Genomic DNA, 132,012 nt, shown 5'->3' on the forward strand with positions numbered 1-132,012 from the left:
ATTATATTTTAGAATACTTCTTCTTTACAGATGTTTTTGCTACCTTTTGATCAGCCTGCTGTTACCCAATGGTATGCTTTTATTTTGAACATCAGCTTCAGAGGGTTTGAGTAAATTACTTCATTGTTTAATTATTAAGTTAAAGGTGGCATGCCTCAGATTTCCTCTTGTACTGCAGACCAGGCTTTTTTTACTGTGTAAAGCTTCAAATGATTTACTGCCACAGAAACTTTTTCTTAGAGCAAGGTGCTTGCTAGTTACTATTTCAGCAAACAAAAAAAGTTTTCTTTTCCTGAACAGAATCACATGCAATGTTACAGGCTTACTTATGGGGGACAGTGCCCCCCCCCTTCCAGAACAGACAGGCAGTTTGCAGACCCACACAACCTTGGATCTGAAAGCAAGCCAAAAGTGCTATCAACTCAGCCTTGAACAGAAACACCATGAAGATTCTGGGCTTGGATTTTTAAAACAATAATTAGTTTCCTTGGAAGACACATTTAACCCTTAGGGTGTAGGTTTTACGAATTTACAATGTATAGATTCTGTTCTTTTATGCAGTGTCAGCCAGTGGTCAGGGCAGTGAGTGGTGTGTGTGTGTGTGTGTGTGTGTGTGTGTGTGTGTGTGTGTGTGTGTGTGTGTGATACACCCGAGACTTCAACTGCTGGGACCGGGATCCCTTTGCAGCGGGCAACCTGGAGAAGGATGATGAGCGCCCCAAGAAGTTTACAGATAGATACAAAGACTCCCTGCGGTTTGATTGACAAGTTAATTGGATTCCGCCGTTTATAGCTAAATCACCTTGCCGAAGGCGGTTTTACAATAGAAATGAAGCAGTTTGACTTAAGAAACTATAATAGATTAACTAAACTTATAACATAGTAACAATTAAAGTGTACACAAACACATTGCAGGTATAATTCTCACCCCCTGCGTTCCAGACTTGGCGTGGCCAGTGTCTTTCTCTCAATCCCTCGGGAAGAAGTAGGGCGAGGTTGGGCGTCCCACAGACCTCGGGAGACAATCAATACCTGCCAGCAGGTGTAGGTGATTGGAGCTCAAATGGGGTGGGCTACTAAACCCCTCTTTATACTCCTTGGGTTACGTAGGCTTCTTCCTGGTCTCAAGTGGCCAATTAGGAAAAATGGCTTTGAACACCAAGTTTCCCACGAAGGGTGCAAAGCATAATTCACACCTGGGACAATGCAGACAATGGGCACTTCTAGTATGTGATGGGCGAAGATTCCTCTCCTGGGACAGTGCGGACGTGTTGTCAGCTAGCCCATTTACTGTCTAGTTTCTGTTTATGGTAGAGTCAGGGACAGGCAGCACACCTGTGTTCCCAGGGCATCAAAGGCTGACTGCCTTTCTCTTGCTCCCTGGGGGGATGGGGGGGAAACAAGATGGGGTTCATGTCTGGCTACATGCAGTTAACCAATTAAGTTTCAGTAGAATTCCTTATTTTCCCTTTAATAGATTTAACAAAGCGTCTGTAGCCAAATGTTTAACTTGATTGTTTCTTTGCTTAGATGATTAGAAGAGGCTGCAAGAAACAAGGAGTCATTTTTAAAGCAGTTTTTTTTCCCCCTTAGGATTTGGAAGAACACTTTCCTCACACTGTTAAACTTATTTTAAACTTGGCGTTTTGCTTTGGATCAGGCAAGTTTGTTACAGGAGCCCGTGTTTTCAAAGGGAAGAGCGAATTCCTTTCAGTTATTTTTCATGTTTTCTTTCTACCTGTGTATGTGTTATAAAGAGGGGTAGAGGGGCGATGTTGTGCCAAATGAGAAATCTCTTTTTCCTCCTCCCCCCACTTCTTGTGCATTATTTTGGCACAGAGGCGCTGCAGCAACTTTTAAGTTACATATCTTACTACAGGGAAGATTTTTGCTTTTCTGAGCTTTACTTTTATCCCTCAGGGCTTTAATTTTTCCTCTTTTCCAATTTGTTAAATGCTTACAGGTCCTTGTACCATTATGCACATACATGTAGTACACAGGGGTGCCTTTTGGCAGAGTGGGGGAGTTTAGACTAACCCCCACCTAAACTAACTTTACACACACCAAAGAAGGAGTCTGCCGGGTCTAGAGTGTCAGACCTTAGCAGCTCATGAAATAAGGGGAGTTGTCATTCCCTCACATATCCACTGAGTCTCGAGGTTCAGCTGACCCCCCCCCCCCTTTGCATTCAGAGCTCCCTCATGGAAAAGCCCTGGTGCAGCTGGGATCAGCTCAAGTCTCAGACCTATGCAGCGGCATTCATTCTTCACTCATTACATTCATACTCATTTTCCACGCACATTTTTTTTCTCTACAGTTTTCACACTTAGATGCATCTTTCTTTCTGTCCAATTCCCATGGGTTTCTATTAAGTGGCGCTGCCCTAAGACACCCAGCACTGAATATCAGACTTAGACTTTAGACTTTAAGGTCAGAAGGGACCATTATGATCATCTAGTCTGACCCCCTGCACAGATTTCCTTAGGATCCTATACCAGAAGGCCCTTATCATAAAGGCACTGGAATTCCTGTAGACTGACCTACCCCCATTTTCTGCGGGTGCTTAAAAACAGATTCTGTAAGGCACCGAACCAAAAGTCCACCTGCTTACACTATTCTCTTCTGCAAGTCACCGAATTAAGAAGAATTTGCCTGCTCACACTGATCCCCCCCCCTTTGGTTGCGAGGCACTGGATTCAAAGTCCACCTGGCTCGCAGGGGTTTCCGGCACCTGCCCCTGCCCCAGCCCAGCAGAACACCACGTCCTGGCGCCTGGAGACAGCCTGGCAGAATGGGGAAATACTATGGCCTGGGGTTAGCCTCAGAGGTCAGTACTACGTCCACAAGTGACAGAAAGAGACGACAAAGCTTTCCCACAGTTCCGTGCGCTAAGAGAGAGTAATGGCACCACACCAGTTTTTAGCATCCGAACACAGAGGGTCCAGCTCATGGCTGCCTCACTAGAGACACCAGTGTGTCCTTTTGGAACTGTGACACATAAGACATGCCTAATAGACAAAGAGACACAGACAGACAAAATGTTAGCCACTCCACAAAATTGAATTCCGTAGCTCCCCTTACCCAATGGCCGGCCATCACTCCAAATCCCAAGCCCTCAACCAGGAGATTTCGTAACAGGTATCCCCTTACCTTCTATTGAGCGCTCTGAGAGGTTTGGAAGTGGAGTGCCGGTCCATCCATATGGGCAAGTGGCGCGTTAGGAATCTCGCTGGAACCTCCAAATCATCGAAGCAAAAAACGCTCCTCTCTGTTTAGGCAGCTAACAAACAGCTTTATTAATTAATAAAGCACAGCATGAGCCAAACGTGGTCCCAGCAAAGCGAGGCCCAGTAAGGCTGGCTAATACAATCAATCCTAGTATCTTTATACCCTTAGCCAAACAGTCTGATGTCAGGGCATCCAAGTATAGAAATCCTCAATTAAACTTGGAAAAACAAAGCTTTATCAACAAGATGGCGGCCAAGTACGAGGGAGTGCATCTCCTGTCCCAACCAACCCAATTAACACATACCAATAGCCCATCCTGTAGGCCTCTTCTCACGGGGTGACAGAAAGTTCACTCTGGTCTATGTGCTTGAGAAAAAAGCTGAAATAGTTTCTGTTATACAAGATTTAGCTTCTAGCTAAATATGAAATGGTTTCTACAGTTTCTACAGCAAGGAGAGAAAAGCTGCAGAGATGGGGCATGAGAAAGTGTGCCAAAAAGTGAGAAGTACCAGAGGGGTAGCTGTGTTAGTCTGAATCTGCATAAACAATAAAAAGTCCTGTGGCACTGTATAGACTAACAGATTTATTGGATCATAAGCTTTCGTGGGCAAAGACCCACTTTTTGTTAGATGCATGTAATGGAGATTCCAGAGGCAGGTATAAATACACAGACAAATGAAAAGAGTACCAATCAAGAGTAAGGCTAGATATAACGAGGTCAGCTCAGTCATCTGACAACTTCTTGTTGTTTATTCAGATTCAGACTAACATGGCTACCCCTCTGATACTTGTCACCATGCAAGGCACTGTATTTAGCCCTATGTAGTGGAAATCCATCTACCTCATGCACTTGCACAAGTACAGACAGATATCATCTTCCTCTCCAAATGCAAATGGATGGGCATCAAACTAAATGGACCGAAGCTAAAAAATCCACTGCAATTGACATACTGTACAGACTATGGTGAATAGTGATAGAAATGTAGCCGTGTTAGTCTGGGGTAGTTGAAGCAAAATGCAGGACAATGTAGCACTTTAAAGACTAACAAGATGGTTTATTAGATGATGAGCTTTCGTGGGCCAGACCCACTTCCTCAGATCAAATAGTGGAAGAAAGTAGTCACAACCATATATACCAAAGGATACAATTAAAAAAAATGAACAAATATGAAAAGGACAAATCACATTGCAGAACAGAAGGGGGATGCGGGGGGGTGGGAAGGGGGAGGAAGGAAGGTAAGTGTCTGTGAATTGCTGATATTAAAGGTAGGGAGAGTGGGATGTTTGTGAGTTAATGGTATTACAGGTGATAACTGGGGAAACTGTCTTGGTAATGGGTGAGAAAGTTCAAAGTCTTGTTAAGTCCTTGTTGACAAGTGTCGAATTTTAACATGAATGACAGTTCAGAGGATTCCCTTTCAAGTGCAGATGTAAAAGGTCTTTGTAGCAGAATGCAGGTGGCTAAGTCATTTAGAGAGTGTCCTTTCTGGTTAAAGTGGCAAGAAACTGTTTTCTCTTTGTGATCTTGTCTGATATCTGTTTTGTGATAACCTCCCCAATAATACCATCCTTGCCACCATGGATGTAGAAGCTCTATATACCAACATCCCACATGAAGACGGATTACAAGCAATTAGAAACACTATCCCAGAGGACACTACTGCCAACCTGATAGCAGACCTATGTAACTTTGTTCTCACCCACAATTATTTCCAGTTTGAGAACAACTTATACCTCCAGATCAGCGGCACAGCCATGGGTACACGCATGGCCCCACAGTATGCTAACATCTTTATGGCTGACCTAGAACAACGTTTCCTCAACTCCCGTCCCCTTTCACCCCTCCTCTACCTACGGTACATTGATGACATCTTTATGATCTGGACACATGGCCAAGAAACACTGGAGATATTCCACAGAGATTTCAACAACCTACACCCCACCATCAACCTCAGCCTGGACCATTCTACACGAGAGATCCACTTCCTGGACACCACCGTACAAATCAACAATGGAAAATTAGACACCACTCTCTACAGAAAACCCACCGACTCATACAGTTACCTACATGCATCCAGCTCCCATCCAGAACACACCACACGATCCATCGTCTATAGCCAAGCCCTTCGATACAACCGCATCTGCTCTAACCCCACTGACAGAGACCAGAAGCTTCAGGATCTCTACCAAGCATTTATAAATCTCAACTACCCACCCAGAGAAATAAAAAAGCAAATTGAAAGAGCCAGACGAATACCTAGAAACCATCTACTTCAAGACAGACCCAAGAAAACCAACAATAGAACACCACTTGTCATCACCTACAACCCCCAACTTAAACCTGTCCAACACATTATCAATAAACTACAGCCTATATTGGAACAGGATACCATACTCAAAGAGGCTCTGGGAGACAGACCCATAGTCTCCTATAGACAACCACCTAACCTCAAGATGATTCTTACCAACCACCACAGGACATACCACACTAATACCAACCCTGGTACCTTCCCTTGCAACAAACCCCGTTGCCAGCTTTGTCCACATATTCATTCTGCTGATTCCATTATTGGACCTAACCAAGTGAGTTATAAGATCAAGAACACATATTCCTGCGCATCCAGAAATATAATCTATGCTATCATGTGCCGAAAGTGTCCGTCTGCTGTGTACATTGGACAAACATCTCAGACACTTCGCCAAAGGATTAATGCCCACAAAACAGATATCAGACAAGATCACAAAGAGAAAACAGTTTCTTGCCACTTTAACCAGAAAGGACACTCTCTAAATGACTTAGCCACCTGCATTCTGCTACAAAGACCTTTTACATCTGCACTTGAAAGGGAATCCTCTGAACTGTCATTCATGTTAAAATTCGACACTTGTCAACAAGGACTTAACAAGACTTTGAACTTTCTCACCCATTACCAAGACAGTTTCCCCAATTATCACCTGTAATACCATTAACTCACAAACATCCCACTCTCCCTACCTTTAATATCAGCAATTCACAGACACTTACCTTCCTTCCTCCCCCTTCCCACCCCCCCCGCATCCCCCTTCTGTTCTGCAATGTGATTTGTCCTTTTCATATTTGTTCATTTTTTTTAATTGTATCCTTTGGTATATATGGTTGTGACTACTTTCTTCCACTATTTGATCTGAGGAAGTGGGTCTGGCCCACGAAAGCTCATCATCTAATAAACCATCTTGTTAGACTATGGTGAGAGATTGTGCCATACACTCTCAAAGAAACTGAGGAACCAACTGATTAGCATCATGTATAGCAAAAAAGAGCTCTCAAATCTGGAGAGTCTCATAAAAAACCAACCTTCCACACAAACTTCCACATGGCTGGACTTAATTAAAACAAGATGGAAGATTTACATTGCACACTTCACTTCTCTACAGAGGAAAAAGGACTGTAAGCTACTCCTACTTGCCACATGGGGCCACAATAGTGATACCCTTAACTCACCCAGAAATATTGTCAATCTATCCAACTACACACACAGTCCAGAAGAAGAGTCTGTTCTATCTCAGGGACTCTCCTTGTGCCCCACCCTTCCACAAACATGATACAGTTCTGCGTTGATCTGGAAGCCTACTTTCACCGTCTCTGACTCAAGGAATACTTTCAACGCAACACTGAACAGTGCACTGACACACAAATAACCTCCTACCAACAGTACAAGAAGAAGAATTCTGCATGGACTCCTCCTGATGGTTGAAATGACAGACTGGACCTATACATAGAATGCTTCCACTGATGTGTGCAGGCAGAAATTGTGGAAAAGCAGCATCACTTGGCTCCATAACCTCAGCTGTGTAGAACACAATGCCATCCACAGACTCAGAAACAACTCTGACATTATAATCAAAGAGGCTGATAAAGGAGGTGCTGTTGTCATCATAAATAGGTCAGACTACCAAAAGGAGGCTTCCAGACAACTCTCCAATACCACATTCTACAGGCTACTTTCCTCAGATCCCACTGAGGAGTACTCAAAGAAACTACATCATCTGCTCAAGACACTCCCTACACAAGCAGAGGGACAAATCTATACAGACACGTCCCTAAAGCCCCATCCAGGGTTATTCTATCTACTACCCAAGATCCATAAACCTGGAAATCCTGGACACCCCATCATCTCGGGCATTGGCACTCTCACTGCAGGACTCTCTGGATATGTGGACTCTCTGCTCAGACCCTACGCCACCAGCACTCCCGGCTATTTTGGAGACACCACTGACTTCTTGAGAAAACTACAATGCATTGGTGATCTTCCAGAAAACACCATGGATATAGAGGCTCTCTACACCAACATCCCACATGTAGATAGAATACAAGCTGTCAGGAACAGTATCCCTGATGATGCCACAGCACAACTGGTGGCTGAGCTCTGTGACTTTATCTTCACACACAACTATTTCAGATTTGGAGACAATTTATACCTTCAAACCAATGGCACCGCTATGGGCACCCGCATGGCCCCACAATATGCCAACACTTTTATGGCTGACCTGGAATAATGCTTCCTCAGCTCTCCTCCTCTACTTACGCTACAGTGATGACATCTTCATCATCTGGACCCATGGGAAGGAGGCTCTGGAAGAATTCAACCACGATTTCAACAGTTTTCACCCCACCATCAACCTCAGCCTGGACCAGTCGACACAAGAGATCCACTTCCTGGACACTACAGTGCGAATAAATGATGGTCACACAAACACCACCCTATACCAAAAACTTATTGACTGCTATGCTTACTGTGGAGGCAGGAAAAGGGAATAAGGGAATTTGTGTGCAGCCATCTTGGTCTTGTTAACAAGAGAGCAAGAGTCAGGCTAAGTCTGTGGCCTGACAACGCAAGATCTGTAATTAGATGCTGCCTTTGCCTCTCGCCTCCATACAGAGATAAGGATAGAATGCTGACTCTGGCAGGGACCTTGAGATAAGGAGCATCTGGGTGGAACTAAATAACTGTTAACCATTGGTGTTAGTAATGGGAAGGAGATTAACTTTTATTGTTATTATATCTAATAGACAGTATATAAACTGCTTCATAATTGCTTGTATTGGAAGATCTACCTCGGAAGGGGGGGGGCTCCCCCCCGTCTGAACCAGTTTTTCCCTTGCTGCAGCTCGTAATAAAACTGCCTCTGGCTACTTGTTGCTTAAACACAACACAGAGTGAAGGCTTGTTTTCTTCCACATTACTTACATACCTCCAGCTTCCATTCTGGATACACCACACGATCCATTGTCTACAGCCAAGCACTAAGGTACAACCGCATTTGCTCCAACCCCTTAGACAGAGACAAAAACCTACAAGATCTTCACCAAGCATTCTTAAAACTACAATACCTGCCTGAGGAATTGAGGAAACAAATTGACAGAGCCAGATGAGTACCCAGAAGCCTCCTGCTACAAGACAGGACCAAGAAAAAAAACAACAACAACAGAACACCACTACCTATCACCCACAGTTCCCAGATAAAACCTTTCCAATGCATCATCAGTGGTCTACAACCTATCCTGAACAATGTTCCCTCACTATCACAGACCTTGGGCCAGTCCTCGCCCACAGACAGCTCACCAACCTGAAGCAAACTCTCACCAGCAAATATACACCATACCACAGTAACTCTAACTCAGGAACCAATCCCTGCAACAAACCTTGGTGCCAACTCTGCCCACGTGTCTATACCAGCGACACCATCACAGGACCTAACCACATCAGCCACACCATTACAGGCTCATTCACCTGCACATCTACCCATATAATATATGCCATCATGTGCCAGCAATGCCCCTCTGCCATATACATCTGCCTACGTAAAAGAATAAAACGGACACAAATCAGATATCAGGTATGGTAACATACAAAAACCTGTAGGAGAACACTTCTATCTCCCTGGACACACATTAGCAGATTTAAAAGTAACCATCCTTCAACAAAAAAACTTCAGAAACAGACTTCAAAAAGAAACTGCAGAGCTACATATCATTTGCTAATTTGACACTATCAGTTAGGATTAAACAAAGACTATGAATGGCTAGCCAACTACAAAAGCAGTTTATCCTCTCTTGGGCTATGTCTACACTCGCGGCTTCTTGTGGGAGTAATATGCAAATGAGGCTAAGCATGGAATATCGCTGAGCCTCATTTGGATACCTAATGAGCCACCATTTTTTTCAGAAGAGGAGAGTCTACACTACCCCTTCTTGCACAAGAAAAACCCTCTTGTGCAATGCTGTTACACCTATTACTTTTCAGGAAGAATGGCATTGCGCAAGAGAGCTTTCTTGCACAAGAAGGGGCAGTGTAGACACTCCTTCTTGTGCAAGAGCCTCTTCTGAAAAAAACAGTGGCTCATTAGGTATGCAAATGAGGCTCAGTGATATTCCACGCGTAGCTTCATTTGCATATTACTCGTGCAAGAAGCCACGAGTGTAGACATAGTTTGGGTGTTCACACCTCCACATCAGGTGCTAGAAGTGGGCATCATCCTCTCTGACTGATTTGACCTTACTCTTGATGGGTACTCTTTTCATATGCCTGTATATTTGTACCTGCCTCTGGAATTTCCACTACATGCATCAGACAAAGTGGGTCTTTGCCCACGAAAGTTTGTGCTCCAATAAATCTGTTAGTCTGTAAGGGCCACGGGGCTTCTCGTTGTTTTACCAAGAAGTGAGGCAGCTAAAGGGAAGCAAGGTATGCAGGGTGTCAGCCTGCCAGCAGAGAGTCACAGAAGCCCAGAGAAAGAGAAGTCTGCAAGTCCCATGGTGTAATGGGCAGCGTTCAGGGCTTTGAATCCTGCAATCTGAGTTCAAATTTCAGGGTATGTCTACACTACAGAGTTTTGTAGAAAAACGACCATTTTTCCAAGAAAACTTGAGGAATGTCCATACTGAAATTGCATTCTTTCACAAGAAAATCAAAAGTACAGAGGGGTTTTTCTGGCATTGGTAATCGACATTCTATGAGGAAGAAGCCTTTTTGCAAAAGAGCTATTTCACAAAAAGGCATGTGGGGAAGAGAGAGTTCTTTTGGAAAAAGAGGAAAGATGAAAAAGCACAGGTAACCTGGTGGCTATTCTATCCATAGCAATTACAGCTTACATGTGAGAGAACATCCATTCAGTCTGGACGCTCTCTTTTGAAAAAGCAGATTACTTTTTTGATGCACTCTTGCAGTGTGGATGTAGCCTGAGTGAGACTTCCTGGTGAGATGTTGGTTTGCTCCAAAACCTTGGTGTCGAAGCAAAAGCTTCACTAAGTTTTAGGCGGCTAAACAAACAGCTTTATTGATCAGTAAAGCCAAGTGAGCCAAACGTGGTCCCAACAGAGCCGGGCCCAGTAAGGCTGGCTAATACAATCAATCCTAGTATTTTATACCCTTAACCGCAGTGTTTCCCAATTTTATTTGGCTGAGGAACCCTTTTCAGCTTTTCAAAATTTCAAGGAACCCCTAGGTTTGTCAAGCAAAAAAAGGGGGGGTGGGGGAAGAGAGAGGGACCCACCAATTCATGAAATTCACATTCCTTCCCCAAGACCCACCCCATCTCCTTTCTGTGAGGCCTCATCTGCTCTGTTCCCCTCCTCTCCATCACTTGCTATACCCAGCCCTTATACCTGTCTCAACCTAGTGAGAGTGAGGTGTGGGGTGGGAATGAGGGATTTGGGTGTGGGAAGGGGTGAGAAGTACAAGCTCTGGGAGGGAATTTGGATGCAGGAGAAGGGGCTGTTGACTCAGGGAGGGGGCTCTAGGCTGGGGAGTGTTGGATTCAGGTGTTGGAGTGCTGAGCAAGCCAGGGCTTGTGGATGTGAGGGTGCAGGAGTTTGGGCTGGATATGTGAGGGACTCAGGGCAAGAAGTTTGTGAGTATGATGGGCTCAGGACACAGATTTGTGATGTGTGGATGGTGGAGGAATGTTGTGGCAGAAGACTGAGGATATGGGGATGCAGGAGTGTGGGGATGTAAGAGGCTCAGGACAAAGGGTTCCAGTGTATGATAGGCTCAGATTTGGGGTCATGTGGTGCAGGAGTGTTATGATGCTGCAGTGAAATGGGGGTTTGGTCCCAATTGGGGGCTTGTTGGCCTGGCTTCATTTTTAAATAAAATATTATGTCAAACTCAAAAGGTTTTAGCATTGTCTTTATATGTGAGAGGGGTGAGGAACCTGTTTTGAGTCAAAGGTCACAGTAAAGTCAGTTGGGGCCACACAAGTGAGATGCAAAAAAACAAAAAAAAGCTCCTCCAAAACCCCCCAAGCCTCACTAATGTGGTCCCAAATGTGCTGGTGGGGGTAGGGGACAGAGTGCTAGTGGGTGCTGGGGAGAGGGTGCTGCTGGGTGGAAGGATGCTGGCTCAGGTGGCAGAGTGCTGGGGCAAGGTGCTGGGACAGGCAGGTGGCAGGGTGCTGGGGTCAGGGACATGGTCCTGCTGGGCACTAGGGTGACTGGCAGGGTGCTGGGACAAGGAACAGGGCGCTGCTGGGTGCTAGTGTGGATGGCAGGGGGCTGGGGCCAGGGCCAGGGCGGTGCTGAGTCCTGGGGTGTGAGGCAAGGTGCTGGGGCCAGGACGGTGCTAGGGTGGATGGCAGGGCTGCCAAGGAGTGGGATAGGGATGGGGTGCAGGATCTGGGAGGGATCTGGGGAGAGGAAGGGGACAAGGTCTGGGTAGGGTGCAGACCAGATAGGTCGGGTACAGAAGCAGGCTGGATGTAGGGTGTCTGACTACGAGGGAGGGGACTTGGATAGGAGTTGGACCTCCCTGATCTGGCACCCTCTAGATCTGACTGGTCCCAGATGAGGAATTTTTGGACCAGGGGAGGTCATTTCAGGGCTCCTGCCCCCCCCCCCTTCCCCACTAGGCATCTTTGCACCTCTATCCCCTGCAACCGAACTAAGCTACCCACCCCTGCTGGTTCCCTGCACTTCCCCCCAAACCATCCCTCACAATCCAAGGAAGTGCAGCACCAGTTCCCTGCAGCCCCTCACAGCCCAGCTGAGCTACTTGTCTGTTCTGTATGCCCTCCCCCATCCACCTCAGCCCAGCTGAGCCCTGCACTGGTTCCCTGCATGCCTCCCCCACAGCACAGCTGATCCCCATTTCCCTGCACCTCCTCTAAGCCCCACAAAACTGCTGAGCCAAGAGCCAATTCCCCGTCCCTTCCTCCCCTTGAGTCTAGCCCTGGTTTGCAGCACCTCCCTCCTCCTGCAGTCAAACTGAGCTCCACACACACACACCGCACCCCACAGCCCAGCCCAGCTCTCCAGACCTCCCCACTCTGCAACCCAGCTGAGCTCAATTTCCCTGCACCTTCCCCCAAACCATGTAGACATGCTGAGCCAGTGCTGATTCCCTGCCCCTGCCTTCCTCCCTCCCCTTGGCTGCATCTACACTGGCACGATCTTGCGCAAAAATTTGCTGCCTGTCTACACTGGCCGCGTGTTCTTGTGCAAGTACACTAACATTCTCATGTATGAAATCAGAGCTTCTTCCACAAGAACTACAATGCTCCCACTCAGGAATAAGCTCTTTTGAGCAACTATTCTTGCGCAAGAGGCCAGTGTAGATAGGCAACATGAATTTCTTGAGCAAGAAAGCCCTATGGCTAAAATGGCCATCGGCACTTTCTTGGGCAAGAGTGTCCACACTGCCATAGATGCTCTTGTGCAAAAGCACACCTTGCACATGGAAGAGTGGATGTGTTCTTGCACAAGAAACAACCAGTGTAGACATAGCCTAAGAGTTTCCTCACATGAGCAAAATGAATTTTGTGTTGTGCACCAGCACTGAGTTCATGTGGATTGTTTGGATGTGCCACCCAAGTTATTAATAAATATTTTTAAATCTCTACCTTTTCCCTCTGCTGCCATGTCAGCTCCCCTGGTGCCTGCTGCCCCCTGACTCCTCACCCTCCTCTGCTGTCCTGACTCCTGCTCTTCTCACTGTCCTCAGCCCTCCTGCAACCTGCCCCCCTCCACCAGCCCTTCTCTCCTCCTTGTGCCCACTTATCCAGTAGCCCCACTCTGATAATGTGAGCTACCTCTCCTCATCCCCTCTTCTAACACCTCCGTCTACAAACCTGCCCTGCATCTCTCCTCTGATGGTGGTCCCTCCACTGGGCAGGTGTCTGCCCAGAATCCCCTGGCACCTGCACCTTCTCTTATCCCTGCATCCTCCTGGTGCCTCCCCCTTCCCTCACTTCACCTGCCCCCTTTGCTCCATTTTTCCCTGATGCCCACCCCTCACCACCCTCTGTCCCCATTTCCCTCATGCCCCTGTGCCCTCTCACATGACTTGCTCCATCCCAGCCTTCCTCATGCCCACCCCTTCTTTCACGCCTTCTCCCAGCACCTCCCCTCATCCTTCTAGCCCCCAATACCCTTACCCTCTACTCTCCCAGCATCACCCTGTCCCCCTCCCACTAACACCTCTCCTCCTGCCCTTTTCCTCATTGTCTGCGCTTGGCCCCCTGCCATTTGTCTCTCCTCCACCCCTGTGCCTTTGGTGCCTTCCCCTCCCCCTCCACACAAGCACCTTCCTCTCCCAGCCCTTCCCCTTTCCCTCTGCACAAGCTCCTTCCCTTCCCTCCTCCTCCCCCTCCTTTTCCCTCTCCCTCTCCCGTACCTTCTGTGATGGCGCATTGGGGGTCCCCCGTCTCCTGCACCCCGAGATGGCACAAACAGACTGCACCAGCCGGTGGAATAGAGGAAGTTTATTGCCTTTCCAGGATACAGCACAGCACAGATGTAATCTGGTCACAGAGCTGGGCTAGGATGCCTCAGGCCCCCTTGAGATGGGGGAGACTGGGCCCCTAAACTCCAGCCCCTTTCCCTAGGCTGTCTCCTCCATGCTCCCAGACAGCAACTAACCAACACTCTTCCAGCCCTGCCTCCCCCAGCCAGGGCAGCATTCCACCTTCCTTTGTTCCTCTCCATGGGGGGGTGTCTGGCCATACTGGTTGAGAGATCCCTTTGCATAGTGACTCACCCTGTTTTGCTGGGTCGTGGTTACCCCAGAGCCAGCAGCATAGAAACCAGCCAGGTACCCCCACTACATCACAGTTCTCCCCCCTCCGAGAGAGAACTGAGCAGTGTCACTCTGCTCGTGACCGAGGGAAGTTCAGGTCCTCTGCGTGGGAACCCATCCTGGGGACATGGGTGCTCCCCTTGTCTCGGGCCGGCCGCGGCAAGGCCCCACATGAATTGGCTTCCCTCTGTCCACTCGCCGCCCCGCTCCAGGGCAACTGGCACAGGCCTGTCCTCGGGGGTCACACCCACCCTTCTGCTGGCCTTGATCTCTGGCCAGGGTCTCTCGGGAGGGGGCCATGAGCCCAGCGAGCCTTCTCTGGATAGCCAGGGCGGCTTCCACACCCGACGCTCCATTCAGGGGGGGTCTTCCCCTCCCATAACTCTTTCAGCGAGCCCAGGGGGTCCTCTATATGGGGTAGGAACCCCCAAGCTGCTTTCCTCCTGTCATGGGCCTTCCCGCCCCTCTGGCAGGAGTTGCAGGGCCGGCAGTACCGCTGCACCGCCGCAAACATCCCCGGCCAGTAGAAGTGTTGGAGCAGCCTCAGCCGGGTGCTCCGGATCCCCCGGTGGCCCGCAACGGGGATGTCGTGGGCCAAATACAGCAGCTTGAGGCGATGCTTTTGGGGGACCACCAGCTGCCACTGGACCCCTCATTCCCTCACCTTCCTGGGGGGAAGCCATTCCCGGAACAGGAATCCCCGCTCCCACAGGAATCTCTCCTGGCCACCTCTCCCCAGGGGCTGAGCTGCATGGAGGCCAGCCTGGTCCCTCAGCCTCTGCAAGGAGGGGTCTGCCTGCACCTCAGTCTGGAATTCAGCCGCTGAGGCAGGGATCGGGACCTGTTCCCCACCTTTGCCTAGGTCCGGAGTCCCAGCCTGGCTGGACCCCATGTCCGCTGGGATGTGACCCTGAGGACTCTGCCTGGAGTCCTTCCCTGGACCCAGGTTGTCAGCCCCCCACTGGCTCTGGCTCCGGGTAGTGACTAGAGCCTGCTGGGATTCATGGGGCCACTCCTCTAGGTCATTCCCCATCAGCACCTCGGTGTGCAAGTGCGGGTGCACCCCCACTTCCTTGAGGCCTTCCTTCGCCCCCCATTTCAGATGCACCCTGGCTACAGGCACCTTAAACGGGGACCCGTCTATGCCCTTCAGGGTCAGCTGCGTGTGGGGTATTATCCTGTCTGGGGCCACTATATCAGATCGGGCCAGAGTCACCTCCGCCCCCGTGTCCCAGAAGCCCATCACCTTCCTACCATCCACCTCCAGGGGTATGAGGCACTCGCTTCACAGGGGTCGTCCTGCCCTCACCCGGTACATGGAGAAATCCACCTCCCGAGGGTCAGACCTCCCAGGGGAGGTGCACTGAGCATCCTTCCCCCCACTCTGAGCTGAGGTTTGCCTGCCGGCCCCTGCCTCTGGGGCAGCCTGCCCTTCCTTCCGCCCCAGCGTTAACCCTGGAAAGTCCCCGATCCTGGGACCTGGTGCACTGAGCCCTCTTGTGGCCTTTTTGCCCACAGCGATGGCAAGTTAGGCTTTGGGCTGTCTCTGTCCAGGCCCTGGCTGGTTCTCAGGGGCACAGACGACATGTTCCTTGGGCTCGCCTCGTAGTTGACTCCCTCCGTCGCTCAGCTGAGATCCGGTCTCTGCGCGATTCCCTTTCTCTCCGGGACTCCCATTCACACCCGGACCGGCTCTCCGTGAACTCATCTGCCAGTCTCCCGGCCTCCTGGGGGTTCTCTGGTCTCCGGTCTTTGAGCCACAGCCTCAGTTTGGGTGGGCACGCTTCATAGAACTGCTCCATCAGGACCAGCTTGAGCAGCTCCTCTGCGGTCTGGGCTCCGACTCCAGACACCCACTTGCAGCCGTATTGCGACAGGCGGGGGGCCAGATCCACATAGGTTTCCCGTGGCCCTTTCTGTACCCCCCGGAACTTCTTCCTGTACATCTCGGGGGTCAGGGCTTCCTTGACTCGGTTGTAATCCCCTGGCTGTAGTCCTCCAGCTGACTGAGCACTCCAGCCGCTTCCTGGCTCAGTGCGGGGACGAGCTCCTGCAGCCAGTCAGCTGGGGGGACCCGTTGCAGTCCACAGGCCCTCTCAAAGGAGCTGAGGAACCCGTCTATGTCGCCCATGTCCTTCAATTGGGCCACCACGAGCCTCTCCAAGCGTCTGGCAGTCCCGGGACCCTGGGGCCCATCCGCACTTGGCGCAGCCGGTGCCCCGCTGGTTCTCTGCTCTGCCATGGCCAGCTTATGCTGTCGCTGCCTCTCTTGGTCCTGGCGGTCCCTTTCTCGATCTTGGCGCTCCTTCTCTCGGTCCTGGCAGTCCCTCTCTTGGTCCTCTACTTCCAATTCCTTTATCCGCAGCTGGATCTCCAGCCGCCGCAGCTCCGCTGGGCTGGCCCCTGCCCTAGATGGGCTACGGCTTGCAGGCCTCCCGGGAGACGCTGTCTCATCTCTCCGGTGGGTTCCAGCGCTACTCCCCCTCTCTGAGTCTGACACACTCTGAGGGGGGGTCTGGTTGCTTCCCCTGGGGACAAGATCCTGGCCCTGTGGCTGGTCATTCTCTTCCAGCTGGGCAATCAGCTGGGCCTTGGTTGCTTTCCGCACAGGCAAGCCCCACTGTGACGTAGTGGGGGTACTTGCTGGGCTGTGGTGACCCCTGCTGTCTGGAGCAAGACCCAGCAGGGAAAACCTCGCTAGGCAGAGGTAATGCCAAACTTGTTGAGCCAGGGGCCAGACACCCCCCACGGAGAGGAACAAAGGAAGGTGGAATGCTGCCCTGGCTGGGGGGCAGGGCTGGAAGTGGGTTAGTTGGTTGGTGGCTGTCTGTGAGGATGGATGAGACAGCCTAGGGAGAGGAGCTGGAGTTTAGGGGCCCAGTCTCCCCCCAACTCAAGGGGGCCTGAGGCATCCTAGCCCAGCTCTGTGACCAGACTACATCTGTGCTGTGCTGTATCCTGGAGAGGCAATAAACTTCCTCTATTCCACCGGCTGGTGCAGTCTGTTTGTGCCATTTCGGGGTGCAGGAGACGGGGGACCCCAACGCGCCGTCCCTGCCTCCCCCAGCCAGGGCAGCATTCCACCTTCCTTTGTTCCTCTCCATGGGGGGTGTCTGGCCATACTGGTTGAGAGATCCCTTTGCATAGTGACTCATCCTGTTTTGCTGGGTCGTGGTACCCACGGCAGCCAGTGGGGGTTACCCCAGAGCCAGCAGCATAGAAACCAGCCAGGTACCCCCACTACGTCACAGCTTCTGCCTTCCACTTTGCGGGGCTGGAGTCTGTGCTCTGTCCCCAGACTCTGAAGCCGCAACTCAGCCATGCAGTGCATCACAGCGCCCAGTAAGTTTAAAATCCCGGGCTGTGACTTTATGTCACGTCTGGGCATCTCTCCACCCGCTGGTTTGAGCGCGCTGCACAGGGCAGCATCAGCCAGCCAGGGGGAGCTCAGGGAAGGTCGTGCACAGCAGGGACGGGGGAAGAGATGCTCTGGGGCCAGGCTAGGAGGACTCTCGCACGCGGGATCGGGACCAGCTCCAGGTATTGTGGAAGCATGGGCACCACAAACCCACACAACTCGCCAACCATGCCTCTGCTGGCTAGCCGTCTCTCTCTCTCTCTCTTTCTCAGGGGGCCGGGAAGTGCCGGCTCCTTGCGGAACCCCTCGTTGTGGAAACCAATTGGGAAACACTGCCTTAACCAAACAAGTCTGATGCCAGGGCATTCCATCAAAACAAACTCCAAAGAGAAATTGTTATCAGCACAGAAAGAAACAGGTTTTTTTTTTTAGGGAGTTTGAGCTTCAGCTCAAAATGGTTCATTAACACATTCCAACAGCCCATCCTCCTGGCCTCTCTCACATTGGTGAAGATCAGTTAACTTTCTAGTGTACGTGCAGAAGCGAGAAACTTAAATGGCTTCTGTTACATGAAGTGGCTTCTAGTTAAATATGAAATGGTTTCTACAGTTTCTACACTGGGAATCCAAATGTTTGGCATCCTTGTCCTTAAATGCCCCAGAGTCTTTTCCCTCCTACTGGGTGACTGATACTCACTGGAGTTAGGACTTTCCGCCATCTGTTTCAATGGGGTGGCTACTGAATGCTGGGCCCCAAGAACTTACAGTCTGGCTAGAGATTGAGGGGGACTGAGGTTGTGTCTCATGCTGCTTCATCGGATGCCCATACATTTGGTCCCTTTATTGTCAGCTTCCAGGCTCTTCCCTCTTTCCTCCATGGAGCTTCAAGGAAGAAGCAGCAGAGCCAGGCTTAATAGTCAAGGCAGAGTTGCTGACTGGACCTCAACACACCTTTCCTCCTCTAGGCACATGGAGCAACAGCAGCTAGGACTGACAGCTCTGTGGTAAGGCTCAAAAGCCAGAGAAGAGTCAAAAGGAGGGGAGGACCCTGTTTAAATGTGGCCTGAGGACCTCCACAAAGATCCCAGACTATCTACTCCCCACTCCCAAATGTTCCCTCAGGCCACTCCCAGAGTGTTCTGTAGCGAGCATCACAAGGTGTTAGCCTGGGGTCAGCAACCTAAGGAACGCAAACCAATTTTCAGCTGCGCATAGGAGGGAGCTCAGACCCGCCCTTCTTCCCCCACACAGATGCTGGAGAGCGCTCCCTTCTCCCTGCAGCAGGTTAGGCTGATGTTGGATGAGGCGCTTCTGTGGTGGTTTTTTGCTTCTCACTTGTTTGGTCCCTAACAGATTTTTCTGTGGGGAAACCCAGGGCTTCCTCTTATGTGGGAAGGGTCATGGCTTTCATATCTTTCAGCTGGCTAATTGGTAGCACCTACAGGACTGTAACAAGGGGGAGGCAAGCAGGGCACTTGCCCCGGCACATCATATTCAGGGGCACAAATACAAAATACAGACAGTCCCCAACTTACAAACGAGTTATGTACCAAGCACTTGGTTGTAACTCGATGTGTTTGTAAGTGGGACCCCATTCATTTAAATGGGACCACACTGTTTGTAAGTGTGATCACTGTTTGTAAATTGGGGCAGCACTTAATGGGAGGTTGGTCATAAGTGCGGCTGGTGATATGTTGATGCATTTGTAAGTCTGGGACTACCTGTAAGTAAAACTAATAAGCTGCAAAAGTAAAGAATGCACTTCATCCTAAGTTAAGGAGATGGGGCACCAGTTGCCTCTGAGAACAACCCTGTCCCCACTCACAAGCACAAAGTGGGGAACAGAAAACGCAAGGGAAGACGCTTGTATTAATGTGGGGAAAGAGCACAAGCAGGATGCTTCCGAAAGCACCAGAAGCCAAACGCCCCAGAGAAACCTGGGCAGGGCCCTTTCACTTGGGTCCTTAAAGCCAGCCACCAACAGCTCTTGTGAGTCACCCTCCCTTCCCTGCCCCGCACTCACGCAGGTGGGCGGTTCCAGCATTCAGTCTGCTGCCGAGCTAAAGGCGCTGCAAGGAGAGACCAGGAACTAGCCTGGCAGGACCTTTCAGAGCAGAGCCGGGGAGCTACCCTGTGAGGGGCAATAGCTGCCCTCCAGCCCTGCCTTTGCATCCCACTGGGGTAACTCGCAGGGGCTGGCAGCATCTCCCGCTAGGACAAAGCCCAGCTCTTAGCCCGCCCCTCTCCGCCAGTCACTCTTTGCTCCTGCTCAGGCCCCGCCCTCCTCATTGCAATTGGCCCCTGGGTAGGGCCCGCAGTAGCGTCTAACTCCACGCGCGGGCGTAGGGAGGCAGCCTCGCCCATTGTGGTCACTGCGCATGCGCTGCGCGCACTGATGAGCGAATACTGAGAGAGCCGTTTGTGCGGTTACTCGTTCGCGCTACTGCTTCCGGTTCCGCGCCCGGAAGGGGGGAGCGGAGGAGCAGAGGTGAGGCGGGGAGACACCTGCTGGGGATCGGCGGGTGCGAGGGGGAGGGCCAGGTGGGGAGCTGGGGGTCAGATACTAAAAGGTGCCAAAACCAGCGCGCGGCCGGTCTCCGTGCGGTGGGGAACTTGCGCTTCAGCCGCAGCAGGGCGGCATCGCGCGGAACCTCTGGCCGGGCTGGAGAGACCCGCGTGCGGGTTTGGGGAGCAGCCTGTGCGCTGCTCAGGCACCGCCGAGACTCAGCGTTTGCCCGCACTGCAGCGCGGGGCCCGTCTGGGGAGAGCGGGGTTAATGCCCCGTGTTCCCGCTAAGATTTCCCATCCACGAGCGGAGTGAGTCTTGTCGCGCGCGCCTGTTCGGATGCGAGCTCCCGGCACTCCCGTTATAAACCTCTACTGCCATGTCTCCCTCCCTCCATCTGTCCCCCGGGGCCTGCAGCTTCCCCTCACCCTCCTCTGCCCTTCTCACTTCCCTCAGCCCTCCTGGGACCTGCACCCGCCCTTCCCTTCCCTCTCCTCTAGCCCCTCTCAGCATCCACTCTGCTAACAATTGTCTCTACCCACCTGCCCTGCCTCTCTCCTCTGCTGCCCATCCCTCCCCTTCTGCTTCACCCTCACAGTCCCCTTGGTACCTCCACCCTCCCCCTTCTTTCACTGCCCCAGCCCTTCCATCAACTGCCCCCCTGACCACTCTTGGTGCCAGTTCTCCTCATGCTTCTCTGCACCCTCACACGTGACTTGTTCTGTTCCCTGCCTTCCTCATGCCCTGGGGCCGCAAGTTTGTATAATTTTCCCCCTCCTCTCCCCACAAGCCTCTTCCACCCATTCCTGCTAGTTTTCCCTCTTCTCTTCTCTTCCCCTCCCCTCGCCTCCCCTCCCTTCTGCCTTCTATTTTGTGGGGCCGGAGTCTGTTCTCGGACCCCAGAAGTTCCTGGTCTCTGAACCTGGAAGTAGGCTGCACAGTGCACCGCCGCACTGAGCAGTTTTAAAGTCCCGGACCGTGACGTCATGGCAGCAGCAGCCAACTGCAGGGAGCTGGACTGAAAGCTCCGCACGGCAGGGACGGGATAGGGACGTTCTGGGGTTGGGGTGGGAGGATGCGCAAGGGGGCTGGCAGGCAGGGCTGGGGGAGAGACCCAGCTCCAAATATTGCTGGAGCAGGGCCTCTGGCTCTAAATATAGCTGGAGCCCATATACCCACGAGCCCATATAACTAGCCGCCCATTCTCATGCCATCCCTCCTTTCTAACTCTCTTCTCCCAACATCCATTCTCCCCTTCTTCCTTCCTTTTGCCCTCATTGCTCCTCCCCCTGCCCTTTCCCTTTCCCTGTAAGGGGCTGGGCCGAGTCTGGGCACTGCTGAGAGTGTCCACTCAGGGCAAATTGCTCAGAACAAAGGCTCCTTACAGCCCCTGACTGGAAACCTTTCCCAACAGGTCACAGACCAGTCACTTCATCTGCCAGCAGGAAGCCTCACGAGCAAAACCCCTCAGACACCCTAGCTCTCCTTGTGTGTTAGGCCCAGGGCTGATTGTGGCACAAGTGAGGGTTATAGAACCCAATCTCACATGCCCCGAACTGGTCCCAAAGAACAAGGCACAAATCCCTGGTCAGTTTACACTTTGGATCTTACCCACAAGATCACAGTGGGTCAATCCTTTAGAACGTGGATTCCCAAACTGGGGGTCGTGAAGAAATTCCGGGGGGGGGGGGGAATTCGAGGCGACCTAGCCACACACACCCCTGTCAATCCCACCCCAAGTTTTGCTGCTATTTTTGGGGGGGGTGAGGGTTTCTCAAAAATCAAAAAGGGGGCATGATGTGGAAAAGTTTGGGAACCACTGCTTTAGAATCTAAAATCTAAAGGTTTATTAATAAAAGAAAGAAAAGATGGAGAGTAAAGTTGTTAAGGAAAAATACATTACATGCACCAGTCACCAAGCTCTTGATGAAGACTTTCAGTGGAGATGATACAAACTGCTATCTTAAAAGTCTCTGGTATACATCCTATGTCAGGATGGGTCAGTAGTCCTTCACGGCTATCTGTTCCTTGCGAGACTGCATCTAGGTTCAGTAGCAGAATTGAAGACCAGATGGAGTCCGCCTCATGGCACTTGTATATCTCTCCTGGAGTCCTCCTAGCCAGAGCAGGTCACATGGTCAAGTGACCTGTTTGTGTTTCACATGCTGGCAGCCATTATGCCCTGGCTGGTTTGCATGTTCCCAGATATTCCTCAGGTGTGTATTGGGCACCTTGAGAGCCATTCCTTGGTGCTCTGCTAGTTAACGTAGTCATTTATTGGACATTCCTTCCTTACAGCAGGCAGAGAACATCCACAGTATAGGCACAGAGTCCGTATTCATAACTCCATATACAGACATCACACAAGTACATGAGTAGCATATATAGAATCAGTAGAATATAAGCTTTCATTTGACACCTCACATGGCCCCCTTTGTATATAGTTTGGGGCAAACACCTCCCCTGCTGGCGCAGCAGTGATCTGGCTGCTCCCCTTAAAATCCAATAATTTGACAGTTCTATTCCCTGCCTTCCTCATGCCATCCTTCCTTTCAACCTCTCTTCTCCCAGCACCCACTCTTCCCTTCTTCCTTCCTTTTGCCCTCATGGCTCCTCCCCTCTACCCTTTCCCTTTCCTCGCCCAGCATCCCCCTGTCCCATCCCTTCTTTCACCCCCACTGACACCTTCCCATCCCCTCCCCTCTGCTCCTTCTGCCCTTTTACTTCATTGTTTCCTCTTGGCCCACTGGGATTTCTCTCTCCTCTTAGTGCTCCTTAGTGCCTTCCCCTTTCGTATGCCCTGGCCCCTCCTCTGGCCTCAGCATCAGCCCCTTTCACTCCTCACCCCTGCCTTCCCTTTAGTTCTCTCCCTGCACCTTCCTCACCTTTGCGACACCTGCACCCCTCAGTCCCCTTTAGCCCTCCTGGTGCTGGGACTGGAGCTGGGGTTGCAGTGCTGTTTTTACCAACATGCAGCATTCCTTCAGCCTGAGGAAGGGCTGAAGCTAGAGCCAGGGCCATGTGGTTACTGCCCAGCTGCTCCTGTGGTGGGTCATATGGAGCAGTTACTTCATGGCTTTGCTGAGGAGATGAGTGACAGGCAAATTTTTGGTGCTGCAGGACACATCTTAGGGGAAACTATGTTGAAGCCCATTCTGAAATGTCTCCAATTGCCCTTCTCATCCTGACAGGCTGCCGAACACCCATGTGTTGCTCCAGCTCATCCATGAAGAAACAGGCAAAGAAAATTGTTGTGGTGGAGCCAGTGTCCTTTGAAGACGTGACTGTGCATTTCATTGAGGAGGAATGGGCTCTACTGGACCTGGGTCAGGGAGCCCTCTGCAGGATGTGATGCAGGAGAATTATGAGTCTCTCAACTGGCTGGGTAAGGATTCCTGTCCCCTTAGGTATCAGAAGCTGGGTTGGGTCTGGAGCCACTTGGCTGAGTTTGGTTCAGGTTCCAATGTCAGAAATATCAGCCCCAATAGTGCTGGCTTCTGTGTGAGACACCTCTTCTGTGTGAGAACCTCCCAGGGAAAGCAGGTTCAGGCACATGACATAATGGCTCTTCCCATACTCAATGTGCTTCCCCACCATCTTGCCCTTGTTCTGCCTTGGCTGGAGGTATCTGTGGAAATGCTCAGGCAGGAATGGCAGGTGGCTGAGTTCTGGTGTTGGATCTGGATGCTGTTAGTGCCTGCAGGACCCTGGAAGGACGGTGCAGTTCCCAGAGTCCTTTCCTGGCTGTGGCTAATCTTTGTGACATGCTGGTTCCTGCCTGTGGTGTTGGGGCTGAGGGAGGGTTGATGAGGCAATTCAAGCTGTACGAGTGCTTTATGGGGTGTATTGCGGTAGTGCTTAAACGTGAAGACACTTTGGGCAAGTGACTTAGACTGTCTGTGCCCCAGTCCCCAAAATAGGCATTATAGCATGTCCCTGTTTCACAGGGCTGGTGAAAGACAAATACATTAATTAGGGGAGATGATCAGCTCCACATAAACACCCCGATAGCACAGTGGTGTCCTGGAGGTCCCAGGTCTTGCTGTGACTGATAAGCTTTGTTTCCTGTAATGACTGCAGTGCCATATGAATTGCTGCTAGTGCTGCAGTGTGTTGTTAGAGCTGCTCAGGGCGGCTCTTGTCAGAGCTCTGATGCCAGCTGCACTGGCAGAGTGTGCGGCTTGCCCATGCAGCACAGCTCAGGGTTATTGCTAAAGAAAGGCACAGGCTCCATTTGGGAACTAAGGTGCTCGGACAGGCTTGTTGTTGAAGGAGCAGACTAGTAATTCAGCTCCTTAGGCACAGGTATAGTAAGATAATACCTCCAATAATGGTACCTGCTCAGTTAGCAACCAGAACACTGCTTTTCAGCCAAACACCAACATGTCCCTTGTGTGACTTCTCCTTTCATATATTAACACAAACAAGGTGAACATTGCACTCTGGGTGTTGCTACTTCCCTTTTCCTTGTTCCCGTTTGTTAGAACAAAACATCTGTATCCATTATACCCCCTCCTGTCTCTCTCCCCCCCTTCGCCCTCCCCCCCCGATTTGCACAAGGGTCAGTATGTTCCTCTGACATCTCTTAGGAGTGTGTGTTTGCAGGTACTGCAGAGATCGGTGTGTTCTGAATCCTCTTTACTCATCTGGAATGTGCTTACATGGTTAGCTGGTACTTAGTGTAAGGAGGTTAAAGACTAATCAACTATCCAATAAGCATTTGTTTATTGGGTAGTTTTTGACTACTCAACCCGTCGATAGGCATTTCCACATTCCTCCTTTGAAATGTACAAGAGCCCCAACAGGTTCTGGAATAACATGTGCCTTAAGATGCAATCTTACTGATCTAAGTCACAGAATACATTCCCTGCTGTACCCTCGTCCTGCAGTGATACGTGGTTGCCTTTACTAGAATGAGAAAGACGCCAACAAAGAAGCTTGAAGACTTGTGGAGACAAATGTGGGCAGTGAGTCCATACAAATGTGAATGCAAAAGTGCAGCTAGAGTCTCAAAAAGAGGTTCTGGAGGAGGCAGAACAGGGGCTGTAACCTGGAACACTCCAGATACAGACAGGCCTGAGCTCTGGGACTCCCTCTTGCCTAGAACAAACAAGTGCCAGGGAAAGCTGAAAAGGGAGTCAGCTACATGACCTTGCTTCGCTCTTCCCAGCCATCTCTAATTCCTGCTGGGCCATGGAATGATGGCAGAACACAGGCTGGCCTCTCTTTAAGAGGAGGCAGCATATTCAGCCTATGTGTATCTGGGTAGAACACTGGCCCAGGGGAATGACTGGGGGCAGTGTGAGTGTGCAGAGCTTCTCTGGGGGTGAGACAGAAATTCTCAGAGTTATCTGAAATGGGAGGTTCAGAGCAATGGGTGGGAGCTGATGTGGCAGGGACCTGACATCAAGCTCTAGCGAGCCTGGTGATACAGGCAGGTGGAAAACACTGCCTGAGAACAGCCATAGAGGCAGGGGACAGGGCAGCCTTTACCTCTCGGAGCACACTATGGAAGACGTGGTTGAGTTGGGAGTGCTATATCCTGGGCAAGCACACTGGGGTCCACCCTGGGCTCCAGCCATAGTCCAGAAGGTCACTGACTTGGGTGTCCCAGAGGCAGGTCTTGGTGACACCATCCAAAGGAACCTCCAGCCCCTGTGCCACAGGATGGAGGTTGTGCTAAAGGAGTTCAAGCAGGAGGTCTCCACCCTCAGGATATGGGGCAGATCTGGTTGCAGAGACCAGCTTTCAGGAGCTGAGGAGATCTCTGCAGCTCTCAGAGATTTTAGAGAAGACTTGTCAGAGGGAGGACAGCAAGTTGCTCATGGTATCAGAAAACTGGGAGATAGTGGAGGCAGATATAAGACCACAAGACTATGAAAGTGGCCCTAGGGGGGGATTCCTCTATTTGTCCCTCTCCATTCTGCCACTGCCCATTTATTCCTCATCTTTTTTTCCCTTTCCTTAGAAATCCCTCTGGCCCGCCAGCAGAATGGTGCTTCTGTTGTGTCAGTCGCTAAAGTGGGTTGATGAATGAAGGGAGCACAGGGCCTTCTGGTGAGTTCATGGCAAGCTGCTGCTGAGATCAGTGCTGCTCTGTGGGGGCAGAAACAGAAGCCCGTTGGGTTGCTGGGTTAGCTGCTGCTGATGCCTCCTGCTGGTGGGAGCTGCTCTGAAACCCTGCATGGGCTGTGCTGTGGTAGCTGCTTTTTCAGGCAGCCCTTCCTTTGCTGGATTGTTCTACTGCTTCCGCTGTTCCCTAAGTGCTGCCTTTGTTCCCTCTAAAGTGTCTGCCTGGGCAGCTGCACATGAGGGTCTGAAGGGCCACACACCTAATGAGTAGAGCCACACTGGTGGGGTTCCATTAATGAGGTGTCTCCTGGATCCTGCAGAGGTAGTGGAATAAAGTGAGGGGTGGGGGGTATATTGAGAGAAATAGGCAGAGGGTAGGAGGACAGTGGGATGAGGTGGAGATGGGGAGTTTGGGGTAGGGTTATAAGTGAGTAGTTAAGCTTAGGCTTATTGGGTAGCTGTCTACTCATCAGGTAGCTGAGTTGACTACTTGATTACCTCTCCGTCCCCCCCCCCCCCCCCTGCTGCCTGTGTATCAGAGGAGCAAAGTTGGAGAGAAACAGGAGCAGGTGCTGGGGGGAGCACCATCTCTTTCCCCCAGCACCGTCTCTGTGGTGCCAGCTGTTCTCCCCCCCCCCCCCCCCGCCGCACTGCAGGGGGTAGCAGCAGCCTCTGCCCACAGTGGACTCGGGCTGGCCGTGGGAAGAGGCTGTTCTTGTAGTAGCTCCTCTTTGGGGCTAGCTCCAGCCACTGTGAACAGGGGCTGTTTCATGGCAGCAGCCCGTGCCCATGGGGAGGCCCAGCTCCCTGCGTGAGCTGGGATTGAGCATGCCCAGGTCAATCCCAGCTTGCGCCAGTCTGGGACAGCTGAGGCTCTGCATTTTAAATGTAGTAATAGCCACTTGGCTCTTACTATATTTAAAATGCAGAGCTGCAGTGATCCCAACTCATCCTGCTATGGGGCCTACCCCCGCTGTGGCTCTGCAGTTTAAATGTAGTAGGAGCTGGGTGGCTCCTGCGAACCTGGGTCCTACTATATTTAAGCTGCAGAACCCTGGTGGTGGTAGCTCCTGGACTGGCACGAGCTGGGACAGAGCACCTTCCCTTATTGATTAATTGTGTAGTTGATACAAATAGTATCAACTACATGATTAGTCAGTTACGCCTCTTAATAGCCTTGGTTTTGGGCATCACAGCCCCAGCTGGGCTGCAGCTGCTGATGCCGGGGAGAGACTGCACTCTATCCCAGGCTCAGACTATGCTGAGGGGGAGCAGGCAGCACAGGGGGTAGGGTACCAAGATTTTGAGTGGATTGCTGTCATTCTGGGCAACTGAAGAGGGGATGCAGCTACGTGGGAATTGGGGTGCTGGGGAAATTTCGTTGTCTCATTAATGTCAGATTGAGGTCAATTCAAGCTCATCTTCCCTTCTCTTGTTGAGGCAACTATTAGGCTGGGATGAAGAGCTGGTAATTACCACCTGACTGTTGATGATATTCCTGGTATATTTCAGACGTCAAGCCCTGATTATGAAAAGCGGCAGTGAGCTCGCCAGCTGTGTGGCTTGGCACGCTGCGCATGCGCTGACCTCACTGCGCGGCCGCACTGGGCTAAAATCTACTTGCTGCGGGCGAGTAGATTGCCCTAATTGTTGAGCCCTGTTCATAATTATGTGATAAGGAGGGAGTATCGTGGGGCCCTCTCTGTTTTCCACTGTTAGAATTATAGAGCAAATCCAAAACAGTGAATTCTCTGCAGTTCTAGGCCAACAGATTTGTCATCTATCAGCTGGCACAGAAGTGCTTGCACTTGGCCAAGGTGTGTTTCAGTTTACTGCTGGTGGACATCTGGTGGGAAATGTTAGAAAGCCTGGGCTAAGAGGTAGTTTGATGAGAGGGATAAAGATCCAGAGCAGAGAGGTACAAAGGGCTGAGGGATTGTACATTATCAGAATTCAATTCAGGGTCTGATTTGGACTTTTTTTTATTGTAAAGCACTTAAGATGCTTTTGTAGAGACGTGTTAATAATCTGTGCTCTTTGTAGTGTTCTGAGAAGGTGGAGTATTTTTAAAGTGCAGATGAAGTTTAACAAGTGCAGGATCAGGCTCTGAATCGCTGGCAAGCCCACAGTGAACAAACTGAATAAACACTTCAGTCTTTCTGTTCTAGTGACCTTCTGAGTGGTGCACCCACAATGCCAGGTGAAAAAAAATAGCTCTGTGGTTTGTTGTGATTGGATTACTTTAAGAAGTTGCTTTCATGCATTTATTCTTTCAGGTTTTGTTTACAGCAGCACTTTAACTTGGCAGCGTGGTTGTGACAAGAGGGCTGGGAGAGAACTCTTCTGATGCCCTAGACCAGGGGTCAGCAACCTACGGCACACATGTCACTTATTTTGAGTGGCATGTGTGGCTCAACACCCCGCCTCCCCCCTAGGCAGGAGCTGGAGCTTTGCATTTGCCAAGCAGCTGCAGGCTAGAGCAGTGTTTCTCCACCTTTTTTTTTTTTTTTTTTTTTTTGAAATAAAGCATCCCTTTAAAAAAATTATAAGTATTCCCAGTACCTACAGTTTTCTGACACACAATTTTTTTCAACTATTGCAACACACTTGTTTAAACAGCTTAATCATAGCTGGGCAGATGATGAAATTTTTGGCTGTAAAAAGTACAAAAATAATAAAGCGCTGTAAAACTTAAAAAAAAATCATTTTTCTCCAAATTTCAGTTGTTGACGTACCCTCCAGACTTCTCTCGAGTACTCCTAAAGGTACTCGTACCACTATTTGAGAAAAACTGGGCTAGAGAACCAGCTCCAGCTTCCTGCTGGAAGGGCAAACAGAGATGGGGGAGGCATGGGTGCGTAGGTGTGCGGGTGGCATGATCATACACTGGGCTTCTTGTCTCTGGGGCTGCCGCTGCCGAGCCTGTGCATGTAGTTCCCAGGAGCTAAAAGGGTTAACCCCTTTCCTCTCCCTCCCCCTTTACAGGCTCTGCTTCAGGAGGGGGTGGGGCTGGAGCCACTCTGCAGATCCTGGGCTGGGCAGCCAGTCACAAGCTGCTGCCTCTGTGGGATGCCTGGGCTGCTCCCCACAGGGAGAGTGCAGAAGAACGGGGAGCCCCTTCCCCAGCACCCTGTTGCACCTGGCTGGGCTGGAACCAGCCCTGGGCTCCACCTGCCCCAGAGCAGCAGCCTGCAGGTGAGGGGTGTACCCCAGCAAAGGGCTGGGCACGGCAGGGAAGTGACTCTGTCTCCCCCCCCCCCCCCCCCAAGCCTCTCCTTGGCCCTGCGCTACTCCTGGGGGACTGTGGGTCCCAGCATACTGCCCTGCCATTGTGCACACTAGAGGTACAGGGATGTGGAGGTAGGAGGGGTGAAGGAGGATATGGGGGCAGGGGTTATACTGAGGTGAATGGGCAATGCAAGGGATCAGGTTGCGGGGCATCATGTGCTGTAGGGAGTGAAGCTGGAGCAGAAGGAAGATGTGAGGGGGCATATCATTTTACTTTGCAGAAGCTGCACTTTCCTTCACTTCCCACTTCTTTGACTCTCTCCCCAGTTAGCTATTTGGCTGCATTGTCACCTTCTCACCTTTTCTGCATTACTCTCCCAACCCCCTTCCAACTCCTTCTTGTACCCCCACCCCACACCCACTCCCACTGCCAGACTCCCTTCTAGACCCTGCTTTCCTCACCCACCTTACATCCCACCTCCCACCCAGTTCCTGCATCCATATCCCACTCTCTGGCAGCCCTATCCCACACATTGAGCCTCTCATTTTTGTCCCCATCCCGGAGCCTAAGGAGGTCCACCAAATCCACTAACTCCGGAAACCCAGAAAAGTAAATCTGGCCTATGGGAAGTCCTGAACCTCAGACCCCCTGGCCCCCCTCGTCCTTTTCCCTTACCCAGTGAGGCCAGAAGAATGAGGTATGTCAGTTGGGGGACACATCAGTGAGGTTTGGGGATTTTTGTTGTTTTGCTTCTCATTTGTGTGGTCCCCAACAGATTTTTCTGTGGGTCTATGGCCCCGACCCAAAAAAGGTTGCCCACTTCTGCCATAAATAAAGAAAACATTGAAATCTTTTGTGTTGGACATAAATTAATATTTTACTTTATCTAAAATGAAGTTTGATAAACTAACATTATGTTAAAACTTAACAAAACAAATAGTCCTGCAGCACTTTAGAGACTAACAAAAATGTAGACAGTATCATGAGCTTTTTGTGCCCACAAAAGCTTATGATACTATCTACATTTTTGTTAATCTCTAAGGTGCTGCAAGACTAGTTTTTACAGACTTACACAGCTATTCCTCTGAAACATGAGTTAAAACTCTTAATCTATTTAATTTAAGTTAAACCATTCTACCTAGCCGTAGCTGGTTCAGAAAATATGGTAACTATACCCAGCCTGCCTCTGTCTCCTCCCCTGAGCACACAGATCCATAAATAGAAGTGAATAAGTTAAATCTGGGTACACCACTTCTGAAAGGGTTGACGACCCCTGGTCTAGATAAACCACCTTCAGGAGGGGAGTAGCTCACAGCCTTGGGGATGCATTTACACTGGTGCTTCACAGTGCTGTGACCAAAGAGTCCATGCTGAATAGTGATTCTGAGCACCAATTCCTCAGGACATGGAGGTTCCACTTCTCCAGCAGGGTGCGCCCAGCCTGCCTCCATGACAGAAGGAGCCACACACTGCCCAGGGGCTCTGCCTAGTTCATAGCAAGGACATCCCAGAACGTGTAGTAGTGCTGCATGATCAGCCATTGTTGCTGTAGATTGGTTAGTGGGCATCACACAGAGCCCTTCTGAGGGCTTTGCCAGAGTGTGACGAAGCTCTAGCTGGTTTCAGGCGCCCGTGTTGACCACCAGGAGCACATCTCACAGGGCCACTCAGAGATTGGTCAATCTAGAAAGGAAAGGCTAGCAGTGTTCCCGCTAATCCAGGGGTGGGCAATAATTTTGGAAGGGGGGGCCACTACACAAATTTCAGAAGTAGCCATGGGCCAATCACAAGAGGTGGAGTCGCGGGCAGAAGGGGTAGAATTGAGAACTACCCTGCCAGAAGTTTTGCTTGGCCTGGGGGCCCTGCCTCCTGAATTCTGGCCAATGGAAAGGACCTGGAGCAGATGGGAAGGTGCTGGGGGCCAGAGTCCTCCCAGAGTTCTAAGTGAAGGCTTAGAATTCACATAACATGGCTGGCAGCACCTGCCCCTGCTGCTAACCTGTTGCCTGGCAGGCTCAAGCCCTTTGAATAGAAGCAGTTGAAAGGGCACCTCCTGTGCAGTTTCCAGGCAATGGGCCAGTGGGACTGAAAGCTGTGAGCCCTTTCAGAGGTGCAGTGCTGGGATTTGACTTATTTGCCTCGTTATACAGGTCCGAGTGCTGGTGATACTTTTTAAAGTAAAAAATAGTCCTATCTACAGCAGCTTCATTATTAAATAAATTAAGATGCAGATTATACCTTTTAGTGCAAGGGTTGGCAACCTTTCAGAAGTGGTGTTCTGAGGTTTAACTTATTCAAGGATCTGTGTGCCGGGGGACGGAGTGAGGAAGAGAGGCAAGGGCAGGTTGAGTACGGTGATCTTATTTTCTGAACCAGCTGCAGCTAGTGAGAATGGTTTAATTTAAATTTATGAAACAGATTAAGCATTTTAACTTTCTCATGTTAGTTTATCAAACTTCATTTTAAATAAAGTAAAATATGTCCAACACAAAAGGTTTCAACGTTTCCTTTATTTATGGTGGGGTGGAGAACCCTTTTGGGGTTGAGGGTCACTGAACCACAGAAAAATCCGTTGGAAACCACCCAAGTAAGAAGCAAAAAACCTTCTCCAAAATCCCCGAACCTTCACTGACATGGCCCCCAACTAAGACACCTCACTTCCTGTGAGGCTGGGGCACCAGAGGTGAGGAGAAGGGATGGGGAGGTTCAGGGCTTCCCATAGACCAGATTTACTTTTCTGGAGTTTGAGTTACTGGATTTTATGGCTCTCCTTAGGCTCTGGGGTAGGGACAAAGATGAGGGGTAGAGCGTGCGAGACAGGGCTTCCAGAAAGTAGGATAGGGATGGGGTGCAGGATCTGGGAGGGAGGTAGGGTTCAGAAGCAGGCTGGGAGTAGGGTGTCTGGCCAGGTGGAGGGAGTGGGACCAAGGGAGGATGCAGTGTGTGTCCAGGAGCGAGGGTACAGGAACAAGGGAGGGTGTGAAAGCAAGCTTGGGGGAGGAGTGAGAGGATTAGGATGGGGGAAGTCTGGGCATGAGGGAGTAACCTTACCTATCTTCGTGTCCTCTTGTAACAAAGGCTTCAGTCATGCTGTCCCGGATGCTCTGGAGGGAGGTCCTGCTGCTGCAACAGCCACGCAGCCCTGGGGCCAGCCCTGGAGGCTGAAGGCGCTGCTGCGGACATGCAGCCTCGGGCTGGTCCCAGAGGCCAGCAGACCTGCTGCAGCAGACACGTGGCCCTGGGCCATGTGGCCACAGAAGTGATGCCTCCAGGGCTGGCCCCGGACCGTATGGCTACGGCACCCTTGTCCCTACTGAGGCATCACTGATGAGCCTCAGCCCCAGTGCTGCCTCCTCCCATGGTAGCCTAACCTGCTGCAGGGAGGAGGGAGCATTCTCCAGCAGCTGCGTGGGGGAGGAGTGCTGGGGCTGAGCTTCCTCCCCCGTACTGAAAATTAGCACATGTAGGTTGCTGACCCCTGCACTAGGGGGCAGGGCCTGGAACTTCCTCTGGGCTGGATCAAAGCCCTGGGTGGAGCAGATTTTGCCTGCCAAGAGGCTTTTGCCCACCTCTGCTCTAAGCTGTGTAGCATCACAGGTGATTAATCATCCACACCCAGTCAGTGAGCTCTGCACAGAGCTCTGAGCCTCTCACTGGGCAGGGCTGATTAATCATCTGTGAAGCTGTGCTGTCCTGCACTGAAGAGTGGTGTTGAAAACTCGCCCTTTATTTCATCCAGATGCTAGACTTAATTAGTGGTTATGATTTAAAACCAGTTTCGTTAACCAAAGGTTCTTCTGCTGCTAAAGGACCAGCCATATATCCAGGTCAATAAATAATTCAGATGTTATCCAAATATAACATGGTTGCCAATTCTTTATTCTGTGATGTCTAAAGGTTTCTGCAAGAGAAGAGAGAGAGGTGAGGGTTACAACTGCAGAAAGCAATAAAATACAAGCCCACATTTCAATGTTTCTGCATCAGGTTTGAACCAATGATGCAATAAACTGTTGGCTTGTTGAATTTCTGGTTGCTTCCAAAAGACTGGAAGGTCCTCTGTCCTTTGGTTAGAATGCTCCCATTAGTATACATCCATAGTCTGGAGATCAGTGCAGGGAAGAGGCCAAATGGAGTTGTTCTATCCTTTTATGCAGGGACGGGCAATAATTTTTTGCCAGGCCATACCGGAAGGAGTGGGGCCAGGATGCTTCGGGCTTCCCCAGTCATAATCTGGGGGTAAGGGAGCCCCTTTGTCCGCTCCTTCCCACTAAGCACCGTGCCCTGGCATTAGGAAGAGTTTCCGTGCTCCCCAGGCCAATCAGGGCCTGAGAACATGTGAAGCTTCCTCCTGCCCTGCCAGGAGCATGTGGCACTTCTAAGTGCCATGCGCTCCTCGCAGAACTGGGGTAGAGCGGAGGAAACTTTGTGTGCTCCCCCCACCCCCAGGCCAATCAGGGCTTGAGGACGGGGGAGCGTGAGAAGTCTCCCCCTGTTCTGCCAGGAGTGCGTGGCACTTTAAAGCGCCGCCTGCTCCTGGCAGGGCGGAGGAAACATTGTGTGCTTTCCCCCCCTACTCCCAGGTCCTGATTGGCCTGGGGAGGGGAGAGCAGCAGGACCCCTGTGGGTCGTATCACCCTGCTTGGCAGGCCAAATCCGGCTTGCAGAGGCCCTTTTGCCCACCTCTGCTTTTATATCTCTTTAGCATGTGAACAGCAGGATTCCTTCTATTTTTTTCATCCATGTGTGGAATGCATGTTGTTGTGTGCACTGACACATGCTCTTGTGCACCACAGGTAGAAACAAATCCCCTGGATTTCATAGATACTTTTTAAAAGTCTCCACTGTGTATAAAACACACACAGTGTCTGCGTCTAGACTGGCATGATTTTGCGAAAATACTTTTAACGGAAAAGTTTTTCCGTTGAAAGTATTTCTGCAAAAGCACGTCTGTCTAGATTGGCAAGGATGCTTTTGCACAAAAAGTGCTTTTGCGCAAAAGCATCCGTGGCCATTTTAGCCATCGGGGCTTTTTTGTGCAAAACAATTCTTCCCTGTCTACACTGGCCCTCTTGAGCAAGTATTCTTGCACAAGAGGGCTTTTTCCCGAGCAGGAGTGAAAGTATTTGTGCAAGAAGCACTGATTTTGTACATTACAGAGTCAGTGCTCTTGCGCAAATTCAAGCGGCCAGTGTAGACAGCTAGCAAGTTTTTGCGCAAAAGCGGCTGCTTGCCAGTCTAGACGCACCCATAGAGAGAGAGAGAGAGAGTGTGTGTGTGTGTGACAGTGGGTGTCTTTGTGGGTGATGCAGACAGGTTGTGTGTGTGAGAGAGGAACAGAGGAGTCTGTGTGTGTGGTGGCTGCTGCTGGGCAAGTTTATGAGAAACCCAATGAGCTGTTTCCTTACGACACAGCAAGCTCTGTCCCTGTGCCCTGTTGTTTCCCCTCCCCTTGCTCAGCGAACAGAGGAAGGGAGAGAGAGACAGTGTGAGCTGGCTGCTGGGGAAATCTCAGATTCAGTATAGGTATTTAAAAAAGTAGCTGAGTCAATTACACTCAGTGCTGGAGAAATGTTCAAATGACAGCAACTCAGAATTCTGAGCCAGGCTGTGTCTTCTCTCCCTTGCTCTGCAGAGTTGAGGTACAGGGGCAGGGGACACCCTGACATCAACACTGACACACACACACACACACACACACACACACACACACACACACACACACTCTCTCTCTCTCTCTCTCTCTCTCTCTCACGCGCACGCTACACATAGCTATCAGGAAAGTCCCTCCCAGGAGCAGCTACAGTATGGTTATGGTAACCATATTTTCTCAACCAAAAATGGGGACACTTTAGCCATGCCCCTTGATCCCATTACCTAGGCCCTGCCCACCTACCACAGGAAGTCTGTGGGTAGTACTTCTGGGGTCAAGATGGACACATGATTGAAAGTAAAGGGTGTCATGTGACCCCTGTAAGAACTCTTTCTACCATCTTCTACCCAAAGAGATCGGTTTGGACCCATAGTAGGGCCTCATGCAACTATACTGCAATTGCATTAACCCGGGCCCCAGACGTAGGGTCCTGTGATGAGACTGCAGCCCTAAGGGTTCAACCTCAATTCAAGATGAGATCCAGGATCTGAACCCTATTACTTTGCATTTGACTAAGGGCCTGAGAGTCATTCAGAACTATCCCACAATTTCATGGGACAATGTCCTTAGTCCACTTAATGGATGATTCTTACCAATTCCAATTAACTGGGGGCTGTTTTAGCCCTGCAGGGGGGCCATTACAGACAGGGTTTGCTCTTGTTCAGAGTAGCCCCTGTCGGTGGGAGACCCAGGATCCCTGCAGGCAGGGACTGCACTTGTGTGTGGAGCTGCCTTTCTCTGTTGGAAGTCCAGCCTGCGGTGGACAGGGGTTGCTCCGGAGGGGGAGTTGACCCCTCAGGGTCTAGTAGCTGGCCCCTCATGGTATGTCTACACTGCAGCATTTTTCCAGAAAATGGCTGTTTTTCCGGAAAAACTATCCTTACGTCCACACTACTATTCTGTTCTTTCGACAGAAAGTCTAAAGAATGGAGGGGATTTTCTGACAGCAGTAAACCTCTTTCTATGAGAGAGAAGCCGTTTTCTGAAAGAGCTCTTTCGGAAAAAGGTGTGTATGTTTGTGGAAGAGGCTTTTTTTTCCCCAAAAGAAGAGGCCTCCAGAAATAGCTAACCTGGTGGACACTGTCCAAACTAATCACAACTTTATAGTTCCTGTCTTCTGCCAGCTCTTAAAGCTGCATGTACCCTGGACAAGCCTTGTGGCAGGAAGCTGGCCCTGGGAGCAGCACCTGACTGTGTGGCTCTCTGCCACAGGCATTGCCATTCATGGTCAAGCCAGAAGCCCCCCAAAATTCCCCTGACCTTCACAGGGAGGAACAGCAGGGCTCTCAGGACGCTGCCAAGAGTAGCAAATGGTATGCGCCCTCATAGTCCAGACCAGAGATCCTGTCCCTCCTCAGGCTAAGGGGGGAGGAGGAGACCCTGAATGATCTTCGCCCCCAGTGCTGATAACACCGACATCTATGGGTGCATGGCCAAAGCCCTGGCAGAGAGGGGACACTCCCCCTTGGACCTTGGAACAGGTCTGGAGTAAAGTTAAAGAGTTCTGCCAGGGCCAGGCCAGGGAGCACAGTTCTCACTCTGGGTCAGGACCCCATTCCTGCCCCTGCTACCAGAAGCTCCACCAGATCCTGGGGGGGGAGCCCTTTCCCCACCCATGGTGGTAGACTTGGGGCTTGAGACACCTGTTGCCCACGCTGAGCTCACTGTGGAGGAGGAGGATGAAGGACAGCAGGCCAGATGGAGGAAGACACGGCCAGCACTGTGATGCTGACCCTCGAACTGGTATCCCAGGGCCTGGACGTGTCACAGGCATTCTCTGACGGCATGAAGAGATCATCAGGTGAGAGCTCTCAGTTTTACACACACACAGGGCGGGGGAGGCGGGCACAGAGGGGAGGGGGTGCGACTGTCACTTGGCCTTCTTGGCCTGGGCATCATATTCTTTCAGGGCATGTGGAAGCATGTGCAGCACCAGACTGCTACAAAGCCTCCAGAGGCAGTCCCGGAGCACTCCCAGGATCCTGTTCACAGACTCGGGAAGCCACACACACGTCTGGCCCCTGGGGAGGATGCCCTGCCATCACCATCCACCACTGGAAGCAAACTTGGCATAAGGGTGCGTGCATGACCTCATATACCCTGAGAAGATGCAGGTGTGTGCGCAGGCCCAAAGGAGGGCCAGGCTGCTCCAGGCCCCTCTCCCACCCATGGGAACCCACTGTGGCTGTACACTTCCCTTGTGTGCTTGTCTATGGGGGACAGAGGGGAGTGGGCAGCATGGTGCCCTGGGCACTTGGTGTGGCAGGGCTGCTGTGCAGGCCACACATGGCCTTGCTCCTGGGACATCCCTGTCCTCTGGGCCAAGGACTGTTGGTCACTGCTCACAGAGGAGGGCATGGCCTCAGGGACAGTTTCTGCATGGATGACTGACCGCCTCTCCCTCTATTCTCCACAGCCAGACCAGGCATTGCTGAGGGGTGAACCTCCTGAAACAGCATGTAGGCATCCTGTGCAACATGCAGCAGGCCCTGGCTCATAAGGTCCGGGAGAATGCTGAGTGGTGGAGCGGCATGTGGGACCAGCCTGTGTGGCAGGGTGACAACATGTATGCCATCATGTGTGAAATGATGGCACACCCAGCTGCTCTCCTTGTTCCTGCCTTCCACCCTTCTGCCCTCCTGCTATGCATATTCCCCCTGCCTCCCAAGTAATACCTCTGCTCCCACCCCTGCTATGCCTATGCCCCTTTCCTCTGCCCCCGTCATCCCTGCCTCCAGCCCCCCCCCCTTCATGGTATCCCCCTGCTTGTCCCAGATTCCATCAACCCCAAGTTTGTTGAGGTTCCTTGACCCGAGGTGGCACTTCCAGCCGCCCCTCATGCCAGTCCCAGCACTGAGCCCCACTCATTTCTCCCCCCTCCAAGTTCTCAGCCCCCTTCCTCCCCAGTTTATTTTATTGAAATAAAAATACAAAGATTGTTTTGTTAAAATCAAAACAGGTGTGTTGAGACTGAAGGGAAGAGGGGAAGGGAGGGGTTGTGGTGGGAAAGGGATAGTGGAGCAAGGCACAGGCTCCTAGTGGGGAGGCCCTGGGGAGAGTTACTGAGTTACTTTCCCTCAGGGCCTCCCAGATGCGCATCCCCAACTGATGGGCTTAGAAGATGGCAGTTAAACACAGCTGCTCGAAGGCCCTCTCTTCATGGCTGGCCTCTGCCTCCCACTGCAGTAGGAAGACCTCCCCCTTCTTCATAATGTTGTGGAGGACACAACACACCAACACCACCTTGGGGATGTCATGCTCCCTCAAGTGCTCCTTCAAGAGGCACCTGAATCATGCCTTGAGGTGCTTGAAGGCACACTCCACCTAGATTTGGGCCTCACTGAGGTGGATATTGAATTGGTCCCTGCTGGGGTCCAGGTGGCCTGTGTACACCTTCATCAGCCACAGAATATGGGGGTAGGCGACATCCCCCATGATGCACAGTGGCATCTGCATGTCCCCGACCCCAAAGTCACGGTGGGGGAAGAACGTGCCCACTTCCAGCTTGTGGTACAGGCTACAGTTTCTAAAGACTCGGGCATCACGTGCCCTGCCCGACCACCCGACAAAAATGTCTGTGAACTGTTCACAGTGGTCGACCAGGGCCTGCAATGCCATTGAGAAGTAGCTCTTGCGGTTTACGTATTGAGCTGCTCGATGATGTGGTGCACGGATTGGGATGTGGGTTCCATTGATTGCTTCACCGCAGTTAGGGAACCCCAGGACAGCAAATCCTGTGATGATTGGATCCAGGTGTCCCAGGCGGATGATCCTGTGCAGCAGGATGGAGTTGATGGCCCTCACAACATGCAGAAGGAGACAAACACACAAAACAGAGAATGAGAGTGCTTGAGCCTTGGGAGGTATCTGTCCCCTTCTCCAGACAACCCAGGAGCCACCCCCTATCAGGTCGCTCCCCAGCAGCAGGGCTGTGTAAGAGCGGGACAGCACAACTTCCTGGGGATGGAGCTTCCCCCCAACCCACTCCTGTATCCTTTTGCTAGGGTACCCCTTTCCAGGACTCCCCCTCCCCCCACACAGATGCTGCAGCCCAAGAGTGCCTTACCTCCATAAGGAGGGTTTTGATGATGGACCTCCCCATGCCGAACTGGTTGCCCACTGACCAGTAGCTGACTGGGGTGGCAAGCTTCCAGATGGTGATGGCAACCCGCTTCTTCAAGGGGATAGCATGCTGCAGGTGGGTGTTGCATTGTTGGAGGGTAGGGGCAAACCAGGCACACAGCTTCAAAAAGGTGGCCTTGCACATGTGGAAGTTTTGGAGCCACTGCTGGTCATCCCACCACTCCATAACCAGCCAGTCCCACCAGTCAGAACTGGTGTCCAGCCTCCAAAAATGTCTCTCCACTGTTGGGTGCAGTTGCATGGGTCTTGCTCCTGCACAGAGGAAGAGGATCTTAAGGATGAGTTCAGTGTCAAGCTCATGCAGGTCCATGAAGCCAGCATGCACAAACTGCTGCAGAAACTGCAGCATGGCAGTGTGGGGCCGTTACATGGCATGGGGCAGCTCCGGCTCTGTGTCATGAAGAATGCTGTGGCGTCCAAAAGCTGGGCAACCGGACCACGCACTGCTAATGCTTTGCTGTCCTTCAGAGAGGTAGGCAAGCAAGTAGCAGAAGCAAAGAAACAGATGTCCAGGGGGGTCCCTTTAAGCGCATCTCTCAGCTAGCCTTAGGCAACAGCACTCAGAAGCAACTGTTGACTTAATGCCATGCCTGAACTGGTTCCAGGTGGCCTTATATATGATTGCTTTTTCAATGTGCTTTTGCTGTGTAGATGCTCTCTTTCAAAAAAATTTTCTAGAAGATCTCTTCTCAAAAAACTTCTTTTGAAAGAAGCTTGCAGTCTAGATGTAGTCTCAGTCAGAGGCATGCATGCAGATACACACAGACCTTCAAGGACACAAGAATCAAATCATCACCTTAAAATAAGTGATTTTTATTACAAAACAAAAGACAAACTTGATAAAACATACTTGGATGCTAGATATTACAGAGCAACTAAGGAAAACAAAACAGAGAAAAAAACTTGGCACAATCCTTTGATGGTAAAGGGGGAGGGAAGGCATAGAATCACAGAGCAGGTCAAACCAAACCACAAAATAAAGAAAAATTACCCTGAACACAACTGGATTCACATTTCCCTTGTACTCGCTTCTAATTTTCTCTTTGTTCAGTCAACTCTCATGCCCTGAATTCCATGGGGGTTCGTGGTAGTTCTGCCTGGGTTTAAATGATTCTGTCTCTCTCAATTCCTGGTTTAACTCTCCCACACAATAAAAACAGGCAGGGAATATATCCAATTCAAATTTCAACCTTCTATCTCAATTGGTTCTCTCGGCCCTCTGGCTTACATCTTTGCTAGGTACCTGAGTTAACCCCTTAGTCACTGGGTGCTGGTCAGCACTCCTCCTATTCATGACACCAGAGGTGCCTCTATTTTAGTGGTTCTCAAACTTTTTTGCCTGTGAACCACTTGGCTCCATGTAAATCTTTCCACGAACCACCAGTTGATAATGGACACTCACCGTTAATTACATAATTATGCCTGAGCTGTTTTGCTAGTGCTGCAGCTAGGGAGATGGGTTTAATTTAAATTATTAAATTAATATAATATTAATATTAAGTGTTTTAATATTATCATGTTAGTTTATCAAACTTCATTTTAAATAAAGTAAAATATTAATTTATATCCAACACAAAAGATTTCAATGTTTTATTTATGGCAGGGGTGGGGAACCTTTTCTGGGTTGGGGGTCATTGACCCACAGAAAAATCAGTTGGGGTTCACACAAGTGCGAAGCAAAAAAATTCCTCCCAAAACCCCCAACCCTCACTAATGTGGCTCCCAACTGAGACATCTCACTCCTCTGGTGCTCCAGTCCCACAGGACGAGGGGAAAGGACTTCCTGTAGGCCTGATTTACTTTTCTGGGGTTCTGGAATTAGTGGATTTTATGGGCCTCCTTAGGCTCTGGGATAGGGAAAAAAGGAGGGGTTCAGTGGGCAGTATAAGGCTGCCAGTGAGTGGGATAGGAATAGGGGTACGTGATCTGGGAGAGAGTTGGGGTGCAGAAGAAGGAGCGGTTGTGAGGTCTGGGTGGGTGGTAAGGCAGCATGGGTGTCTAGCCAGGTGGAGGGAACAGGAGCAAGGTGGGGGTAGGTGTCTGGCAAGGAGGTAGGGTACAGGAGTAAGCTGGGAGTAGGGTGTCTGGCCAGGAGGAGGGTGCAAGTACAAGGAATGGTGTCAGAGCAAGCTGGGAGTGCAGGGTCTTGGTGGCGGGAGGGTAGCCAGTGAAGGAGATTGGGGTGCAGAGGTCCAGATATGAGGGGGAATGTTTACCTGGCTTTGCGCCCTCTTATGTTATGGAAAGTTTCTGGACAGTGGGCTGCTGTTCCTCTAGTGGGGTGGGGAGAGGGCAGGGAGCTCAGGCTCATACACACATAGCGGGGAGCTTTTGCAGCTGCGAGGTTGCAGTACCAACTCTGGCTTCCTGCTCAGAGGCATGGCGGGGGAGGGGTGTGTGTGAAGAAAGCCCCAATCCTGGCAGACTGGTTCAGACAGAGCAGCAGAATGAGCAGCTCCATGCGCTCCTGCTCCCCCAGTAAAGGGTGGGGAAGAGAGAGTGGCAGTGCACGGAGTGCACTTGCTGAGCCTGAGTATGCTCCGAAGGGGTGCCATCTCACCAGCCAGGCCCTGTGTCGAGACTCAGCAGCCCAAGACTCAGCAGCCCAAGTGCCGAGATCTGGGAGTGGCTTTGGTGGCCATTGTAACAAAAAATAAGTGGTTGCCTGCACATGTTGAGGAGAAGGCTGCACAGCTGGACCAGGGGCCCCGCATAACAGAATCAGTCCTGCGGGGGAAAAGAGGAGGCTATGCAGCCCAAAGTGGTGGGTTAGGGGGTGGCGGAGGCTCACTGGGTGGTGTGCTGGAATGCAGGGAAGTCCAGAAGCCACCCTAGCTGCCCTCTGGCACAGTGCCAAGGCAGGCAGCCGCCTACATGATCTGTGGGGAGGGCAGAGAAAGACTGTGGCTGCTGAGCCGCACACTAGGGGATGATTCTCTGTGAGTTCTGCCAGCTGGGGGAGGGAAATGGCAGTATACTGAGTCATTTCCAGCTTGCTGCTCCTCCAGCAGGGCTTTCCAGGACATTTTGCTATTTGATAGGAACATCAGGACAGAGTATTTAAATTCAAGACTGTCCTGGCTTTTCCGGGATGTACGGTTGGCATAAGTATGGTGCAAGGTGGTGGGAGAGGCATGTCCATGCAAAGCTAGCAGCATGTGCTCTCTGCTGATCAGCTGGCTGGTGTGTGAATCTCACTTGCTTGGCTGCATGTGGCTGTACCTTACAAGGAACACAGGTGGAGAGGAATTAATTGTTCCAGCACTGTGAATTGAAAAGCACAGGGGCTAGATGGAGTGTATTGTCACATAAGCTAGTCACATGCCCATGGCTGCTCTGATGAGCCACGGCAGGCATTCCCATGGACTTTTTGGGCAGATAGTGAGTAATGTCCATGGGAGATGAGATTTGTTTTTTCTTGATGGAGCATCAATCTGAATGTTCCATTCACAATGTGCTGGCTGGACTGGATGGAAACTACCTTGTGCTTCCAGCAGAAACCATATTTCAAACACACATGCCTGGTTCATATTCATAATTTGAGGTACAAAAATTATGTACCTCAAATTGATGTATATAAATTGGATAATCATATTCACCACATCAGAACTTTCCCATTGACACTGCAAATGACACACTTTGCACAAGGCTTGTTGTAATTGTGTAACAGTGGTAGCACAGTGACCTATATGTTCATATTTCAATCCTTTAATGTCACGGGGGAATCTTCCCAGCACTCAGTGGTCTGACAAGGAGACTGGTTGAAGATGTGAGGAATGCACCCACAAGATGTAAAATGATTCTCTGCAGCTGAGGGTGTGTAACTGAGCCACCTCCACCCAGACATAGGTGAAGGAGGTGGGGGATCTGGGCACCCAAGGAAGGCTGGGAAATCACACAAGTAAGCTGCTATTGCTGGCTGAGTAGAACTGAGGCAGCAGAGGGGGAGCTCAGTTGCAGCAACAACCACACACTCCAGAGAAGCAGCACAGCCTAAACTGCAGGAGCAGCATCTGTTATGGGCTGCTGGCAGGGCCCACCCAGACACAGACACAGGCAGCCAGGGGTTGTGGATCAGGTGTGTGGGAAGGGTCTGAAGAAGCCACCCAGGGATTCTCTCAGCAGTCCTGAGGGAGTGGACAAGGTGTTGACCAAGCCATGCTCAGCTGCCCCCTCTGCCTGTGGCTGTGCAAGCCAGTGACCCTGATGCACTACCACCGATGAGCCCAGCCCTGGATCAACATAGTGCTAGACAACCTGTTGGAAAAGTGGCTGAAGGAGGAGAGCCAGGCTGTGCAGTGATCACAAGCCTTGAGCAGCCATGTGGGCTGGGGAGGAGGGGGAGGGGGGACTGAGCTCCCATCAGGGAACAGCAGTGCAGTGATATGCTGTCTGGAGGCTTTCCCTGCTGCTCTCTTGGTCCTGCCAATGGGAGCAGTGGGGATGGTGCTTGGGAGCAATGGGGGGTAAAGCCAGGTAAGCACCCCTCCCTTGTGCACAGACCCCTGCACCCCAATCCCCTCTCACTCACCTCTGCCAAGACCCTTTCACCATCCTGTGTTCCCCAGGTGAATCCCTGCTGTATCCCTGAGTTCATTGGAGATCCCACTCCACCTTCCTACCTTCAGTGGGTCCCTTATCTTGCCTTCCTAATGCAGGAGCCAGCTCCATCCCTGAGGCATCTGTGCTGGCTGTCTCGCTGTTCCTAGGGTAGGCAGGACTTGAACCCACCACCCTCCAGGCAGATACCTTATCCCCTACTCTACTCCAGAACCTACCCCACCTCTGTACCTTCAGCAGATCCCTCATCCTGTGTTGGCTGTCTGGTCACTCCAAGGGTGGGAGGGGGGACTTGAACCCACCTTCCCTTGCTCCTGCACCCTTCCACCTGGCCAACTACCCTGCTCATAGCCTGCTTCTGCACCCCATCTCCCACCCAGACCTCCCACCCTCACCCCCCTACACCTCACCTCCTGCCCAGATCCTGCACCCCATCCTACTCTCTGGCAGTCCTGTCCCATACACTGAACCCCTCATTTTTGTCCCTACCCCAAAATCCACTAACCCTGGAACCCCAGAAAAGTAAATCTGACTTATGGGAGACCCTGAATCTCAGTCCTCCCTGTCCCTTCCTCTTGCCCTGTGGGGCTGGCGCACCAGAAGAGTGAAGTGACTCAGTTGGGAGCAATATCAGTAAGAGCTGGGGGGTTTTGGAGTTTTTTTGCTTATTTGTGTGGTGCCAAACTGATTTTTCTATGGGTCAGTGTCCCCCAACCCCAAAAAAGTTTCCTTCCCCCTGCCATAAATAAAGAAAACATTGAAACCTTTGTATTTAAATTAATATTTTATTTATTTAAAATGAAGTTTGACAAACTGAAATGAGAAAGTTAAAAAGCTTAGTCTGTTTAATAATTTAAATTAAACCGTTCTCTCTACCTACAGCACTAGCAAAATTGCTTAGACGTAATTATGTAATTAACGGTGAGTTTCCATTAACAAGTGGTGGTCTGTGGAAAGGTTTGCATTGAGCCAGGTGGTCCATGAGGTGTGCAGTGGAGAGAACCCCTCCCCTGCTCCCGGGAGATGGCATGGCCCAGAGCAGGAGGGTTAGATCTTGGCAAACCAGTAAATGCAGGCTCTTCGCAGAGATGTAGTAAACTGCTGTCTTAAAAGTTTCTGGAGTACAGCTTTTGTTAAGATGGGTCACAAATCCTTCTCGGCCCTCTGTTCATAGCACTTCAGTCTGAAGTGAAGAGCAGGACTGAAGACCAAAATGGAGGAACCTGTGGGATATTTTTATGACCTTGCCCATGCAGAGGGAAATTCAATGTTCTGTCTGAAGGTATCTCCCAAAAGGGAGTTGACCACATGATCAAATTACCTGTCCTATGTCCTTTTTAGGCAGCCATCCATGGGTATATTTGATGGTCTGTAGGTTTGCAGCAATATCCTCAGGTGTTTGTTAGCAACACTTAAGGGCCATTGTCCATGAAACATAGCTATTCACTGAGCACAGTGAATTAATTCACTGAGTGCCCACAATAGGTGAGCAACACCTGCTGCTTGTCTCCCAGTCACAAACATTTAAAACACAAGTAGAGCGCCAATACTCATAACTTTACATACCGAACCTCTAATACATGCATATGAGTAGCATAAATAAAATCAAAAGCTAAAGCTTACCTCACTTGGCCCACTTTGCACAGAATTTGGAGCAAACACAGAATAGTAGGTGCAACAATGATTTGCATGTTCCTATTAAAATCTAATAACATCACACATTCACACAGGTGAGTAATCCACTAAACTGACTCAAAAACCAATTTCTGTGTCCTCATAGCAAGTGTCACTTGTGCATTTTCATCAAGACTAACCCTTAGCCTGTTTTCAACTTCATTTGGGGGAAGTGGGGAAGCCAGATTTTCTCTTCTGAGGAAGGGTTGTGAGGAAGGAGGATGAACTCAGCTCATGATTATTCAACCTTTCCAGCTATTATTTGGCTGTGTCTCCCCTTTTCTATTCTCCTTTCAAATTTTTCCTTTCAGCTCAGCATAGAGAATGACTCCTGAATTTTCTCTCTGTCCCAGCAGGTGATGGGACAGGGAGTAAAAACAATGAGGAGAGTCTTCAGCAGGAAGGACTAGAGCCAGTGGCTCCATGCGGGATGCTATTGGGAAGATCTGAAGGACATGTTTCCCAAATACCTGAGCAGGGAAAGACCTGTCAGAGTCAGCATAGCCCAGAAAGGCAGCAGGGAAACCATCCAGGAGAGGGACAGGGGAAATCCTGTCATGGGAACAGAGGGGTGAAAAGAAACACAGAAACTGTTCAACAGAAAATCCCTCATCAACAAGCACCCTACACTTGCAATGAGTGTGGGAAAGTCTTCCAACGGAGACAAGCCCTTGTTTTACACCAGAGAATCCATACAGGGGAGAAACCCTTTGACTGTTCTGTGTGTGGGAAATGCTTCAGTCGGCGCTCCGTTCTTATTATTCATCAGAGAATCCATACTGGAGAGAAACCCTTCAACTGCTGTGATTGTGGGAAAAGCTTCAGTCAGAGGTCAGAGCTCATTAGACATAAGAGAATCCACACAGGAGAGAAACCATTCAGCTGCTCTGTGTGTGGGAAAAGCTTCAGTGGGAGCACGTACCTGGCTATACATCAGAGAATCCACACAGGGGAGAAACCCTATGACTGCTCTGTATGTGGGAAAGGCTTCTGTCAACGCTCAGTCCTGATTAAACATCATAGAATCCACACAGGGGAGAAACCCTTTGATTGCCCTTACTGTGGAAAAAGTTTCAGTGTTCGTTCAAGTCTCATTAGTCATCAGAGAATCCACACAGGAGAGAAACCTTATAACTGTTCCGAGTGTGGGAAAAGCTTCTGTCAGAACACACACCTGATTAAACATCAGAGAATCCACACAGGGGAGAAACCTTTTGACTGTTCTGACTGTGGGAAGAGTTTTAGTGGGCACTCAAGTCTTGTTAGACACCGGAGAACTCACACAGGAGAGAAACCCTTCAACTGTTCTGACTGTGGAAAGTGCTTCAGTCAGCACTCAAGTCTTAGTAAACATCAGATAATACATACAAAAGAGACACCCTATAACTGCTCTGACTGTGGGAAAAGCTTCAGACAGATGTCAAACCTTGTTACACATAGGAGAACCCACACAGGAGAGAAACCATTCACCTGCTCTGAGTGTGGGAAAAACTTCTGTCAGCGCATAAGCCTTATTAAACATCAGAGAATCCACACGGGAGAGAAACCCTTTGAGTGCTTTGACTGTGGGAAAAGCTTCAGTCAGCGCTCAAGTCTTATTAATCATCAGAGAACTCACACAGGAGAGAAACCTTTTAACTGCTTTGAGTGTGGGAAAAACTTCAGTCAGAACACACACCTTATTCAACATCAGAGAATCCACACAGGGGAAAAACCCTTTGAGTGCTCTGACTGTGGGAAAAGCTTCAGTGGGCCCTCAAGTCTTATTAGTCATCAGACAACCCACACAGGAGAGAAACCCTTCAACTGCTCTGAGTGTGGGAAAAGCTTTCGTATGAGCTCACACCTTGTTACACATTGGAGAACCCATACAGGAGAGAAACCCTTTGTGTGTTCTGACTGTGGGAAAAGTTTCAGTAGGCACTCAAATCTTAACAGTCATCGTACAATCCACATAGGAGAAAAATCCTATAACTTCTCTGACTGTGGGCAAAGCTGCAGTGAGAGTGCAGACCTTGTTAGGCATAGGAAAGTTCACACCAGAGAGAAACTTTCAACTGCTCTGTCTGTGGGGAAAACTTCTGTCCATGCGCAGACCTGATTAAACATCAGAGAACAGGTGAGAAATCCTATAACTTCTCTGATAGCAGGAAAAAGTTCATTCAGAGCTTAGACATTGTTAGATTAAGGACAATGCACACAGGAGAGAAACCTTTAATTTCTCTGACTGTGGCAAAATCTTCAGTCAGAACACAAACTTCATTGAATATCTAAGAATCAAGATAGGTTAGAATCCCCTATAACCTAAGTTCCCTTTAAGCTGTGTTGCCATGCAGCCTATTAAGTGCTATTCCAGTGCTTAGGGCTGTGATGGGGAGAGATGCCTCTACCCATTGGTCTCAGTCCTAGACCAGACTTGTCATGGCTGAGGGAGGATGTTTGGCTATCCCGCAGTCCCAGCCCCAAAGCTGCCATGGCAAATAAAGGTACCTTTCTTCTTCCCTCTCACAGCAGCACCTGAGCTGGAGGAGAGAGAGCTGGTGGGATTCTCTTTGCTCTACTGTAGCCTGAATCTCATACCCCTCATCCTTGGCCCACCATAGAGCCCACACTCCCAGGTGGAGCCCTCAGACTCCTGCTCTCCCACTCTTTGACCCAACATTCAGGGATCTATGGATTGTCCTCTGCATCAACCCTGTATTAATAGCCTTGGATTTCACTAAAGAATTTATCTTGCAGACCCATCCTGGACAATGATCCCTCGCTTTCACAGGCCTTGGGAGGTAGGCCGGTCCTTGCCCACAGACAACCCGCCAACCTGAAGCATATTCTCACCAGCAACTATACACCGCACCATAATAACTCGAACTCAGGAACCAATCCTTGCAACAAACCTCGGTGCCAACTCTGCCCACATATATACACCAGCAACACCATCACAGGACCTAACCAGATCAGCCATACTGTCACTGGTACATTCTCCTGCACATCCACCAACGTAATATATGCCATCATGTGCCAACAATGCCCCACTGCTATATACATCGGCCAAACAGGACAGTCCCTACGTAAAAGAATCAATGGACACAAATCTGATATTAGGAATGGCAACATACAAAAACCTGTAGGGGAACACTTCAATCTTCCTGGACACACAATTGCAGATCTAAAAGTAGCCATCCTGCAGCAAAAAAACTTCAGGACCAGACTTCAAAGAGAAACTGCTAAGCTACAGTTCATCTTTAAGTTTGACACAATCAACTCTGGATTAAACAAAGACTGTGAATGGCTTGCTAACTACAAAAGCAGCTTCTGCTCTCTTGGAATTCACACCTCCAGATCAGCTGCTAGAAGTGGGCCTCATCCTCCTTGATTGGATCCACCTCGTCATCTCCAGCCTGATCCTGGCCTGCATATTTATTCCTGCCTCTGGAAATTTCCACTACATGCATCTGACGAAGTGGGTCTTTGCCCACGAAAGCTTATGCTCCTACACTTCAGTTAGTCTATAAGGTGCCACAGGACTCCTCATCGCTCTTGCAGACAGATGCATCAAAGTTGGGTTGGAGCCAGTTCTATTGCAAATATTTGGGGAAGAGGAGCATCCTGTACTAAACCTCAGCAGAAAATTCCTCCTGAGGGAATGTAAATATGATGTGGTTGAGAGAGAGTGCCTCAGTGCTGATGGCCTGTCATGCATGCACTGCTTAACATGCCAAGTTACCCAATCCTTGGGTGTTGAGCAGGCAGGGAGGATATGTGACAACCCTAAGCTGGCTTCCACACACTGATGGAGGGAAGACAAGCTGGGGCTTGGGTGAATCATTGTCTCTTCCCTAAATAAAAAAAAATCTCAAATCTAACTGCAGCATAATCAGTCAGGCACCTGGGGTCAATTAAAGCTTGCTAGAAGCTAGGGCTGATTAGACACCTGCAACCAATTAAGGCCTGTGATGCCACTTTAAAATGTGTCTCCCAGGCAAAGATGGGGGGAGGGTGAGAGTGAAGGATAGGAAAGTGATGTGTGCAGGAACTGTGTAGGTATGAATAGAGGACTGACGAACAGGTACCAAAGGAAAGGTGCTGGGAGGGATCTTCGGGGAAGTGGCCCACAGATAAGCTGCCAGATTGAGAGTGACAGTAACTCTGCCTGTTGCCTATGCCCTAGGGTCCCTTGGCCATAACCCAGAGTAATGGGAAGGCCTGGGTTCCCCCCAAACTTCCCCACAACATTTTAAAATCTGCCTTGAGAAGAGAGATCAGGACTCCCAAGGGGATTTTACCCCAAAATTATGAATTAGCCTGTGATAAGTATGGTTTGGTAGACTGGCTTCCACCTCTAGTAAAGAGAAAGATACTGTGTGGAGAGCCACAGCAAGCCTCTGAGGCTAACACTACCTACCAATAATGTGTAGTTTATGGAGAATAGTTGGAGTTTGCCACAATGTATATCTTTTTTTAAAAAAATCATTTTTTTGGTGCATGATTTTTTAATTTTTGGTTCTGTCCATACTGTATATCTATGTGGCACTGCCCAAAGACACATTTAGTAGGTTAAGTGACCTACATTTAAAAGTATATGAATGTTAATTAAGACAATTCCCTATAAATATCTAACATAGCCATGTTAGACTAGAACTTTGAAATGTAAAACTGTATTGTTAGAGAATTCAGTGTAAATACTAATCATATTTAGATATTGCTTGTTAGATGTTAACAATATAACTTTTGGATATTAATTCCCTTTTGTGTTTTAATAACATTGTATTCTGCTTGTGGAGGATTCAGTTAAGCTTAAGATCAAAGATGTCAAGAGGCTGCCACTGCCTGCTAGAAATCTATAAAAGCTCTCTAAGGCCTGATCCTGTCATCTCAGATCTGCTTATACTTGGTCAGGGGATGCTTGAATTGCAAGACTGAAGACTCGAGCTCCAGTCTAAATTATGCTGCTAATCTTCATGGAAGAATTTGAAGTCTTTATATGGACTGTCTGCTTGGAGAACTTCATTCGTTTCTGTATGCTTAATGGTATTTAATTGCAACACTCTTTCTGTGGTCTTACTTCATAAATCTTAATGAAAGAATTGGTTGTAAACATGTATGTTGGGGAGATATGACATAATCATTAATCTGGTGGGTAACGTGTCTGACTCTTTAGGCTTGATAGAACATTATTAATGACGAACAAGATTTTCAGTAATCCTCATCATATTTAACTTGGCTGTCTAGTTGGGGGCCCAGGCCTAGAACATTTTAAGGGAGCTGTGCTTTGGCTTCTGGGTAACCAGTAGGGTATTGTAAAAGTTGCTTTGTTGCTGGCTTGGTGAATCTAACTATTTGAATAATAATCTGTCTCCTGCTTTCTTTCAAACAACCCCTGGCCCCCCGTTACCTGATCTGCAGAGAGGAGGCTTCAACAACTTGCCTAGGGTGGAAAAAAATTCACCCCTTCCATACGGTCCCTGTGTGCTAGGGGATCCCCACACAGCTTTGCAGCCTTGGCTACACTCCTGAGATTTGCAAGGATGTAGGCTAGTGACTCTGCATCTCCAGTCCCCACCTCCTCCCTGCACCCTTCACAGCACCCCACCAGTCCTCCTCCCCAGCACTGGTCCAGGCTTTCCAGGACATGGAGTGACCAGGAGGTTCCCTCTAGAGCAGGGATTCTTAACCTTTTTACCTTCACACCTCCCCTGAAAGTGAACTTCATGTTCAAACCCCCTGGCAGCCATTTTGTGCACAGCCTAGCTCTGCCCCCTCATCTAACAGGAAGTTAAGGGGTATGGCTAGGACTATTAAGGACTCTGCCAGGGAGCTCAGTTGGGGCCCAGCCTCTGAGGGAGACAGAGGCCTGCCTAGAGCTCCTGGCTGACGAGGCTGAGACCTGGCCTAGGCTTCCCACAGCCGCCTTCCCTCAGGCCAGCAAAGGCTTCCCTGCCTGGGCTGCGGAAGCATGGCCAAGCCGGCCAGCCAGCAGGGCTACCCTCTGACCTAGAAGAACCCAAGGCTCTACTGGTGCCTGGTGATTCAGAGGACTGGCCTGAGCTGAAGGCCCAGCTTGAACCCCAAAGCTTGCCTGGGACCTGGCGAACCAGCTGGACACAGCTGTCCGAGCTAATTCCCAAGTTTAATAGCTGGTAGCCCTGTGGGGTAAGTGAACCCTGTTACAATGCCTAAATGAATAATATGAGCTTTTTACTTTGAACCTTTTCCTAACAAATTTACATAATATTTGAAGATGAAAGTCGGCAATGCTTGCATACTGTTATTGTAGTGTGTTGTCACATAGGCCTGATTGATTTGCACTGCTATTGTAGTGTGCCAATCTCTAGAAGTTAATAAGGAATTAATGTTTATAATTTTAATTCATAATATTAATTATCAGGGTCACCAGCCGCACTGTCCAGCAATCTGCGCATGCGCAGATCGCCTGAACCTGGCTCTTCTGGGTTGTAATCTACTCACCACAGGCGAGTAGATTACATAGATTGTCGAGCCCTGTTAATTATGTAGAAATCTAACCTTTAGGGATACGTCTACATTGGCAAGATTTTGTGCAAATACTTTTAATGCAAGAGTTTTTGCGTTAAAGTATTTGCGCAAAAGAGTGTCTACACTGGCATGTGCTTTTGTGCAAGAGATGTGCTTTTGCACAAAAGCATCTGTACCAGTGTAGATGCTCTCTTGTGCAAGAAAGCTCCGATGGCCATTTTAACCATTGGGCTTTCTTGCGCGAGAAATTCATGTTTCCTGTCTACACTGGCCTCTTGCGCAAGAACAGTTGCACAAGAGGGCTTATTCCTGAGCAGAGCATCATAGTTCTTGCGCAAGAAGTACTGATTTCTTACATTAGAACGTCAGTGTTCTTGTGCAAGAACTCGTGGCCAGTGTAGACAGGCGGCAAGTTTTTGCGCAGAAGCGGTTGCTTTTGCGCAAAATCTTGCCAATGTAGACACAGCCCATAATTTTATCCAGTGAGAAGGCAATTGCGATAAATTTTCTGGGAGGCACCTCACACCTCCACGTATCCCCTTCACACCTCCCCTAGGGAGATACACCTTAGTGGTTAAGAACCCCTGCTCTAGGGAATCTCAGCTCTCAGCACAAATTCAGCTGCAGTCTCTATGCTGCTGACTCATAGCTTTACTTTCCTTCTCCAAACCTGCCTATTTCCACCCACACTGAAATCTCTATCTCTCTCTGACATCTCCTCATGAATATCCAAGCTCCAGCTGTCAACTCTAAGTACTTGTTATCTTTTTCTTTTTATAGCACAAGTTTATTCTGTTGAGTTTGATACCTACCAGCTCTGTGTTCTTGGGGAATAAGGGCATAGTGTTCAAACTGTCAGACTCACGAAAGTCTCCTCCATTGTCTCCCCCTCTATCTGCTTGAACCAAAGTTGATCAGAAAACAAAAAGCAATGAAAAGGGCTGGGGAAGACACAGATACAGAATAGAGAACAGCAAGTCCAAGACAAGGGAAGCATTGCCTGATGGGAAATCCCTGCTCTAGATGCTGATGACCTCTTGCCTACACACACACAGATCAGAAATTATCAGATAATTTGCAAGAAGATGTGTACATTGGCATGATCTTACGCCAAAGCAGCCACTTTTGTGCAAAAACATGCTGCCTGTCGACACTGGCGGCGAGTTCTTGTGCAAGAACACTGACGTTCTGTGTGAAATCAGTGCTTCTTGCGCAAGAACTATGATGCTCCCGCTCAGGAATAAGCCCTCTTGCGCAACTGTTCTTGTGCAAGAGGCCAGTGTAGACAGGCAACATGAATTTCTTGTGCAAGAAAGCCCAATGGTTAAAATGGTCGTCGGAGTTTTCTTGCGCAAGAGAGCGTCTACACTGGCACAGATGCTCTTGCACAAAAGCACATGACGCTCTCTTGCACAAATACTTTAACACAAGAACTCTTGCATTAAAGAGTATTTGCACAAGAAAGAGGGCTCTATTTTGAAATAAGTGCTGTGTAGATGCTCCCTGTTTCAAAATAAGCAACACAACTGATATAGCTCAGTTTGTGTAGCTTATTTCAAGTTAAGCCCTGCAATGTAGACACACACCCTCCTGGTGGGGCAGAACAGGACTTGGATCCTTCCCCAGTAGAAGAAGATGCTCATGTCTTGCCCCCTTGTAACTAATCCACTGACCTGGTGATACAAATTCTGGCTGCCCACAGTGTCCATCAGAGACAAGTGAGGGCTTCTGTCTTCCCTGGCCCTGGCTGAGCTGACTGCTGAGTTTCCCCTCCTGCTTAGCTGGCTGGCCCCAGGTAAGGTCACATGAGACTATTCAAATATGCTCCCATCAGAACATCACTCTGAGCCACAGCCCTTGTGCCCATATCTAGGGCCAGCACTGGATGGACTTTAGCCAAGGAAGCAGTGACTGAGGAGTTGAGGGAGGGGGAAGGACAGTGACTGATCAGATGAACATGAGTTTCCAGGGCCCTAGCTGAGGTCCAAGCAGGCTCTGGGGTGGGGAAATGCACCAGCAACTCCAGGAGTATGTCTATGGCTGAGGCTACTACCCTTACTTTGCATATAGGCGCCCCTGCACAGACCATGTGCAGTAACTGGCTGCTGTCTTTACTCAGCATGTAGTCACAGGCAGGCAGGGGCCAGAATACTGGGTGCAGCTGGCACCACACAAATGGCTTCAGACACCGCCTGCCCTGGGCTTGGTCCAGCTGTGACTGGGCAGGGCCCTGGCACCCCACAGAGGGGCAGCAGTGTGTGACTAGAAAGCCCCCAGCCTCCCCCCCCCCACAACAGTACCCAGTATGCGGAGTCACTGACTCTTGCCCCAGCTCCCCAGGGGCTGCCCCAGGTATCGCAGCCTGTGTTAGGCCTGGTGACCCTAGGGCTGCCCCTACCTGGCCTGGTTGTGAGGCTCCTGGGAACTAAGGGTATATCTACACACAAGTTTTATTTCAGGAGAAGAATGCAAATAGTGCTGGGCATTTGCATACTTCCTCTAGGGTTTTTTTCGGAAGACGCTCTTCCGATATTTACCTGCATCTACATGCAGCCAAATTTTGAAATAAACCCCTATTTCGAAAGACCCCTTATTCTTCCTACAATGATGTTTACAGGGGTCTTTTGAAATAGGGGTTTATTTTGAAATTCGACCTTGTGTATACACGGATAAATACCAGAAGAACGTCTTCCAAAAAAAACCAACCCTGGAGGAAGTATACAATTGCACAGCGCTATCTGCATCCTTCTCCCGAAATAAAAATTGTGTGTAGACATACCCTAAGGGATTTAAACCTCTCCTCCCTACAAGCTCTGTCTTCTGATCTGGGAGTGGCTGCTGCAGGAAGGGACGGCCCTACTCAAATGGGGGAGTGTGGGCAGCTAGTCACACCCTGCTGTAGCCTCTGTGGAGCGCCAACACTGGGGTGCACCACAGGCTGCAGCTGAAGAGTGAGCCCCAGGAGAGAGGCTGGGCCAGGCAGGGAAGTGACTCTGTCCCCTGACCCTCCTCCCAACCTCAGTGCTGCTCCTGGGGAGCGAGGCTGTGACTCCCAGTGCTGCTGTTCTGCTGGTGAATGTAGTGGGAGCACATGGATTGGGGGGCAGGTGGGGTGAAGGAGGATGTGGGGGGAGTATGAGGGGAGGCAGAGGTTGCACTGTGGGGGGGATGGGAAGATGCAAGGGGATCATGGGGTTGAAGGGAATGACTGACACGGGCTCATTCCCTGTTCCCAGCCAAGGGGAGTTGTGAGAAGTGGCAGCCAGCATGGCCCTGTGGCCCCTTTGTTTTCTATAGTTACATTGATATATGGCTGTGAAGTTTTGCAAGTGACAGTGTCACTGCCAGTAAATCAAAATCACTGTCAGTAAATTATTCATTGCTTCCCATTGGCTAAAATCCTCCCCACCACCTGCCGAATTCCTTACAACTGTGAACATCTGAATAGAGAAAATTTTTAAACAAAATCTTCAAACCCACCACTTGAGGAAACCATTTAAATCAATCAACATTTACAAAATGCTTCCTAACAAACATCTCTCCAGCCTCAGAGTCTCTGGGAATACCTCTACATGGTGGGTTTTTTCTGCAAAAGATATGCAAATGGTGCTTTTATTTGCATATCTTCTGCTGATCCTTTTTGTGGAAGGACATCTGTAAACTTCATTTTTTGAGGAATAAGGGATCTTACGCAAAAGGGTTTTTTTTTCTGACAAATGGCCCCATCTACACAGGGCTTTTTTGCAGCAAAACCTCTTCTGCAAAAAGGATTGTCAGAAGATATGCAAATGAGAGCATGATTTGCATATCTTCTAGGGGGAAAAAACAGCAGTGTAGATGTAGCCTGGGAGAGATTTCTGCCAAGCCCTGTCCCAACTCACTGGTCAGAGCTCTCCTGAGAGACGTAAAACCCTTGTTCAGAGCTGTGTCCCCACTTGAGGAAGGGGAAATGAGCCCTGGGCTGCTGCCCTCTGGGCAAGAAGACAAGTGGGCTGAATGTTCTCAAGCAGGGGCAGATGAGGATTTTGCAGGGCCCAGGGCAGCACAATTTCGCAGGGCCCCCCTTTTGACATGGCGCATGCGCAGGGCTTCTTGAAGTGCGGGGCCTGTGGCAGCCGCCCCGCTCGCTCTGCCCTATATCCGCCCCTGTTCTCAAGGACACCACATCAACACCCCTGTTCTCCCTCTAACAGGGGGTTTCCTACATGGAGCAGCCCAAGCCCTGACTTCCAGGAGAGGGGCTCCCAGCTGGGGATCCCCAAGAGCAGCCATAGGATGGTGAGAGCCAGAATTTCAAATCACCTTGACATGCTGGAGAGCTGGTCTGAATTGAACAAGATGAAATTCAGTGAAGACAGGTTGCCCTGGGGCAGGTGCACCCTGTTCCCCTTTGGAGTGGGGTAAGGATCCAAGGAGTGAGTCTGCCTGACTGCCCTTGGGCCTCAGAGTGCTACAGCCTAGGGGCCAAAGCCTCCCAATGGCCCCACCACTGTGCCCCCCCAGGACCAGGAAGTGCAGACCTAGCCCCACCCAAGAGAGTGACTCACCCATCCCAAAATATCTGGGGCCTGGAACTGGCTGGAGGGGCAGGAGAGGCCGGGGCAATCCCCAGATCTCTACCACACTGGATAAACAGGAGGCTGTAGGGGCAGCTGGAGACTGTGCTCAGCCCCTTAAGCCCACCTCAGACAAGCTGGAGGCTGGGACTGGGAGGGGCCACTGGCTGAGGAGTGCAGCCCCAGCCTTGTGGAAGGGGTCACCACTGGAGCAACACCACCCTTCTGCCAGTTATTTCCAGTAAGCTCCTCCCCCAGCCCTGTGCCCTACATCTCCTACAACCTACCATCACCCCCCACCTGCCTCTTGTTCTGAACCCCTCCACACTGACCCATGTGCTAGAGAGAGGATGGAGTGGAATGCGGCACTCACGCTACGTCGTGACGCCTACTCACCGCTCTGGTGGGTGATTTAAATCCGCTGGATGCTGAGGCTGAGGGAGGGGGGCAAGAGGAGAGGCTTCAGTTGCCCAGCAGGATGGCAGGTGAGCCCGGCAGCTCGGATAGAGGTAGGCGGAGCCTGGACGCCTCAGACAAGGGTGGAACTGCTGTGGTGGCTTGGAGGAGGACAGAGCAGTTCTGCGAGTGGACAAGGGGCCCTGACACGCTGACGGTAGGGCCACACTGAATAGTAAGTTGGATGAGCCCCCGAGGAGGGGAGAGAGGAGGAGTAGGAAATGGCCCAGGGTGGGGCCTTCTGATAGCCTGTGGATTGGCGAGTTTCAGACGGAGTGCCTGTCAACCAGGCAGGGGAGTGACTGTATCCTGCCTTAGAGCCTTTGGGAAGACCTGCCTAACCCCAGAGAGCAGGGAGTGGCACTGGGTGGGGCATCCCCAAGAGAAGAGAAGAGTTGCCAGCATCATAGGAAGAGTGTCTCCTCAAGGCAGGGAGCAGCTCCAATGGGAGAGCCCAGCCTTGCCCAAAGGAAAGGCTGGATGGGGGAGAAGAGCAATGGGGAGCCCCCCCTGCACTGGTTTGAAAAAGAGGGATGAGAGCTCGGTGCAGACACTGCTAAGGGAGAGGGTTTCTGTGCAGCAGCCTGGGCAGAAACACAGCCCCACAGCTGGTGTCAGGCATATTTGTGTGACATCAGCTTGTGATCCCCCCACAAGTTCTGGATCCCAAGCTGACATCACACAAATACGCCTGACACCAGTCTTGGGGCTGAGGAGAATTGAGGGATGAGGGAGCACGTGGTCCTGCAGCTTGTAGCCCTACCACTCCATGGCTCCTCCCTACTGTTCCTCTTGCAAGTGAGGCCCTGCCTCCTGATCTGGCTGTGAGCCTTGGCCGCTGTGGGGACCCCCTGACTCTCCAACTGGCTTGGGCCACGGTCCAGGTGGCCTGAGAGCAACCCCCCAGGCCATGTCCCCATTCCTTGGAGTGTACCACCCAGGACAGGGGCAGGATCCATGGCTCAAAAGGTAACCTGGGCCCAGTATGGGGGGGGGGGGTTCTAGCCTGCCCAGGCGGCAGGGCCTTAGGGAAAGAGGAGCTGGGGTGCGGCCACTGAGAGGGGCCAGCACAGGGAGGAGGCTCTGACTTGTTCTTCCAACAGTTTCAGGGGGCAGCCAAGTTACTCTATACAGGTAAACTGAAAAAACAACAATAATCTGGTAGTACTTTATAGACTAACAAAACATGTAGATGATATCATGAGTTTTCGTGGGCACAGCGCACTTCTTCAGATGATGTTCTTCCAGTTCAGGAGAAATCTCCTCTGGCTGCTGGAACTGCCCCGTCTCACACCTGGACAGAAACAATGTCATATGCTGACACTGCATTGAATGATTCAGAGTTCTGGCTAGTGAGTCACTGTTCTGATGGGCCTGGAGTTAGAATCCTTCCAGTTCTCCCATCGCCAAGCAACATTCTCCAGCTCTGGGGACGAAAGGGGAATTGAGTCTCCATGGACAATTCTCTCCTTGGTCTCCAGGCCCTGAGGGACAAGAGGTTCCCAGGTGAAGGGCTTTAGAAATCTGCTCACTAGGAACTAGACTGAGACACCAGCTCCCCACTCTGCAGTTCATTCCACACAGATCTCCAAACAGCCCTTGGCTGGGAAAGACTCTTGATCCCTGCTGCCCTGGGCTGAATGGTGCCCGGTGCCCAACAGTGACAGGCCCGTGTTCCATCCCCACAGTCCTGAGGCAGCCAGTCCCCAGGGAGGTGACAACTCCAGGAAACACTTGAGGTCAGACAGTGCTGCTGAATGGGGAATTCCAAAATCTGCTGTGCAAGGACAAGACTCTTAGAATTAAATGAGTCACAGAGATTTGTATCCAAAATGTGATCTTCCCCACACTTTGCTGTAGAGACCTGGGGAGGTATGGTGCCAACACCAGCAACATTTTTCCCAGCACTGAACAGTGTGAAGGGAAAGAGAGCCATGTTGCTGCTCAAGATGCTTCTGATATCCTAGAGGGGAAAGAGAAAAGAATCTCAGCCCCATCGGACACACACAGGGGACCCCAGGGAAGGGATTTTGCATGGGGAAGAGAGGCAATGCTCTGATCCAAGACTATGCATCCTTGGAGCGAATGGGGCTTTGAGATCTCTAATCTCTTTGTCTGTAACTGCAAAGAACAACAGTCACTCACATGTTAGCAATGCACATGTTAAGCTACACCCAGATCTGACTGCTGAACCCTAGCAATTGTGATTCAGGAGCCTCCTTTCCCTGAGCGGGGAGCTGGGACATTTCACCTTCAGTCTCACCTGCAGGAATTCACTCGCTGGCTTCTGACATGGTCATGGAGAAACCAATCGGCTCACTGAGGCTATGTCTAGACTGCAGGCTTCTTTCGAAAGATGCTCTTTCGAAAGTATCTTTCGAAAGAGCATCTTTCGAAAGATCGCGTCTAGACAGCAGGCGGATCTTTCGATAGAGGAAATCCGCTTTTTCGAAAGAGAGCACCCAGCGAGTCTGGATGCTCTCTTTCGAAGACGGCCTCTTTACATTGAAGAACGCCTTCCTTCGAAAGAGGAACTTTCGAAGGAAGGCGTTCTTCCTCGTGAAACGAGGTTTACCGCCATCGAAAGAAAAGCTGCGTTCTTTCGAAATAATTTCGAAAGAACGCGGCTTGAGTCTGGATGCAGGGGAAGTTCTTTCGAAAAAAGGGTACTTTTTTCGAAAGAACCCCTGAGTGTGGACATGGCCTGAGATGGGAAATCTTCACGGAGAGTTTACTGATAGTGTCAGTCTGGAACCTCCCAATCTCCTTGACCAGCTTCTCCAGCTCTTGTACCTCCAGGAACTGCCACAGCTGCTGAAACTCAGCCACAAACTTCTGCCTTTCATCTTGTGTCTGTTTCCATATGAAAACAGGGAAAGGGCTGGTCAGGGGCATGAATGGAGCCCAGGGCCCCTTCACAGGGAGCTGAGTGCACAGCAGGGAGAACTTCTTTGCAAACTCTCAGATTTCTGACATTTGACTCACTCTCATGGATACTGGGGCTGAGGCATCCCTCAGCTTCCCCTTTGGCCCGTGTCCCTCTGAAAGGGCCAGTTCCCTGCCTGCCATGGGCAGCGTGTTCTGTTACTTATGGTCTTTGGGAATTCAGACCCAGAGCAGCAGGAGGCAGGACTCAGCACCAGCTTGACAGACACACCCAGGGGAGAAAAAAGAAACAAAGTTGTTAACGCAGGAAATGAGCTGATACAGCAGACAGCCCTTCCTAGGGACATTCAGGTCACCGAGGGAAGGATTTTCTGGGAAAGCCACAAGGGATAGACATTAACTCATCCACTGACTTGTCTGCACATGGATCTAACCCAGCAATCCATGTTCATGGAGAAACCCATCTTCCGAATGCCATACAGGAGTCTGCCTCCAAAGAGCCCTCCGTCTTGCCAATCCATAGCCACAGTCACCTACCAGATACTCCAGGCTTCTCCCTCTCCTGTTGCTTTCCATCACAGCAGCTTTTCTCTCTCTTCCCTCATGTCACGTTGCTGGATCTTGAGGGGAGCAGCCAGATCCCTGATGCACCCATAGGTGGGGGTGTTGGCTCCAAAAATGGTATAGGAGGGGGCCATGTGAGGTATTGAATAGAAGCTTATTATTTGATAATCCTATGTATGCTGTTCTGGTGTTTGTATAATGTGTGTGTAATTATTAGCATGTACTTGTATGGACACTGAAGATTTCCCTGCATGTGGTTAAGCATTGGGCAGGGCCGAGCCTATGGACATGCTAATTATCGAGGCCCTGTGGAACAATGGCTCTCAATGGGCTATGGACACACCTAAAGAATGGGGGCTGTCACCTGAGAGCAGCCAGCAGGGAACACAGAGATTGGCCTCTGTCCAGGTGACTGGCTACATACTAGAAGAGGCCAGGAAGGCGGTATAAAGAGGCCATGCGGTCGATGCCATTTTGTTCTCAGCTCAGCACTTCATCCCAGAGGCAGCACTGCAGGGATCGAAGAGCCCGGAAGACCTGTGAACCCATCCTGACCCTAGGATGTGCAACAAGAACTTTTAAACCAGCAGCTGTAACATCTCTGCTAGAGCCTGCACCGAGGACTGGGAGATTCGATGCATGTAACGTACTAATCTTTAACAACCTTACTCTCATGCTTTTCTTTCTTGTGTTAATAAACCTTTAGTTGTTAGATGCTAAAGGATTGGCCCAGCGTGATTTGTGGGTAAGGTCCAGAGGGTAAATTGACCAGGGATCTGTGGCTGGTGTCTTGGAACCGGACAGAACTTGTTCAGGGTAGGTGGGATTGGGTGCTAGGACCCCCCACCTCTGTATGAGGCACGGGGCCGTCTGGGGCACGGATATTGCCGGGGGGTCGGAGGGGTTTTGCTTGTGAGGCTTCAGGCAGGCAGCTGAAGTGCTCTGTGGGACTGGTTTGTGGCCTGTTTGGAGAGGTCACCAGTCTGGGGGCTGTAAGGAGCCCCAGATTTGAGCAATTCGCCCTGAGCAGACACCCTCAGCTGTGCCCAGACACGGCCTGGTCCGTCACACCTCAGTCTTCAAATGGGCCTCAAATTTTTCATGAAGAAACAGAAATGAGTTGGGAGGTTTCATTGTGAGGGCTGAGAGGGATGTGGAATGGGGTGCTTTTCCACCAACAAGATGACTATTGGCCCCTAGGGAGATGAAAGGTCATTAATGCAGACTGGGAGTGTCCAACTTGTTACACATTCAGGTTCAGGTATTTTAGTAATTAGAGAAGGATCTTAATTATCACCAACCTTTATTGGTATTTATGAACAGATAGGTGGTACAGCCCGTAACATGGCACTGGAGTTACATGGGGGTGAATCAATAAATGTCATAAACGGTTCAGCTAAGTGATACAAATCACAGAAGCCACCAGTTCTGTGGAGCTCTGTCCCTATCCTGTAAGGCTCAGCATTGGATGTGGCTTTGTCCAGTGAAAAAGAGACAGAAAGCAACTGTGGATGCAGGAGGACACATGTGAGGATGGGAATGGGGGTGGCACTTCCATGCAGAATGGCTTAGATAGGGAAGTTTTGACAAAGCCAGAAGCTGGCTCCCATAGTCTGATCTATACAGGTCAGGGTGGGCCCGGGCAGGTAGGTGAAGGGTTTCCTATGTTCTGGAGATGCCTCAGAGGCCCCTTTATTTAGACATGCAGAGCTCTATAAGGAACAGTTGGGGTTTGCCCCTGTTTTGTCCTAAACCCCTGGGCTACGTCTACACTGGCCCCTTTTCCGAAAGGGGCATGTTAATTTCACAGGTCGTAATAGGGAAATCCGCGGGGGATTTAAATATCCCCCGCGGCATTTAAATAAAAATGTCCGCCGCTTTTTTCCGGCTTTTAGAAAAGCCGGAAAAGAGCATCTACACTGGCCCCGATCCTCCGGAAAAAAAGATCCTCCGGAAAAGGGCTTTTTTTTTCCGGAGGATCGGGGCAAGTGTAGACTCTCTTTTCCGGCTTTTCTAAAAGCCGGAAAAAAGCGGCGGACATTTTTATTTAAATGCCGCGGGGGATATTTAAATCCCCCGCGGATTTCCCTATTACGACCTGTGAAATTAACATGCCCCTTTCGGAAAAGGGGCCAGTGTAGACGAGCCCCTGCAGTAGCAACACCCTTTGGGCAGGTACCCACTGTCCCAGTCCCTGGTACAGCTCCTGGAAGCAGTGCATTCTAGGAGATTCCCAAAAGGTGCCTGGTGGGACTAACGGAACCACGTTGGCTGGTCTGTGCCCATGCACTCACTAGCACAGGTCAGACTGGCACTGGGCAGCTCCAGCTTGGGGCTCATTTTGCTCCAATCCAGTCTAATCTCAGTAGTACCTATCATGGACCTGCACTTCCTGGAGCCCTGTTATGTGTGAAGGTGCTCAGGGTCCCACACAGCGTTCAGCCCAGTGATCTCCTGTAGAGCTGGCTGCAGCACCTGATTGGAGCAGCCCAGGAGTTCAGCATCCCAATGGGAAACATCCCCTCCCTGCTGGGCCTGGGGCCTTTAGCAAGGCAACTTTCCCTTCTAACCAACAGTCTCATCAGTGGGGTGGAACTGAGGTTCTATGCTGAATGCATCCACCAACCTGCTGGGTGACAGTGGGCAAATCTCTGTCTTGCTTTGTGCCTCAATTTCCTTTCCTATCATTTGTTTATTTAAACTGTTCAGGGCAGGGATTGTCCTTCACTGTTTTTTGTGTGTGCAGACCCCAGATCTTATTTGGGATCCGTAAGAGCTACAATGATTGAAAATTAATGGAATATCAAATTCTATTGATCAAATCTTTAACAGCTGCTAGTAACATCCCCTTCTCCAGGCTGAAAGCAGCGCTCTCAGAACTACCTGACCTAAACCACGACTTCCCTTGAGTGAAACGAGCCCTTATTTCACCAGCAGGAGCTGGGCTCCAGGAGAGTTCAGCAGGTCAGAGAAAAGAATTCCCACATCCGGCGTCTTTACAGATTCGATATTTGCCTCTATGGCCCCCTCGGCCGGAGCATTTCTTTTGTCACGGCCTCTCCCGGGCCAGCCAGGCTTTAGCTGGCTGGTGAGTCGCACGGGACCAGGGCACAGTCAGGGGCATTAGCCAGTGAGTAAAACCCAGAGCGACCCGCCGCAGACAGGGCAGCAGCTCCCGGCCTTGCACCCCTGGGCAGCCTCCGCTAGGGGCACACCCTCCGCGCTCACTGCGCATGCGCCGTGCGCCCTGAGGCGCCAAGTCTGAGGAAATAGTTCGTGCAGTTACTCGCTGCGCGGCTGTTTCCGCTTCCGGGGAGTGCCGCCCGGGCGGGGGGCAGGAGGAGGCGAGGCGCGGTGGGGAGGCACCTGGAGGGGAGGGGTGGGGCAGATGACGTGTCAGTTCCGGTGGGCGCTAAGGGGAGGGTTGAGGCCAGGCCAGATAAATCTCTGGGGGGGGGGGGGCAGTGAGGGGAAACATTTACCCTGAAACCCACATTACGGCTGCGGGGGTTCATGTCACACACGGGGGGGGGGGGTTGTGAGGGTTTGTAGAGATCACGTGACACTGACCCATGCCACAAACTGTTTCCCAGCGACCGGTCCAGCACTTTGGTCTTCATCTGCGGGGCGGAGCAGCCCAGTGCGCATGCGGAAGGCGGAAGGCGGTGCGAGGGAAGACACGGCGGTGGCTGGGGGCGGGGGGCTGATGATGGGAGGGTCTCTGGGGTGGGGGCTGGAGCAAAGGGAATCACTGCCAGGCAGGGCGAGGTGTTGGCAGGGAAAAGGCAGGGAGATGACACTGATATCACACCAGTTAGGTGCCAGGAGTGACTCCATTGAGCACTGGGGAGCTTGGTTTCAGCTGGTGCCAGGCCTCCTCTTTCCAGGCCCTCCTTGTAACTCCCTGGAGGGGAGCGGTTCCCCCAGCATTCCATGTCTCAGACTGGTTTTCCTCTCCCTCTTGTCTTGCACTCTGCAGGAGAGCAGTAACGGCCACATAAGGCCTTCTGCCTCTACTGGGCATTGCCTGCATGCTGTTGTCTGCCCAGGTAAAGATATTTCCTAGATCGTCTTAATCTACTTCAGTTCCTTTTCCAGTCCTTTCTGGTAAGCAATAATGCTGAATTGTAATATGGGGCACTGCTAGAGGGATCCTCAGTGCTTTTATCTGCGAAGCTTGGGGCAACTGGAACCCCTTCGTAGATGTAACTATTTAAACAGATTGGCTTAGCATGTAAGCTCATAGAAGCTGTGTTTTACTTCTGTGTTCACACAAGGCCTAGTGAAATGGGACCCTTTGGCTCTATGCCTTTGGTGACCGACCGTATGTCCCTTTTTTCTGGGACGGGGGTGCTGCTAATGGCTGATCCCCCTGCCTGTGTAGCTGCTTTTGCTGGCAGCTTTCTAGGAAGTATTCATTGGGGAAATACAGGTTTGTTTTGGGGGTAACTGGGTTACATAAAATGGCTTATAATACAGATGAAACCAGAATACATGAAAGAATAATTCCTCTGAATCCATGAATCTTAGAATCTCATCCTGTAAACATTCAGCATTTAATTTAATTTTAAGCATCTGAATGGTCCCCTTGATTTCACCTCTTTTCTGCCAAATTAGTCCTGATGAGAAGGCCTAGGTCTGTGCTGCTAATAAATGCACGAAGGGGCTTTAAATACAGGAGCCTACATTTGAAACCTACATTCACGTTCAGGCAGGTGAATATGCAACTTGTTTATCAGACACATTGGGCTCACAGAACCAAATCCCGTTGTTGCCAGTGCAGTAATGTTAAATCTCAAGACAGGTATTGAGAGAATGAATGTGTAACTTGTGTAAGTGGTTTATGAAATATCTAGACTCAAGCATTTTCCCAAAATAGCCGAGTCTAGCATGTGTATCACCAAGTATCTCAGCAGAACGGGGGTGTAGGAAGGATTAAAGCCCCTTCTGAAATTTTTCCAATTGCCCTTCTCTTCCTGCCAGGCTGCAGAACACAGATGTCTTGCTCCAGCTCAGCCCATCACCTGCAGAGTCAAAGACAGGAAATGGCTGTGATGGAGCCGGTGAGCTTTGAGGAGGTGGCTGTGTATTTTTCTGAGGAGGAATGGGCTTTGCTGGACCTGGATCAGAGAGCCCTCTACTGGGATGTGATGCAGGAGAATTATAAGGCTGTGAGCTGGCTGGGTAAGGATTCCTGTCCCCTTGAGTATCAGAAATTGGGTGGGCTCTGGAGCAGCTAGGTTGGGTTGGGTTCAGAGTCCATCATTGTCCCTTGCCCCCCAGTACCAGGAGTATCAGCCCCAATAATCCTGGCTCCTGTATTAGAGACTGTCTCCTCCATGCCCCCTCCCAGGGGAAGCAGGTTCGGTGACATAACAATGGTGCTGCTCTTCCCTGCACTCAAGGTCTCAATGTGCTTCCCCACCATCTTGCCCATGTGGTGCCTTGTTTGGAGGTGTGAGTGGAAGTGCCAAGACAGGAACGGTAGGTACCAGAGTTGTGGGACTGGTGCGGCTGCTGTTAGTGCCTGCAGGGTACCTCTGGCAGGGTCTGAGGCAGCCAGCCAAGGATTCACTTAGGTTCTCAGGCAACTTCCTCTGCCTCTTTCTGCTTCAAGGAGCTCTTGAGCCAAAAGAGCAGAGTGAGCTGAGCCCTCTAGCTGGGAGCTTTGTGCACAGAACCCTTGGGGAGCTAGAGCTCTGCTGGGTCCTTTCTCTCCAAGTCCTAGTGACCTGCCACTGCAGTCTGAGCCCTGCCTGGGGTCCTTGGTGTCAGACCTGCCAGCTCCCACTGGAGCTCACTTTCTGAACAGTGTGTGTCTGTACTGTCCTGGGATGGAATAGGCCATGAAGGAGACTTAATTGTACCCTACAGAGTGTGGCAGAGCTCTCTCCTTCCCTGGGGGAATCAACTGGGCTATTCCCCTGGCAGGGGGATGCACGTTTGCTGCAGGGAAGTGTGTCCTGGGATCCTTGTACCTGTTGGAAGAAGGAGCACAGGAAACTCTAGAGCAGCGGTTCCCAACCTTTTCCAGATGGGGACCCCATTTTAACAATTCAGGAAGACTTGGTGACCCAAGGGGGGGGAGAGGGAGCAGAGCTACCTGGGGAGACACTTGGCTACCCTTTTGAAATGTAATGGTGACCCATATTTGGGTCCTGACCCATAGGTTGGGAAATCCTGCTCTAGAGGACAGAGAAAATGGGCCACTTTATCACCCATACATGTTTACCTTGGACTGCCAACACAGAGTTCTGAGTGGCAAAGATATCGCAGCAGTTACTAAAACTGATAAAGGAATGTATGTAAATTTGCACGACTATCACTATTTTTCATAAACCTTTATTTAGTAAGGTTAATTCCCATACAATGAATATTAATAACGTGATGAATACAGTTATACCCACTGCTGTTTGTTTACTGATTTTTAGTTGAATCAGCTTTACATATGGTCTTAATCTGCAGCTTACAAGGGAGGAGAAAAGAAACTGTGACCCCGATAATAAGTTTTACAGCAAGTGAGAACAGGCAAGGGATGCAATTAGGGTGGATTTATCAAGTTACAGTTTAGTGTAACACTGCCCCATCTATCTCATCATCAGAGAGAAGGATAAGTGGCCTCACTTATCTTTTCTACAAGCAGCAAGGAGGGAGAAAGCAGGCCTCATGCAAGAGAAAAACAGGCCTATAATTTAGTAAGGAAAATTTACAGGTGTTGCCAGACCCTTGCCAATCTCACAGGCCTTCCCAGACCCCAATGAACTCTGAAATATCCCAACACTCCTCCACCCTATTTCAAAGATGGTCCCAGGCACCCTTCCTTCCCAGACGCTGACCACTAGGGCATTTAGGCTAGAGGCCCTAACTCTTAACTACCTGATTCCTTGATCCACTCTCCATGCTACAGGGTGGGTAGCTGACCTACAAATATGGCTTCCAAAGAGTGGCCAGGACAGTGAATAACTTAGAGCCCTAGTAATAATAATCAGTGGTACAATCAGCAGGAACAAAATCCCAATACTATGGATAATCTGAGAAGCGAATGAGTGTACATAAGGCCTGTTCTAAGGGTGCAGGTTACATCAGTCCAAGCACACACTGTAGGCAATTCAGTTGCCAGTTGGAATGCATTGGTCCAGTCCCTTGGATGGCCCAGGTTTCCAGGATCTGCACTTGGCATTGCTCAGCCTGGAGATGCTTTAAAAGGCGTGTCAAAGTTAATCCTGGTAGGTTCAGATACTGCCTTAGTCCAGTCAGTGTGCACCATCGGACAGAGGCGTAGCAAGGGTGTTATGTGCCCGGGGATGAAGGCAAAATTGCCCCCAGGCCAAATGGTGGGGCCCTGAACCTGGTGCACAGCTGAGGCTGAGCCTGACCCTGGGAGGAGTGGGGGGAGCTTGTACTGTGTCTTACCCAACCGCCTCCAGTTTGGGGCTGGGTCCTGCATGCACTAACCCTCTGGCAGAGGTGGAGGGGGTCGGGCTGGGGGCAGAGAGGTGGGTCGGAGGTAGCTCCAGCCGGTGGCGGAGGGCAGAGAAGGAGCAGGCGAGCAGAGGGATGACCGGGAGAGTGTAAGGGGACTATACTGTCACCTCACTAGTGTGGCGCCCAAGGGCCATTCCCCCCCCTCCCCACTTCACCACTGTAAATAATCCACCTCTTAGGATATTTATTGTTTAATGAATTACTTATTTTACTAACGACAGACATATAAGTTATAAAGTTTTGTGGTTTACATTCTGTTAAATATTTTTTCTCTTTAATTTGTTCATATCCTATTCTCATTAGGTTCATGACTTTTACATAAAAAATGTCAAATTCTTAAATATGTAAGTTTTATAAAACACAAGAGAAATTAATGTTATACAACCTAAATATGAATTTCATCACTATATTTCATTTGAGCATTTAAAACCACTTAACACATTTTTTTAATGAATAAAAAGTAAAAAAGATTTTGATCATATCAAATTTATTGTAATAGAGGTAGCTGTGTTAGTCTGACCTTGGTAAAACAAAAAAAAAATATGATGTAGCACTTTAAAGACTAACAAGGTACCTAATACATTTATTGTAAGCAATCTGTAATGCTTCCTAACTGCCCATTTACTTACCTAGTTAACCTAATTGTTTTTCACATTATTGCACAGCAAAAACTACGAGAGTTATGAATGTTAGGGTATGTCTACACTACCCCGCTAGTTCGAACTAGCGGGGTAATGTATGCATACCGCACTTGCTAATGAAGCCCGGGATTTGAATTTCCCGGGCTTCATTAGCATAAGCGGGGAGCCGCCATTTTTAAATCCCCGCTGCTTCAAACCCCGTGCAGCGCAGCTACACGGGGCTCGAACTAGGTAGTTCGGACTAGGGTGCCTATTCCGAACTACCGGTACACCTCGTTTCACGAGGAGTAACGGTAGTTCGAAATAGGAACCTAGTCCCAACTACCTAGTTCGAGCCCCGTGTAGCTGCGCTGCACGGGGTTCGAAGCAGCGGGGATTTAAAAATGGCGGCTCCCCGCTTATGCTAATGAAGCCCGGGAAATTCAAATCCTGGGCTTCATTAGCAAGTGCGGTATGCATACATTACCCCGCTAGTTCGAACTAGCGGGGTAGTGTAGACATACCCTTAGAGATTAACTTACCTGTTAAAATAACACTCTGAAAACTTTTAATTAAACTAACATACAACACAAGAATCACCCTCGCTTTCTTGAAGTTCACTTGAAGCAGTAAGTAGCCTAAGGCTGAGGATACCCTGCAAACATGGCTTTCTGTATGCCATGAGGACTTTTTCCTTCAGGCTTCTGTGAGATTCTATCTTTAAGTAAAGGAGAAAAAATTATAAGTAACCCTAATAAATCCACCTCTCCCCCCAGAGCCTTTAATTGGGTGGCTATATCAGTTCCTTCCAATAACATAGGCCTGAGTGGGCATCCCGCAGGAGGCTTACAATGTGGGCAGTAAGAGTTTGTTGTACTTGACCATAGGCTTTACACTGCCTACTAGGTTAATCATGAGAGACTCAGTGATGTTTCCCAGAGTTAAAATGACATCCCCTAACAGGTGATTGGTGGAGCTAAGGGCAGATCTCTAACAGTCCCCACTCCTCCTCATCCAGTAACCTCCGAGCATGTTCCAGCTTTTGGATCTGAGTGGAGGAATCAGCTTCTTGCAGGGAATTTCAACATTCCCATATATAATTGGCAAGGTCTTGCTGTCCCTGGGTACTTCTGTCAATTGATTTCTTGATGGCCTATAGCAGTGCTTTTTCTCCTACTTTGTTAAACTGGGAGCAAATGTGTTACTAAGATACCAAACAATCCGAGTGATAGATATTTTGCAAACCTGGTGCATTAAAAACTACAGGCCTTTGGGGAAGAGTCAACCACCATGGAGCTAAGTGTGTAACTGACTATTTTCCCTGAGGGATGGAGGTAGAGGAGGAACTTTAATTCGTGTGAATTTCCCTTTATTTCAAAAGGGGATGGCATGACATGCCCAATAAAAAGGGGTGCTATGCTTGTAGAGTACAGGAGAACACAGAGGGTGGGTGAAATTCCCATCTGATGCCCCCTCTGCAATATTGGTTTCTATATCGTTATAAAATGCTTATTAATTTTTCTGCCAAATGCAGTATTCCCTCTTTTTTCCCAAACACAGTACGTAACCATGCTAGCAACGAGACAAACGCCACAAGATAAACATGAAATACAAAACCGTCTTTGTTGTGACAATAGAGCCATGTTATTTTCAGTTGCTTTTCAGCTGGTACCAGCTCTTATGTTCTGAAAGACACAAAGAACATTTTGTACCCCTTTGGGGATGGTGTATAATAGCTTAAAATACCCGTTTCGTTTACAGATATTCTTGCTGGATTTTTTTAATTTCCTGCAGTTACTCCAATACTTACCTGTACATTTGTTCTATAAGCCTACCAGGTTTCAATGGCTTCTTCCCTTTAAGGGTCTAGGGCAGTGGTCCCCAACGCGGTGCCCATGGACGCCGGGGCATTTGTGTGCGCCCACCGACAACCTGGGCCGGCCCTGCCCCCGGCGCGTGGCGCACTGGAGGCGCCGGCTCCAGGCACACGACACGCACCGGCGCCTAGTGCGCAGCGCTCGGGCGGCCCCAGTCCCGGGGCACATGCGGGCGTGCGGCGCCGGTGCCGGCCCCAGGCATGCGGCTCCGGCCCCGGGCCCACGGCACAAGGCGCTCAGGCGGCCCCGGCCTTGGGGCACATGCCGGCGCCGGGTGCAAGGGCATCCCCGCCTCTGGTGTGCCCCAGGACGCGTGGCCCCACCCCCGGGTGCCTGGCGCATGAGTGGCCCCGCCCCCGGGTGCCTGGCGCATGAGTGGCCCCACCCTCGGGCGCCCAGAACATGAGTGGCCCCGCCCCTGGGTGCCCAGGAGCCTGTAAAGGTTGGGGACCACTGGTCTAGGGTGAATTATCCAACTGTGTGTTCATTACATTAATGAAGCGGCGAGGAGTCCTGTGGCACCTTATAGACTAACTGAAGTGTAGGAGCATAAATTTTCATGGGCAAAGACCCACTTCGTCAGATGCATCTGACGAAGTGGATCTTTGCCCACGAAAGTTTATGCTCCTACACTTCAGTTAGTCTATAAGGTGTCACAGGACTCCACGCCGCTTTTGCAGATTCAGACTAACACGGCTACCCCTCTGATTAATGAAGTGATATACTTCAGTTTCCTTTATATACTGCAGACCAGGTGTGTTTACAGCTACCATTCCAGCATGCTTAAAGGCTCTTCTTTTCCCAAAAGAAAATGAGATGCATTACGCATTGTTACTTATTAAACTTAAATGTATCTAAGGATTTAACAGTAATGTAAAGTCTCTTACAAGTGCATGTTTACCATGCCTTTTATTAGACTATTTATCTTTCAGGCCAGTGTGTCTGGAAATCTTTGCATAGGCCTTAATTTTTCCTGGGGTTTGAGTGAATTGAAAGATAGGATTATCATGCATAATAGCAGACCCCTCTTATCTGTTTTCAGATTTCAGCACTGTGCCTACAAATTTTTCTACCTAGGGTTGACCCCCCCACTTCCCCGATTCTCAGGATTGACACCCTTGCCAATCTCCCCTCTGGAGGATTACAGTATGAGTGTAGCTGCTGCTCAGGTCTATTAATCATCCACAACCCCTTTGTGCTGCCACTTATGGGCAGTTCTCACCCTTCCCCACTAGCCAGACAATCTGCATTCACACAGACACTTTCTGGCTTGTTTCAGATCCAAAGTTATCAACAGCTCAGAGACCCTGCCTTAGAAGGGACACAGTGAACTGCCAGAGTTCTGATTAATTCTTACTTTCAAGTTCTGCTCCCACAACACTCAGTAATCTGAAAAAGAAAACAGTTAATTCTTCGAGTGGCCCCGTGGGTGCTCCACTCCAGGTGTCGGGTCCCGTCCCGGTGCCGCGAATCGGAGAGCTATCAGAGCCGTGGTCTGCCGGACCGCGCATGTGTGGCTGCCCGAGGCGGCGTTTGCGCCTTTGAAGTGTTGCGCGTGGTCCGGCTTGCTCAGTTCCTCTCAGCCGCCCTCAGTCGTGGACGAGAGCTCCTGCTTGTCAGTTTCACTTCACAATGGCTTTTTCAAAGAAGCCTTCACAATTGTAAATAGTTCAGATCCTGATTAGTTATTTAGTTCTTGTTGGTTTCTAGTTTAAAAAAAAAAAGAAAGAAAACAGAAGAAGAAAGAAGGAAAGTTTCCCTCAGACTAAAGGGGGAAACGGACTGGATCTCACAGCCAGTTAAGGAGACAAGCGGAGGAGAGACTACTCAATTTCTTCCTCCTCCTTAATTCACTATGCCAGGATCCCCCGTTTTTAAAAAATGCTCCGTCTGCCGGGACCCTATGCCGGTATCGGACGGTCATGATTCTTGTGTGAGGTGCCTGGGTGAGACGCATGTCCCCCAGAAGTGCACTCACTGCAGCGTTAACGGCGAGGGCTCGTAAGGACCGAGACTTGCGCCTCAAACTTATTCTTTATGGCAAGGTGCTGGAGTCTGATGCTGTACCTGCCTCTGGCATAGCAGCTCAGAAATGGCGGGCAACGTCTCCTGGGATGACCGTTAGTAAAAAATCTAAGCCATCCCCAGCGCGATCCCTCCCTGCCACCACCAAAGTCAAATGCCCTGACGAATCATCAGGGGTACCTGCCCCAGGGCACCAACGGGCTCCTAGAGCGAGGAGATCACCTGAGCCAGGACTGCACGGGACAGCAGCACCGGCTCCGGCAACAGTGTAGAAGCCGGCATCAGCAGGAACACGCAAGCCAGCACCGCCAATGGCTGTGCTAGTGGCACCGGCAGGGGCGCCTTTAAACCCCCCGGTGCCAAGCCGGCAAACATCCCAAGCGGCACCGCAGGCATGCTCTGATCTACCGGCACTGGGCTTATCCTCAGCACCGCCAACACTGCCTTCATGTGGCTCTCCATCGGCACCGCAGCCAGGTTCAGCCCTGAGCTCTCCACCAGCAGTTGAAATTGACAAGGCTTCTTTGCCTTGTAAAGCTGCAGGGAAAGAAATCTACAGGGCTTTGTCACCATCGCTTACCTTCTCCCCGGGACCGTCTTCTTCTCCACCCAGATACCGACGGCACCGAGACTATAGCTTCTCGCCTTCTTACCAGCTACTTGGAAGACCCTCACGGGGGGACACAGTTTATATAGAATCAAGACGCTCTCTATCGCGTTCTCGCTCCCCCAGGAGGTCACCAAGGCGCAGATCACCGAGACGGTCACCATGTCGAGTCTACTACATCTGCAGTTCAAGATCTTCTAGATATTCTTCGCCAGTGCGGTCAGACCACTGCTATGGCCACTGCTGCAGGGATGATTATGGCCGCCCCCGCCCTGGCCATGCTATCCTATCCTATAGCGGCTCTTTATGTACTCGTCCATTACCCAGTGCGCACTTACCTGACCATCCACAACAATTGTTTTCTTCGCCTCCATCAGAAAACTTAAGCATCCATCAAGATCATTCAGAACCAGAAGAGGGCCAATTGTCCGATACAAAAGATCCTCAACCACACATTCCCCCAGCCGAATGTTCCTCCTCCTCTCCGGATGACGCAGTGATTCCAGAAGACACCCCTCCCTTGGATTACCTTAAGCAGTTCCAGGATCTGTTCAAGAGAGTCGTGAACACACAGGAGATACAATTAATGGATGTACCAGTAAAGAAACATCGTCTTTTAAAAAATCTACGGCAACAACAACGGGCAAACATCGCCCTCCCTATTGATGAGGCCATTATGGAAGTGGCAGACGAAATATGGCAGACCCCTACATCGGCTCCCCCAACTAGTAAGTGAGTTGATAGAAAATATTTTGTACCTGCTAAAGGACTAGATTTCCTTTTCAACCATCCTCAACCCAATTCCCTTGTTGTTGATGCGGTACAACGTAGAGCTAAAGCTCCCCAATATAAAAATACATTCCAAGACAAGGATAATAAAAAATTAGACGTTTTTGGAAGAAAGGTTTACTCCTCGGCTACGTTATTGTTACGAATCACAAACTATATGGCCCACCTTTCTAATCACAATTTTGATAATTACTCAAAATTTACAGAGCTACTACAATATCTCCCTGATGCCAAGAAACCCTTTCTAAAGGCCATAGTCCAAGAGGGATATATAGCCTGTAATACTACTTTACAGATGGCCATGGATGTGGCCGACACGGCTGCATGGGCCACGGCTACCGGGGTCACAATGAGACGGTCTTCCTGGTTATCATCTGCAGGAGCCCCACGGGAGCTTCAAAATAAAGTTGAAGACCTACCCTTTGATAAGCAAAAGCTCTTCGCTAGTATCACCGACGAGGTTCTCCATTCTGACAAAGACTCCCATACCACTTTATGTACCTTGGGAATGTACACACCTCCCTATAAGCGTAAGCACTACTATCCTTACCAACAAAGGTACGATTATGCGTTCAATAAGAATCAACCGCGTACCCAAGACGATCAGCGTTTCCGACAGCGTCCTCAACGTAAGAGATCTCAACCGAACCGTTTGTCCAGTCAACCTGCTCAAAAGCAGCAGATTTGACTTTTCTGTCGAGGATGCAAGAACGACTCCCACGTTCAACGTACCACAAAATTCCTTACATCTGTTTCACCATCACTTAAAACAGTACCATCTTCACTGGTCCAATATCACCACGGACAAGTGGGTACTGGAAGTGGTACAATCTGGTCTCTCCATCCCCTTTCTATCCATTCCCCCTACCACCCCTCCTACTCCGTCCCTTTTCAGGGACCCCTCTCATGAGCATTTGCTGAAGCAAGAAGTTCAGCACCTTCTGAATATCAGCACAATAGAGAGGGTACCAAGTCAGTTTCGGGGGAAAGGATTTTATTCCCGCTACTTCCTTACCCTGAAGAAGACAGGAGGATGGAGACCCATTTTGGACCTACGCAGGTTAAACCGCTATCTCAGGAAACACCGTTTCAAGATGGTGACCCTAAATGCCATCATCCCATCGTTGAACAAGGGGGACTGGTTTGCAGTCCTTGACCTGCAAGACACCTACTTCCACATAGCAATCCACGTGGCACACAGGCGTTTTCTCCGTTTCCAGCTAGGCCGAGAACATTTCCAATACAAAGTACTACCTTTCGGTTTGGCATGCGCACCCAGAGTTTTCACAAAAACCTTAGCGGTAGTGGCTGCCCACTTGCGCAGACTAGGAGTGACAATTTTCCCATACTTGGACGATTGCCTTATAAGAGGCCTAACGTATTCAGAGGCCGAACACATGGTGACAACAGCCTCTCGGGTCTTTCACTCTCTGGGTCTCCTCATAATCATGCAGAAATCCTCGCCAGTGCTGACACAAGATCTGATTTTCATAGAGGCAAGGCTCGACTCGAAAACAGCACGCGCTTACTTATCTGCCGAACGTTTTGCCGCCATTCGAGATCTTGTTCACACATTGACACATGCCCCAACGAGTCCAGTCCTTGACAACTGTTGTCCAAAATGCAAGGTTACTTTTTTGCTGCCTCCAACACTGGCTGGCTATAGTATATACTCCAGTAAGAGACAGCATTCACAAGGTGGTGGTGATACCACCACATGTACGACAATCCCTGCAATGATGGACCAAGCCGACCAATCTTACGGCGGGCATTCCCTTTCACCGTCCACAACCGTCGAAGCAAATAACAACGGATGCATCCCTTACTGGCTGGGGAGCGCATATGGACAACATGACGGTTCTAGGTCACTGGTCTACACAGGAAATGCTCTTACACATCAACATTCTCGAGTTAAGAGCAGTGCGTCACACATGTCACCATTTTCAGTCCCATATAAGGAATACAACCATCAGAATCCTTACAGACATTATTGCCACCAGGTACTACGTGAACAGACAGGGAGGAGCTCGATCCCGATCCCTCTGTATAGAGGCGATGCGCTTGTGGAAATGGTGTATCCGTATCAATACCGTCCTGTCAGCCACCTACTTGCCAGGCGTCCAGAATACTGTTGCAGACTCACTCAGCAGGCTGTTTCCCCACGACCACAAATGGGAACTTCGCATGGACATTCTGCATTATATTTTCACCCAATGGGGGTTCCCCTCAATAGACCTGTTTGCTACGGCGGCCAACCCCAAGTGCCCCAATTATTGCTCCAGGGCAGGGATCGGACGTCACTCCTTAGGAGATGCTTTTCTTCGCAATTGGGGAATGTCATTGCTATACGCTTTTCCCCCAATTGTCCTAGTTCCCAAAATCCTGGAAAAGATCATTATGGAAAGGGCTCGAGTAATCCTCATAGCTCCAGCTTGGCCATGGCAGCCTTGGTATTCATTACTCCACCAGATGTCCATCAGGACACCGTACACCCTTCCTCTGCTTCCAAACCTCTTGACTCAAGACAATGGTTCCCTTTGTCTTCCAAAACCCAAGACCTTATACCTCACAGCGTGGATGCTCGCTGGTTTAACCCAGTCGAACGCTCATGTTCACAGAGAGTCAAACAAGTATTAGTACACAGCGTTAAAGAGTCTACTCGAAGGACCTACCTCACCAAGTGGACCAGATTTGAAGCGTGGTGTGGCAGTGATGTCAGGGACGCGCATGTGACAAAAATATCCCAGATACTTGCTTATATTTTGCACCTCCAAGACACGGGTCTTGCAATAGCCTCGCTGTGAGTGCACCTAGCAGCAATTAGTGCTTTTCATCAGGGTCAGGATGGGTTTTCTGTATTTGCTCATCCCATCACAAAGAGGTTCCTAAAAGGACTTACAAACCTCAACCCACCACGGTGACCACCACCACCTTCCTGGAATTTAGACTTTGTTCTGGATTCCCTGACACACACACACCCTTTGAACCCTTAGCTACTATACCATTACAGCTTCTGACCACAAAATTGCTTTTTCTGCTTGCCATTACATCAACCCGCAGAGTGAGCGAAATAGCTCGTCAATTGCTCAATTGTCATGTCGTCACCTCCTTACACGATTTTTACTAAGGAGTTGGTGACTTTGAGATCTCATCCAGCGTTTGTTCCAAAAGTTTGTTCGGATTTCCACATAAACGAGCCGGTTGTTCTATCCCAAGCCTCATGCTTCAAGGGAAGACACAGTGCTGCACACGCTGGATGTGAGGAGGGCATTAGCTTTTTATATCGAAAGAACCCGACACTTTAGAAAATGGACCATCTAATAGTGTCGTTAGCGGATAGAACCAAGGGACAACCCATCACATCCCAACGAATTGCAAGATTAATAGTGTTGTGTATTACAACCTGCTACTCCATACGTAACAAACCTCTTGTATGCTCTCCTAAGGCCCATTCTACAAGAGCAGTAGCCACGACTACAGCTTTTCTTAGAGGTGTTCCGTTCCGAGACATTTGTCAAGCAGCAGCATGGTCCTCTCATTCTACCTTTATGAAGCATTATGCTGTAGTAAACCAATTTGCTGCTGATTCCTCTGTGGCTACGGCAGTTCTTTCGCATATTCAAAAACATTAATTCCAGAGCGCTCAAGTGTTCGAGTACTGCTCCGAAGTCACCTGGAGTGGAGCACCCACGGGGCCACTCAAAGAAGAAGAAGAAGTTACTCACCCTGTGAGGTAACGATTGTTCTTCGAGATGTGCCCCATGGGTGCTCCACGACCCGCCCTTCCTCCCCACTCCAGAATTTTTCACTCTTTTCTTTTCAGGGAGCGGCTGAGAGGAATTGAGCAAGCCGGACCACGCGCAACACTTCAAAGGCGTGAACACCACCTCTGGCAGCCACGCATGCGCAGTCCGGCGGACCATGGCTCTGATAGCTCTCCAATTCGTGGCGCTGGGACAGGACCCGACACCTGGAGTGGAGCACCCACGGGGCACATCTCGAAGAACAATCGTTACCTCACAGGGTGAGTAACTTCTTCTTGTGGCTTTTTTTGGAGCCCTAATAAGATGTTAAGTAGCATGCTTGTTTGCATTTCTTTTAAAATGAAAGAGAGAAGAGGGGTGGGAAACAAGGAGCAGAGGGAATGAAACTATCAAAGGGAAAAACAAGTAGGCAGAGCTGGTGCCTATAAGCACCTGAAGGTTGGATAGTTAAAAGGAAGTAGATAAGGATCAAAGGCAACGAACACAAGTGTCTTGTCAGTTTTTCAACTTAAAATGAAATGGCATTATTAAAAATAAAACAAAAAACTAATTTATCCTAAGCCTAAAAAACAGAACTTTACAAATCGTGTTTGTTTAAATTTTAAAACCCTTATATATTTACACAACATTTGTGTGTGTGTGTGTGTATGCATAAACACGCACACATGCGTGCACACACCATATTCACACACAAATTACTTCAGAGGGGTTTGTTAGCCTGTAACGGGAAAAACTTAAAAAAAAACAGTCTAGTGGCACCCATGAAAGCTCATGATACCATCCACATGTTTTGTTAGTCTTTAATCTGCCGCTAGACTATTCGTTGTTTTTTAAGTTTTTTTCACATGCCTGATTATTTACAGACATTTCTTTGAAAAGGGCCCATTTTTCCATCAGAATGGCTGCAAAGAAACCTAGAATTCTTTTCCTATAACAATTTCCCTCAACATTTAAACAACATTTAGTTGTTCACACAGCTCACACAGACACTCTGCAGAGTTAACATCTCTCTCACTCACTCTTTTTCCTTTAATTACTTGCTTTATCTCCCAAAATAACACTCCCAAATAGCTTACACTTGGTGGCTCAAACCAAGTTACCGCCATTCACAGGGATGTGAATTCCCTATATACTTTTTTCCTTACTCCTCTGACTATACCATCCCCCTGCCTGTTTTTACAGTTCATCTGTTGCATGCCAGCTTGTCTGGGCCTGATCCTTTTTTCTCTTACATGGGCACAGGCTTTGTTTCACTAATGATTTAGCAAGCCCTCACATTTCCTGGTCCTTTTCTTACAAATTTTCAAATGCCCTATGTTTGAGTACTTATTTTTGAAGAGGAAAATGAATTGTTCTTTAAGGCATTTGCTTGACCCTTCAGGGCTAGGTTCTTAAACTTAAGGCAGTTAAAAATTGTCCATACAGTTCTTAGCCAAGCTGACTGCCAGCACACTTTGATGGTTAACTGCTCTTCAGCAATTTGCTGAAGAGTTTCTACTTTAATTAAAAGTTTAGTAACTTCCTCCCAGACAGACCCTCACACAGAGCCTGGATCAGAAAAGCTGCCGCCTTCTTCTCTTGGGAAGTTTTGAACATGAGAGGATTCTACCTGTCCCTGAATGGCCCGCCAATCCTGATATTCCCCAGATGGACACTCATAAGGTCCCCACTATTTACCCATCAATTTGATAATAAAACACCTTTCAGTTGTTGCAGTAAATTGCCTGTCAGATTTACCCATATGATCCATTGAAACATGTTAATGAGGCATAAATCTCCCTTGAAATCCTGTTCATGATTCCAGATGTTAGAAAAGAAAAAGGAGACTCAGTAGCGGACGGAGTAAATAGACCTCTTTAGTGCAGGTGCTCATTCCCATCATACTCCCAACCCCCCATTCTGAGTGAACAAGTATTTGGCATGAGTTACATTCCTTTATCTATTTTAGTATGTTAATTCACATGTCTATCACTACTCTCCCTAAATCCTTATTCAGTAATGTTAACTCCCATATAATGAATATTAAAAGGCAGGGAATAAATATTATTATATCTGCCCTTGTTTACTGGATTTTCTGTTAGATGAGCATGTTTCTACATTATGGACTTCCCAAACCAGCAGGTTACAGAGATTGCAAAGGATATGACCCTGAAAGTAGTTTTATAACGCATGTGAAAATAAGCAAAAGACAAAACAAAGAAGACACTGTTCAGTGCAAATATCTTTTAGGGTGCAAGAATGAACGGAAAGAGCATCTTTATACATCAGAAATCATAATTCCCCCTCTGGCCAGACCTTTATCTATCTTTCCAGTGTGCAAGGATGAAGGGGGAAAAAACATATTCAAAGGAGAATGTCTGCTCTTGCTAGACCCCTTTCACTGTTGTATTGCCTTCCCAGAACCTATTAATTCTTACATATCCCAACAGTATTCATCACCATGCTCCATTTTGAGGAATAGGGGAGTCAGACACCTAACGGATATGTTAATTCATCCTCATCTCCCCAGCTTTCAGGGCCCAGAACCAGGAGACTGTTCTATTCATTATTTCTCCTTCACACATCGTTCACCTGCCTTCTTGGGACTAGTTACATCCATAGGAAAGTCTCTAGATTTCACAGGCTTGGAAATAGGCAGGAGTTAATCATAGATCTGTGTGCGTGTCAGCAAGTCCTCCAGAGCCCACAGATAATTAAAACTCCTAGTGAGGGCATGTCAGCAGTCTGTCACCAAGGGGGGGAGGGAGTCAATGGACCCTGCACCTCCACCCGCAACCAGATGTGACTCTCAGGTGGCAGGTAGAACAGAAAGTTCATTAGTTTATAGGGATACAGACTGGGGATGTAAGTGAGTAGTCAGCTACCTGATAAGCCTAGGTCCACATTTCAGAGGCAGTGGAGGGCAGATAGAGCAGGAGCCAGTGCTATCAGAGGCTGCAGTGCAGGTGGGGGTGGGGGCAGAGGAAGCTGTTGCAAAGCAGCCACTGCCCGCAGTGGACCCATCCATGGAGGGTCCCAGCCCAGCTCTTACTGTATTTAAACTGCAGAGCCGCAGTGGGGGTAGCTTTAAGACCGGCACAACCCAGGACTGAGCACTTCTTCCCTTATTGACTGATCGTATAGTCGATGAAAATTCTGTTGACTACATGATTAGTTAAATACCCGCTTAACATCCTTAGAACTGACTTGTTAGCCCAGGAACCAGGAGCAGTCAGTACAATTCATTTTGGGGAGAAGGGACTCCAGAGCCAAAGGCCACGATCCCCTCCATCTCTGCCCCTAAACAAGTAAGACTCACTTCTGTTCTCCTCAGTTTGTCCATTGGTGCAGCCAGACCCATCTTTAGTCCAACTTCCTGGGCAAAAGGTGTCACCAGGTCACATGCCTGTCAGGCTCAAATTACCATGAATCTGGGCCATTGTGAATGTGCTGGCCTGGGCATCTCCTACAGTGAGTCACCCCCATGTTCTCATCTCCATCTAGGTAGTGGTACAATGCCCAGGGAAACTGACACACACACACACACACGGTTACTACAGGCTGTAGAAATTGCATGCAATGTAATAGAGTGAATACAACCCCGACTTTGTCACATCCCTCACCCCATTCTGCCCCAGAACTTTGCTGCTCTCAGATGTCTGAGTTACCACAGTCCCATGTAGGATCAGATTGTGCTCAGGGAATGTTCCACATGACACATACTCTGCCAGGACTCCATGTGCCTTCACTTTGCCTGATTTCACCCCCGTGCAGGATTCTCCATTCCTAAACCTGACCTGATCACCCCACTGGACCAAGGGGAAGAGCTGTGGGTCCCAGATCTCCAGCCCCCCAAAGAAATGGAGAACCTGAGAGGCAACCACACAGGTGAGGATTCAAGGAAACTGACACAGAAACCTTCTGGTCAGTGCAGGAAAAAGCTGGGACTCCCAAAATGAGCAGTGAGTGAGAGCTCTCACTTCTCCCCATGTCTCCCAGGAAGGGCTGTAGGTATCAACCTTGCACATACCTGCCACAACTCCCTATCCTGTTGGCTGTCAGGAGTTTCCTCCATACATTCCCTTCCTTGGGAGTGTTTAGGTGGGGTCTGGAGGCAGAATCTAATGTCTCAGGCTATGTCGACAAAGTTTTTTCAGTAAAACGGCTGTTTTTCAAAAAAAAACTTCACTTACGTCCACACTGCAATCATGTTCTTTCCAAAAAAATTTGAAAGAACAGAGGGGTTTTCCCAATATTGGTAAACTTCTTTCTATGAGGAAGAAGTCTTTTTCCGAAAGAGCTGTTTTAGAAAACGGTATGTGTGGATGAGGAAGAAGTGTTTCTTTTGAAAGAAGAATAGGAAAAAGCATAGGTGTCTTGGTGGCCACTTCATCCATAGTAATTACAGCTTTTAAATGCAAGATAGCCTCCGTTCAGTGTGGAAGATATCTTTCAAAAAAGCAGATTGCTTTTTCAATGTGCTTTGGCAGTGTGGACGCTATCTTTCAGAAGTTTTTTCAGAAGATCCCTTCCAGAACAGCTTCATCTGAAAGAAGCCTGCAGTCTAGATGTAGCCTTAGTCTGTTTTTGCCATTCCCCTGTGGGTCCGTTCTTCTCAGCACAGACAATGACTCTTGCCTGGATTCTGTCTCCCAGCAGGTGATAGGACAGTGAGGGAGAACAATGAGGAGAATCAACAGCAGGAAAGTCCTGGACTGGTAGAATCTCAGGAAACATTTGTGGAAGGATCTGAAGGGGATTTTCCCCAGTGTATAAATCAGGGGAAAGCCTGGGGAAATCGACACAGGGCAGAGAGGCACCTGAAGAACAATCCAAGCAGGACAGTGAAGGAATCCATTGAATGTGGGGGAAGATCCAAGGAAACAGCAGCCCAGCAGACAAATTGCAAGGTAAAAAAACCCTGTGAATGCTCAGACTGTGGGAAAAGATTCAGTGAGTGTAGGAAAATCTTCACTTTGAGATCACACCTTAGTAGACATCAGCATACCCACACTGGAGAGAGGCCATATAGATGCTTGGAATGTGGGAGAAGCTTCATTAAGAGGTCACATCTCAGTGTACATCAGAGAATTCACACTGGAGAGACACCATATAAATGCCATGAGTGTGAGAAAAGTTTCATTGAGCGATCAGCCCTCATTAGATATGTCAGAACCCACACAGGAGAGAGACCTTATAGGTGCCTTGAGTGTGGGAAAAGCTTCATTCAGAGTTCACACCTTATTCTCCACCAGAGAATGCATACAGGAGAGAGACCATATAAATGCCATGAATGTGAGAGAGATTTCACTGAGCGATCAGCCCTTATTGTCCATGAGAGAATCCACACAGGAGAAAGACCGTATAAATGCCATGAATGTGGCAAAGTTTTCACTGAACAATCAGCCCTTGCTGTCCATGAGCGAATCCACATGGGTGAGAGACCATATAAATGCCACGAGTATGGGAAAGGATTCACTGCACGCCCAGCCCTTGTTGTCCATGAGAGAATTCATACGGGAAAAAGACCATATAAATGCCATGAATGTGGGAAAGATTTCACTATACGATCAGCCCTTACTGTCCATGAGAGAACTCACACAGGAGAGAGACCATATGAATGCCGTGAATGTGGGAAAGGTTTCACTATGCAATCAGCCCTCATTAGACATGAGAGAACCCACACAGGAGAGAGACCATATAAGTACTTCGACCGTGGGAAAAGTTTGTCAGACTGCATACCTTATTAGCCATCAGAGAGTGCATACAGGAGAGAGACCTTGTAAATGCCATGAGTGTGGGAACGATTTCATTCGTCAATCAGCTCTTGCTGTCCATGAGAGGATCCACACAGGAGAGAGACCATATAAATGCCTTGACTGTGGGAAAAGCTTTGGGCACACCTCTCGCCTTACTAGACATCAGAGAATCCACACAAGTCCTGCTTTAGAAAATCCCCCAGGGAAGAAACCTCTCAGATTTCAGGAGCTGGTGTGTAAAACACTTTAATTAGAGCTTCGGCACCAGAGACTGCTCTACACCAAAGGGAAATTATTTCTGTGTGCTACCTAATTCCCACAAACAGATGAGTGGCATTTGGCTCCCAGGGATCCAGCTGTCCAGCACTGGGGTGAGGAGATGCATCACCCAACAATCAACTGGTCAGTAACCCTCTGGCTCTGGCTTGTTTGAGCAAACCCTAGGTGTGGGAGGAACACCAATCAGCCCTCCTGCAAACTGCAGCCCTGTCTGATGGGCCACAGGGGGCAGAAGGAAGAGACACAATCTCCTCCAGATGCTCCCTGGGCCTGCCTCAAGTTCTCCCTCTCCTTTTCTGTTCTAGCTAGGATCCCTCAGCGATAGGCATTATTAGAAGGACACTTAGGCCAGGCCCCACTTTCCATCTGGATCCCTGTCCCCACCCCCCATCTTTCATCTCCCCTTGGCAGGCCTCCCATACTGCCCTAGAACTGTTCCCTGGAAGGGGCCTGTGCAGAAATGCTGCAAAATCCTCCCCTCCCCAAATCCCACAGGGATACTGGAATTCCTCCGCTCCCCCTCTCCCCCCTCCCCCGTTAAGCAGAGTCATTGCTAGTGATTAGCTCATTCCCAGACACTCCTATGACCCCAGGCCATGCTGAAAAGCATTTAGTTTTTGTCCATTTCCTGCCTGATGGGCCAGAACTCACTAGGTCAGGGATCAGCAACCTTTCCAAAGTTGTTTTCCAAGATTTAACCCATCTTCCCTGAGCCATGCTGTTGTCCCAGGAAATGGGAGGTACTTTCTCTACCACATGCCCTGCTTGGTGTCCTGCCCTGGGCTCCACACTGGCTTTTCCTGGGGGGAGTGGAGGAGCACCACGCACGCACTTCCCTGCAAGCTGGATCAAGAGTGCAGCCTCAGGACTTTCCAGGCCAGCCTGAGTTGCCAGATTTGGTCCTTCAATGCATACATACATGCACCTCTCATTCTTGCCCCCTCTCCACTTGCTGCAATTGGCTCCTATCCTGGGGGCTGTGATGGAGCCAGGAATGTGCTGTGAAGTCAACACCCCAAGTGGAGAAAGAGAAGGGGCCAAACTGCCTTAAGGGTCAGTTCAGCTTCCTTACATCATTTCCGATTCTGCAAGCAGATATAATGCACATTTAACGCCGTGCATTTTGCAGTGGCAGCACACAAACATCCCTAGTCTCTTTCTTCACAGCCATCCCCAAGCTCAGTGTCGATGGGGCATGTGCAACAAATGGGCTCCTCCTCGCTCCACTCCTGCAGGAAACCAACTCTGGCTCCAATTTTGTGGGGGGAGTAATGCTGGATTGCAAACACAGGCTCCCTTTTGTAGGTGTGGAGGGTGTGGGGGCCCATTTATTGTTTGGCACTGAAAATCATCTTGCGTGCCACTTATAGCATGTGTGCTGGATGTTGCCAACCCTTGCACTAGATGCTAAAACACTGAACATAAGAACGGCCGTACTAGGTCAGACCAAAGATCCATCTAGCCCAGTATCCTGTCTGCCGACAGTGGCCAGCACCAGGTGCCCCAGAGAGGGTGGACCGAAGACAATGATCAAGTGATTTGTCTCCTGCCATCCCTCTCCAGCCTCTGACAAACAGGCCAGGGACACCAATTCTATCCCCTGGCTAATAGCCTTTTATGGACCTAACCTCCAGGAAATTATCTAGCTTCTCTTTAAACTCTGTTATAGTCCTAGCCTTCACAGCCTCCTCTGGCAAGGAGTTCCAAAGGTTGACTACACGCTGTGTGAAGAAGAACTTTCTTATATTAGTTTTAAACCTGCTACCCGTTAATTTCATTTGGTGTCCTCTAGTTCTTCTATTATGGGAACTAATAAATAACTTTTCTTTTTCTGCCCTCTCCACACCACTCATGATTTTATATACCTCTATCATATCCCCCCATCTCCTCTTTTTCTAAACTGAAAAGTCCCAGTCGCTTTAACCTCTCATATGGGACCCGTTCCAAATCCTTAATCATTTTAGTTGCCCTTTTCTGAACCCTTTCCAAGGCCAAAATATCTTTTTTGAGGTGAAGAGACCACATCTGTACACAGTATTCAAGATGTGGGTCTACCATAGTTTTATACAGTAAGATATTCTGTCTTATTTTCTATCCCTTGCTTAATAATTCCTAGCATCCTATTTGCCTTTTTGACCGCCGCTGCACACTGTGTGGAAGTTTTCAGAGAACTGTCCATGATAACTCCAAGATCTCTTTCCTGAGTTATCATAGCCAGATTAGCCCCCATCATACTGTACGTATAGTTGGGGTTATTTTTCCCGATGTGCATTACTTTACACTTATCCACATTACATTTCATTTGCCATTTTGTTGCCCAATCACTCAGTTTGGTGAGATCTTTTTGGAGTCCCTCACAGTCTGCTTTTCTCTTAACTATCCTAAACTGTTCGGTATGATCCGCAAACTTTACCATCTCATTGCTTACCCCTTTCTCCAGATCATTTATGAATAAGTTGAAAAGGATTGGTCCCAGGACTGACCCTTGGGGGACACCACTAGTTACCCCTCTCCATTCTGAAAATTTACCATTTATTCCTACCCTTTTGTTTCCTGTCTTTTAACCAGTTCTCAATCCAAGAAAGGACCTTCCCTCTTATCCCGTGGCCATGTAATTTACACAAGAGCCTTTGGTGAGGGACCTTGTCAAAGGCTTTCTGAAAATCTAAGTATACTATATCTACTGGATCCCCCTTGTCTGCATGTTTGTTAACCCCTTCAAAGAACTTTAATAGATTAGTAAGACATGATTTCCCTTTACAGAAACCATGTTGACTTTTGTCCAACAAATTATGTTCTTCTATATGCCTCACAATTTTATTCTTTACTATTGTTTCAGCTAATTTGCCCGGTACTGAAGTTAGACTTACCAGTCTGTAATTGCCAGGATCGCCTCTAGAGCCCTTTTCTAAATATTGGTGTCACATTGGCTACCTTCCAGTCATTAGGTACGGAAGCCGATTTAAAGGATAGGTTACAAACCACAGATAATAGTTCAGCAATTTCCCGTTTGAGTTCTTTTAGAACCCTTGGATGAATGCCATCTGGTCCCGGAGATTTGTTAACATTAAGTTTTTCTATTTGTTCCAAAACCTCCTCTAATGACACTGGGGACAGTGAAACGTGGTGTTTTCTCTCCATTGCCATTGGAAGGGGACAGGTGAGTCTGAGGCTTCCCTCCTTCCCCCATCCTTCACCCTAGACACAGGAACCTCTGTCTCAGCCATGTAGAGTTTTATTTTCTTCCTGTTCTACTGCTGCACATTCCCAAGGGTCACTGACCACAGCAGCCTGGGTTCTCCATGTTTAAGAATCCCAGAGTGATTTCTGTGTCATAAGTCAGGCTCCTGGGGGCTGCAGGAGAGTGTCACGGGCATGGGTAGGGAAACACCAATGAATCTCCCAGCACAGTGTGACTGGTCCTATCTCTCAGCCCTGGTTCCATTTCTGCGTGCAGTTTTTTCTGGGCTACTCTAACTCATTTGTTCATGGGAACTTGAGGGCTTTTTTTTTTTGTTTTAGTATGATGACATATAGAACTTTTGTAACTAATACAGTCAAGTAATGAAAAATAAAGCAGGTTTAGCCACTTGATAAAAAAATGGGTAAATTTTATTTATTTTCATGATTCTGAGGCTTAAAAGATTCCCTGATGTTTCACTCTATGGGTGTGAAAGTGATTAACTGCCCACCCTGTATTGTGGGTTTTCTCTCCTTGTGAAGACCATTGGGTATGCTGACCATCCATCCTGGAAAATCCGCGAAAGTCACAGTTTACCTGCTTACAGCCCCATGGGTTGGTTTTTGTTCAGTTCCCTGTTGTACCTTGGTGTTTTCGTACCTCGGTACCTTCGGTGGTCTGGACTGTCAGTGTCAATGTCATCTGGTCAGGGTCGTCCTGGCGTGCTCCTGACAGGACCTCTACTCCGTCTGTGATAAACTTTTGGCTGCTTGCGTAACAATCAGTACTCCCTTTATCTAGAGAGTTAGACCCCGTGCACTTGGGTCAACACGGGAGATCTCCGAGAGGCCCCGGAAACGGCAGATGTAGGCAAGGTTTGAAATCAATCGAGCAGGTTTGTTGTCAAATGCGAAGCTCTACCAGTTGGTAACAGAGATCAGTACAATATTATACCACTGGGCACTATGGCCCACGTTGACAAGGTACCAACATCAGGCAGGCCTATTGCCATATAACAAATATTAACAGCAGTTAGTCAAAGTTAAGCTAGTGTGCGTTCAGGCGCCTACTGCGCCTCCCCCCCCCGTCAAGGTCGGCCGGAAAGCACCTTTTGTGGTGTCCTTTTATAGACAGATACAAACAACTTACATCATTTCTTTATGTACGGGCTACCACCCTCTGTTGCTTAGATACCACCCATCACCTACGGAAGGGGGGCTTACTTACTGTCCTTCATGCTGTCAATGCCGACCTGGTCCTGAACCTAGGTCAGTATGTGCATTCGTGTTTAGGGAGTTTTTGTACCAGGACATTCCTTAAGATGTTCTGTTACTCCCTTTCGGCTTACAGTCCTAACTTACACAATTACACAGTTATGAGTATTGAGTTACTGAACCAAAGTCTTGCTCACTAGATTGCAGGCCTGTTGCTGTTTTCATGTTACAGGCTTTAGGCCAGCTGACTCCATGTTACTGAACCTCAACTTACTACATTCCCCCACTTTTTGTCCTTTTATGGGGAGGATATTTACCCATTGTCCCGGAAAAGCATAATACATGAACTGAAGGTGACGCAGTGGGCGAAACACTGTTATGCAGACACCTTTGTTGTACCGTTCACAAACTAATTCCCCATCTATCCCTTAGGGTACGTCTAGACTACATGCCTCTGTCGCAGAGGCATGTAGATTAGGCTACCAGACATAGTAAAATGAAGCGGCGATTTAAATAATCCCCTCAGTATGCCTCAATAGTGGTACAGCAAACAACAATTGGTTTTACATAATAGCTAGGTTTAAATTAACTAACAATGATTTTTAGCTGATTGCCAACTTAATTGTCCATATATGGGACATTGACGTGAACAGTCTTTTGTTTATAAAGTACTTCATTTTTCTTTTCTTTATGCTTAGGCATTTCTTCACTGTGTGCTGGTAGTGTTTTTGTGCTGTGATATCATATGGTTTTTTTTTATCTGTAAGATAAAACCTTAAAAATCTTCAGTTAGTTGATATAATAAAAGTTTTTGCTTTATATCTGTCTTGTTTTTAGTAACCCAAATTTAATAAACAGGTTAGTTAAGTTTGTTTATAATAGGGACCAAGTCTTTTATAATACAACTAAACTTTTGCAATTGTTGTATAGGATCTATTTTCACTTGAGGTTTATTACCAATTTTGTCTTCCAAACGTAATGCTTAATTGCTAAAATAGATACTCTCAGTGTTCCATGAGATGGTGTATTGCTTGTCCCTCAAAGTGTTTAGCAATTTTACCAAGTTTTTAGAGTTAATTTCCTTGTGATACCAATTCCACTTTTGTTAACTGTTTAAAGGCACAAAAGTTAACAACCACTATTTCCTGTTAACATGCTATAAAAGAAAACAGAATTTATATCAAAATGAAGTTTTAAAACACATGCATGTAGATGCTTTGAAAATATTAAACATTCATAATGGTTTGTTGTGTTAGGAGTTCAAGGTGGAAACCTGTTGAAAAAGTTTGGTTAGCTTTATGCGTTATTGCTATACCATTCTTATAACTGCATTTAAAAGTAAAAACAAGGTTATAAAATCCATACCAAAATTGACATTTTGTTAATGTTATCTGAACCTTAATATTGGACCTTTAATGTTAAGAGTCTGGTTTCCTTTACATTTCCTTTGAATTAAAAAAAAATAAATAAAAAAATTTTATTAATAAAAGAAAAAAATTGTTTGCAATTGCATTTTTTGTTGAGGCATGAAATATATGTACATATATTGTACCTGAAATCTTTCTGAACTTTGAAAAAAATAGTATTCATAAAATGATTATAAAATAGTGTGGTATCACATTTAAAAAAAAGTATAAAAATTGACTTTTGTTGCAACACAATAAAAATAATAATAATAATAATAAAAAAGTCAGGTGACATACAACATACAACAAAAACAACATACATGACACATAGGACAACTTACAATTTAAAACAAATAGCACCAACATTACATTTATAACTATACAAAATTTTAAAAAAATGGAGTCAGCAGGCCTAAGGCCTGTAACATGGAAACAGCTACAGGCCCGCAATCTAGGGAGCAAGACTTTGGTTCAGTAACTCAGGGTATGTCTACACTACAGCACTAATTCGAACTAACTTAATTCGCCCCCAGTCCTCCCCATCGGGGGCTAATGCCCCATTCCTCCCTCACCTCCTTCCACTTACCCCTCCCTAGCCTCCCTTCCTGACGTACAAAATAAAGGACACGTGTGTTCAAAAATAGAAACTCTCTTTATTGAACAAAACTCGGGGAGACTGCGAAAAGGAGGTACGAGAGGGGAAGAGAGAGGGTGGGAGAGGGGAGGGCAACTAAAATGATCAGGGGTTGGGAACAGGTCCCATATGAAGAGAGGCTAAAGAGACTGGGACTTTTCAGCTTAGAAAAGAGAAGACTGAGTGGGGATATGATAGAGGTCTATAAAAGCATGAGTGGGGTGGAGAGGGTGCATAAAGAAAAGTTCTTCATTAGTTACCATAATAGAAGGACTAGAGGACACCAAATGAAATGAATGGGTAGCAGGCTTCAAACTAATAAAAGAAAGTAGTTCTTCACAAAGCAAATAGTCAACCTGTGGAACTCCTTGCTGCAGGAGGCTGTGAAGGTGTGACGGGGCAAGCGCCGCAGCTGCGCTTCCCCGCTGTGATGGGGCAGGCGCCGCTTCTGCGCTTCCTCGCACGGAGCCCGGAACCGGGGGGGAGTGAAGCAGGGGCCATCCCCACGGCGCCGTACACGGGGCCGGGGTCCGGGACAGGGCTTGGCCCGCCGGGAGAGCGGGGGAGATCCAGCTGAGCGAGGCTCGGGGGGGCCGAGCCGAAGAGGGGAAGCCCGGCGGGGCCAGGACATTCGGGCGCGACCAGAGGACGTCACTGGACACGTCAGGGAGGCGGGGCTAAAGGACGTGGACGTCGGGGGCGGGGCCCCTTACGACCCGAGCGAGGAATCCAAAAGGACGGGATCCTCAGCCGGAGGAGGAGGGACGGGGCGACGGACAACCCCGCACCGGGACAGGAGGACGCCGAGGGACTTCAAGGCGCGAACCCTCGGCAGGGACCGAGACTGGGGGTAAGCTTATTCCCCAGCTGGGGAAACCCTCGGGGCTGAGCCGGGAAGAAGTGACCCAGGGCGGGGCCGTGGTCCCCGCGAGTGGAGGGTTTGGGGGAAACTCGTCCCCCTCCACTATCCAGGGACTACCGTCCCTGCCTTAGGGCCCTGGGTCGGGGCTCGGAGTGTGGGAGGGCCCGAGCCCCCTTCCCGGCCCCCTCAGGCCTGTCGGAACGCTGGCCGACAGCATATACGGCCGGGGCCACTAGCAGGCGGTCGAGCGTGAAACTTAGGGAGCACCCCGAACTTGGGGTGGCTGCCCGAGACTGGGGAACACTTGGTGACAGAAGGCTACAACTATAACAGAGTTTAAAGAGAAGTGAGATAAATTCATGGAGGTTGGGTCCATGGAGTGATATTAGCCAGGGGGTAGAAACGGTGTCCCTGGCCTTTGTGGAAGGCTGGAGATGGATGGCATGAGACAAATGGCTTGGTCATTGTCTTCGGTCCATCCCCTCTGGGATAGCTGGTGTTGGCTGCTGTCGGACCTTTGCTCTGACCAAGAACGGCCGTTCTTATGTTCTAAGCTCAGGGTCGAGGGTCTCACTGGACCACCTTGATTTTCATGCAAACCTGCTCCTGAGTTTGCATGTGGCCTTTGGTGGCCAGGCTGGCAGTTATCCTGCTCTAGACAGCCACTTTCCTGTGCCTAGTGCGGAGGTCGTGGATGTTAGGGGCCTCCCCCCAAACCTGGATGAGGTCCACGATCTCCACAGCCCCGGGCAGGCTCCTGGGAGCCACCAGCCTGGTCCCAGGAAGAGGCGGAGGGCTGGGTGGCAGCGGGTGGCTGGCTCGTGCCGTGCTAGGTGCAGGGTCTGCTGGCTGGGTGCTGGCAGGCTTGCACCTGGCACAGGCACCATAGCCAGACCATGCCCTTTTAAGGGCTCCGGGGCCAGGAGGGGGGCAGAAGAGTTTCCCTGGTTGTGCCCAGAGTGGCCACTAGGGCAAGCTGGGAAGGGCTAGCCTCCCACTAGTTTGAATTAAGTGGCTACACAGCCCTTAATTCAAACTACTTAATTCGAACTAGGTGTTAGTCCTCGTAGAATGAAGTCTTTTTCCGAAAGACTTTTGCCCGAAAGGGCCAGTGTAGACATCATAGTTCTGTTTTCCGCAAAAAAGCCCCGATCACAAAAATGGCGATTGGGGCTTTTTTGCGGAAAAGCGCGTCTAGATTGGCCACGGACGCTTTTCCGCAAAAAGTGCTTTTCCGGAAAAGCGTCCTGACAAATTAGATGAGCTTTTCCGAATACGCTTTTCATGGAAAACTTTTCCGTTAAAAGCATTTCTGGAAAATCATGCCAGTGTAGACGTAGCCCTTGGGTTCCATGGGTAGGCCCAGTAACCCTTCAACTGATCTGGTGGAATGGCAATGGGTCTTTAGCTGACCCAAGCAACTCTGTCTGGTGGGAGGGAATCTGGAAGCACACTAATATGGTTGCACGAACTAAAACTTGCAATTGGTTCAGCCAGCTTCAAGCCCAGCTTCAGGGGTGGAATCCCACTAATTCCTCCATTTTTCTTTCCACCAACTTGAGCTCACAGCAGCGGGTTATTTTGTGGTCCCAATGGTGGGATAGCAGTGTCCAAGTTATAGAGCCATGTCTCAAAGGGTATGTCTAAACTACAGCACTTATTCGAATTAACTTAATTTGAATTAGTTAATTTGAACTAAGCTAATTTGATCTAGTGCATCTAGACCTAAAAACTAGTTATAATTAGCATTTTGCTAATTCGAACTAGCATGTCCACATTGAGTGGACCCTGAACCGAAGTTAAGGCTGGCCGGAAGGACATCAGGTTAGGACTTACAGTGTAGAGTTGCTGTCTCAGGCTAGCCGAGGGCTGAGCTTAAAGGGACCCGACCCCCACCCCGGACAGACAGTTCTCAGGGTTCCCCGCTTGCTTGTCTACCTCGATGAGGGACAGCAAAGCAGTCCTGTCTTAGAGTGCCCTGAGTGCCCACACTCGGCACATCACAGCACTTTGCCATCAGCCCTGCTGCACTTGCCACAGGCTGCCATCGGGGGGGGTCAATTGGGGGGCTGCAGGACAATTGTGTTCAAAAGGACAATTGTGTTCAAAAATAGAATCTCTCTTTATTGAACAATCCTCCAGGGGTTTATTGTCCCTTGGAGCTGATCGGAGAAGGATCATCGGGGTACCAAATAATAACTGATATGGGGACAAATGAGAATTCAACCTGTTTTTGCTCCTAAGAACTTCCAGAACTAAGGGGAGCTTCTTCACCCATGATCCTTTTTGCTCTTCTAATACCTTCCTCAATGCCTCTTTAATAGTATGGTTCATTCTTTCAACTTGACCCGAGCTGTGAGGGTGGCGTGAGATATGCAATTTGCATTTAATACCTAACGCCCCCAACAAATTTTCCCACATCTCTGAGACAAATTGTGGCCCTCTATCGGAGTCAAAGACCCCCGGAGAACCAAATTGGCAAATGATTTATCTAAAAACTAACTTGGCAGTGTCTGCTGCGGTATGTCGCTTCATAGGAAAAGCCTCTACCTCTGCTGAAGGCATCTATAATCACTAGACAACAAGTATGTCCTTGTGGGCCGGGGGGAAAACCTTCAATAAAATCAAGCTGAACACAGGACCATGGCCCCTCCGGAATGCGCTGATGTCCCAGTGGCAGCACTTTCTCTGACTCGCTACCTACTTGGGCATTATACATGGCACACACCAGACAGTTGTTTCCTCTGACCTGGCCATCGGCCTATCTCCCCCACTCGCTGGTATGTAACTTCCACTCCCTCATGGCCCAAACTGTGAGCCCATCATATAATATCCTGCCGGTCCCATTTTCCAGGAATTGACACTGGGAATTCAGAGGGGTCGCCTGCTCCTTTTAACTGCTTATACAGAGCACCTTGGGTAGTAACAGCTGACACTGCTGGTGACTTAGCCAATGCATCTGCCCTATTATTCCAGAAGGCCTCAGGGGACCCTTCTGGGTCTTGATTTCCTCCTACATGAGTCAGATATAGTTGTCCTGGATGTGCCTGGACCCATTTATACACGACCTGCCAATCTTCTGCATGTGCTAGTGGTTTCCCATCCATACTTCTCCACTGATCACAGGCCCACTGCCACATCTAGTTCCTGGTTCCTTCCACTACATACTTTGAGTCACTAAAAACCACCAGTGGTCCCAGATTCTCAGACCAAAGTCTCAAACACTCAGCTAGGCCTTTAAGCTTAGCAAGCTGAGCTGATCCAGCAGCCTAACTGTGGACCAACCTGCGATCCATTAAATTAAGGCATGCTGCCTGGATATGAAGTTTGCCATCTATTCGGGTTGCTGACCCATCGGTAAACCAAATATTTTCTGGGTGAGTAATTGTCTGGGCTTCTTCTAAGGAGGTGGCCTGCAGAACAGCCTATTTTGGTGCCTGAAACAGACATTCATGGGTCTCTCCTGTACTTTACAGGAGACCTGCAGTTGCTGTAGCTGTTCCTGGGGTGGACTGATACTGCACTCCTCTGTTGACTTAGGCTAGGGTTCACTGTACCAATTGGGGGTTGCTCACACCACTCCCCTTAAGTTTGCCTGACAAAATGAATCGCAGAGGTGTATGGGAGCTCTGAATGACAATGGGACTATCCCCTACCATGGCAGCAGATACCTCCAGGGCCCACACAGCTGCCAGACACTCCCTCTCACAGGGACCAAACTTCTGCTCAACTGGGGTCAGAACCCGGGAGTAATAGGCAATGGGGTGAGCTGGTTCTGCTTCTATTGCTTGGAACACTGCCATGGCCAAAGCCTGGGGTGAGGTGGCAAGCCTAAATTGAAAGGGGAAACCTACCCTGGGGGTGGCCAGCACAGCTGCCTGTGGGACCCCATTTTTAATTGCTGCAAAAGCTTGGGATTGTTTTTTCCCCCACTCAAAAGGCACACCATCTTTTAGAAGGGCATACAGGGGCTGGGCCAAATTGGCAAAGTCCCCAGACATGTGCACGAACAAAATTAAAGGAGCCCAGAACCATCTGAAGCTAGTGCTTATCAGAGGGCACTGGGAGAGTCTGCAGTGCCTGCAGCCAATTTTGACACACCTGCCGTCCCTTCTCTGATATTTGTACCCTAAGGTATGTGACATGTGGCTAGACTAGCTGGGCCTTTTCCCAGGAGGCTTTAAAACCAGCTTCCTGTAAGATGTGCAGAACCCGCTCTGTATGTTCTTGGGTCTCCTGCTGCTCTGTCCCCATGGTTAAAATGTCATCTACATAAGACACCACCCAGGGCTGATCTAAGGGTCCCAGGTGATTAAGAGTGGCTGTCACAGCCTGGTGGGCTAGTGTCGGAGAGCTGTGAAAACCCTGAGGGACTCGGGTAAATGTATATTGTCAGTTCTGAAAGGTGAAGGCAAAGAGGTCCTGGCTTTCGGGTGCTAAAGGCAATGCAAATAAACAGCCAGATCGACCACCGAGAACCATCTTGCTTCAGGTGGCATGCTTTCTAATAAGGAGGTCATATCTGCCACTATAGGGGCTCGCTGTGGGATGTTTGCATTAATTCAGCGATAATCAATGGTCAATCGCCATGATTTGCCATCTGCCTTTTGCAGAGGCCAGACAGGGGAATTGAATGGAGAGGTGGTCTCCCTAATTACCCCTTGTTTTTTCAAAGCCTCCGTAATTTCCCTGACTGCCTGTTCAGCTTCTATTAGATATTTATATTGCCGCTGTGGAGCAACCAGAGGGCCTTTAATCACAATGGCTGTGTCTAGACTGCCCAGTTTTTCCGGAAATTCAGCCGCTTTTCCGGAAAAACTTGCCAGCTGTCTACACTGGCCACTTGAATTTCTGCAAAAGCACTGACTTCCTACTGTAAGAAATCAGTGCTTTATGTGGAAATACTATACTGCTCCCGTCGGGCAAAAGTCCCTTTTGTGCAAAATTTTTGTGCAAAAGGGCCAGTGTAGACAGCTGAGATTTGTTTTGCGCAAAAAAGCCCCGATTGCAAAAATGGCGATTGGGGCTTTTTTGCACAAAAGCGCGTCTAGATTGGCAAAGCATCCATGCCAATCTAGACGCTCTTTTCCAAAAATGCTTTTAACAGAAAACTTTTTCGTTAAAAGCGTTTCCGGAAAATCATGCCAGTCTAGACGTAGCCAATGGGTTCTCCCTTCCATTAGCCAATATCATATTTATCTGTAGCCCAGACTCCAGGGACCCTATAGCACCACTCATCATCCTCTGGAACATTCACAGAAGAAACTCCTAACATTGAGTGAATTAACACCCCTGAGACACCTCCTAGTGCTTCTGGATTCCAATCTCTCTTAGGGACCTGCCACAAACCACAATTAGCACAGTTTACCACCAATTGCATTTCCTTTAATTGATCTATCCCCACAATTGGCTCTTCTACTAAATTAGACTGGACCCAGGGTAACACCAAGATGAGGTCTCCCACTTCCCATCAGGTTGGAGACAAGACCCGTCCTTTTTCTTCTTGATCCCCATAAGCAGCTAAAACAACAGACTGGACTACCAAACATTCAGGAGGTCTGAAGGGAAGAAGGGACATAGCAGCTCCAGTGTCCACTAGCGCTGCACAAGGGGTTCGCGCCATTCCCACCCTCATTTGGACCATAAAGCGTCCCTCTGTATCGGTGGACAGAGTGGCAATCCATTGCCATCTGCCCTCCGAACGCCGATCCTCCTGTGGGCTTCCCTATGGGGTTGGGGTCAGCCGGTGGTTCTCGGCTGACCAGGTGTGAGGAGTACAGCTAGTTCGGATTAGGAAGCCTAATCCGAACTAGCTACTCCATGCCGCGTGTAGCCGTGCGGCACGGGGTTCGAACTAGCCGAGATTTAAAAATGGCGGCGCCCGGTTTATGCAAATGAAGCCCGGGAAATTCAAATCCCGGGCTTCATTTGCAAGTGCGGTATGCCTACATTACCCTCCTAGTTCGAATTAGGAGGGTAGTGTAGACATACCCTCTCTGCCACCGTATGCCCAATATTCGGGGCCTCTCCTCCCCCTTGCGGGGTGGGCCCATCAGTCCGGACTATCCTTCGGATTGCTGCAACCCGATGTCTGAGATCTGGCCCTCCAGAGTCTGGATCTGGGTGATCCAGGTCACCCCATATATCCCCATCCCAATCTTCACCCCAGTCACTTCCCAGTCTAGGTATTGATCACTTCTCTTAGGAAGCCCTACAGCCGCTTAGAAAGCAGCCTTCTCTCTGGCCTACTCTCTCCCAAAACTAACCCCTTGAGACACTGTACCCTTTCACTTAAAGTTCTATTCTCCTCCTGGACATGCTCCTGTTCCTCTTCTGCAGCTGCCACTTGTATGGTGGCAACAGAAAGAGAAGAAGCTTGGGCGTTGGCTGTAAGCACCTGAGCTTTCCACATATCTTGTTTCTCCAGTTCCTTCTTCTGTTCCTTCAACTGCTCCACATCCTGTGCTAGCTGACTCTTAGCTGCCTGCCACTGATGTACTGCCTGCCATAGCAGCCAAGCAGCTGCTCTCTCCTTACCTCGCTTGTACAATAACATATTTGCTCTCTCCTTACCTCGCTTATACAATAACATATTTTTCCATCATTAGTTCCAAATCAGTCACTGAAGCACCAGAGAGCACCGCCCCTTAAGTCCAGGGGTCAACCCCTTTACTTTGGATCCATTCCCTCAGGGGTCCAGGCACAGGTGCTGCACTCCACCCTTCTGGGAGTCCTTTACACCTCCCTTTCCTTTACCCCAAATGGGCTTCTTGTTGACAGGAACCTGGACTGTGTGCTGTGGGTTGCTAGCCTACCACGTTTCAATGCACCCCAGTCCCCCAAAGTTCACCGTCTCAACTTCCCATGGGGAAAGGACTTTTACTTATCCCCTCTTCCCCAGCATCTCCACCAAAAATGTTGCAAGGGGATGTGGATTGCAACTGCTTTAAACACTAAGGAGAGGGGATCACCACATAGGAGTGTAAAGGGTTTGTTTATTCAATTAAAACTGGGAAGGGAGGGGAATCTCACTCATACACTCAATCACACTTACAGTGCCAGGCAAGATGATAAGGCGAGCAGAAGGCAGTTCATATTGTTTGATATTCCCAAGTAGACTCCTAAGCTGGTCCGCTGGCCAGGCAATCCAAGCAGAGGGTGTTCTGGGAGGTTCCACTTGATGGTCAACCCACTCTATCTCTGTCCCTCTCTCCTTCAGCCACATGCAGCCTCTGAGTCTGGGCCTCTTGGGGCTGTGTGCACTCCCTGCTGGGGGCCATGTGCATTGTTGTTTACTCCTGCTGTTTACCTCAGACGTTCTTCTGCACTCACTCAGGGAAGGGATAGGGGGTTAACAGACAACACTCCAAGGCTGTGTCTACATTGGCACCCTTTTCCGAAAAAGGGATGCTAATGAGACACTTCAGAATTGCAAATGCAGCAGGGATTTAGATTTTCCCCGCGGCATTTGCATGAACATGGCTGCTGCTTTTTTCCGGCTCGGGGCTTTGCCAGAAAAAAGCGCCAGTCTAGACAAGGATCTTGCGGAAAATAAAGCCTTTTAAGAGGCACATGGGATCTTCCGGAAAAGGGTGCCAATGTAGACACAGCCCAAAAGTTTAGGGAACCAAATATCATCATTAACAGGTGAGAAAGAACAACCACCAGTTTAACTCTCCCCTTACTCCTCCTTTGCCTCCAACATGCTGTACTTAAAATTACTGCATGGGATCTTTTCAGGGGGATAAGGCACAATGCCACATTTATTGGTAATACATATAGCAATCAACATTTATCATATCCACATGATATATTATAGTTACACACACAAGCACACTCTGTCTTGTTGTTACCAATAGTTGCTCCCCCCTAACTGCACTGGCCAAGTGAGTTGAGTGGGCAAGGGATGAAGCCGGGCTTCTGTCGATCCAAATTGGTGCTTCCATTTTGACCTGGAGTCCTCCTGCAAGATACCACTGATTTATAGTAGCTCTTTTCTCAAACAACTCTATCATCTTCTGCATATGCAAAATCTGTGAGAATCATTATATGTATATGCAGTTAGTCATCTGTGGTACAGTCTGGGTATTGTCTTAGTGCTGACACATTCATCTCCAAAGAGGGGGTTTCCAAAAGCAGGTACTTGCTGCTGACTCCCAAGGTGTCCATATGTCTAATCTTATTTCAATGAGTCCACTTAACAGGTCTCCTTGTTCTTGGCTCCCATCCCCTCCAACCATTGCAACAGTTCGGAGTTGCATGCCTTCCATATCATACCCATTTACACTTTATTCACTCAACAGAGCAATCAATTAAATAAAAAGGGGGAGCTCTATTTTGGTACAAAGACATTCTCTTTACTTTATTTTTTGGGACTATTCTACCAAGACTTAATACAAAAGACTTGATACAAAGTTTCTATTTCTATATGAAAAGATACATTTCTATATAAAAGGACTTAATACAAAGCTATATGAAAGGACCTGATACAAATTTAAAAAATTAATATGGAGATTATATGAAGATGATTCATACTTATATGAAAATGATTAATACAGAGGTTTATGATTAACACAGAAATGTATCAACAATTTCAAAATAACAGGCTAGATAGTGTGAATGCTCACCTTGGGTATGTCTACATTATGGGATAAGGTCAAAATAAGATATGGGACTTCAGCTACGATAATTGCATAGCTGAAATAGAAATAGCTTAACTCAATTGTTGACACAGGAAGTCAAGGGAAGAACACTCTTACTTTACTCCTCATGATAGCAGAGTTGCTAGCACAGTCCAGAGTGCCCCTCTCAGTTCAAATTAGCTGTCTTAACTAGACCCACTAATTTTAACCCCAGAAGATGACAGCAGCAACTTTGATCATCTCTGCAGGGTAGACATACTCGTTATTTCAAAAATTGAAGACATTTCCTCAGGGAGGGAGTGTCACCACCAGAGCAGGCTAGGCAGTTTCTTGTATCAGAGAGACGGTCCCAAAGCAGGACTCATGCTTAGAGCTACATTTAGTCCTTGTCTATACTAACTCCACCATTGCCTGGTCCCAAGTCCAGGATGTGAAAGGAGGAGGATTGTACGTCAGGCTAGCAACCCACTACGTAAAAAACTCTTGCTACAGAAACGTCAATGAAAACTTTAAAAAGCCATCAAAGGGGTGATCAGCTGAGGATTGAGGCAGCAACGCCTAACATGATGAGCAGAGATGAAAGCCAAAAGGAAGTTTCTGCTCCGATTCAGTCCCTAGCGAGACCCAAGCAACAAGTGAGAGTGGCAGTATGGAAAGTAAGAAACATGTACGAGACCAGGAAAACAGCACAGGTGGTGAGAGAAATGACCAGGTACAAGATCAATATTTTGGGCATTAGTGAAACGAGATGAACTGACTCAGGGATGCTAACACTTGATTCAGGGGAGACTGTCTGGAAGGAGACTGTCTGGAAGGTCAGATGGACAGCATCAAGAAGGGGTTGGCATCATCATGGATATTCAGGCTAAGAAGAGCCTTCTGGGATGGGAACCAGTCAACTCTCAAATCATCAGAGCAAGATTCTTTTCCAGCTACGCCAAAACCACCATTATTCAATGCTATGCACTCACTGAACAAGCAACAGAGGAGGAGCAGGACTTATTCTATAGCAACCTGCAAGAGCAGATAGACAAGACACCTCGCCACGACGTTTTGATCGTAATGGGGGATCTGAATGCAGAAGTCGGGTCGGATAACGAAGGCTACGAATCCTGCATGGGCCCAGAGGGTGTCGGTGAAAGAAACAATAATGGACAGCGTTTTGTAGATTTGTGCCTGGAGAATGGTTTGGTGATAGGAGACACTGTCTTTCAACATAAGACAATACATAAGTTGACCCGTATATCTCCAGATAGAAGGACTTGTAACCAAATTGATCACATTCCTATCAACCAGAAGTAGAGAAGATCCATGAGAGATGTCCAAGCACTGAAAGGAGCAGATGCCAACAGCGATCATCATCTTTTTCTTTGCAAGCTGCAGCTCAAGCTCAAATGGCTGAAAAGGACAGACAGAAAGACTGGTGGCCATCTCTTTGACTCCAGTAGACTAAAACATCCAACAGTGAAGATCCAGTTCACTCTAGAGCTGTCCAACAGATTCAGCCTGCTCGAAGACCTGATAGCAGATGATATTAATATCCACTGTGAGAAGATCCAGAAGGTATACCTGGAAACCAGCAAGATTGTATTGGGGTACAAGAAGAAACAGAGAAGGGAGTGGATTTCAGATGCTACATGGCAGCTCATGTAGAACAGAAAGATGGTTAAACAGCACACACTTGCAGGCAGTGACGAAGATAAAATAACAGCTGTATAGGTCTACAGGGACCTAAACATTGCCGTGAAGAGAAGTGTACGAAGAGATAAGAGAGCGTATGTGGACAATATTGCCACGGAGGCCTAGTCAGCAGTAGACAGAGGTGATTCTAGGACAGTGTACAAGATCACCAAGACTCTTATAGGAGACTTTACCAACAAATCTACAGTAGTAAGAGACAAGAACGGGAAAATGCTGGTGACAACAAAAGAACAGCTCAGCAGGTGGACGGAACACTTCAGGGAGTCTCTCAACAGACCAGACCCAGAGGAAGAGGCTGATATTAGAAGTATGAACCTCCAAGTAGACATGGAATGTGGGGACATCAGTGAGCTGGAGATAGCAGACACTATCAAACAGACGAAGGGCAACACAGCGCCAGGGGAAGACCAGATCACTGCTGAAAGCTCTGAGGGGTCTTTTCAACAGGGTCTGGGAAGAAGAGAGGGTACCGGAGGCCTGGAAGAAGGGTATCATTGTGAAGTTACCCAAAAAAGGCGATCTGTCCATCTGCGGGAATTGGAAAGGCATTAATCTGCTGTCTGGGCCAGGAAAGATTTTCTGTAGAGTCTTGCTACAGAGAATGCGAAAGGACATTGAGAAAATCCTCAGGGAAGAACAGGCTGGCTTCAGAAGTGGAAGGTCATGCATGGACCAGATCTTCATCCTACGCACCATAGTGGAGCAGTCAATAGAGTGGAACTCTTCGCTCTACATTAATTTCATCAATTTTGAGAAGGTGTTTGATAGCATCCACCACCCCTCACTCTGGAGGATTCTACAAGCATACGGGTTCCCTGAGAAGGTCATTAACATCCTGAAGGACCTGTATGCTGAGAATCAATGCTGTGTGTGACATGAAGGACAGTAGAGTGACTGGTTTCACATGAAGACAGGGATCAGACAGGGCTGTGTAATCTCACCTGTTATTCTTCCTTGTGGTCATTGACTGGGTGATGCACAGAGCCACTGAGGGCAGATCAAGGGGAGTGCTATGGGGACCGATTGCTTGGCTTGAGGACTGCAACTTCGCAGATGAGCTGGCGCTTCTCGCGCATGATCAGCAGGACATCCAAGAAAAGACTGACATTGTTGACCGGACAGCCAGAAGCGTTGGGCTCAGAATTCACCCTGGCAAGTCCAAAGTGATGAAACTGAGGACAACTAACACCGATAAAACCACCATCATGGGTGAAGAGTTAGAGGAAGTAAATGACTTCAGGTATCTCGGCCGTTACATCTCGGCAGACAGCAACATCGACAAAGAGATCTTCGCTAGAATTGCCCTGGCAGCGCAAGCCTTCCAAAAGCTTAACAACATTTGGAAGTTGTCACTGTTGCAGACCAGGACTAAACTGATAATCTATAGGTCAAATGTGCGCTCAGTCCTGCTGTATGCCGTAGAGACTTGGAGGACTAACAAGAAGATTGAGAGCAGACTCAGAGGCTTTGAAGGACAGTGCCTTCGTCGTATCCTCAGAGTCTGCTGAGAACAGCATGTTACCAACAAGGAGTTGCCAACGCACTGGCATCAACAATGTTATGAACAAGATCAAGCAGAGATGCTGGAGATGGCTGGGGCATGTCCTTTGGATGAGCGAATCAAGACTCCCTCATATGGCACTCAAATGGACTCCACCTGGAAAGCGTAAAAGAGGGAGGCTGTTGGGCACCTGAAGGACTACTGTGGAGGAGGACATGAAAAGGAAGGGCACAACCTGGGAAGAAGTCAGCTGGCTTTCTCAGGACTGTGAAGACTGGAGAAGATTCGTTGGCGCCTTATGTTCCATCAGGAGCAAAGAGGACTAATAATAATAATACTAAAAGGAAGATGACTGCTGTCGATCTTCCAGAGTTCAATTTAGCAAGTCTAGTTAAGACTCATTGAAGTCAAACTCAGGGGGCACCCCCATCAATGTCTGTTACTTTACTTTTACAAGTCTTAAGGAAAGCTGTGACGGACCGGTCCAGGTCTGGGCACGGCTGAGGGTATCCACTCAGGGCAAATTGCTCAAACTCAGGGCTCTTTACAGCTTCTGATTGGAGGCCCTTTCCAAACAAGCCACAAACCAGTCACACCGAGTGCTTCAGCTGCCGATCCGGCCAGCCAGAAGCCTCACGAGCAAAACCCCTCAGCTCTTCCTATGCCCCAATCAGCCCCAGGCCTAACACACAGGTGAAGGATTTTAGAACCCAATCTCACCCACCCCAAATGGGTTCTTCCAGTCCCAAGAAACCAGCCACAGTTCCCAGGTCAATTTATTCTGGATCTTACCCACAAGACCACGCTGAGCCAAACCTTTAGAATCTAAAATCTAAAGGTTTATTACTAAAAGAAAGAAAAGCATGAGAGTAAGATTGTTAAAGGATAATACAGCCTTTTCCCGACTTACGAACCGGTTATGGACCAAGCAATTTGTTGTAACTCGGTCCATTTGTAAGTCAGACCCCATTGAGTTACACACGACCACACTGTTCGTAAGTGCGGATCGTGTTCGTAACTCAGGGTCCGCCATTTACGACACCTTTGGTCATAACTGCGAATGGTTGTAAGTCGACCATTCGCAACTCGGAGACTGGCTGTACATTACATGCATCGAATCACCCAATTCTCAAGGCAGGCTCTTAGCAGTTCATAACATCTCTGCTATCTTAAAAGTCTTTGGTATACATCCTATGTCAGGATGGGTCCACAGTTCTTTCTGGCTCGTGGTTCCCTGCATCTGGGATCAAGAGCTGAGCTGAAGACCAAGATGGAGGGTGCCACATAGCACTTATATACCTCTCCTGGAATCTTCTTGGCTGCCACAGGTCACCTGGTCAGTGGCCTATCCCTGTGTTCCATGCTGGTAGCCCTTAGGTATCAGTCACAATCCTGAGATGTGTATTGGCACCTAGAGATTCATTGTCTCCTTGCTCATTGTCTCCATAGGCTGAGTTTTCCTTGCCCCTTTGCTCAGCCACCGAGAATTTTGCAGCATTCATACAGAGTACATATTTCTAACTCCATACAGATATTATACCATTACATGAATAGCACACACAAAATCAGTAGAGCAGAAGCTTTCATGTGACACCTCACATGGCCCCCTTTGTATACACTTTGGGGCAAATACCGCCCTCTCCCCCCATGGGTGCAGCAGTGATCTGGCTGCTCCCTTTAAAATCTAGTAACATGACAGAAGCCAAAGGGAAAATAAGGGAAACCAACTCCAGATACATATTCTACATAGCTGGAAATGTGTCCCTTATGCCGAGCTGCCAGTTCTAGTGTAGACTGAGTGTTGCTCAGTTCTGTTGTCACAAGGTGAAGAACAAAAGGGTAAAGTGGTACCTGCAGCATTTCAGAACAACCCTATCACTCATCCACCCACCAGCAACTCTATCTCCTCTCTCTCAGCTCCACTTTGTGCTTCTTGACTATTTCAACCTAAGGACTTTGGAGAAGCATATGAAACAGCTGTTCCAGGTTGTTTACTAGAAGTAACAACCAGCTATATGAAAATGCTACAAAGTTATACGATGCTATAAAGTTACATGAACATGCTTAATACAGAGATGTATCTACAGCGCCTCACCCCAGTGCTGGACACCCCTGGGAACCAAATACCACTCATCTGTGTGTAGGAATTAGGCAGAGCATGGAGAGAATTTCCCTTGGGTGTGGAGCAGTCTCTGGTGCCCAAACTCTAAAAGCGGTGTTTTACATCCTAGCTAATGAAGCCTGGGAGATTTTTTCCCTAGAGGATTTGCTGCTGCAAGGACCTGTGTGGATTCTTTCATGTCTAATAAGGTGTGAAGTGTGCTCAAAGCTTTTCCCACAGTCAAGGCATTTATATGGTCTCTCTCCTGTGTGGGTTTTCTCATGGAAAGTAAGGGCTGCTTGTATAGTGAAACCTTTCCCACATTCATAGCATTGAAATGGTCTCTCTGCTGAGTGGGTTCTCTCATGAATAGCAAGGGATGATTGCTCAGTGAAACCTTTCCCACATTCATGGCATTTATATGGTCTCTCTCCCGTGTGGGTTCTCTCATGTTTAAGGAGGTTAGAGGGCTCAGTGAAACCTTTCCCACATTCATGGCATTTATAAGGTCTCTCTCCTGTGTGCAATCTCTGATGGATAATAAGGTATGAACTCCTGCTGAAGCTTTTCCCACAATCAAAGCACTTACATTGTTTCTCTCCTGTGTGGGTTCTCTCGTGTGTAATGAGGACTGATCGCCTAGTGAAACCTTTTCCACACACAAAACATTTATATGGTCTTTCTCCTGTGTGGGTTCTTTCATGTCTAATGAGGACTGATCGCCTAGAGAAATCTTTTCCACACTCATGGCATTTATATGGTCTCTCACCTGTGTGGGTTCTCTCATGTCTAAGGAGGGCAGATGGTTCAGTGAAACCTTTCCCACACTCCAGACATTTATATGGTCTTTCACCTGTGTGGGTTCTCTCATGTCTAAGGAGGGTAGATGGTTCTGTGAAACCTTTCCCACACTCAGGACATTTATATGGTCTTTCTCCTGTGTGAGTTCTCTCATGTCTAACAAGGACTGATCGCCTAGAGAAATCTTTTCCACACTCACGGCATTTATATGGCCTCTCCCCTGTGTGAATTCTCTGGTGTTCAATAAGGGTTGTCCTCTGACTGAAGCTTTTCCCACATTCCAAGCATCTACATAGCCTCTCTCTAGTGTGGGTTTTCTGATGTATACTAAGGTTTGATCTCAAAGTGAAGCTTTTCCCACATTCAAAGCATTTATGGGAGGATTTCTCTCCCATGTGGAGAATCTCATGTTTAGTACAGGATGACAGTTCAATCAAACTTTTTCCACACTCCAGGCACTTGCAGATTCTCTCTCTTGTGTGCCCTATCTGGGGCAGATTAAGGCCTGACTTCTCATTGAATCTTTTCCCACAATCTGAGCATTCACAGGGTTTCTTTCCATTGCAATTTGATTGCTGGGCTGGAGTTTCTATGGGATCCTTGGATCCTCCCCCACATTCAATGGATTCCTCTGCTTTTCTGCTTAGACTGTTCTCTAGCTGCCCTCCTGCCCTGTGTTGATTACCCCAGGCTTCCTCCTGTTCTATATTCTGGGAAAAATCCCCTTCATCTCCTTCCACAAACATTTCCTGTGGTTCTACGGTTCCAGAACCTTCCTGCTGTTGATTCTGCTCATTGTTCTCCCTCGTTCTATCACCTGCTGGGAGAAAGAGAGAATCCAAGCAAGGAGTCACTGTCTGTGCTGGGAAGAAGGGACTGACAGGGGAATGGCAAAGATAGAAAATACAACACAATAATAATTGGGGAGACTGAGACATTGAATTCTGCCTCCACATCCCCTCCCCCAAACACTCGCAGGGAAGGAAACATAGGGAGGAAACTCCTGACAGCTGAAGGGTATGTATGTGTTCATTTTAAACAAAATGTGGTTTGGAAAGTAGATATGCATAAAGAAGCATGCTGTGGCTCACCATCCTAGGAACAGTCTAGAAAAGGCCCAGGGGAGGGTGGTGAACTCAACATGTGGAGTGGAGAAGTACAAGCACGTGACAAAGCCATATATGGAAAGGTTGAATCTGATTGGTTTAGAAGTTTGTGTTATGTAACCTGTTATGTAACTGCCATGTGCTATAAAACAGCAAGGGGAGGGGCTCCTTGCTCGAGGGGCTCTGGCTGATTTTAGTACCAGGGGCTCTCCCTTTGTGCACATTGAATAAAGTCTTGTTGAATTGAATTGAATTGAATTGAATTGAAGTATTGAAGACCCTTGATTCTGCCCAGCACCTGATTCTCTGGGAACCACAAAATCCCAACACATCTAACAGGATATTAGCTATTATTGTGATAAGTATTTGCCAGGATGATACCAGCAGCCCTACCTGGGGTACATGGGGTGGAAGTGAGAGCTCTCATCCACAACTCATTTTGGGAGTCCCAGCATTTTCCTGGACTCACCTGATGGTTTCTGTGCCAGTTTCCCTAGGGTTACCATATGTCCAGTTTTCCCCAGACATTTCCTCCTTTTCACTTATTAAATCTCCATCTGGCTGGGCTTTTTCAATGGCTAAAAATATCCAGGATTTTGCCCGGAATTGGGGAGGGGGCAAGTGTCTGTCAAAATTGATCATTTAGAGCCACGTGCCTGGACCACTCACAGTCACTCTGCACACCTGCCCCAGTGCCTGGAAGGAAAAGTGCTGGCTGCATCTTCGGTGAGACCAAGGGCAGGTTGGATGTGGGGGATGGGTTTGGCTCGTCCCATGGAGTGACTGCTTTACCTTCCACCTGTGACGACGCAGTCGGGGTTCCCCTGACACTGCACCTAAGTAGCAGCAAGAACAGACTCCCCCAGCCAGTAGAATAGAGGCTTCTCCAGGATTCAGCACAGCATAGACGTGCTATTGCTACAGGAGTCTGGGCCAGGATGCCTCTTACCCCTTGAGATGGGGTCCCTGGACACCTAGGGTACGTCTAAACTACATGCCTCCGTCGACGGAGGCATGTAGATTAGCCAGATCGGCAGAACCTCGTGAAACCAGGTTTACCTGTGCCGATCAAGAAAGGCTTCTTTGTCGGCGCGGCGTGTCCAGACTGTCCCGATCTGCTGACAAACAGCTGATTGGCAGAGCGGGGCAGCCATTTAAATTTAAATGAAGCCGCGATTATTTTAATTGCGGCTTCATTTCCCTCTGCTGATCTGGCTAATCTACATGCCTCCGTCGACGGAGACATGTAGTCTAGACACACCCCTAGATTCCAGCCCCCTCCTTAGACTGGTTCCTTCATGATTCCAGCCCAAGACTAACCCTTCCCCCAAACACTCACTTCCCTAGTTCCCTCACTGCCCCCAATTCATGCGGGGCAGTGCTGGGCAGTGCTCACAGGCAGAGGCCAGTAGGGGTTAAAGCAAGGGGCTGGGGTTGGCTTGTTCTGGGGGAGGGCTGCGGCACTGGGTTAGAGCAGGGAACTGGGCATTAGAACTTCTGGCTTCTTTCCTTTCCTGTAGGTGGGCAGTGGATCTGTTGGCTAGATTTGGGGCTTCTAGTCTCAGCTCTGTGAGAACTGTGGGTGCTGGTGCTTGGTGGGGTGGGCAAGTGAAAGTAAGGGATTCTGGGAAGCAGGATTCCTGGGTTCCTTTTCTAGCCAGCCACTTCTCCCCTCGCTGCCTTTAATTTCAGGATCTGGCCCAGCCAGCAGCCTCCCTGGACCCCCACTCTTTCCTCCTGGCCCTGCAGCAGTCTGGGCTGCTGGCTGGTTGGTGGCGCTGCTGGAGCCTGTGCTGCCGCATGTCTTGGGGCGACGTGGCAGGGAAGCAGGATCCCAGCATGCAGTGTTCCCTTACACCTTGAGAGCCTGAGGGGGCAAAGGCAGCCCCAGCAGCAGCAAGATAGCCCCAAGACTGGTATGCATGGGGATGAGTTTGCCAGCTCCTAAGCCTGGCCTCCTGTATGAGTTGCGCAGCCACCCCACAGCAGCACCAGCAGGAACCAGAGAAGTGGCGATGGGAAGCCCAGTAGCAGCAGCTGGTGTCTGAGCAGCTGCAGCTCCTGCACTCAGGTCGCTACACTGGACAGCAGCAGCAGCAGCTGGGGCTCTCTGGTGAAGCCAGCCCACCCTCCCCTGCAGCAACAGCACCCCGGGTAAGGTGCAGCCCAGTTACCACATAGGGGCTGGAGGGGGGAAGGAAGGCTTAGCCAGTGGGCCTGGGGACCTCGCGTGCTTGTCAATGCAACACAGCAACAGGGTAAGAACAGTGGGGTAACTCAGTGAGTCTGGGATTCAGTGTCTTCTGGGAGTGCCCAGTATGCTTTTTTATATTATATTCTCACATTGTATACTCACTGTTACTTGTATACAGTATAGATTATATATATATATATATATATATATATATATATATAAACCCACATTAATACAATGTGAGTTAGTAGCTACTGATACAGATACACTCCCACTCAGGAGTATCCTCTTTTTTGAAAGTTCAGATATGGTAACTGTGATGGGACGCCCAAGCCCTGCACTCAGAATGGATTGCGATACAAGCTGGACACCACCCCGACCCCGGGATCATGGGGGAAAGGCCAGGCCGGACGCGGTGGGACGCAACCCTCCCGCAGGCAAAAAGCGGCCTGGACACTGCCTGGCGGGGAGGGAGAAAGGGGGCGGAGTCTGGACGGGGAGTAAGACATTGGGCTGCACCCAACTTCTAGCGTACGGGTGATGTCAGTGCTGGCGGGGCCTTTGAAAGGTGGCCCTGACCCTGGAGAAGGGGGAGACAGCAGGAGAGTGTCAGGAGGTGTGGGGAAGCAGCCGGGAGCCGATTGGCAGGAGCTTCAGAGGAAGCGGCCACCAGGAAGGGGAGCACCTCCAGACAGGGCCACCAGGAAGGTATCAGCACCTCCAGACAGGGGAGCAGAGTGTCTGGATCCCGGGAATGGCCTCGATGCAGAGCGGACACGGACACAAGGACAGCAAGGGTAGGAAGCAGCCCAGTGCAGGGTGTAATTGGAACGCCCTTGGGTTAGCGGGTGCTATTCCCCCACTAACCTGTGCAGGGGGCCGTTCCTGTGCTTTAGGGCCCTGGGCAGGCCTGGGTCCCCCTACCCCACCATTTCACTTGGGATCATAGCCAAGGAAACTCTGGGGAAGGAAGAGGCTTGCCTGAAGACCCATGGGGGGTCTAAGCAGTTATGGACTCAGAGAAAGACTTAGGATGTGATGAACGTTTGTCTATCTAACGGGTATGAGTACTGTTTAGAGAGGGGGGGGCACTAAAGAGGAACACAGGTACCTCCAAAGGACCTCTACATGGAGCGTACCCCATTACAGTAACCCTAGTTTCCCCGACTCCCCACCTGTGCAGATGCCTCTCAGGATCACCATTTCTTTGGAAGGCTGGAGATCTGGGACCCATGGCTCTTCCCCTTGTTCCAGCTGGGCAATCAGGTCAGGTTTGGGAATGGAGAATCCTGCATGGGGTGAAATCAGGAAAGTTGAAGGCACATGGAATCTGGGCAGATAATGTATCAGAAGAAAACTCACTGAGCACAATCTGATCCTACATGGGACTGGGGTAATTCAGACATCTTAAGAGCAGTAGACTTTTGGGGAAAAATGAGGGTGGGAGATGTGGCGAAGTCAGGATTGTGTTCTCTCTGTTCACTTTTTTATGGTGTATCTGATTTCTACTGCCCTGTAGCAACCCCATGCATGTGCCTCAGTTTACCTGAACACTGTACTACTATCTAGATAGGGATAGTAGTTTGGCTGTGACTCACTGGGGGAGGATGCCCAGGCCAGCATGTTCAGAAGGACGCATGCTCATAATAATCTGAGTCTGGGAGGGGTATGTGATCAGGTGACACCCTTTGCTCAGGAAGCTGGACAAAGATTTGAGATGGAGCTGGCTGAAGCCAGGGATGAGCTGTGGAAAGTGGAAATGTGTCTTGCTGGCAGAGATGGGGGCAGGGCCCTTGGCTCTGGGACCTTCTCCCAAGATGGACTGTACTGATTGCTCCTGGTCCCTGTGCTAACAAGTCTGTTCTACGCTGTAACCCTGTGAACTAATAAAACTTCTGTTCTACCTGCCAGCTGAGAGACACGTCTGGCTGTGGATAGGAGTGCAGGCCCAGTGACTCCCCACTCCTCGATGACAGAGGGTGTTGTCATGCCCTCACTAGAAATTTTAATGATCTGTGGGTTCTGAGGGACTTGCTGACACACACACACATCTCTGGGGTTGAAGTCTAGGCTATTTCCCAGCCTGTGGAACCTAGAGCCCGCCCCACAGGTGGAGCCAGTCCCAAGAAGACAGGTGAATGGTGTATGTAGGAGAAATAATTTTGGTAGGACAGTACCGCAGGTCTGGCCCTTGAAAGCTAGGTAGATGGGGATGAACTAGCCTGTCCCTTATGTGTCTGACTTCCCTGTTCCAGAAGGGGGCATGATGATGAAAATGTCTCTCACATAGGGGCTGTGGGCCCCACTTCCCTCTAAGCAAACTGACCAGGAAAGAACCTGACCTGATGCTGAAATGCTGGCCCCAGGGCTTTGCTAGCTGAGGGCACAGGAATTCTTACCCAGTGAGGCCACAGTCTCATAGTTCTCCTGCATGACGTCCCTGTAGAGGGCTCTCTGAGCGGGATCCAGAAGAGCCCCCTGCCCTGGAGTGAAATACACAGCCACCTCCTCGAAGGTCACCGGCATCTGAAACAACAGGAGCCCCCCACTTAGCTCCTGCCACCCCAGCTACAGCCCCACTAGTCACAATGAAAGAGGCCCGAGGAGCAGAATCCCACCCCACCCTGGCCAGAGATGCCAGGAGGGCCCAGGGAAGAGAGACGGGTGAGCTCCTTGTGCCTCCCAGCAGATGCAGCAGGGCAGGGTCTTCTCAGTCACCCACTTACCAGCCACAGGCTGAGGTGGGAGCAGAGCTCTGCACAGGTGATAGGGACAGGAATCCCAGCAGCTTCCTAATTCATGGCAGCCTCTGGCTAGTGAGCTCTGTCTCCAGCAGGAGAAAACAACAACAGGAACAGCCAATGCAGGCAACCCAGAGGGTACGTCTACACTAGCCCCCTAGATCGATCTAGGGAGTCTAATGAGGGTGACCGAAATTGTAAATGAAGTGTGGGATTTAAGTAACTTCCCGTGTCTATACGTGGCAGTGAAACGGGATTCTGAAATAAAACCCTAAGTCGAATTAGATGATATTCCTCCTGCAATGAGGTTTACCAGCTAATTCGAGTTAGGGCTTTATTTTGGAATCCCATTTCACTGCTGCATGTAGATGTGGGTAGTTACTTCCGGCTAGTCAATTTCTAAAATGGTGTCCGGCTAGGAACATGCAAATCAAACGCGGGATATTTAAATCCCGCGCTTCATTTTCAATTTCGGTTGCCCTCATTAGCCTCCCTAGATCAATTTAGGGGGCTAGTGTAGACATACCCAGAGGAAATGAACAGAACAGGGAATCCTGAAGTGATCCACCCCCTGTTGCCGATTCCCAGCTTCTGGCAAACAGAGGCTCAGGACATCCTTCCTGCCCATTCTGGCTAGTAGCCACTGATGGACCAGTGGAGACTCTGGTCAGTTTCCCAGCCCACCCGTGGAGTGTTTCCTCTTTCAGAAAACGGAAAATGTTCACCCTGCCCCCCAAACAGGCCTGTTCAGACAATCAGGCCCTAGGTTGAGTAAGACCAGCATGTTTATCCCACCCTGCCCCACCCTGTGTATTTCCTGCCCCTCTCCCACTGCAATAACCCCCCTACAGCTTCCCACAAAATCCCCTACCTGAACTTCCTCCACCACAGCACTGCAAGATGAGACGATCTGGAGCACAGTGTGGATGTGATTCATCAGCCTGTCAGAGTGAGAGGGCTGATTGGGGAGGTTTTCAAAGTGGGTTTGTTCCATTTCACACCCCAGTCTCCCCCAGCTTCTCTCTGCAGACTGATGTTCTAGGCCAGGGGTGGGCAATAATTTTTGAATGAGGGGCACTTCAATTTTTTTTGAAGCGATTATAGGCCAACCCAGAAGGGTGGAGCCATGGACAGAAGGGGCAGGTCTTTAAATAGCAGGAGTTGAAAGGGCTCGCGCCTCCCCTGTGGCTCCCAGGCATTACATTAACAGCTGCGAACCCTTTCAATTCCTGCTATTTAAAGAGCTTGCTGCTCCAGCCCTTGCTGCTAGTGTGTTGCCTGGGAAACTGGGATGCTAGAGCCCTTTCAACTGCTTCTATTTAAAAGGCTCACACCAATAGTGTGGGGAAAAGTAAATAGCTTTTCCTTAGTCACTTTTTCCACACCAGTCATGATTTTATAGACCTCTATCATATTCCCCCCTTAGTCTCTTTTCTAAGATGAAAAGTCCAAGTCTTTTTAATCTCTCTTCATTAGGAAGCCATTCCAAACTCCTAATCATTTTTCTCGCCCTTTTCTGAACCTTTTCAAATGCCAATATATCTTTTTTGAGATAAAGCGATCACATCTGTATGCAGAATTAAAGATGTGCATGCACTGTGGCTTTATATAGAGGCAATAAGATATTCTCTGTCTTATTCTCAATCCCTTTTAAAATGATTACTAACATTCTATTTGCTTTTTTGACTGTCACTGCACATTGAGTGGATGTTTTCAGAGAACTATCCACAATGACTCCAAGATCTCTCTCTTGCGTAGTTATAGCTAGATTAGTCCCCATCATATTGCATGTATAGTTGGGATTATTTTTTCCAATGTGCATTACTTTACATTTATCAACATTAAATTTCATTTGCCATTTTGTTGCCCAATCAGTTAGGGTATGTCTACACTACAAAGTTAGTTTGAACTAATGGACGTTAGTTCGAACTAACTTTCCTAGGCGCTACACTAGCGCTCCGTTAGTTCGAACTTAATTCGAACTAACGGAGCGCTTAGTTCGAACTAGGTAAACCTCATTTTACGAGGACTAACGCCTAGTTTGAACTAGCTAGTTCGAACTAAGGGCTGTGTAGCCCTTTAGTTCGAACTAGTGGGAGGCTAAGGCTTCCCAGGTTTCCCTGGTGGCCACTCTGGCCAACACCAGGGAAACTCTATTGCCCCCCTCCCGGCCCCGGAGCCCTTAAAGGGCCACGGGCTGGCTACTCACTTTGTGCCAGTTGCAAGGCTGCAAGCACCCGTGCCTGCACAGCCTGCACCTGCCACAACATGAGCCAGCCATCCGAGGGCTCCCAGCCCTCCACTGCTCCCCAGGACCATCCTGGCGGCTCCCAGGAGCCTGCCCGGGGGCGCAAAAGGCGGGCGCCCGCCTGGTCAAGTGCGGAGATCGTGGACCTCATCGAGGTTTGGGGGGAAGCCTCCAATGTCCATGATCTCCGCACTAGCCACCGGAACGCAGCCGTCTACGGACGCATGGCTGCCAGCCTGGCCGCCAGGGGCCACCAGCGCAGCCGGGAGCAGGTGCGCTGCAAAATAAAGGACTTGCAGCAGTCCTACTCCCGGGCTTGCCTGCCAGGGGCCGACCCAGAGGCCTGCCCCCACTTCCGTGCCCTGGACCGCATCCTGGGGCCTCATGCCGTCCCTGCCCCCCGGGACGTGATTGACCCCGGGGCAGAGGGACCGCTCCTGGAGACGGAGGAGGAGGAAGAGGGCTCTGAGAGCCAGGAGCCTGCCGCCAGCCTGCCCAGGACCCGGGACCCCCGAGGCACGCCACAGAGCCGCTCGCCTGCATCGTCAGAGGCCGGGGAGGCGTCCATCTGTGAGTACCCTCGTGTTCCCCTTATGTGTACGGGGGGCTGGGGCAAGAGGGAGCCCCGGGACCGTGTGCCTGGGCCTTGCCCACCACGGAGCAGCAGCTGGGGATCCTGCAGGGGCCCTGGCCTTGCACAGGGGAGCTGGGTTTCACACACCTGGGCCCCTGGGGAAATTGACCGCTGGTCTTCTTGCACCACAGCTGCAGCACCTGGGCCTGCAGGACGCACCACCCCGCCTGCAGCAGCCGCCCGCGCCCGGGCAAGCAGGACAGCCAGGAACCAGGAGGACTACCAGAGGCGGCACCTCCGGTTCCTGGACTGACAGCTCCGTCTCCAGGACCACTGGGTCCAGGACCTCAGGCTGTGCCAGAGGAGTCTGGAGGCCCTGGAGGAGCAGGGCCGTGCCCTGCGAGGCCACCTCCAGAACCTGCTGGACCGCTTTCCATTTCCTCCTCCCCCTGCTCCCCCTCTTGCTCCCCCTGTTGCTCCCCCTGCTCCTCCTGCTTCCGCTCCTGCTTCCGCTCCTGCTTCCTCCACACACCCTGTCCCCTCTGCCCCCCCCTCCACAACCATTCCCCACCGACGCCCCCGGACCCGCAGTGTGGCGAGACGGGAGAGGCAGCGGGACTCCCACCCCTGAGCTTTCCTTCCCCTTCCTCCCTTCCCTCCCCTCCCCTTCCAGCTCTCTCGTCCCAGGTTTCCCCCTCCCTTCTCCCACCTTCATTCCTCCCTCCCCCCACCCCAGTTCTGTGAAATAAACAGACGTTTTTGTTGGAAAAACAGGTGTCTTTATTTGACAGTAGGTAGGGAGGGGAAAGGGGAAGGGAGGGTAGGGTGGAAGAAGGCCCCAGTGGGGCATGCAGGGAGAGGTCAGTCCTCCTCCTCCTCCACCTGGAAGCTCTCCCACAGGGCTTCCCGGATCCGGATGGCTCCCCGCTGGGCTTCCCGGACGGCGGCGGTGCGGGGCTGACCGTAGTGTCCAGCCATGCAGTCAGCCTCAGCCATCCAGGCTGGCAGGAAAGCCTCCCCCTTCCGCTCACACAAATTGTGGAGCACACAACATGCCGCCACCACGGGAGGGATGTTGTGCTCGGCCAGGTCCAGACGGGTGAGGAGGCATCGAAAGCGGGCTTTCAGTCGCCCGAAGGCCCCCTCCACCACGATGCGGGCCCTGGTCAGCCTGGCATTGAAGGCCTGGCGAGAGGGATTGAGGTGCCCCGTGTAGGGCTTCATGAGCCACGGCTGCAGTGGGTAGGCGGCATCCCCCACCAGGCACACGGGCATGTCCACGTCCCCGACACTGATGTGGCGGTCGGGGAAGAAGGTCCTGTTCTGCAGCCGCCGGCACACGGAGGAGTTGCAGTACACCCGTGCGTCGTGTGCTTTGCCGGACCAGCCCACATTTATGTCCGTGAACTGTCCCCGGTGGTCACACACGGCCTGCAGGAGGATGGAGAAGTACCCCTTGCGGTTGACGTACCGGGACGCCTGGTGTTCCGGGGCACGGATGGGGATGTGCGTCCCGTCGATGGCCCCCCCGCAGTTGGGGAAGCCGAGGGCGCCGAATCCCCGGATGACAGCGTCCGGGTCGGCGAGGCGGACCACCCTGCGGAGCAGCACCCAGTTGATGGCCTTGACCACCTGCGGAGAGAGACACAGCAAAGCGCCAATCAGTGGGGCGCCCGGGTGGCTGGGAGTGTGCGTGTCCTGGCAGTGCCCCGCGCCCCACTCCCGGAAGCAACCCCCCTGGCGGCGTGTAGTACGGCCGGGCCAGCCCGACCCCTCCGGTGCGGGGCGCTTTCACCTCCTCCCGCCCCCCCCTTTGTCCCTGGGGCGGCCCATCCCCTCCTCGCAGCCCCCCTCCCCCCCGGCTCGGTGGCCGACGAGCACCGTACCTGCATGAGCACCACTCCGACGGTGGATCTCCCCACACCGAACTGGTTCCCGACGGATTGGTAGCTGTCCGGCGTGGAGAGCTTCCAGAGGGCGATGGCCACCCGCTTCTGGAGGGGGATGGCGGGTCTCATGCGAGTGTCCCTTCTTTGCAGGGCAGGGGCGAGCCCCTCGCAGAGCTCCAGGAAGGTGTCCCTTCTCATCCTAAAGTTCTGGGTCCACTGTCGGTCGTCCCAGCGCTCCAGGACGATGCGGTCCCACCAGTCGCTGCTGGTGTCCAAACGCCAGACGCGGCGGGGCATGCCGGTGCCGGGGCGCCACTGCGGCTCCTCCATGGCCCCCAGGGTGGCCAGGCGGAGAGGCAGGGGGCTGACGTTCCCCAGGTGGTGCCAGGCAGCCTCGAGCCATTGCTGGCAGGCTTGCAGCAGCAAGTCCAGAAAGTGCACCAGAAGGTGCAGGGCGAGCCGTGGCTCCATGTTGCCACCTGCGGCGGTCCCCCCCGAAGGGAAGCACCGACACAGATGGGCACAGAGACCGACGCTTTGCTGTCCCTCGGCGAGGTTGGCAAGCAAGCAGGAAAAGCTGAGAACCGGCTGTCCAGGGGGGTCCCTTTAAGCACGAGCCTCAGATAGCCTCAGACAGCAGCCACACAAAGCAACTGCTGACCTGATGCCCTGCCAGAACCGGTTTCAGCTGCCCTTAAATGCCCCCCTGCATCCAATCAGTGTGGACGCGCTAGTTCGAACTAGCAAAACGCTAGTTCGAACTAGTTTTTAGTTCTAGATGCGTTAGTTCGAACTAGCTTAGTTCGAATTAACTAATTCGAACTAAGTTAGTTCGAACTAGCGCTGTAGTGTAGACGTACCCTTAGTTTGGTGAGATCTTTTTGAAGCTCTTCACAATCAGCTTTGGTCTTAACTATCTTGAGTAGTTTGCTATCATCTGCAAATGTTGCCATCTCACTATTTACCCCTTTCTCTAGATCATTTATAAATAAATTGAATAGGATTGGTTCCAGGACAGACCCTTGGGGGACCCCACTAATTACCTCTCTCCGCTCTGAAAACTTACCAGTTATTTCTAGCCTTTGTTTCCTGTTTTTTAACCAGTTATCAATTCATGACAGGACTTTCCCTCTTGCCCCACGACAACTTACTTTACTTAGCCTTTGGTGAGAGGCCTTTATTAGATTCAGGGATAGCCGAGTTAGTCTGTACAGGATAAACTTAAAAAACAGCAAATAGTCTAGTAGCACTTAAAGACTATCATAAGTTTTCGTGAGCACAGTCCACTTCTTCAGATGGTCATCTGGAGAGTTGTTAGTAGGGATTTAATGTTATTAGAAATGCACTAAAACCAAAATAGAGACTGTGACTAATGGGACAATCCAAGATGGAGTTGTGGTGGGATTTCAACATGGAACCCAACAGACTGAAAGGACTTTTGCCGCCAAAACCATCCTTTGCACATGGCATGTGTCCATGTACACCGCACCAGTTTGTCTGCACCCAGCACCATTCTCTGCACTTGGCGCTTCAGCTGCTTTCCTGCCCAGAGGCGTTTTATAAGCTCGGACCCTGAGAGAGTTCGGGTTCCTGAGTTCCTGATTTTCTCGGGTTCCGTCGTCTCTTCGTGAGTTCATCGTTCACCTAGCTTGCTGTCTTCAGGACCGTGGTGAAGGCCGGGACCTATCCTAATAACAGACCAGCAGAGTGCTTCAACCCATCACTGCGGTGAAAGCCCAGTGTAAGTGGACTCTAGCTACCTGTCCTGACGAACCAGACACACCGCCTAACTCCGATTGCTGTGGTGAATGCCCTCTACTCCAGAGCGGGGAAAACCGTCTTGTGTGTTTTCTACTCACAAACTGACTGTCACACCATCGACAGAATAACAACAAGGACTCCTCAGTTTTCCTCCCCCAAGGCTATCTGAGCTAAAGGGTTGCAGGTCCTGAGCCTTGGCTGTCAGTTACCATCTCCAGACAGACTGAGTATAATCTCCTTTACACACTGCATAACATCTCATTATTTTAAAAGAGTGTAGGGTTGGTTTTACAGTGTCGTATTGTGTTTATTCAAGTTTATTGGTTACCTGTTGTATTCAATACACTTTTACATCTTTTAAATTTGAAATCAGAGTCTGTGTTTATTTCCATCTGAGAAATCCTCTGGTGATAGATACAGTGGGTTCCAGGCCGGATCTCCTTCTGGGACAAAGGCATTTACCATCTAGTCAGCAGCTCCAGTCTAAATTAGTTTACTAGTGTGCCTTTGCTGGTAACAAAGTGGGCTGTGCCCACAAAAGCTCATGGTACCATCTACATATTTAGTTAGTTTTTGAGGTGCTACTAGACCCGTGGTCACCAACCAGTAGATCGCGATCTACCGGTAGATCTCGGAGGTTCTAAGAGTAGCTCTTGAGCCCTCTCTGAACTGCGTGCCTGCCCAGTACATTTACATTAGATTTCCTCATTTGAGGAGCAGCTACTCACCGAGCAACAGCACAGGTGAGTAGCTGCGAGGAATGGTGGGAATTTTTTTTTAAAAGCAGCAGTATAAGGATTGGAGATAGCAAGTGAAGGAGAGGAGGAGAATAGAGAGGGAGGGGCTTCAAGGAAGGGCGGGGCGGTAGATCTTGGCTTGGTCTGTCATTTAAAAAGTGATCTTGGATGTGTAAAGGTTGGAGACCACTGTACTAGACTATTTGTTGTTTTTTAAGTTTATCTAGTATATTAGTAAGGCATGATTTCCCTTTAGAGAAACTGTGTTGACTTTCCCCCGACAAATTATATTCATCTATGTGTCTGACAATTTTATTCTTCACTATAGTTTCAAATAAATTTGCCCGGTACTGATGTTAGACTTACCTGTCTGTAATTGCCAGGATCACTTCTAGAGCCCTTTTTAAATATTGGCATCACGTTAGCTGCCTTCCAGTCATTAGGTACAGATGCTGATTTAGAGGATAGGTTACAAACCACAGTTAATAGTTCCACAATTTCACAATTGAATTCTTTCAGAACTCTTGGGTGAATGCCATCTGGTCCCATTGACTTGTTACTGTTAAGTTTGTCAGTTTGTTTCAAAGCCTCATCTAATGACACCTCAATCTGGGACAATCCTTCATATCTGTCACATAAAAAGGATGGCTCAGGTTTGGGGATCTCCTCAATAAAGACTGAAGCCATAAGGACTGAAGCTAAGAAATCATTTAGCATTTCCACAATGACTTTATCTTCTTTGAGTGCTCCTTTAGCATCTCACTCATCCAAGGGCCCCACTGGCTGTTTAGCAGGCTTCCTGCTTCTGATGTATTAAAAAATGTTTTACTTTTTTATGAGGTTTTGGCTAGTTGTTCTTCAAACTCCTTTTTGGCTTTTCTTATTATATTTTTACACTTAATTTGAAAAACTTTGCTTCTTTCTATTCTCCTCACTGTAAGATATTGCTACTGGAAGTAGCACAGTCCTATCTTAGCTCTGTACAAATCACCAACCACCTCCTCTGCACCTGCCTGCTACATGCATGGAACCAGAGCTGGGAAGCGACACTGGCATGACGGGGCAGACACAGCCAGCAACCAGATGCATGGGAAGCTGCCATGTCCCACTCTCAGTGGGAGATGGAAGCTGCAGCTGCAGAGACCTTTCTGCTTCCTGAAGCCAGGTCAGCAAGCTCCGGGAGCTACAGTCAGGGCACAAAGCCAGCCTGGCAGCCATTGCTGGGCATTTCCCAGGGGGACAAGCTCCTGCCCAGCTAAGAAAAGTGGAACCTTCCAGCCAAGGGGCTGACAGGCCCCAGAATCTCCATCTAGGTGAAAAATCAGCTAGGCCAAGGCTTGGACTCACTGCAGAGAAATGCAGTCACTTGAGGGCAATTGATTATTGGTCATCATTACCAAAGAAGGGCTCTGGCATAGCTACAAGTCAGCTATTCAAAAGTTCAAGCAAGTTTATAAAACCCCAGACAAGACATTGACATTATGTTCATATTCCATTTACCTTAATGGTGAGGTTTCCCCTTTCATTTTGTCCTTAAATTAAAAAATAAAAATAAACAACAAAACCGTAATTAACAAAAGAGATTGGTTTTTGTTTACAAGTACGTTATTTGTTGAGGTAGAAATATATGTACCTATATTTATAACAGTGACTTCTTTGAACTTTAAAAATATTGATATTAATAACATTATGATTATACCAGAACCAAGATGTTAAAATAATGTTGTACCATCTATTTTTAAAAGAAACCATAGAACAGTGACTGTTGCTGCAATAAAATAAAAATAATAAAAAAGTATTCATATGACACACAACATACAGAAACTCTAGGACAAGTTACAATTAAAAACAAGTGGGGCCAGAATTCTATTTATGACTATTCAAAATAAGGCAAACAAAAATAAAACATTAAAAGGGTTAAACATATAAATAAACAACTTAATGCCTTATGGAAACATGCAGTGATAACTGATACAAATGCATACTGATGCTTGCCAAATTTCTTCCATTAATATAATAACGTTTGGCATTTTCATGTATTTATATAAACTCTGTTTTAAAACGCTGCTGTCTACTGATAGGAAAAGCCCACGTTTCAAGCATTAGTGCTTAGAAGCAGAGTAGACATTTCTGTTGCTCAGCAACCATCTCTTCCAGGAAGCTGGGACTCTTTCCAGCTGTTGCATTCCTGAGGGTTCAAATCATTGTTATTAAGTTACTGGATTTATCGAAAGAAAAGTTGTTACCTTGTTTTCTCTTTGTTTTTTGTTTCGTTCTGTTTTCAATTGTTTTACCTTTGGGAAGTGTCTGTAAAAACTGTCACTTTCACTAGAGGAAGCCTCAAAGCGAGGACAGCAGAGAGAGGGGGAGAAAGCAGGGTGGGGGTGGGGTTAAGAGCAGCCTAGGAATGTGAGAAGACCTGAGCCGACAGCGATTAACTCTTAAGGTACACGCAGCAGCCAACTGAGGAAGGCTCTACAGGTGATCATCCCTGCATGTAAAAATACTGGTGCAGGAAGAGTGTAGTTGCAGCTAGTGTGGGTCTTTCCAAGCAGTTGGGAACCTGCACCGGGGTGTTAGCCCTGGCTCTGAGATGGGGGAGGAGAATCATTATCTGCTCTCGTAAAACCTCCGTTTCCTTCCTCAGTGCCTCTTGCTTTTGTCTCCGTGCCCACTGCATTGTGGGAGCAGGACTTGATCCTTCAGATTCATGCTGCCCTCTATGTGGGGGAGGGGTTGCCTCAGGAGGCATCTGTGCCGATTGAGGTGGGGGCAGGAGCAGAGCAAGGAGGCATGGACGCAGGAACGAGGAGTGATTACAGTACCCAGGGCCAGATTAAGGGGGGGGGGGGGCTAACCAGGCAGCTGCCCGGGGCACCAACCTATGGGGGGTGCCTGATTGCAGCTGTAAGGGGTGTCATGCGGTCTCCATCCCCAGGTGCGCTGAGCCCCTTACAGCTGCAATAGGGCACCACATGGCCCCTGCCCCTGAGCACACAGTGCCCCTTACAGCCCGGGGGCAGGGGCCGTACAGAGCCTGATTACAGCTGTAAGGAGCACCTCGGGGGTGGGGGGGGCCATGCATGCACCATGTGCCTGCTGCCCGGTGCACAAGAATGGCTCAAGCTGGCACATGCAGTACCCTCTCATTTCCATGGGCTCCCAGCTGTTCCCACCGAGCACCTATTATATTTAAAGTAGCACACACACACACACACTCTCTCTCTCTCTCTCCCTTTCCCCTCTTGTTGTTACCGATAGTTTCTCCCCCCAACTGCAATGGCCAGGTGAATTAGGTGGGGGAGGGATGGAACATATAGGCTGTGTCTACATTGGCCGTATTTGTGCAAGAACACTGATGTTCTACTGTACAAAATCAGCGCTTCTTGTGCAAATACTCTGACGCTCCTGCTCAGGGATAAGTCCTCTTGCGCAAGTGTTCTTGCGCAAGGGGCCAGTGTAGACAGGTAACATCAATTTCTTGCACAAGAAAGCCCAATGGCTAAAATGGCCATCAGAGCTTTCTTGTGCAAGAAAGCGTCTACACTGGCACGGATGCTTTAGAGCAAAAGCAAATCTTTTGCACAAAGGCACATGCCAGTACAGACGCGCTCTTGTGCAAATACTTTTAATGTCAGATGCACGAAGTGGGTCTTTGCCCATGAAAGCTTATGCTTCAACACTTCGGTTAGTCTATAAGGTGCCACAGGACTTCTCACCACTATTGCAGATTCAGACTAACATGGCTACCCCTCTGATACTATTCTATCAAGACTTACTACAAAAGAGTTAATACAAAGTTTCTATGTTGTATATCAAGGGTTCCCAAACTGAGGGGCATACTCCACTGGGGGGGAGTGAAGAAATTCAAGGGGGGGGCGTGAGGTGACCCATCCCCTCCCATCAACTCCCCCCCCCCCCCCACCTAAGTTTTGCTGCTATGCTGCTATTTTTGTTTTTTGGCTGCGGTCAGTTCCCTTTTTTTTTTACTCAAGTTTTGCTGCTGGGGGGGGGTGGGGCATGAGAGTTTCTCAAAAATCAAAAAGGGGGCGTGATGCCAAAAAGTGTGAGAACCACTGTTGTATATGAAAAGGTACAAAGTTTCCATATAAAAGGACTTAATACAAAGCTATATAAAAGCTATGTACAAAGTTAAAAACTTCAATGAGAAAATGATAAATGCAGAGCTTTACGATTAATACAGAGTTGTATCTACACTGTCTCCCTTTTGGCCCCTCAAGAACAATTCTTGAGTGGGTCACACTTTATACCACTGATGAATGACAACACACTGAGAAGCAATTTGAGCTTGTGGTTGTAATTTAACAAATGTTTTCTTTGTCCAACATCACATACAGCACACTCATTAAACAATATTTTAATATGTATTATCACAATTAGAGTGAAAAAAACTCCCAATATTTTAGATGGAAGTAACTTTCCCTTAAAAGCAGTTTCTCCTGGATTGGTGTTTGTAGTAAATTGAGGGTCAGTAACATGGAGTCAGCAGGCCTAAATAGAGGCCTGTAACATGAAAACAGCAACAGGCCTGCAATCTAGTGAGCAAGACTTTCGTTCAGTAACAGGAGCCAAGAAAGAGGCCCTATTGATAACTGTGCGATTGTGTAAGTTAGGTCGAGCATGGAAGGACACAGGGAGGCACTGGATACAGACTGTGAGCCAAAGGGGAGTAATGGAACATCTTAATAAGAAATGTCTTGGTACAAAAACTCCCTAAAAACTAATGCACATACCGATCTAGGTTCAGGACCAGGTCGGAACTGACAGCATGAGGGATAGTAAGTAAGCCCCCCTTCCATAAGGTGAGGGGTGGTAACTAGGCAACAGAGGGTGGTAACCTGGTGCGTAAAGAAATGATGTAAGTTGTTTGTACCTGTCTATAAAAGCACACTGCAGAGGATGCTCTCCGGCCGACCTGGGGGGGGCGCACTAGGCGCCTGAACGGCAGGTGTCATTGCCTAAACTTACAGAATGCACAGTAGCTTAACTTTGACTAACTGCTGTTAATATCTGATATATGGCAATAGGCCTGCCCGGTGTTGGTACCTTGTCAATGCAGGCCATAGTGCCCAGTGGTGTAACATTGTACTGATCTCTGTTACCAACTGGTAGAGCTTCGAATTTGACGATAAACCTGCTCAATTGATTTCAAACCTTGCTTGCATCGTCGCTTCCGGGGCCTCTTAGAGATCTCTTGTGTTGACCCAAGTGCACGGGGTCTAACACTCTAGATAAAGGGAGTACCGATTGTTATGCACGCAGCCGAAAGTTTATTATCATCGATGGAGTAGAGGTCCTGTCAGGAGCGCGCCAGGACAACCCTGGCCAGACGACGCTGACACTGACAGTCCAGACCACTGAAGGTATCGAGGTATGAAAACACCGAGGTACGACAGTGTTCACACCTCCACATCAGCTGCTGGAAATGGGGCAAATCCTTCTTTGCTGAATTGATCTCATTATCTCTGGCCTTCCCCTCGATTGGTAGTCCCTTCTTTTTATGAGCCTGTATATTTATACCTGCCTTTGGAATTTCTATTACATGCATCTGACAAACTGGGTCTTTGCCCATGAAGGCTTGTGCTCCAATAAATCTGTTAGTCTATAAGGTGCCACAGACTTCTCGTTGTCATAACATTGATGAATACTTATGTTTAGCTTTATGTGAACCTTTGGGGATTTTACACCCTTTAAGTAAAATTGCCAAACTGTATGTTTAAATCTGAACCCCAGTGGCATTCGTTAGTTGGCTAATTTGCTCACTTTAATAAATCCAATGATATAGTTTTGTTCAATTAACTTCTAATGATAAACCAGAATCGATAACATCAGCCACTATGTTCCTTTTGTTTAATAATTTAACCTTGTACTTTCTTTATGTTTATTAGTTTTCATTTTTGCCAACAAATAATCCTTGTGCCTATTCTGCCTTTAAATGTGTCTTTATCACTTTTGGATGCTTTATTAAGACTGGAATTCTATGGTCTCTGCCCTTCTGAGACACTGGATTCTGAAAAAACAGTCAAAAAGCTTGATGCTTATGAAACCTTTTCCGCTTAATGCAGTACTGTTTTAACACAATACACAACAATGCTAACAGTAAGACAAACATAAAACATAATCTTTGTTGTGACAACAGATCCATAGTATTTTAGAGTATTCAGCTGGTACCAACTTGTACTGATTTTTCTGAAAAACATACTCTCTCACTCTCTCTCTCCTTCTTCCCCTTTGGGGGTGGCACAGTATTGCTTAAATACTATTTTATTTTACAAATATCCTTTTTGATTCCTCTTTGCTTACAATTACTCCTATAGTAGTTACCTATGTTTTTGTTTTGTAAACCAGACAGATTTTAATGCAGGGCTACTCAGCACGCACTACTTTTAAAACAAAAAAGTAGTTAATATTTGACATGCGTTTTAGTGGTTAAATTCCTGGACCGTCATTGCTCATTAACAGTCAGCAACTGGCGCCCTAGGCGGAATGCGCGATCGGTGCCACCGCCTCCATAGCCCTCAATGCCATGACATTATCATCGGGCGCCGCGTTAAATGTGGCACTCTTGGCAACTGCCGAGGTTGCCTTCATCCACGGGCCGCCCTTGTTAACAGTGCTGTCATATGGGTGGAAATCAGGTAAATATTTCATTTTATTAATATCAGCGGAACGGACCTGTGTGTTGTGTAGTCTTCCCTTAATCTTTGTATTCATGCCCATCAGTGTGAAAGGACCTATTTGCATATATGGGTACAGCTAGATTACAAGTTTTTGTTGGAAAAAGATACACAAAATGTGCTTTACATTTTGCGTACGTTTTTCCAATTCTTCTGTCAAAGAGGCTTTTCTGACATTTGGCCTGTGTAGACTCCTGCCATGAGGGCAGGGGTCTGGACTTGATGACATCTCTAGGTCCCTTCCAGTCCCAGTATTCTGTGATTCTCTTTTTCCTTGTAGAACGAGGAACACAAGGGCTTCCGAAAGAGCATGTTTGCTCTTCCACAAAAAAAATGGAAGAGCAAACGCGTTCCCTGGATGCGATGGAGTTTTAGACATACCCTAAATTTGCATGTATATGCAACCTCACTTAAGTTGTGGCCCTTGACATATGCTGTGAGCAGGGGCGGCAGGTTTGTATAATTTTTGGTGGTGCCCAGAATGGGTCTAGTCCACCCCCACCCGCACTGTAAGCTGATATATATTTTATTAAATAATGTAAAAATGGACTGGAAACTATGTCGAACAGTTTCCTTTTATTGCACAATATCACTATCATAAGAAAAAAATACGGGACTGCCCGTAGCTTCTCATCCACTGTAACCCCTAGGTCCTTTTCTGCAGAACTACTACTTAACCGGTTGGTCCCCAGCTTGTAACTATGCTTGGGATTCTTCCGTCCCAAGTGCAGGACTCTACACTTGTCCTTGTTGAACCTCATCAGATTTCTTGTGGCCCAATCCTCCAATTTGCCTAAGTCATTCTGTACCCTATCTCTGCCCTTAAGCGTATCTACCTCTCCCCCCAGCTTACTGTCATCCGCAAACTTGCTGAGGGTGCAATCCATCCCCTCATCCAGATCATTAATAAAGATATTGAACAAAACCGGTCCTAGAACCGAACCTTGGGGCACTCCGCTAGAAACCGACCGTCATCCTGACATCGAGCCATTGATCACTACCCGCTGGGCCCAGCCTTCTAGCCATCTTTCTATCCATCTTACCATCCATTTATCCAATCCACAATCCCTTAACTTGCCGGCAAGAATATTGTGGGAGACCGTATCAAAAGCCTTGCTAAAGTCAAGGTATATAACATCCACTGACTTCCCCATGTCCACCGAGTCAGTTACCTCATCATAGAAGCTAATCAGATTGGTCAGGCACGATTTGCCCTTTGTGAATCCATGCTGACTATTCCTAATCACTTTCCTCTCAGCCAAGTGCCTCAATATGGATTCCTTAAGGATCCCTTCCATGATTTTTCCAGGAACTGAAGTAAGACTGTGTCAGCCGACGGTCAGGGCAGTGTGTGTGGGTATGTCTCCTAAGTCTTTGACTGCTAAGACACGAAGTCTCGTCGCAGTGGGCAGCCCAGAAGGCTGAAAGGAGCCCCGAAAGTTTTTAACGTCCGTGACTTTACTGCTAGGACCACAGTCCCTTCGCAGAGGGTAGCCAAACAGGCTAACAGACGCCCTAGTGTGTAGGAAGAGCTTATTACACCTTAGATTTTAGCTGCTAGAACACAAAGTTCCTTTGCAGCAGGCAGCCTAGGGAAGGCTGGAAAGGTGCCCCAACGGATCTTGTCACCTGGGAGTGACACAGATCCAAACGCCCAAGCTCTCCCTATGTCTGTCCCTTTATGACCAGCTGAAGTTCTTTTAAATTGTGCTTGGTTCTATTACAGCAACTGAAGGAGTCATGTCAAAGCTTAAACAGTTACAGGTTTATTAAAGGAACTTATAAATCATATGGTTACAATGACTATTGCTCTATTTCTTAAATGCTAGTAAAATATAGATAGATCTTTAAAAAGTGGTTACAGGAAAAAGATAAAGATAGAAAATAGAAATAATGGTACTAAATGACAGCTTAATCTTTAAAGAGCTCTAACACTATGTATATATACTTAAATAAAGGACCACATCCAGGTACAATTTTTACCCCCATCTGTGCCTTTCGACTCCAGCAAGTCAGGCCAGGGCCGGTCTCTCAATTCCTCGGAAAGAGGAATACGAGGTGGGCATCCCCTCTGGAACCTCGGGAGGTCAAACACCAAACCCGACCAGCAGATAGGTGGTAGATTGACACACAAATCAAGTGTGCTGCTGGACTCATCTTTATACCCCTGGGGGCCCGTATTCTCTTTCTTATCTTAAGAGGCCAAATTTTACTGGTCCGTTTTGTGGTGCCAGTTCTTACAAGCAGGTTACAAGTTAATTTACACTTGTAAGAGAGGAAGATAACTAAATTAGGACTGCCGGATGTTCTTGTTGGGCGGGAGATTCCTCCCCCCGCGGACGGTTATGTGTTCGTATCAATATGGGTTAAGTCCAGGGCACGATGTACAGACTCTTAGTTTGACCACCCTCTTATCTCTGCTTACTGTTGGTCATGGTCACTGAGGCAGCATATCTAAACCTCTTGCTCTAAGGTTTTCAAAGAATATGCTGTTTTCCTGCTCTTATGTGCCCTGCATGGTTTCAAGCAGACAAAGACGGATGTTAAAATGGGGGTTCACGTCTAGCTACAGACTGACCGGCCTATAGTTCCCTGGATCATCCTTCTTCCCTTTTTTGAAGATGGGCACTACATTTGCCTTTTTCCACTCATTCAGGATTTCTCCCGATCTCCATGACTTTTCAAAGTTTGAACTAGCGGGGTAATGTAGGCATAACGCACTTGTAAATGAAGCCCGGGATTTGAATTTCCTGGGCTTCATTTGCATAAGCAGGGCTCCGCCATTTTTAAATCCCCGCTCATTCGAACCCTGTGCCGCGCGGCTACACGTGGCACGAACTACCGTTACTCCTCGTGGAATGAGGAGTAACGGTAGTTCGAACTAAGAAGCCTAGTTCGAACTGCCTAGTTCGTGCCACGTGTAGCCGCGTGGCACAGGGTTCGAACGAGCGGGGATTTAAAAATGGCGGAGCCCCGCTTATCCAAATGAAGCCCGGGAAAGTCAAATCCCGGGCTTCATTTGCAAGTGCGGTATGCCTACATTACCCTCCTAGTTCGAACTAGGAGGGTAGTGTACACATACCCTCAGTACCCTCGGATGCACTAAGTCCGGACCCATGGATTTATGTACGTTTAGCTTTTCTAAATAGTTCCTAACCTGCTCTTTACCCACCACGGGCTGTCCATCTTCATCCCATCTTGCGTCACTTGGCGCAGAAGTCCAGGAGCCGACCTTGTCCGTGAATACAGAGGCAAAGAAAGCATTGAGTACTTCAGCTTTCCCCACATCATCTGTCACTAGGTTACCTCCTTCATCCATTAGGGGCCGCACACCCTCTCTGATCACCTTCTTCTTGTTAACATGCCTGTAGAAACCTTTCTTGTTATCCTTCACATCCTTAGCCAGTCGCAATTCCATTTGCACTTTCACCTTCCTGATAACCCCCAGCATTCTCAAACTATACCTTTAAATTCCTTCCTGGTCATTTGTCCAAATTTCCACTCTTTGTAAGCTTCCTTTTTGTGCTTAAGTTCACCAAGGATTTCCCCTGTAAGCCAGTCCGGTCTCCTACCATGTTTGCCTCTCTTGCTACGCGTCAGGATGGTTTCTTTCTGTGCCTTCAATAAGGCTTCTTTAAAATACTGCCAGCTGTCCTGGACTCCTTTCCCCTTCATGTTAACATCCCAGGGGATTCTGCCCATCAGATCTCGGAAGGAGTCAAAATCTGCTTTTTTGAAGTCCAAGGTGTGTATTTTACTACTCTTTTTTCTTCCTTTGGTCAGGATCCTGAAATCTACCATCTCATGATCACTGCTTCCCAGGTTGTCACCCACCTCCACTTCCCCTATTAGTTCCTCCCTGTTTGTGAGCAGAAGGTCAAGCTGTGCACGGCCCCTGATTGGATCCTTCAGCACCTGTGTCAAGAAGTTATCCCCAACATTCTCCAAAAACTTCCTGGATTGCCTGTGTACTGCCATATAGGTTTCCCAGCAGATGTCAGGGTGATTAAAGTCCCCCACGAGAACCAGGGCCTGAGATCTGGAAGCGTCGCTCAGTTGTCCGAAGAAAGCCTCATCTACCTCATCCACCTGATTTGGTGGCCTGTAGCAAACACCAACCACAACATCAATGCTGTTGTTTGCTCCTTTAAACTTAACCCATAGACACTCAACAGGTTTTTCTCCCTCTTTATACTGGAGTTCAGAGCAATCGTAGTGCTCTCTTACATATAGTGCAATTCCTCCTCCTCTTCTCCCCTGCCTGTTGTTCCTGAACAGTCTATACCCTTCCATGACAGCGCTCCAGTCATGCGAATCATCCCACCAAGTCTCTGTTATCCCAATTAAATCATATTTCTTGGTCTGGGCCAGGGCCTCCAGTTCTTCCTGTTTGTTGCCCAGGCTTCTCGCATTAGTGTACAAACACTTCAGGTAACCAGTTGATTGTCCTATCTTCTCCATTCGAAACATGGGTCCTCCTTTCTTGCCCCTTCCTCTCTGCATTTCTTCCCAGTATCTGACTTTCCCACTCCCCTCAGGGTTTTGGTCACCGTCCCCTGACGAACCTAGTTTAAAGCCCTCCTCACTAGGTTTGCAAGCTTGCCCGCGAAGATGCTCCTTCCTCTCTTCGTTAGGTGGATCCCATCTCTTCCTAACAATCCTTGTGCCCGGAACAGAGTCCCATGGTCGAAGAAACCAAAGCCCTCTCTGCGACACCATCTGCGCAACCACGCATTTACATCCTCAATTCGACAATCCCTGCCCAGTCCTTTCCCTTCAACAGTCCTTTCCCGTCCGCCATGGGGTGCTTCTCGTCCTTGTTCATCTGGGGCCCTGGCTCCCTCCGGCCTCCCGCATCCTCTGCCGGCCTCATGGTGGAGTGCTTTGCCCCCTTTCTCAGCTATGCAGTGCTTTTGAAGTGCCCACGGGGCCGCCGGAGCATGCACAGAGCACCAAGGTGCGCCAGGGGGTGCAGCTTCTGATGACGCAGTCGCCGGCATCTTCTTGTGGGGGTGAGGGGACGGGCTTGCCCAGTCACACCCCTTCTCCACCAGCAGCCTCCAGCTGGCCTGTCTGATGATAGCCCACTGGGAAATTCCCCTGTGTCCCGCCGGGCCAGTCTGTCCATGGCCGAGGCCTGCTCCAGGCAGGGCTTGGGGAGAGACCCACCTCCAAACATTGGAGGAGCAGGGCCCCCGGCTCTGAATATTCCTGGAGCATGAGCACCACAAGCCCATATAACTCGTTGCTTATGGCTGTGAATATTATTATGGCCCCCGGGGCTTTCAAAGTTGAATTGCCCTGTTACCAGTAGATCCAGAGAAGTGATTATTCCTCTTTATTCGGCTCTGGTGACGCCACATCTGGAGTATTGTGTCCAGTTCTGGGTCCCCACTACAAAAAGGATGTGGACGCACTGGAAAGGGTCTAGGAGAGGGCAACCAAAATGATTAGGGGACTGGAGCATACAACCTACGAGGAGAGGCTGAGGGAGTTGGGTCTATTTAGTCTAGACCTGGATGAAGGGATGGATTACACCCTCAACAAGTTCACAGATGACACTAAGCTAGAGGGAGAGGTAGATACGCTAGAGGGCAGAGATAGGGTCCAGATTAGAGCATGGGTTCCCAAACTGGGGTGTGTGAAGAAATTCCAGGGGAGTGCGAGGTGACCCAGCCCCCCTCTACCCCGTCAATTCTCCCCCAGGGGCGGCCCTAGACTAGCTGCCAGCAACTGGCACCCTAGGCGAACCATGCAATCGGCGCCCCCCTCCAACCCAAGGGCAGATATAGATTGAGGGTTTTGGTTCTGTGCTGGGGGAAAGGGGCTGGGGCTGGAGTTCTGGGGCTGGGGGCCAGGAGACTGGGAGCCGGAGATGGAGTTCTGGGGCTGGGGTCTGGGGGCCAAGGGGTTGGGGATGGAGTTCCGGGGCTGGGGAGAGGTAACAGGGTGCTGGGCTGGGGAGAAAGTCCCCCGTACCCACCTCCTCCCAAGATCCCACCCCCCGAGAGAAGCCGGCATGCACCTCTCTCGAGGCTGACCCCCCCACTCCCATGGAGTAGGGTAAACTCCTGAATTTCTCCTCCCCTGGGGCCGACCTCCCCTCCTGTGGCACAGGGAAAAACCCCTCACGCGCTGCCTCTCCCAGGACTTACCCCCTTCCTGGCTGCAGGGAGGCCGTGCTCCAGGTAAGGCACCGGAAAGGGAAGGGGAAATGGAAGGAGCAGGATTTGGAATTTGGTGCCCCATGTAACTTGGTGCCCTAGGCAGCTGCCTAGTTTGCCTATAGGCACGGGCTGTCCCTGTTCTCCCCCAAGTTTTGCTGCTATTTTTGTTTTTCAGCCCTGGCCAGTTCCTTTTTTTTTTTTTTTTTGCTCACCAAGTTTTGCTGCTATTTTTTTTTTCTTTTGGAG

General features: G+C 49.2%; 2 protein-coding genes across 8 annotated transcripts; one reads left to right on the plus strand and one right to left on the minus strand.

Moving 5' to 3' along the window:
- Nucleotides 1-20,004: 20,004 nt before the first annotated feature.
- Nucleotides 20,005-83,594, plus strand: LOC106732199 (uncharacterized). Its single transcript, XM_075913233.1, is given in 5 exon segments — nt 20,005-20,124; nt 23,334-23,527; nt 45,824-47,424; nt 82,583-83,275; nt 83,277-83,594. Coding segments are annotated over 4 exon segments (2,676 nt in total). The 5' UTR covers nt 20,005-20,124; nt 23,334-23,448; the 3' UTR covers nt 83,580-83,594.
- A 15,044-nt stretch (nt 83,595-98,638) lies between these two features.
- On the minus strand, nt 98,639-121,516 carry LOC102461082 (uncharacterized). 7 transcript variants are annotated; one of them, XM_025185934.2, is made up of 7 exons: nt 121,148-121,516; nt 120,402-120,433; nt 119,268-119,353; nt 112,564-112,633; nt 111,351-111,477; nt 110,127-110,240; nt 98,639-106,471 (listed from the first exon to the last, which is right to left on the minus strand). In XM_025185934.2, the coding sequence occupies exons 4-7, from the start codon at nt 112,627-112,629 to the stop codon at nt 104,970-104,972; spliced, it is 1,809 nt and encodes a 602-aa protein (XP_025041719.2). In that variant the 5' UTR covers nt 112,630-112,633; nt 119,268-119,353; nt 120,402-120,433; nt 121,148-121,516; the 3' UTR covers nt 98,639-104,969. The 7 variants fall into 7 exon arrangements, with proteins under 7 accessions (XP_025041719.2, XP_075769238.1, XP_075769239.1 ...); XM_075913123.1 differs by lacking the exon at nt 119,268-119,353; XM_075913124.1 differs by lacking the exon at nt 119,268-119,353 and having other exon boundaries at nt 98,639-106,468; nt 121,148-121,515.
- Nucleotides 121,517-132,012: the final 10,496 nt, after the last annotated feature.

Source organism: Pelodiscus sinensis, chromosome 31 (genome assembly GCF_049634645.1).
Source record: "Pelodiscus sinensis isolate JC-2024 chromosome 31, ASM4963464v1, whole genome shotgun sequence".
NCBI lineage: Eukaryota > Metazoa > Chordata > Testudines > Trionychidae > Pelodiscus > Pelodiscus sinensis.

Bases quoted from the DNA above. Each gene is read 5' to 3' on its own strand.
- LOC102461082 (XM_075913123.1), bottom strand. From the start codon at position 120,427: ATGAAAGGGGAAACCTCACCATTAAG. The intron at 112,634-120,401 runs GTAAATGGAATA...TCACTCTGACAG, and splicing joins GGGGAAACCTCACCATTAAG to GCTGATGAATCACATCCACA. The intron at 111,478-112,563 runs GTAGGGGATTTT...CTGTTGTTTCAG, and splicing joins CTGTGGTGGAGGAAGTTCAG to ATGCCGGTGACCTTCGAGGA.